At 56.6% G+C, this 132,965-nt stretch overlaps 10 protein-coding genes, 2 long non-coding RNA genes and 1 pseudogene across 31 annotated transcripts; 5 read left to right on the top strand and 8 right to left on the bottom strand.

The window, feature by feature from the left end:
* Positions 1-6,457: 6,457 nt before the first annotated feature.
* CLEC4G (C-type lectin domain family 4 member G) lies at positions 6,458-9,737 on the top strand. Of its 2 annotated transcripts, none has more exons than XM_058728153.1 (9): positions 6,458-6,588; positions 6,921-7,022; positions 7,359-7,412; positions 7,625-7,687; positions 7,819-7,923; positions 8,245-8,334; positions 8,534-8,682; positions 8,817-8,932; positions 9,201-9,737. In XM_058728153.1, the coding sequence occupies exons 1-9, from the start codon at positions 6,507-6,509 to the stop codon at positions 9,337-9,339; spliced, it is 900 nt and encodes a 299-aa protein (XP_058584136.1). In that variant the 5' UTR covers positions 6,458-6,506; the 3' UTR covers positions 9,340-9,737. The 2 variants fall into 2 exon arrangements, with proteins under 2 accessions (XP_058584136.1, XP_058584138.1); XM_058728155.1 differs by lacking the exon at positions 9,201-9,737 and adding an exon at positions 9,072-9,193.
* A 9,321-nt stretch (positions 9,738-19,058) lies between these two features.
* Positions 19,059-32,831, top strand: FCER2 (Fc epsilon receptor II). 7 transcript variants are annotated; one of them, XM_058728148.1, is made up of 14 exons: positions 19,059-19,168; positions 20,106-20,219; positions 22,591-22,642; positions 25,006-25,092; positions 26,860-26,980; positions 27,986-28,105; positions 28,428-28,481; positions 29,014-29,076; positions 29,301-29,363; positions 29,467-29,529; positions 29,629-29,718; positions 31,550-32,031; positions 32,158-32,264; positions 32,484-32,831. In XM_058728148.1, exons 5-14 carry the CDS (start codon positions 26,959-26,961, stop codon positions 32,620-32,622), a joined length of 1,203 nt encoding a protein of 400 aa, XP_058584131.1. In that variant the 5' UTR covers positions 19,059-19,168; positions 20,106-20,219; positions 22,591-22,642; positions 25,006-25,092; positions 26,860-26,958; the 3' UTR covers positions 32,623-32,831. The 7 variants fall into 7 exon arrangements, with proteins under 7 accessions (XP_058584131.1, XP_058584130.1, XP_058584135.1 ...); XM_058728147.1 differs by lacking the exons at positions 19,059-19,168; positions 20,106-20,219 and adding an exon at positions 22,477-22,494; XM_058728152.1 differs by lacking the exons at positions 19,059-19,168; positions 20,106-20,219 and having other exon boundaries at positions 22,501-22,642; positions 31,880-32,031.
* Positions 32,832-37,023: 4,192 nt separating this feature from the next.
* TRAPPC5 (trafficking protein particle complex subunit 5) lies at positions 37,024-39,343 on the bottom strand. 2 transcript variants are annotated; one of them, XM_058728143.1, is made up of 2 exons: positions 39,228-39,343; positions 37,024-37,636 (listed from the first exon to the last, which is right to left on the bottom strand). In XM_058728143.1, the coding sequence occupies exon 2, from the start codon at positions 37,622-37,624 to the stop codon at positions 37,058-37,060; it is 567 nt and encodes a 188-aa protein (XP_058584126.1). In that variant the 5' UTR covers positions 37,625-37,636; positions 39,228-39,343; the 3' UTR covers positions 37,024-37,057. The 2 variants fall into 2 exon arrangements, with proteins under 2 accessions (XP_058584126.1, XP_058584128.1); XM_058728145.1 differs by having other exon boundaries at positions 39,111-39,229.
* Positions 39,344-40,361: 1,018 nt separating this feature from the next.
* On the bottom strand, positions 40,362-43,204 carry MCEMP1 (mast cell expressed membrane protein 1). Its single transcript, XM_058728142.1, has 7 exons — positions 42,915-43,204; positions 42,458-42,595; positions 41,796-41,924; positions 41,518-41,568; positions 41,293-41,439; positions 40,963-40,987; positions 40,362-40,847 (listed from the first exon to the last, which is right to left on the bottom strand). The coding sequence occupies exons 1-7, from the start codon at positions 43,006-43,008 to the stop codon at positions 40,772-40,774; spliced, it is 660 nt and encodes a 219-aa protein (XP_058584125.1). The 5' UTR covers positions 43,009-43,204; the 3' UTR covers positions 40,362-40,771.
* Positions 43,205-48,615: 5,411 nt separating this feature from the next.
* RETN (resistin) lies at positions 48,616-50,208 on the bottom strand. Of its 2 annotated transcripts, none has more exons than XM_058728140.1 (4): positions 50,035-50,208; positions 49,728-49,852; positions 49,296-49,373; positions 48,616-48,786 (listed from the first exon to the last, which is right to left on the bottom strand). In XM_058728140.1, exons 1-4 carry the CDS (start codon positions 50,169-50,171, stop codon positions 48,650-48,652), a joined length of 477 nt encoding a protein of 158 aa, XP_058584123.1. In that variant the 5' UTR covers positions 50,172-50,208; the 3' UTR covers positions 48,616-48,649. The 2 variants fall into 2 exon arrangements, with proteins under 2 accessions (XP_058584123.1, XP_058584124.1); XM_058728141.1 differs by having other exon boundaries at positions 49,728-49,902; positions 50,035-50,149.
* A 7,485-nt stretch (positions 50,209-57,693) lies between these two features.
* On the top strand, positions 57,694-60,326 carry LOC131508510 (uncharacterized). Its single transcript, XR_009260033.1, has 3 exons — positions 57,694-58,154; positions 59,121-59,233; positions 60,221-60,326. It is a non-coding gene; the product is annotated as an uncharacterized LOC131508510 (long non-coding RNA).
* Positions 60,327-62,437: 2,111 nt separating this feature from the next.
* STXBP2 (syntaxin binding protein 2) lies at positions 62,438-70,805 on the bottom strand. 4 transcript variants are annotated; one of them, XM_058728137.1, is made up of 19 exons: positions 70,691-70,804; positions 69,409-69,458; positions 69,060-69,166; positions 68,477-68,553; positions 68,216-68,294; positions 68,030-68,133; positions 67,478-67,626; positions 67,204-67,288; positions 66,984-67,114; positions 66,789-66,896; positions 66,419-66,476; positions 66,215-66,280; positions 66,023-66,103; positions 65,549-65,687; positions 64,915-65,024; positions 63,921-64,016; positions 63,175-63,260; positions 62,903-63,060; positions 62,438-62,580 (listed from the first exon to the last, which is right to left on the bottom strand). In XM_058728137.1, the coding sequence occupies exons 2-19, from the start codon at positions 69,420-69,422 to the stop codon at positions 62,495-62,497; spliced, it is 1,734 nt and encodes a 577-aa protein (XP_058584120.1). In that variant the 5' UTR covers positions 69,423-69,458; positions 70,691-70,804; the 3' UTR covers positions 62,438-62,494. The 4 variants fall into 4 exon arrangements, with proteins under 4 accessions (XP_058584120.1, XP_058584119.1, XP_058584121.1 ...); XM_058728136.1 differs by having other exon boundaries at positions 69,060-69,141; XM_058728138.1 differs by lacking the exon at positions 62,903-63,060 and having other exon boundaries at positions 69,060-69,141.
* A 2,100-nt stretch (positions 70,806-72,905) lies between these two features.
* On the top strand, positions 72,906-76,455 carry PCP2 (Purkinje cell protein 2). Of its 4 annotated transcripts, XM_058728130.1 has the most exons (6): positions 72,912-72,994; positions 73,918-74,021; positions 74,453-74,475; positions 74,549-74,663; positions 74,956-75,080; positions 76,263-76,455. In XM_058728130.1, the coding sequence occupies exons 1-6, from the start codon at positions 72,936-72,938 to the stop codon at positions 76,380-76,382; spliced, it is 546 nt and encodes a 181-aa protein (XP_058584113.1). In that variant the 5' UTR covers positions 72,912-72,935; the 3' UTR covers positions 76,383-76,455. The 4 variants fall into 4 exon arrangements, with proteins under 4 accessions (XP_058584116.1, XP_058584113.1, XP_058584117.1 ...); XM_058728133.1 differs by lacking the exon at positions 74,453-74,475 and having other exon boundaries at positions 72,906-72,994; XM_058728134.1 differs by lacking the exons at positions 72,912-72,994; positions 74,453-74,475 and having other exon boundaries at positions 73,178-74,021; positions 74,600-74,663.
* LOC131510688 (protein PET100 homolog, mitochondrial) lies at positions 76,447-78,061 on the bottom strand. Its single transcript, XM_058728135.1, has 4 exons — positions 77,938-78,061; positions 77,112-77,198; positions 76,911-76,943; positions 76,447-76,577 (listed from the first exon to the last, which is right to left on the bottom strand). The coding sequence occupies exons 1-4, from the start codon at positions 77,962-77,964 to the stop codon at positions 76,494-76,496; spliced, it is 231 nt and encodes a 76-aa protein (XP_058584118.1). The 5' UTR covers positions 77,965-78,061; the 3' UTR covers positions 76,447-76,493.
* A 157-nt stretch (positions 78,062-78,218) lies between these two features.
* On the top strand, positions 78,219-93,049 carry XAB2 (XPA binding protein 2). Its single transcript, XM_058728129.1, has 19 exons — positions 78,219-78,325; positions 84,287-84,435; positions 84,737-84,860; positions 85,089-85,286; positions 86,726-86,860; positions 86,955-87,119; positions 87,967-88,111; positions 88,389-88,540; positions 88,623-88,742; positions 88,885-89,016; positions 89,112-89,243; positions 89,340-89,453; positions 90,352-90,514; positions 90,609-90,799; positions 90,934-91,056; positions 91,146-91,317; positions 91,572-91,701; positions 92,717-92,826; positions 92,922-93,049. Exons 1-19 carry the CDS (start codon positions 78,275-78,277, stop codon positions 92,981-92,983), a joined length of 2,568 nt encoding a protein of 855 aa, XP_058584112.1. The 5' UTR covers positions 78,219-78,274; the 3' UTR covers positions 92,984-93,049.
* On the bottom strand, positions 81,942-82,414 carry LOC131510689 (ATP synthase F(0) complex subunit C2, mitochondrial-like; annotated as a pseudogene).
* A 1,143-nt stretch (positions 93,050-94,192) lies between the features above and the next one.
* Positions 94,193-109,012, bottom strand: CAMSAP3 (calmodulin regulated spectrin associated protein family member 3). 5 transcript variants are annotated; one of them, XM_058728127.1, is made up of 19 exons: positions 108,751-109,012; positions 103,056-103,309; positions 102,599-102,721; positions 102,424-102,519; positions 102,224-102,256; positions 101,284-101,331; positions 100,894-101,032; positions 100,144-100,283; positions 99,966-100,059; positions 99,839-99,893; positions 99,624-99,697; positions 99,303-99,372; positions 97,769-99,155; positions 96,362-96,501; positions 95,983-96,281; positions 95,406-95,505; positions 95,038-95,150; positions 94,829-94,947; positions 94,193-94,724 (listed from the first exon to the last, which is right to left on the bottom strand). In XM_058728127.1, the coding sequence occupies exons 1-19, from the start codon at positions 108,896-108,898 to the stop codon at positions 94,419-94,421; spliced, it is 3,738 nt and encodes a 1,245-aa protein (XP_058584110.1). In that variant the 5' UTR covers positions 108,899-109,012; the 3' UTR covers positions 94,193-94,418. The 5 variants fall into 5 exon arrangements, with proteins under 5 accessions (XP_058584110.1, XP_058584107.1, XP_058584109.1 ...); XM_058728124.1 differs by having other exon boundaries at positions 97,769-99,206; positions 108,751-109,011; XM_058728126.1 differs by lacking the exon at positions 101,284-101,331 and having other exon boundaries at positions 97,769-99,206; positions 108,751-109,010.
* A 7,690-nt stretch (positions 109,013-116,702) lies between these two features.
* LOC131508509 (uncharacterized) lies at positions 116,703-118,279 on the bottom strand. Its single transcript, XR_009260032.1, has 2 exons — positions 117,991-118,279; positions 116,703-117,360 (listed from the first exon to the last, which is right to left on the bottom strand). It is a non-coding gene; the product is annotated as an uncharacterized LOC131508509 (long non-coding RNA).
* Positions 118,280-132,965: the final 14,686 nt, after the last annotated feature.

Here is a 132,965-nt window from a genome sequence, read left to right as displayed (position 1 = left end):
CTCCATAAAAACCGATATTGTTGCCAATTTTGGACCTTGCTGAATCTCCAGTGCCTAGAAAGGCGTCTGACAGAGAGCAGCTCGCGAGGCACGTGAGCAGGCGTCCCAGAGGCCGCAGGAAGCTGCACGTGGCCACTTCCGTAAACGCACCGCCAGAAATCCACAAGATCCCGGGTTCCGTGAGGAAGCGGTTGGAGCAGGGAAGCCCTGGCATTGGGGGAAGCTGCGGCGCAGAAGCCAGATGGCTGCCCCGGGGCCTGAGCGGGGGCCGAGGTTCTGGAGAGTCATGCTTCCGAGAATGCTGATGCTGGAAGTAAAAAAGCGCTGCCTGTCCTGTGTCTGGAAATGTCCTCTGACACACCCGCCGCCTTCCCGGGACGCCTGCGGAGAGGGGCGCCCCTCCCCGCTCATCCCAGACCCCATCGTAACCGCAGCGTCCGCTCGGGGGCCCAAGGGTGCACCCGTCGAGGCCCGTGGCTGCTCCAGTGAGTGGCTGCGGGGCAACCCCCACCCCCCAAATCGGTGGCTTCCAACGACAGCCCTCTGCGAGTGTTCACAGTTCCGCGGCGTGGCTGGCGCGGCTCCGTTCCTGGCCTCGCCCGGAATGAGCGGGTTCGTTGGATTCGGATGACAGAAGGGCTGGAAGGGCCAAGCGGAACGGGGCGGCGGCGGCCGCGGCCGCTGGCCGGTCCTCGCCGCCCCTCGGCCTCCAGGGGCCGAGCCAGGCTCCCTGACGCTGCAGCCGGTGGCGTGAAGACGGCAAGGCGGAAGCCGCAAGGCATGCTGGGGTCCAACCTGGCAAGTCACGTGCCGCCGCCGCCGCCCACCGATTGGTTAAAGCGAGTCACGGGATGACGCCCATTCCCGAGGGGCGGAGAACAGACACCGCCTCCGGTTGGGAGGAGTCACGGTCGCACAGAGGCACGTGTGCCCAGGTGGGGGGAATTAGTGGCCAGGATTTTTCAAGTAGAGGCCATCTCGTGTTATCGTCGTCTTGCTGGTCATACTTTTCGCTCACCATCCCCCACCCCCCACCCCCCCAGGGAAACGAGCCACAAATCAACAATTCTTAAATCTTTTCTGGCCGACGCTCTCCCCAAATGTGGATAATTCCATTCACTCGGGGTCCCGCTTGACCTTGGATGGCAACGACGGCGAGCGGATGATAATGGCACCCGTCAGAACAGCTACCTCTGACGCGTCCCCGCCGGGCTGAGCGAGTTACTCCGCGGATCTCTGGACGCAGACCAGGAGTCTTGGGGTCACCCCAGAAGCAGAGCTTAAGAATGTGAAAATGTGGGGCGCCTGGGTGGCGCAGTCGGTTAAGCGTCCGACTTCAGCCAGGTCACGATCTCGCGGTCCGTGAGTTCGAGCCCCGCGTCGGGCTCTGGGCTGATGGCTCGGAGCCTGGAGCCTGTTTCCGATTCTGTGTCTCCCTCTCTCTCTGCCCCTCCCCCGTTCATGCTCTGTCTCTCTCTGTCCCAAAAATAAATAAAAAAATGTTGAAAAAAAATTTAAAAAATAAAAAAATAAAAATAAAAAAAAATAAAAAAAGAATGTGAAAATGTGTCCTTTCCCTGGGCGGTGATTCTAGAGGCCCCCGGAGGAAAGTAGGGAAATGGGACTGGGATGGGAAAGAGTCAGTGCTGGGTACTGGGGTGGGCGCTGGGGCTGAATCCCACTGGGCATCGCTGGAAGGCAGTTTGGAACCAGTGGCTCAGAGCTCTCCTAACCCCAGAGCGTTCACTCGCTTGCACTTCCAGCCTGCCCTCCACTTGGGTGAGGGGGAAAAAACTCTTCAGGCGAAGAATTCCAGGAGATTACAACGAGAGAGGTCAAAGCCAAGGGGATGTGGATAGCGTGCTGACAGCCCTTTACTACTTCCGTTTTACCGAGGAGGAATTTGAGGCTTACAGTGACGCCGCCAAGAATCAACCCCAGGTTCCTCTCTCTCCGGAGCCCTGCTCTCTATCGCTCTGCTATACTGTTTTTGACCTCGGGTTGCCTCTAGTTTAACAACGTTTCAAGCTAATACGCACCCCCCCCCCCAAATTTTTTTCAATTGTAAGATCTTGCACCTGACTCAAAAATTAACTCCAACTGTCTCAAAGCCCCAAATGCAAAACCTAACACTGTTAGGAAAAAGCATGGGAGAAGTGTTTGGATTAGGCAAAGATTCCCTAGCTAGAACACCAAAAGCAAGATTCATAAAAGAAAAATGGGTAAATTGGATTTTGTCAGCATTTAAAACTTTGCTCTTTGAAAGCTGCTGTTAAGGGAATGAAGAGAAAAGCCACAGACTAGGAGAAAAGGTTGGAAAACCTCATATCTGATAAAAGATTTGTTACCAGCATATTCTAACGAACTCTCAAAACAATAAAATAAGCAACCCATTTTTTTTTTTTAATTAACGATCATTTCTTTTTGAGAGACAGAGACGGAGCACGAGTAGAGAGGGAGACGAAGAATCTGAAACAGGCTCCAGGCTCTGAGCTGTCAGCACAGAGCCTGACGCGAGCCCGGTGCCTGATGCCCGATGTGGGGCTCGAACTCACAGACCGAACTCACAGACCGTGAGATCATAACCTGAGCCGAAGTCAGATGCTTAACCGACCGAGCCACCCAGGGGTCCCAGCAACCCAGTTTTAAAAAACACTCCTCATTGAAGTATTTTTATATATGTACAATGAGTGAGCATTAAGGTAGTTATCTTGGATAATCCATTCAAGGAAGCTCACTTAATCCAACTTAGTGAAGCCTGTATCCTTCACTTCACAGTGACGGAGACACCGGCGGCACATATTGAGCCGTATTTCTGGAGCAGACTGTGCCAGTCCGAGCAGACACAGCAAGAACGAGAACCCTGGCCCAGCTTCTTCGGCTCCAATAAAGCTGCCGGTGACCATCTTGCTCTCTCAGACGCAACGAGGCAATCCGTTTCTTTCAATGGGCAAAAGATCTGAAGAGACAGGTCACCAAAGGAAATATTCAGGTGGCAAAGAAACATGTGAAAGGATGTCCCACGTCATTATTCATCAAGGGAACGCAAATGAAAATCACACCGCGCACATAACAGAATGGCCCAAATGAAAAAGGCTAACCATGCCATGTCCTGGCAAGAACGCGGAGGAAACGGAACTCTTATTCATTGCTGGTCGGGTTGAAACATGGCACAGACACTTCGGAAAGTCGTCTTGGCAGTTTCTTAAAAACTGAGACGCACACCTCCCATGTAACGCAACCATCCACTCCTGGGTATATACCCAGGAGAAAGGAGAGCGTCCGTGCACGACAACACTTGCTCCCAGAAGTTCACGGCAGTTTTATTCGTGATAGCCACAACCGGAAACAGCCCAAATGCCCACCAGCAGGTGAGCGTATAATTAAGCTGGCATATTCAGGCAACAAAATTCTACTCAGCAGTAAGAAGGAAGGAGGTATTAATGCAGCCACATGGATGAATCAAAATAATTATGCTGAGCAAACGAAACCAGTCTCTAGAGGCTGTATGCTGCCATTTCTACAAAATTCCAGAAAAATGCAAGCGAATCTAAAGACAAAAAGCAGATCGGTGGTTGCTGGGGGATGATGGGGGTGGGGGGGGGCTGACCAGGGGGCGCAAAGAAACGTGGGTGGTGATGGGTGCTTTCACGCTCCAGATTGTGATGGTTTCATGGGTTTAGTCAAAACCCATCAAATTGTGAACTTTAAGGGTGGACAGCTTATTGTATGTCAGTGATACCTCAACAAAACTTTGTTTTCAGGCACTTGAGAAAGTTAATCAAAATATTTCAAGTTAAAAATAATCACAACATTTGGGGTGCCTGGGTGGCTCAGCCGGTTAAGCGTTTGACTTTGGTTCAGCTCGTGAGCTCGTGATGTGTGACTTTGGGCTTGGGATTCTCTCTCTTGCCCTCTCTCTGCCCCTTCCCCATCTGTCTCCTACATGGCCACAGAAACGTAACGAATTGGGTTGACAAAAACTTTATCACCTGTTGATGGTAACGATGAAGAAATGGGGTACCAAGAGAGTAAGTGCTTTGCCTGAGGTTATCATCTGGCTCATAGGTGAGATTTTATATCTTACTCCGTATGAGGCCCATTTTCTCCCACTGAAATGATTTCCTCTCAGCTCAGGATTCTTATTTAGAGAGACCAAGTGCCAATGACAGACCCCAGGTACCCACCGAAGCCCTCGTCTCACCCTTCACTCAGCCAGGTTCTCTCCTTGGTCTCAAAGTCACTGCTTCCGGAAACATGCTAAAAGCACCCCCAAACAATGAGGACAGCCGTTGACTTTAAGGTAAGTCTGCTTTCGAGAAAGCCCTGCCTGGCCACGAAGCTGTCCACTTTGACCCAGTGGTAAAAAATTGCTACCATATTTATGGAAAGTTCAATGGGGACTTGGTCTACACGTCTGTTGGAGAGATTCCGCTCCAAGAATTTGCTGCACATTTCCAGATGTCTGACCCTACTTTTCCTGCTGCATTTATCAAGAGCTCGGCACCTCTGGCTGAATTTTGTGCACCAAACTCTCTTAGATTCCTGTTCCCTTCCTGATTCTCAGTTTTCCTTTGCCTTCTCAAAAAAAAAAAATCCTCTGTCTTTCATCGTTTTTTGTTTAAGTTTATTTACTTTGAGAGAGACAGAGACAGTGCGAGCAGGGGAGGGGCAGAGAGAGAGAACCCTAGGCAGGCTCTGTGCTGCCAGTTCGAGCCACCTGTGGGGCTCGAACCCACAAAACTGTGAGATGAGCCGAAACCAAGGGTCTGATGCTCAACCGACTGAGCCACCCAGGCGCCCCTCTCTGTCTTTTCATCTTATTTTATCATGTGTGTCTCTCTCGTGTCTTTCTGGAACAAGGTAGGGAAATGGGCAGCAAATACAATTTTTATTTTTTTTATTTTTTTTAACGTTTTATTTATTTTTGAGACAGAGAGAGACAGAGCATGAACGGGGGAGGGGCAGAGAGGGAGACACAGAATCGGAAGCAGGCTCCAGGCTCTGAGCCATCAGCCCAGAGCCCAACGCGGGGCTCGAACTCACAGACCGCGAGATCGTGACCTGAGCTGAAGTCGGACGCTTAACTGACTGAGCCACCCAGGCGCCCCAGCAAATACAATTTTTAAATAACATGTGGATAATGTTTGTTATTTCTGAGGGTTGTTGAGAGGATTTGGGAAGGTGGGGTGTGTTTCTGCATCTGCCAGGGGGCTGGAATGAGGGAAGTACTCGATAAAAACGATAACATTTGTCCCCCTCAGTGAAGGGCACTTACTGCCCCAGCCCTGGCACCCTCCCCCCGGCACCCCAAGCCTTTTATACTGTTTGACTTAATCTTCTTTTTTTCATGGCACTAAGAGCTTGTTTATATATGACATTAGGGTTCTCACCCTCAGCATTATGGACATTGGGAGTCGATGGTTTTTTGCGGGGGGCGGGGGGGGTGTCCTGTGGGTGTCCTCCACCCACCACCTACTGTGATAGTCACAAATGTCTCCAGACATGTCCCCGGGTCTCCTGGGAAGCATAATCGCCCCCGGTCAAGAACCACAAGGCCACACAACTTAACTTTTTCGTTATGTTCATTATTTCATTGTCTGTCCCTCTCTACCCCCATCTGGAATGCTTGCTCTGAGAAGGAAGGAATTTGCTTGTTTGGGTGGGGCACTGATGTGTGCCCAGTTCCTAGATTGATGCCTGGCCCAAGGTAGGTGCCCAATATTTATTGAAAGAATGAACATTGGGTGAGCTTTGTGCTCAGGGGTGGTGCTAGGGCTTGACATGCATAAGCTCACGTCTTTATCTTGGCATCCCTCGGGGGGAGGCCATGTCACTCTCCCTCACTGTCCCCCTTTGCACAGAGGAGAGAAGCTGAGGCTTCCAGAAACTACACACATACATCCCCACTCACCCAATGCAGAAGCTTAGCTGGCCACCACCCAACAGATGTCTGTGTTCTCCCTTCTGGCCAAGAAGGATTGAATCAAGGTCAAATCGGGGGTCAAATCCAGCCTCCAGGCACCTGCAGGGGAGTTGAGGAAGGAAGCTGAGCTGGCCTGGAGGGCCAGGCCTGAGGACACTTTCCCAGGGCCAGAACTTGGCTGGGTTCAACCTGCTCCTCTTGGGAAGAGGTCTGGCCCCCACACCTATAAGAGATGGGGGTGAGCTCCAAAATGAAGCCCCCAGTATCCTTAGGGAGATGTTGCTGCAGCTACCGGGCCAGGGAGGCTGGAACTGCGTGTGTGCGCGCACACACACACACACACACACACACACCACTCCCCACCCCTCTCCACTCCCTCTGGCCCTTCTACCCCTCACCTCTAACTCCACTACCCCTCAACACACACACAAACTTCACACTTATCCCTAAACCAGCCCAGAACAGAGAGGGCCCTGCACTGTGATTGGTCCATGAGTCCCTGGTACCAGGAACTGAGAGGAAGGAGATGGAAAGGAAGGAAAAGAGTAGGCGGGGCCAGCAGGGGGCTACATTTATATCTATGCCCAGGGCTGGGCGCCTGCTCACCATGGACACTGCCGGGTACAGCAAGTGGGACAGCAGGCTCGAGGAAGTCCCTGGAGGTACGAGCAAAAAGACAGCCTCCCTGGTTCCCTGGGGTCTCTCAGGCCAGAGGTTTGGGGTTTGATGGGAGAAGGGAGGGGAACAGCCAAGAGCGGGTCCATGCAGTGGGTGCAGAAGAGACATCACAGGCGCCAGAACCAGCTGGACCTGGGTTCAGATTCTAACTCTGCCACTTAGAAGCTGTGTGCCCATGAGCAAGTTGCTTCGTCTCTCTGAATCTCGGTTCCCTGGGAGGAACCCAAGCACCCAGGGCTCTGTCCTTCGGGGGACCAGAGATCCAGGGCAGTCCTGGTGCAGGAGGGACCCACGGAGTCCATCTGTGTTATCCCAGGGCACTGGGGACGCTGGGGACGGAGACTCCTCTTCCTGGCCCTGGTGCTGGTAGCAGCCTTAGCCCTGTGGGCCCTCATTCTGAGCATCCTATTTTCTAAGGGTGAGTGACGGCGTAATGAGGCCCCCCGGGGGGGGCGGGCATAGACCTTCCCTCTGTCTCAGGACGCCCCCCGCTGGGTCCCGGACCCCTGTCTGGGTCGGGAGTGTGAACACGTGTGAACAGAGTTTGTGCATGTCTTTGGGCTGTGTGCACCCACCTGTGTATGCATATGCGTGCATGTCTCTCCTCGGCGTGTGTGTGTGTGTGTGTGCACATCACGTGCGCTGTGCGCCTGCCCGTCCCTTCTGTGCGTCGGAGACGGGAGCTCCTGCACCCCCTGGGCAAGGGGAGAGTTCCGGAGGCCCCGGCCCCGCCTGCAGGAGCCTCTCTCCACAGCCTCCACAGAGCGAGGGGCGCTGTTCGGCCACCAGGACCTGCTGAGGACAAACGGTGCGTGCAGAACGGTGACTCGGTGACTCTTAGCGCCTCCCCCCCCCCCCCAGATGTGAGGGCCGGGAGTGTCTAGGACCCTGGAGACAGGGTAGTGGGTGGGTGAGGACTCCTTCGGTCCTAGGGGTTGGCCCCCGAGTGGGAGAGGGTGTCCTGTTTGAGTCCCCGCAGATGACGTGGAGTGTGTGTGGGGCGTGCGGGGGTCATTCCAGCCTCGAAGCAGAAGGCGGCGCTGGGTGTTTTGAACGCGGAGGTCCGAGCCTGCAACAGCTGCTGTAAGACGTGTGTGCTGGGGGCGGGGCTTGGGCCGGGATTGGAGGCGGCGAGCCGGGATGGTCTGTGGCAGGTGGGGGCGGGGCAGGTTGGTCACCGACATCCCGCGCCCGTCCTGCCCCGTCCTTCCCAGGCTCGGGGACACAGACGCTGCTGGAGAGGGCACGCGCGGAGCTGGGGGAGGCGCAGGCGAAGCTGATCCAGCAGGAGAGTGCCCTCAAAGAACTGAGCGATCGCGGTGAGAGCTGGACATTGCCTCGACCCTTGATCCCTCACCCGGGCTGTCACTCGACCCTTGATTCACATACTAACACCTATCCTGAAGAGGGTTACCGCGACCCTATCCTGTGATCCTGACCTCTGACCGCTGGACTCTGATCTCGACTCCAACTCCTAACCCCAAGCGCAACTTGGCCCCAACCAGCTCTAACATTCCTTGACGGTGATGTCATTCTTGACCATGACCATGACTCTGGACGTGGATGCTGACTTTTACCTAATCATGACCCTACTCCCGACCCTGACCTGAGCCATAATCTGTACTCCCTTGACCTCGCAGTGACCCAGAGCTTGGCTGAAGCGGGCAGGGACCGCGAGGACATCCGCAGCGAGCTGTTCAGGGCTCTGGAGGCCGCCCGGCTGGGGAACAGTGAGCAAGACAGAGGGGAGAGAGGAGGGGACAAGTGGACCCTACGTGTGGGCCTCGGGATGCGCCCCGTCCTGCCCTTTGACCTTGGCCTGTTCTCTGTGGCTCCGCCCCTAGACCTCGGGGGTCCACCTCCCCCCAGTTCTTTCCGTCTGCTCTACCCCGGGGGCAATTCACCTCTTTGACCTTCGCCATCCCACAGGCTCCTGTGAGGAGTGCCCCGCATCGTGGCTGCCCTTCCAGGGCTCCTGCTACCTTTTCTCCATCCTGCGGGCCACGTGGGAGGAGTCGCAACGCAACTGCGCGGGCTCCGGCGGACATCTGGTGATAGTGGGGGACCTGGAGGAGCAGGTGGGCAGTCCCCCCCCCCCCCCCCGAGGTCCCAGGAGGGAGGCGGAATTCACCTGAGGGGGCGGGGCCTGGGAGGGGCGGGGCGGGGCGGGGGCGAGGCGGACCCCGCGGGCTCAGTGTCCTTCCCCGCGCAGGGCTTCCTGAGTCGGAACACGCGCGGCCGCGGTTACTGGCTGGGCCTGAGGGCCGTGCGCCGCGCGCGCCAGATCCAGGGCTACCAGTGGGTAGACGGAGTCCCGCTCAGCTTCAGGTGAGGGAAGGGACTTGGGGAGAGGGACAGGTCAGACCCCAGGGGCAGTGCTGTGGCCAGATCTGTGGGGATGGGCAGGCTGGACCCCAGGACCTGGCGGAGGGTTTAAATTCAGGGAGTTTAGAAAGCTGTATCCCAGGTGCACGCTCAAGTTAGACCCTCGGAGTGTCTAGGTTGGACCCAAGCAATAAACAGGATAGATCCTCAGGGCTGGACGCCAGGCCCGTCCTCAGACTCCCAGAAACAGCCCCCCGACAAACCTCCGCAGCCACTGGAACCTGGGGGAGCCCAATGACTCTATGGGGCGCGAGGACTGCGTGATGATGCTACGCACTGGGATGTGGAACGATGCACCGTGCGACAACGAGAGGGACAACTGGATTTGTGAGAAGAGGCGCAGCTGTTGACCCCGCCCCGCGCCCCGCGCGCCCCACCCACCGCCCGGCGGGCGGTCCCCTGAGCGGTTCACCTTCCCGGCGCCGCCCACCGCCATCGATTTCTTCATTTTTCCCCATCCACGGCTACCGAGAGCCATCCCGCCCAGTCCTGTCAGGTACAGGCCCTGGGACCTCTGCTCCAGCCTCACCGCCGGCCCTCAGGTGGTCATAACCGAGCCTCCACCCGACCCAAACCGCGGGCGGCCCACTATCCCCACCTCCCTCCCCGGCCAAAACCGGGCAACTCGGGACCGAGCTGTTTGGTGTTCTTGCATTTTTCCCCCCAGACTGGGAAGCCTTACAGACGGGGGTTTTGTGAGCTGTCTTCGCAGCCCTTAGGAAGCATCAATAAATGCTTGAGAAATGAATCTTGGTTCATGGCTTTGGTGAGCTGTTCAACGTTTAATCTCAGAGACCCTGATATTTATCCCTGTGGGTGACCCTGACCTCTGTCAGTGACCTCCCGGTCCTATGGTGCCCCAAAACTCAGGGCGTAACGTGTACTGGGCCAGGACAGCTGTAGGGCACTGGGGACACTGGAATGACTCAGACCGAGCGCTCTGATCTAGCGGGGCACTGGAACAATGCTATGATCAGTGACTCCAAGGAGTGGACAAGGCCCTGAGGCAGGTGGGAGAGGGGCTGCTCGGACCTGAAGAGCACGTCCTTTCTGGCTTGGGCACCTAGGTTCGGTGACCACTGGCTGGAGCGATCAGGAAATACATTGCAGAGAACATGGCCTTTCGAGCAACAACGGGAGGACCTGGGAAGGAAGGTCTTTGCAAGCAGGGGGTGTTAAGTATGGCTGAACCCATTCTGGGGGGTGCAGGGTGCACCGAGCCTGGCTTTTGCAGCTGGGGACTTTTGATCTGAATTCACCCTGCACTCCCAAAGTTTCCTGCTCCTGTCCTGGAGACATGGGGGCTCTCCCAGAATTTCCAGTGGAGACAGGTCCAACTGAGGGGAAGGACAGGCTAGTGGCCTTTAGTCCTGGGCAGCTTGGGAGCTCCCAGACCCCCTGGCCAGGGGAGACCTTGCTGAGAACCCCAACACTTCTCTGGGTGCTCTCCTACTCTACTGGGTGCTCTGCTCGCCCAGAGCGAGGCACTAACCAGGCTCAGGAGCCACCTCTGTCCCCAACAGATAACCTACCTAGGGGACTGCTGGCCAGACTGATGAATTTCCAGGCAGTCAGCTTGGAGGGGTATGAGTGTTGTGGTGCTGCTGTAACTAATGACCGCCAGCTTGATGGCTTACTAACAACACCCATCCTCTTATGGTTCCGGAAATCTGAAGTCCAAAGTTAGTTTTCCTGGACCAAGATCAAGGTGTCACCAGAGCCAGGCTCCCTCTGGAAACTCCAGGGGAGAATCAGCCTCCTTGCCTTTTCTAGCGTCTAGCGTCTAGAGCTGCACCCCTCACACTCCCTGGCTCCTGGCCCCTTCTTCCGTTTCCAAAATCGGTGGGGTAGTATCTTGCTTCACTGACCACAGTGCCGTCCATGTCAAATCTCCCTCTGCCTCCCTTCTTACAAGGACGCTTGTGATTGCTGTTTAGGGCCCACCCAGGTAATCCAGGAGGATCCCCTGGGATAGTGTAAAACAATTGTAAAACTAATCACCCTGACTTAGCTCAGATGCCACCCACAGGTGAAAAGTGCAGTTCCTTTTTCTTTCTAAACATTTATTTATTTTTGAGAGAGAGAGAGAATCCCAAGCAGGTGAACACCGTCGGTGCAGAGCCCGACGCGGGGCTTGAACTCACAAAACCGTGAGATCGTGACCTGAGCTGAAATCAAGAGTCGGACGCTCAACCAACTGAGCCACCCAGGTGCCCCCCCCACCCGCCTTTTAAAAAATTTATTTATTTAAGTGATCTCTACACCCAACATGGGGCTCGAACTCATGACCCCGCGATCAAGAGTCGTATGCTCTTCTGACTGAACCAGCAAGGCAAGATTGCCCTCTGCAGATACCAGCTGCAAGTTTGGGGTTGCCTAGGCCACCTGCTCTTTGAACTAACTGATTCTGACTGACTGATAGAAATTCAGAGGATCTCACAATCCCCCCTCTCCCCGGTTCCATAATTCGCTAGAATGACTCATAGAACTCAGGAGAGTTTGCTACAGTTCTTACAGTTTTATTATAAAGGACACATCCAGACTGGCCCAATGAAGAGACCCGTGTGGCAATGGCCAGGAGGGTCCCAAACACAGAGCTTTTGTGTTCAGTCCCCAGGGACTCAGGTCATGTCACTTTCCCGGCACAGTGATGTTTCCACCAACCAGGAGGCTCCTCTGAGAGTTGGTGTCCAGAATTTTTATTGGGACTTCATTTTGAAGGCATGGTTGATGGAATCAGAGGCCACACGATCCCGTCTCTGGAGCTCAGGCGGTCACAGCTGGTCTCTCTGGCATGACCAGCCCCCGCCCTGAGCTATCCCCTCCGTATATCTCAGGTGTGGCCCAAGGGCCCCCCACAAATGACAAAGACACTCCTATCACTCGAGAAATCCCAAGGGTGCAGATGATCCCTTCCAGGAACAAGGGACAAAGACCCGCCAAATTCTGAAATATCTACATCTTCCCACCTCTAAATTCTTAGTCTAAAATCTCTGTTGCCATGTAAGATGACAGTCAAGGTTCCAGGGATCATGATGTGGATACCTTTAGGGACCACCGTGCAGCCTCGCACCAGACGTGACCAGCTGACAAACAGACTCTCAGGTAGGACAGCAGCCAGAACACCTGCCTGGTGCCCAAGTGCTTGGTGAGTGGGGTCAATGATGGTCTGGAGGACAGATACCCCGCAGCACAGACGGGCAAAGAGGCCCAGGTGTCTCTCCCGGGAATGGAGCTGAATGGGCACCGTGGTTGAGGCAGAAGGGGGTGGCCCCAGAGTTAAGCAGGAGCTGCCCTGGGATCTTTCATTTATTTTTTTTAATGCTTATTTTTGACAGAGAGAGAGAAAGTGGCAGGGAGAGAGAGAGGGAGACGCAGAATCTGAAGCAGGCTCCCGGCTCTGAGCTGTCAGCCCAGAGCCCGACACGGGGCTTGAACACACAAACTTCGAGATCGTGACCTGAGCCAAAGTTGGATGCTCAACCGCCTGAGCCACCCAGGCGCCCCTGCCCTGGAATCTTTCAGAGACCCGGCTCCGGCTAGAGCAAGCCCCTCAGCTCGGACATTGGGGTCTGGGGCCTGAGGGGGCCCCGGGTAGGAGCCCAGACAAGGTAACTGGCCTAGAGCCCCCCTCATGCCCTCTACCACCTGCCCTGCCCCCTCCCGGTCAGCTCGCAGGCACTGCCTCCCCGCTGCCTGGCTCAAACCTGTCAGCATCCAGTTGGCACACGAAGACCCTACATGAAAGGGTCGGGGTCAAGTTCCCCAACTTTGGCTTCTTGGTCCCAGGCCCTCCCTCCTCCGAGATTCGACCTCCCTGGGAAGAAAGGCGTCCCTGGAGCCTAACCTAATCCCAGAACAGACCTCGGCCTCTGTTGGCTTTTGTTTTCCTGGAGAATCAGTCTTGCCGGAAAGACTAAATTCTAAAGCTGATACAGGCGGGACCTGAATACTGAGAAGCCCTGTGATATCTCCCCCACCGAGAGGCTGGCTGGGCCAGGCCAGCAGTCTTAAAGATGGACCTCCTTTCCTGGAGACCCCAGAGGCTCTGAGAGCCCCCGTAAGATCCGAAATACACCTGTAATGTGCCCGGGACATAACCGTAATTGCTCAGAACACCTGATAGGCCTGTAGTGGACAGAACAACAGTCCCCCAAAGATGTCCGTGTCCTAATGCCCTGAACCTATGAATATGCCGCCTTATATGGCCACAGGGACTAGGCACGTGTGATTAAATTAATGGTTTTGCGGTGAGGACATCATCCCGGGTTGTCCAGGTGAGCCCGTTGTAATCACAAGGGTCCTCCAAAGTGAAAGGAGGAAGCAGGAGAGCATCGGGGAGGGAGACGTGGCTACGAAATTTTTAATTTAATTTAATTTAATTTTTTAAATCCTTATTTTTTTTAACATTTTTATTTATTTTTGAGACAGAGAGAGACAGAGCGTGAGCAGGGGAGGGGCAGAGGGAGAGGGAGACACAGAATCTGAAGCGGGCTCCAGGCTCTGAGCTGACAGCACAGAGCCCGATGTGGGGCTTGAACTCCCAGACAGTGAGATTATGACCTGAGCCGAAGTCGGAGGCTTAAACGACTGAGCCACCCAGGTGCCCCCAATTTTTTTTTTTTATTTTAAAAATAACGTCTTAACCTCCCACCCACCCCCAAAAGGATAGAAAACCAATTTCCCCCCAGAGCCTCAAGACCAATGCCACTCTGCTGACACCTTGACTTCGGGCCAGTGAGACTGATGTGAGACATCTGCTTTCCAGAACCGTGAGATAATGAGTCTGTGTTGTTTTAAGCCACTAAGTTTGAGGTAATTTATTACCACAGCCACTGGGGACTAAATAGGAGTTTCCCTGAAGGTCACCCATAACTCAGCGGTAACCAGCCCTCTGTGATAATCCTGCAACATACCTTAACATGTCTGTGGGTGCCTATACCCACCCCCCATAGAAGCATCTCGACTTCACAGAAGCCACTGGAAACACCAGTAACAAACTTTAAACACCCATAACATGGCAGTCACCACTTGAGATCTAACCGTCACCTCCCGTCAGCTGACAATACACATGTACCTCCTACCTTGACTAAGGTGGCCACGTGTCTCTATTTGTCTCGCGTGGTCCTTGTTTGCACTTGGTCCCCATATAACTATGTTTTAAAAAATAATTTTAGGGGCGCCTGGGTGGCTCAGTCGGTTGAGCGTCCGACTTCAGCTCAGGTCACGATCTTGCGGTCCATGAGTTCGAGCCCCGCGTCGGGCTCTAGGCTGATGGCTCGGAGCCTGGAGCCTGCTTCCGATTCTGTGTCTCCCTCTCTCTCTGCCCCTCCCCCGTTCACGCTGTCTCTCTCTGTCTCAAAAATAGATAAATGTTAAAAAATTTTTTTTTAAATAATAATAATTTTAGAGGCGACTGGGCGGCTCCATCGGTTGAGCGACCGACTCTTGATTTCGGATCAGGTCGCGATCTCATGGTCACGGGATCGAGCCCCGCCTTGGGCTCCTGCTGAGCGTGGAGTCTGCTTAAGATTCTCTCTCTCCCTCTGCCCCTTTCCCCCACTCCTGGTCTCTCTCTTTCTCTCTAAAAAACAAATTTTTGTAAATTATTTTAAAAATCGACTTTGTTGACGTGTAACTGATACACAATAGAATGTACCAGCTTATCACACCCGTTCGGACAAGGTCTGTCAAAAAACAGCAACAAGAAAATAGCAGGTGTCGGCCAGGATGTGGAGAAACTGGAACCCTCATGTATGGCTGGTGAGAAAGTAAAATGAGGCAGCCGCTGTGGAAAACAGTATGGCGGATCCCCCCCCCCCCCAAATTAGGAACAGATTACCATTGATCCAGCAATCCCATTCCAACCCAAGCGTCCACTGCCAGATGAACAGATACGCAAAATGCAGTCCATCTATACAATGGGATATGATTCAGCCTTAAAGGAAAGACATTCTGGGGCACCTGGGTGACTCAGTCGGTTAAGCGTCTGCCTCACGATTCGGGCTCAGGTCATAATCTCAAGGTTCATGCGATCAGGCCCCATGTCGGGCTCTATGCTGACGGCGTAGAGCCTGCTTGGGATTCTCTCTCTCTTTTCTCTGCCCCTCCTTCCGTTGGGTCTCTCTCTCTCTCCTGTCACTCTCTCTCTCTCAAAAAATAAACTTTTTTTGAGAGAGAGAGTGTGCAAGTGAGCAAGGGACAGAGAGAGAGAGAGAGAGAAGGGGGCTCACCCGCCGTGGGGCTCAAACTCATGAACCGTAAGATCATGACCTGAGCCAAAATCAGAGGCTTAATGCCTGAGCCACTCAGGTGCCCCCCAAATAAATATAAACTTTAAAAAAAAAGGACATTCTGACACCTGCTACAACACGGATGAAACTTGAGGACACTATGGTCAGTGAAATAAAACCAGTCACAAAAGGACGGATCGTGTACTATTTTACTTACGTGAGGTATCTAGAGTAGTCCAACTTGTAGGAACCGAAAGTCGAATGGTGATGGCCAGTCCCTGGGAGGGAGGGAGAAATGGACAGCTGTTGTTTCATGAGTATAGAGTTTCAGTTTTGCAAAACGAAAAACTTCTAGAGATTGGTTGCCCAACAATGTGAATATACTTAACACTACTGTTAAGTGTATGCACTATACCACACGCTTAAAAATAGTTAAGACACGGGGCGCCTGGGTGGCTCAATGGGTTACGCCTCTGACTCCTGCTTTGGGCTCAGGTCAGGATCTCACAGTTTGTCAGATCGAGCCCCACGCTGGGCTCTGTGTTGACAGCATGGAGCCTGCTTGGGATTCTCTCTCTCCCTCTCTCTCTCTCTCTCTCTCTCTCTCAAAATAAATAAACATTTGTTGAAATAGCTAAGATGTGTATTTTGTTATGTGCATTTATACCACGATTACAATTTTAAAAATGTAATGCACCCACTTCAAGCTTACAATTCAACCAGGTTCCAGACGGAACATTTCCAACCTCCCCTCACATTCCTTCCCGACCCCCTGCCCCAGGCCACTGCCGCTCTGCCGTCCATTGTGACTCTCTACACTTGCTTTTTCTGGATGTCGTCTGAATTGAGCCCCACGGTAGGTACCCTTTTGTGCCCGGCTTCTCTCTCTAGGCGTGATGTTTTTGAGATTCACCCACGCTCTTGTGTGTATCCAGTCTGTTCCTTTTCGTCTCTGTCTCGTCTGCCATCACGTGGCTGGACCACAACGTGCGCATCCGTTCACCTGTTGACAGGTGTTTGTGCTGCTGCGATGTTAATTAGTATGAATTAAGCTGCCACGAATACTCCTGCACAGATCTCTTTACGGATTTCCATGGTCGCTTCTCTCAGGGGAAACTCTAGGCGTGGATCGGATGGTAGGTGAACGAGAAAGTTTATAAGACACTTCCGGTCTCCCAAAGGGGTTGCGCCATCTTGGGTCCCCACGCTCAGCAATGTCTGGAAGCTCCGGCGGCTCGGGGAGGGTATTTCTGACCCAGGAAAGCCTTCAGCAGTTCTAAATCCAGGTGGAAGAGTTTATCTAGAGAAGCGCAGGAAGGGAGGAAATGCTGCTGGAGGTTGAGGCCGATAAAGGGGGAAAGCAGGAAGCTGGTGGTAACATGTGCCTGATAATCCATGTTCTCATGGGAAGATAAGCCTGGGGACCGGGAAGCAGGAGGTGGGGGTGGGGGGGTCTCTGCTATTTGGTATTACAGCCCCTGAACCAAGACCAAGGGTATTACAGCCCCTGAACCAAGACTTTGTTGGTGAGCAAAGTTGGAGAGCAGGAGTCAGATCAACTCTCTTGTGAGCAAGGAGCAATTTCATTCATTCATTCATTCATTCATTCATTCACTCAGTGCAATTATTTCCCTACCCATAAACACTTCTCAGCATTTATGATATGCCAGGCACAGGGATTCCAATGGAGAACAAGAGGTCAGGGTCTCTGGCCACAGAGGAATCCGAAAAAACAGGCAGAGCGGAAGCAGCCATTTGTGAAATCTCATAGACTTTACGAGCCCGTTTATATGAAATTATCGAAACAGGCAAAACTACCCTGGGGTGTAGCTGTGTGGGAGCAGAGGCAGGGGTTGCTTAGGGAGAGCCATGAAAGAACTTTCCAAAGGAATGGATATGTCTTAACAGGGATTTGGGTTCCACAGGCGAATGCATCGGTCAAAGGTCGAAGAAAACGCACTCGGGATTTGCACGTTTTATTGTTTTGCTCAAAAGGAAAAAAAGTCAGAATGGCAGATATTGGACTCTAGTTGGTGTTTTGTGGGCTACAGTTTTAGGGGGAAATGAGCTGATGTCTGCAACTTACTTCGAAAAATGCAGAAAAATTTAAGATGGGGATTGAGGGGCAGAGGGATGCATTGATGTGTAATGTACCAATTATGCAGTCTAAGGGTGGGTTTCTCATTCTTAAACTCATTTTTTCTGTATGCTTGAAAATTGCCATAACGCAATGTTGGGGTTCAGGTTGTGGTTGGTGCCTTTCTGGGGCTCCCAGTCTGGTGGGCAGAGGGGCAGGTGATGAGGAGGGATAGAACATGGTATGCTCACATGATAAGGTTGCAGGTGGAAGGTTCTGGAAAAGCAACACCCCATACCCTGCACTTCTAGTCTGAGGGGGGAAGGCAGGGGAGGGAAATGAGGGTCTGTCTCCGAGGGGCCAAGGGGTCTTGTGCTGGGAAGCAGGGAGTAGGGGCATGGAGGGTACCCCCGGTGCCCTCTGACCCTTTCCCAGTGGGTGTCCCCACCAACAGCCCCCTGAATGACACACAACCACACTTTCTGGGGCTGAGTCAGCAAGTCAGTGGTGACCCTGAAGCCCAGCCAGGTTTCCTGGACAGACCGGCCCCACCCATCACCCCACTTTCCCAGGAAATGACCTTGTGACAGAATAGGCTGTTCTTTCCAAACTCCGACTGCCCTCCCCCCATCCTAGGAAACCCCCTGAGATTCCAAGGCCTCTTACCAGGTTGGCTGAGGTGTCTGGGGAGTCCCCCAAGGTGGGCAGGACACACTCTCCTCAAGCTCTTGCTAGCCCCTTCCCCATCTGCCTCAAACCCCCACCCCCATCCCATCCCTGGCTCCAGACACAGATGGCTCCGGTGGGTTAGTCTGGCAGATGTCAACAGAAAGCCCAGAGTCCGAACCAAAATCTGTGCTTGCCACTTACACACTGGGTGAGGCTGGGCACGTGACTTTCCTCCTCTGTGCCTTTGGTTTTGCATCCATCAAATGGGATGACAACAGCAACAGCATTTTTGAGTATTGCGATCGGCCAAATAATGGCTCCCAAAAGGTGTCCCTGTCCCAGTCCCCGGAACCTGTGATGATGTGGCCTTACATGGTGAAAGGGACTTTACAGACGGGATTCGTTAAATCAAGGATCTGGAGGTGGAGGCCATCCTGGATTATCCGGGTGGGCCCAATGTCAGCATCACGAGTCCTTATAAGAGGGAGGCAATCAGGGGGCGCCTGGGTGTCTCAGTGGGTTAAGCATCTGGCTCTTGATTTCGGTTCAGGTCATGATCTCACTGTTCGTGAGTTTGAGCCCCGCGTTGGGCTCTGTGCCGAGGGTGCAGAGCCTGCTTGGGATCCTCTCTCTCTCTCTCTCTCTCTCTCTCTCTGTCTCTTTCCTGCTCTCTCTCGCTCTCTCAAAATAAATAAATAAGTTAAAAACCGAAGAGGGAGGCAGGAAGATCAGAGTCTGAGAAGGAGATGTGACAATAGCAGCAGAGTCGGAGAGAGATCACAAGTTCTCCGCTGCCGACTTCAAAGCTGGAGGAAGGGGCCACGAGCCAAGAGGTGTGGGCCCCTGTAGAAGCGGAAAGAACAGCAAGGAAACCGATTCTCCCCTTGACTTTCCAGGAGCACAGCCCTGTGGACGCCTTGATTTTAGCCCAGTGAGGCCTGTGCTGGGACTTCTGACCTCCAGCTCTGTGAGATAATAAACTTACGTTGTTTAAAGCCGCCAAGTCAGCGGCCGGTACTTCCTTAGCGCAGTCCTAGGACGCTCACACGGCTGTGACGCCTCGTGGCGCAGCTTCGGCGTGCCGTGTGCCGAGCCCTGGTCTGGGGACGCGGTGATAGTCCTGCCCCTCCCACTCCCGGAGGAGCGCACCTTCCAGCGGGTACCGGTAACAAGCAAACCACACGCGTCCACACACAGGAGGTAGGTCATAGAGACCGTCCCAGGGGTGACTGTCACCTCCCTCAGAGAGCAGACACCTGGAGGACGAAGAAGGGCCACGGAGAGGCCTCGAAACCCAGAGAAGCCTGTGGGTGTGGCTGCAGCAAAGGGGCAACCGTGCAGGAGAAGGCGCCAGCCACACAGGGCCCAGCTGGCTGCGGGGGGGCCGGGGCTTCCTTGGAGGGGCCTTCGCGGGGCGGGGTGTAGGGGTTACTCACGGGAGAGACTCCAGCGCTCCCCAGGGGCTTGTCTCCGTTCGGCACCCGTGGGAAGCTTTAGGAGCACGAGGCCCTAGGTAGGAGGATTGTGCTTATTCCCACTTTACAGATGGGGAAACTGAGGCCCGAGAGGATACAGTCAGTCCGCAGGGAAAGGGGGTGGAGCTGGAACGCCACCCGCCCTCTCCTCTGCCCACCCAGTGGGGGGTCGCCCAGTGGGGGGCAGTGACCAGATGTGTCCAGCAGGGGGCACACGCCTCCTGTGCCGGCCCAGCTGGAGAACCTTGGCGCAAAAGGGCCCGATGGAGTAGAAAAAGCAAACGATCTAAACCAAAGTCTTACGGGGCTGGGGGCCTGGTTCTTTGAGGGGCCGGGGACCTGGGGCCTGGATTTCTGAATCCCTGAGGGGCTGGGAGCCATCCTTCAGCCTGGTCCCCACACGGTACCCTGTCCCCTCAAAGAACCGTGGGCATTGTCAGAAAGAAATCCCCGAATCTCCCAGTGTGGGCCTGGAATGTTCTCAGGATTCCTGGGATGAGCTGGCTCAGCCCCCCAGTCATTGGGGATATGCTGGGATCTGGGGGGTGGTGTGGAGGTGCGGGCAGTGGGCCCCGGAAGGCCTTCTGAAGAAAGGATGTGGACAAGCCGACTTCTGGACCCCCTCATCCTGAGCCCCCCTCCAACCTCTCCCTCCATCCCAGCAACACACAGGGACAAAACCAGCTGGGCTCCAGATCCCAAGGCTCCAGGAAGATGAAAATGCAAATCCAGCCTTCTCCTGTCCCACATTGGCCTTCCCTCTTCCTGTTGACAAGGTCACTGCAGGGGTAGGGGTCGGGGAGGGGAGCAAGGAGGGGTGTGAGTGAGTGGGGGTTGTGTGTGGCTGGGAGCTGGGGCTAGCCCTCTGGCCTCGCAGCTCCCAGTCCTGGGGAAGGTGCCCATTTAATGTAGGAGCTCAGGGCTGGGGAGAGGGGAGTGCAGAGGGTTGTTGTGGGGGGGGAGGCCTCTGAGCCTGTGAGTGAGTGAGGAGTGAGTTCAGGACCAAATGAAGGTCAGGGGAGGGGGCTGGGCAGAAGATGGAGACGTAGGAAGTCAGCAGGGGTTGGGGGTGATTGAAGCCGAGGGGGGGTCATGGAGAGGCAGAGAGAAGTCCCTGAGGGGAAACTGAGGCATGCATGGGGGAGGGGAGGAGAGCAGAGGCAAACGGGAGGGCTGTTAGTGGAGGAGAGCTACTTTTTCCCCATCAGCCTCTCCTCTGGAACAGCAAAGGGGACCCTCGTGCGTGTCTGTGTGACCGTGTATGTCTGTGTCTGTCTGCACGTGTCCGTGGGCCTGGAACGTTCTCCGCGTGTCTGTGTGTTTCGTTTCTTTGTATGTTTCCGTGCGTTTATGGGCGGGGGCGGGGGGGGTTGTGTTGGTACGTGCGATTGTGTTACTTGTGTCTCTGTGCGCATGGGGTGTGTCTATCTTGTGTCTGTGGGGTGGCCACATTCGGACCTGTGTGTGTGTCCGTACCCCCGCGCCTACCTGTGCGTATGCCTCCTGCGATTCGTCGTGCGTGTGTCTGCGGTTAAGCCGCGTAGGGACCGTCAGTCTCTCTGTACCTGTGTGCCTCTGCCGATGACGGTGTCACGTCACCCCATGTGTGTGCGTGCCTCTGTGTGCCTGCGTGTTGGGGGCCCCCACCTGTACCCCTCACTCGGCTCTCATGTGAGCCCGACCCCGGTCCTGCAGAATTTCCACTTTCCCAGAACACTGGGGTCCTTCCTGCAGGAGGTGACAAGGCTTCCGTGCCTGTCAGGCAGGTGCGGGCCAGGACCCAAAGCCCGGTGCCCTCCTCCGTCGGGGAAACTGAGACCCAAAGAGGGCAGAGGCTGTGGAAGCCACGTGGCCAAACTGTGGGAGGCCGCAGGGCAAGCCCCTCTCTGGGACCTGGGGCCTCTGGGAAAAGACTGAATGGATTTCCCCTGTCTGGGAGGGGGCGGGGCACCAGCTCAAGGCTTTGAGGTTGCAAAGCCCGGGGAGAGGGCCTCCGGCAGCCAGCGTGAAACAGAAGGAAAATCCAGCCTTCCCGAGGGGTCTGCTCAGACCTCACTTCACGTCCCTCAGGTTCAGAACCCTCCAGTCTAAACTAGCCCTTCTCCCCCACCCCCCACCCCCAAGACCCTGCTTTTCCAGCACCTAAGACTGTCCTGCGGATTTGTGAATTTTAAACTTGGTTTTTATGCTGCATCGTGGATGAACCGTGAGGGTGTCATGCTAAGTGAAAGGGACTGAACACCAAAGCACACACCCTGTAGGATCCCAGTTAGATGCTGTCCCTAGAGGAGTCCCCTCCCCAGAGACAGGAAGTAGATGGCGGGAGCCAGGGGCTGGGCGAGGGCAGGGCGAGTTGGTGTTTTGGGGGGACAGAGTCTCAGTTTGGCAAGATGGAAAGTTCTAGAGACTGAGGGTAGGGATGGTGGCGCGATGTGAGTGTGCTTAACGCCACTGCAAATGATTCAAATGGTAAATTTTGTGTTCTGTATATTTTATCACGATGAAAAACCAAAACCTCCCTCGCAAGAACTGGGCCTTTGTTCTCCGAACCTGGCACTCAGTAGGTGCCCAAATAATGGTTGTTGAGTAAATGAAAGAGGAGAGGTCATCTGTCCCCAGCAGATGGAGGGACAGACAGAGACACAGAGAAAGCGTGTTCAAGCCCGAAGCCAGCACCTTCTCTTTGTCTGTAAATCATGCTTCAAAGCAGTGGTTCTCAACTGGGGGTGATTCTGCCCCTCAGGAGGCATTCGGCGATGTCTGGAGACATTTTTGGCGGTCGTGACTAGGTAGAAGGGGGGACTACTACTGACAGCCAGAGGCTAGAGGCCAGGGATGTTGCCAAAGACCCTGCAATCTACAGGACAGCCCCCCACCCCAACAACAAGGAATCATCCGGCCCCAGTGCCAACAGAACTGAGAATGAGAAACCCGGTTTTAAAGCCACCTCCTCCTGCAAGCCCTTTGGGATTTGACACACCCACTTCCCTCCCACCCCACACACCCCCTCCTTCCTTTCTCCCTTTTGCAACACCAGGAGGGACCGATCAGGTGGGGAGAGCCGGGGGCTGGGCCACCAGGGTGGGGTTGGGGCCAACGTGGATGTTCCTTCATCACATTAGAATTGAACGCGGGGCCCTGTCCTAGGTGCTGAGGTTCTAAATTTAGAGGTTGAGGCTCCTCTCCGCACAGAGCACAGGTGAGAGGGTTGGGGATCCGAACACCCTTGGGGGTGAGTTGGGGTTGAATAGCGTCGGGCTGGGGCCAGGGTGGGGACCCGCCCGGGGATCGTTTGTGGTTGTTGCAGGACCCCTGACTCGTTCCTCCTGCGTCCAGATCCAGGTCTGTGCCGAGCAGGGACCGGGGCAGGGGGGACGAGGGGGGGGGCTGCCCCGGGCTCAAGGATCCCAAACGTGAAAGAAGAACTGACACCCTCGATGGGGGCCCACATCCGCACGGTTTCCTGTTTTTCCCTTGAAGTGAACAGAGCCCTGGGTCGATACCGCAGAAGGGAAGAGGGAGGGGTCAGTCGCGTGACAGGGTTTACTGCAGCCCTGAGTAGGGGGGGTTGAGATTTCACCCCCAAAGCATCCTCTTGTCTAAGTTCAGTCTTGGCAGGGACCCAGCTTCGCAGGAGCCGTGGGACCCTCCGGAAGGACACGGTGGAGACGGTGGGCACCAGTGTGGACGGGGGCTGGGCACCTGGGCTGCAGAGCTCTCGGAGGCTCAGGAACACCAAACCGCATCCCCACCCCATCCTCGATTCAACACCTCCTACCCCGTCCTGTGTCTTCACTGCCACCCAGCGAGGCTTCTTCCCAAACTTTTCCTCTTCCTTCCTGTGTCCTCAGTACTAGGACAGCCCCGCTGTCTACCAGAGACTGCGACTGAGGCCCAGTCAATTGTTACAGCATCTTCCGGGTGCCCCCCCCCCACTCCATCCTCACCCATCACCAAAGACCGTCTCTTCTCAAACCCATCCGGTCATTCCCACAGCCACTGCCCCAGACACCTCCTCTGGTGCCTGGACCTGATAACAGCTCCCCAGTGTCCCCACCCCCACCTGGCCCCATGATGACACTCAGGGTTCCCCCCCCCCCCGCTGCCAGGGCTCCTGCTGCCTCCTGTCCACCCAGCAGCCCCAGTGACCTCTCTCTGGTGACCACCTGACCACTCTCTTCCCTACAATGACCATCCCCTGTCCCTTGGCAAAACACGCCGTGGGTTCAAGTCCCCGCAAGTAGCCCAGATCGAGTTGAGAGGGACAGTCGGGGCCCTGAATGAACAGCCTCAACCCAACAGTCATTCAGGCAGTACACATGTACTGAGGGCCACCCCTCCATGCTGGAAACACAGTGTGACACATGAGGCAGCTTCGTGCCTGCTGTCCTGGAGTGCAAAGTCCAGGGGACATGTCGGGCCAGGCCCCTCCCCATCTGGTGGTTGGCCCAGGTGGGTCCCGGTGGGAAAGTGGGACACAGGGGCCCAAGTGGGCATCTTCCAGAGTGAGAGGCAGAGCATCAAGCCTGGAGGACGGAGGCAGCCCTTCCCGGCGTGGGGATTGGCCTGGGGTGTCCCCCAATCAAGAATGGGAAGAGGGTTAAGGATCCGAGGACACAGTTTAGGGAGGAAGGGCAGGGTGTGAGGTGTGAAGAAGTCCCCATAAGAAGTGGCTCAGTCGGTCAGGTGTCCGACTTTGGCTCAGGTCATGATCCCACGGTTCGTGGGTTCAAGCCCCACGTTGGGCTCTGTGCTGACAGCTCGGAGCCTGGAGCCTGCTTCCGATTCTGTGTCTCCCTCTCTCTCTGCTCCTCCCCCACTCCTGCTGTCTCTCTCTGTCTCTCAAAAATAAAATAAAAACATTAAAAAAAAAGAAGAAGTCCCCATAAATCCAAGGCTAGGGGCACGGGGGTTAGGGCTGCTGACTTGGGGCCTGTGCTGCCTGGGTTCAAATCCCGGCATTGCCACTTATGAGCTGTGCAACTTTGGACAAGTTACCTAACCTCTCTGCGCCCCCACATTCTTCACCAAGAAGGCAGCATTAGGAACAAAAGCATCTACCTCATAATGAGCGAATGTTAAATGTTTCGATGCACCTGGGACACCGGGAACTGTCCCCCCCCCCCCAACTCCCTGGCACACACTGGTATTAAATTCAACCCTGTAACAAAATTGTTACTATTTGACCAGAATGTTATCTCATGAATCTTTCTGTTTCTCCCCTACCTCCGGGCTCCCTCCTGGCTCATCCCTCTCTCTTTCTCTCTCCTTTTCTTCCCTCTTCCCTGCCACAGTGGTATAATGACTTAGCCACGTTAGTTCAGTCCTGGCTCTCCCACTTACTTCCTCCAGCACTCTGGGAATGTGGCTTAGCCTCTCTGGACCTCAGTGTTGCTCACCTGCCTAATGGAGATAATAATAGGACGGACTTTACCCGGTGGTGGGGAGCATCAGGGGCGGCCATGCGTGTAATATGGGTAACCAGGTGGCAAGCCCATAATTAGGCCTGTGAAAATAGAAGCCGTGGGTGGGCCTGCTTTCAGAAGAAAACTGTCTCCCCAGGCCAAGGTCCTCACCACCGCTCGCGGCCCTGCCGGCCCCTCCAACCCGCCCCAGCGGACCAGGACAGCGACGCCGTTCGCAGCGAATGTGAGTGCGAGATACGTGTGAGTGGGTGGGCGTGCGACTGCGTGTCTGCGTGTGAATGTGGGAGCACGCGTGTCACCCTCTGTGCGTGTGCGTGTGTGTTGGGGCCGGCAGTGGGACGTGGACGTTGAAGGTTCCTTGGAAGGAGCGGCCTCGGGGCTGGGTCTCAAGGGACAGAAGGGCGGTGGGCAGCGGGCAGCGTGGACAGAATCGGCAGTCGCGAGGGATCCTGGGTTGGGGCAGTTGAAGCCAGCGCCTGGCATGACCGAGAAAAACAGATGAGCTTGGTGGGTGCACCGGGGATTATCGTGCAAACCCCGGAGGGCCGCGGAAAGCCGTCCGCAGGGCTGGGAGCTCCTAAGTCAGAAAGACGGCCCGGCATCAGGACCCTGCCCCCGGCACTTACTGGCAGACACTCATCAGGAGGCCGTGTCCCCAGGTGGTTGAGCGAATAGGCTCCGATGTCACCTGTCCTGGGTTCAAGTCCCCGTTCTACCATCGTGTGGCATGGACAAATTACTTACCTCCTCGGGGCCTCAGTTTCCCCAGCTCCCCACCAGCAGGTTAACCGTGCTTCATCCAGTGGGCTTGGCACGGTCACCCCTCGTTGACAGATGAGCAAACTTAAGTCGCTCGTCCTGGGAGAAGCCGGGACTCAGCCCCCAGTCTGTCCAGCTTGGGCTCAGGCATGTTTGGCTGCAGGATGGTCACGCCTCTGGCCTCTTGGAGCTGCCGTTAATCAGAGCCTGGTCACTCCCCACATCCACCTCCCCGGGGCTCAGAGAGGGGAAGCATATTGCCCATGGTCCTACGGCAAGAGAGGCAGCCTGTAACCAAACCCGCCCTCTTTGGCACAAAATAGATGCTCGAAAGACTTTGGGGCGCCTGGGTGGCTCCCTCGGTTAAGCCTCTGACTCCTGATTTCGGCTCAGGTCATGATCTCACGGTTCATGGGCTCGAGCCCCGCGTCAGGCTCTGCGCTGGCAGTGTGGAGCCTGCTGGGGATTCTCTCTCTCCCTCTCTCCCCCTCTCTCTCTGCCCCTCCCTGCTCACTCCCTCTCTCTCTCTCAAAATAAACAAATAAACTTAAAAACATTTTTTTTTAAAAGTCAAGAGACTTTAAAGATGCCTTGGGCACATTGCAAAAGAGGAAGCTGAGGTCTGGTGACGGAGTTTCTGCACCGCCCAGCAAGGCCTGGCACACAGCAGGTGCCTGATAAGTGTTTAGGATCTGAAGACCCACTGTGCGCGCACGGCATCTTGCCGAGACACTCACCTACGTTGTCATCTCATTTGATCCTACCTCGACCTCGTGAGTTGGGTACGAGCATCCCTCCCATTCTATAGAGGGGACACTGACACTCGGGAAGGTTGAGTCCCAAGCCACGTTGGCAACCGGCGGTGACAGCAGCAAGCTGATGATGATATTTGTGGGGCGACGGACCAGCCCTTGATCGAAGCACCTGACACATCCGTGAAGGGCACGTCACCACCCTGTGGTGCGGGTGTTATTGGCGTTTTATGGATGAGGCGGTTGGTTTTGAGGTTCGGTCACTCGCTGCATTTATGAGGCACCTGCCGTGTGCCCGGCCCGCGTCGGCTCTGGGGCGCCCACCTCTGGTCTCAGGCCTGTGTCTCCCAGTGAAATGCCGCGCTGACTCCTGGTCACGGACGAAACAAAATCAGCCAATGGTCACCGAGCTCCTCGAGTCCCAGACGCTGTCCTGCGCCCGTAACCAGAGCCTGATGTCTAACCTTAATGCTCCTCAGAACCCGGATCCCGGCCAGAGCCACGACTACACCCGCTAAGTGGGCTGCCTTGGGAGGTGGTGAGCAGCCTGTCACTGGGAGAATCCAAGCAGGGCGGCCATGGAGGAACATGTCTACTCAGGTGAGAGGGCTCTCTGGAGCTGACCCTGGCAAAACCGAGCACCCGGCCTCCTGCCTTCCACCCAGGAGAGGAGAGGGGTTCCTGGGTCTCTCTCTGGGGAGAAGGCCCAGCAAGGGGTGAGGGGGAGGTGAGCCCCGACTGGCCTTCTGGGCACAGAGCCAAGCAGGAGGGGGAAGCTGCAGGCCCCTCCCTGCCCTGACTCAACGCCCTCCAACAAAAAAAATCGGCTCTAGCTCGGGTGCTGGGAGCCCGATAGATTTGGAAGTAGGACAGGGACTCAGAGCAAGCAGAATCCAGCACGATGAATCCTCACGGCCAGGGTGAGGGCAGGGGGCCTGGACCCACGGTGGGGAGTCAAGGTAGAGTCCTGGGGGCCCCAGGGATTGTGGTGAGGCTCCGGGGGGTCTGACATCCGGGGAAAAGGCTGGGGAAGGGCTTGGATATGGAGGAAGAACACAGACCCAGCGTCCTGGGTTTAGAGAAGGGGTGCGGCCACAGGGTGAGGGCAGGAGGTCCAAGCGGAAGGAGGACCCAGCTTCCTGGGCATGAGGCTGGAGCTCGAGCGTTGGTGTGTGAGGGCGTAAGGGAAGAGGGTCACAGCGAGAGCTGGGTGGCAGTCGGCCACCTGATGGGGGACTACGGAGGGAGGGTCTCAGCTCCCGGCCCCCCACCCCGGGCTGCCTTTCTGGACGGTGCCCTGGCCCCAAGTCAGGCTTGCTGACCACTGGCGTGTGGGCAGAAGGGCTGGACGGGCGGAGGGACAGATTCAGAGATGCACAGACGCAGAGATGGATGGAGTCGGGGTCGGGGGGCACCGGTGGGGCATGAAGGCGGCATGTGGGGAAGATGTGCGGAGCAGGCTGGGGGTCCACTGAGACCCACGGCTTTAGTGTGGGCTCTGGACAGGCTCCCAGGACTTAGGGGCTGTGGGTGACGGGGAGACAGGCAGAGCCAAGCCCCGTCTCACGCTGCACCCCTTGGCGCTCCCCCCTCAACGCCCGGCAGAGTTCCCAAACCTTCCCGGAAGGCAGCGGCGGTGCTGTGGGCAAGGGACCCAGATGGCACTGTTGGGGCTGGTGACCGTCATGCTGTGGGCCGGGCTGCTGACCCTGCTTCTCTTCTGGCGTGAGGACACCCCCAGCCCCATGCGGCCCCTCTCTTGTGCTCTCTCCCAAAACCCCACTTTTAGATGCTGGGACGTCACGCCTCTCTGAGTCCAATTTCCCCATCGTGCCTCCCACCTTGTCCCCAGCGGCCCCCTCCCGAGGCCCTCTGCCCCCCCCCACCCGAGAGCTCCCCACCCCGTCCAGCATCTCTGTTTCCCATCCTTTCTGTGCCTCCCGAGTGGTATATACCCAAGGCCTCCCTCCCCAGCTGACAGGTGGGGGGGAGGGTGTGGTCGGGGTTCCTGAAAACGTCTTCGCCCCTCCTCTTCTCCCCTCCCCAGACCGGGACGCTGTACAGAATCTGAAACAGCTGGAAGAAACCGCTGCCCAGAATGGTAGGGGGGGAGGGGCGGGGGGAGAGGAGGCAGGGAGGGGGGTTCTCGTCCTGCTTCGGCCACTGGCCACTGTGGGACGTGGGAGAAGGACTGGGCTCCAGTATCCCCTGCCAGGAAGTGGGGGTCAGCCTGCATTGCCCCCTCCCCTTGGGGTGAAAACCCGGAGCCTCTGGGAGAGACGGGGGCTCTACGAGGTGTCTGATGGGCTGTTACGTAATGGCTCCAGGCCTTGGTTCCCTCACCTGTAAAGTGGGCATCATTTCAGGGTATCGAGGCAGAAACGAGCTGAGACTTGGTGAAGCATTTAGAGCTGCCTCCAGTGAGCTTTCAGGAAACGCCGGCTGCTTTTACGTTGCGTTCTGGGTGGGGGGAGGGTACACGTGTTCATCCTATTCTTGCCTGCGTCTTCCTCGGTACCTTGTTCCCAAAATGAAAATGTGAGGGGACCCTGCACTCGGGGCCAGGGAGGGGAAGGATTTGAGGACGTGCCTTCCTGGTTCCTGAGGACACATCGTCTTTCCTGCGGTCCCAGTCTCTCAGGTTGCCAAGGACTTGGAAAGACACAGAGGGGATGAGATGGCCCAGAAATCCCAGGGTGAGTGATGTCAGCTCAGGTCGAGGAGGAGGAGTGGGGTGGGGGTGGGGGAGCCTGGATTAACATGTGGACAGAGTGCTCTAGGCCACCTGTGAATGGCAAAGTGAGCAGGGGACCCCGAAGACAGAGGCGAGAAGGACAAAGGGGCCAGCGGGGGAGCTGAGGGGGGACCAGGGGCGGCCCTGAGGACCTGCTTACCACTGAGCCCCCTCCCCTGCACCCAGCTGCCCAGGTGTCACAGAACATGGAGGAAATCCAAGCTGAACAGAAAAGAATGAAAGCTCAGGGTGAGAGGCTGGTGGGGACAGGGGTCCTAGAGCTGGGAGGGACCGTGAGGCTGGGGGCCGGGCTCGGGGACTCCCAGCCCTGACCCCAGCCCGGCCCCGTCAGACTCTGAGCTCTCCCGGAACCTGGATGGACTTCGTTCGGACCTGAGCAACCTCAAGTCCCAGAGTGAGCCTTGGGAGGGGACGGGGTAGAGGGTGGAGGGGGGGGGCGGGGGGCGCGCTCCAAGCTCGTCTCTGACCACCGTCCCCCACCCAATCACCCGAGGCTTGAACGAGAGGCGCACAGCCTTGCACTCATTGGAAAGGCTCCAGCAGGAGGTGGTAAAGCTGTGGATTGAGCTCCACGTGTCCAACGGTGAGTGCGCTTGTGAGTCTGGGCCTGTGGTGTGCCGGGGCGTGCGAGCGACGGGACGGGTGTGGGGGGGGGGGGGTGCTAGAGGGCTGCACGTGACAGCGTGGACGGGTGTGGGCTTATGTGTGCGGCAGGGTCCATGGGGGACACGCGGCAGTTTCTCTGAGTCCAGCCGCCTCTCTCCACGGAACTGGAGCGGGGGGCGGGGGGGGGGGGGAGCTCGCATGCTTTTTTCCCTCCTTCAGGAAACTCCTTCCCTGTGTGTCACCATCTCTGGGTTCACTTTGCTTCTCCTTCCTCTGCCCCTCGTGGCTCAGAAGAGGGTCGTCAGTAGGACGCCCTCAGCCACAGCCCTCCCAGAAGATTGTCTGACCAGCCACGGGGCTCAAGGGGGTGGGTCCCCTCTGCAGAGACGGGGCAATGCTGGTGGTGACAAGGCTTGGGGTGAGGGGTGGCCCCGGCAGGCTTCAGGAAGAGCAGAAGTCCCATCAGCGTGCCTTCAACCTGGGACAGGAACCCGGGCGCTCCCCACCCCCACCCTTGGTTTTTGACTTTCCACCCCTGGGAAGCCCCTGCTGCCTTAGTTGGCGAAGAGAAGAGGAAGGTTCTGTGCTTGGTGTGGAGTGCAGCCCCCCGGGACATGCCGTGGCTGTGGGAATCCCAGCCAGAAACCCGGAAGTGGTCCCTCTGGGGAGGGCTCTGGGCCACGTTCATGTGGATGGATGACCTCCCAGTTCCTACCCGGTCCCTGGGGTGACCTGGGGGCTGAGGCCAGCTCCAGGGCTGTCTCTTGATGGGGACACAGGCAGGGTACCTCCCTCCAGGTTTTCTTCAAGTGCCCAGGGATACCCCCTTCCGGTTTTAATGTTCCCCACCCCCCTGCACCAGTGGCCACATACTGGTTACTGGCCCATGTGTGAGAAACACATCCAGCTTTGATCCCCCAGAGGTTGGGGACCCCAGGTCTCTTTTAAAAATTCCTCCAAAGCTCTGGAGCCCTCTCTGCACGTCATTCCAAGAAAAGCTGTTTTCAATCAAGAGTGAGTCAACCCAGTAACAGTGGGTTTAACCCCCCATCTGGGAGTCCTGGGTGGGAGGTGTGGTGACAGTGCCTAAGAGTTTCTCCGGGATGTGGACAAGAGGAGACAGAGACCAAGGCGGCCCCAGGTCAAGGCCATGCGGACCCAGCCCTCCCTAAGCTCTCCTGCTCAGTCCCTCCAACTAGACAGAAATCGTCGCAATTTCCCCAAATCTGGTCAACAAGGCTGGTTTTGGGGGTGTCGGTAGCAATGGCCACCAGGGTTGTCACTGGAGCTGTTGGTGGGGACAATACAAGGGGACCATGATGCTGGCAACCGTGGCCTCGCCAGGTCGGCCCTGGTGATTAAGCCGTGGCTGTGTGAAGACGGTGTTGGCCGTGCTGGTGGCAGTGGAGAGAGGTTGCTGGCGATCCTGGGTCCCCCCGGGGATGGCGGTGGGACTGAAGGTGCCGCTGAGAGCGGTGGGGTTGCTGGCCATGGTGCTGGTGGTTGACACGCTTCTGACCGCGAACGTGTTTGCGGTGATGGCGTCGGTGGTCGAGGGGCCACGGGCCACAGAGCTGGTGACGTGGTGATGCCGCGGGTCTCTTTGTGGGGCTGATGCTGGCAGAGGCCAAAGAGCTGCTGGCCAAGAGGTGTCTACGATGACGGTGTCGGTGACAGGCATTCTGGGGGGGGCGGGGGGGGGGGGAAGGGGCGATATTTGTGGCAACGATGCCGGCAGCCGAGGTCTTCCCGCCGGGCGGCTGGTCTGGCCGGGAAGAGGGGCAACCTGCAAGTTGGTCTGCTTTCAGCCCGGACCCCAAGAGTGACCCCAGGAGAGACGCTGCCACCCACCCTGCCTATTGTCCCCACGGTGCTGGCCACGGCGCCGGCCACGGCGCCGGCCACAGCGCCCGCCACGGCACCGGCCACAACGTCCGCCACCGCGTCGGCCACAGCGCCCGCCACGGCGCCGGCCACAGAGCCCGCCACGGCGCCGGCCACAACGTCCGCCACCGCGCTGGCCACAGCGCCCGCCACGGTGCTGGCCACGTCCGCCACGGCGCCGGCCACAGAGCCCGCCACGGCGCCCGCCACGGCGCCCACCACGGCCGCACCCCTGAGCCTCTCCTCCGCCCCAGGCTCCACGTGTAACACGTGCCCCGAGAACTGGGTCAACTTCCAGAGGAAATGCTACTACTTCGGCGAGGGCGCCAAGAAGTGGATCCAGGCCCGGTTTGCCTGCAGCAAACTGCAAGGGCGGCTGGTCAGCATCCACAGCCAAGAGGAGCAGGTGGGCGGGGCTCTGCAGAGGGCGTGGCCAGCAGGGGGCGGGGATCCCACCGCGATCTCTTGTGCGGTGGGGGTGGGGACCCCAGGCACAACCCCGCAGCCCCTCCAGCCCCGTCCTGCTCCCCAGGACTTCCTGGCCAAACGCGCCAACAGGAAGGGCACCTGGATTGGCCTTCGGGACCTGGACATAGAGGGGGAGTTTATCTGGATGGATGAGAACCCCCTGAACTACAGGTGAGGCCCAGACTCCGACGGGGGTGGGGGGGTGCCTGTCCGCAGTGGTCGGGTTGAGGGGAGGGGATGTGGGCAGCCGGTGTCCCTGGGCTGCAGGGCGTGGGGAGTGGGGATCCAAGGATGGGGGGAGGGGCCCAGACCCTGAGGGATGCGTCTGGCCGAAGGCAGTAGGGCTCCTGCCCCCGACCCCATCCTCTGACCTGAAGTCTTCTGCTCCAGCAACTGGCGGCCGGGGGAACCCAACAACCAGGGCCAGGGCGAGGACTGCGTGATGATGCAGGGCTCCGGGCAGTGGAACGATGCCTTCTGTGGCAGCCGGCTGGACGGCTGGGTGTGTGACCGGCTGGCCACATGCTGACCCCTCCTCCCCTGCCACCTCAGCCCCCTCCCTGGGGTTCCCCAGGAGGTCCTTGGAGACGCAGACCCTGATGGCCCCCTGCCCACCTGCCAGGTGCACCCCTGCGTTGCTCCCCCAGTTCTGACACAGGAGCAGCCGGGCCCACGGCGGGGCCCGCAGCCGCGGCCTGGATGCCTGTTTTGTGGCTAAGGCCCCAGCAACCCTTTCTCCTGCCCTTGACCCCTCCCTGGCTGCTGCCAACGCCCCTGAGGGCCTGTCCCTTACTCCTCAGCCCAGCAGGCTGTCACCATGTCCCTGCCTTCAAGGGCTCAGAGTACCCACCTCGAGAACTTTCCAGAGAGCCTCAGACCCCTGTGAGCTTCCTCTGTCGGGCCGCTCCGCAGTCTGCTGGAGTCAGGACCACACCCCCGCCCCACCCCTGGCCTCCCCAGATGCAGTTCCCGTGTCTTAGCACCCCAGGGAGAGGTCCCCGGCTCAGGCAGCCAGTCCCCTTGCCCCCAGCCCATGTCAATAAAATGGGGGCGAAGATGGCCCCATCTCAGAAGCCTCCAGGCGTGGGAGCCGGGAGTTCCAGAACCTGGTGCCTGAGTCCGTCTCTGAGTATCCAGAACAGCTGAAGCAGCAATTGTATCTCTCCACCGTTTCCCCTCTACTTTATTACAAGAAGCATGTACTAGGCAGGGCTGGAGACAAAGACTCTGGGATCTAATGGAGCAGAGAACACCCTAGATGCCTAAAAATACCACAGGGCAGGGCAGTGGGCTGGTCCCCCCGCCTAGGCTGCTGGCAGGAGGGCACAAGCTCACGCATGGGAAGTGCTGAATGGACCTGGTATACAGAAGGCACTCAGTAAATGCTAGCAGGCCCAGGGTGGCCTGGCCACCCAGGTCCAAAGGTGCTGGTATGACTCTGACACAGGTTTTGAAAGAAACAGGTGGCACCAGCCCTGCACCAGAGGCTGAGGAGGGAGGCGGGCCAGGATCGCAGGACACCCCTCGTTAAACTCCTCGCCTACCCACCCCACCCCCAGCTCCCGGCCTAGGAAGAAAGAACCAGGGGCGCCTGGGTGGCTCACGTGGTGAAGGGTCTGGCTTCGGCTCAGGTCATGACCTCACAGTTCACAGGTTCAAAGCCCCGCATCGGTTTGTGCTGAGGGCGGAGCCTGGAGCCTGCTTCCGATTCTGTCTCTGTCTCTCTCTCTCTCTCTCTGTCCCTCCCCTGCTTGCACTCTCTCTCTCTTTCTAAAAATAAATCAACATTAAAAAAAGAAAAGGAAGAACCAGATGGCTCACGTGATTCTCAAGCCTCCTGGAGGGGAATCCGTGGGGGGAGGACCACACTGGACCACCTTGGACCTGGGAGTCAGGGGCCCGGGCCTAGGCGGCTGGGGAGGGCCCTACAGTGGCACCCAGGAGACCTGGGGCCGGGAAAGGGCAGGGATAGAGCTCGTCCTAGGTCACCTGTTACCAAGCCATTGTCCCTCCCACTCCCCCCCCCCCCACCACCAATTTCTGCCTCCTCCAGACCCCTCCCAGCCCCCAGGCCAGAGCACAACTACCTACCTGAGCTCGGCAAAGGGGACTCCCAGCCCCACTCTGCAGGTCACCTAGGCCAATGTTGGGGTGACAGTCATCACTGGTTTCCCTCACTGAACCCTCCAAATCCTCAGGGAAAGCCATGTGCAGAATCTGTCCACTTCTCACCCCTCCAGCAACCGCCTTGGTATAGCCCCTGCCCTAGCTTGCCTCAATCTCTTCTTCACTGTCCCAGACCTTCCAGAAGTTTCCTTCTGGCTCAGAGGAAAAAAACCCCACAATCTTACAGGGTGCTTTGCAATTGCAGAATCCCTGCAGCTTGCCTGGTCTCCCCAGCTTCACCTCCTCTCTGCCCTCCCCCAACCCCAGCACCTACACCAGCCTCCTCACTGGCCCTTACACATACAGGCTTGCTCTTTGCCTCAGGGCCTTTGCATCTGCCCCCTCCCCTGCTAGCTCTTCAGTGAGGGCTATCCTGGGCTCCCCATCCTTCCTGTTTAAAATGACACCCCTGACTCCGGCTCCCTTTTACCTTGGATCTTTCTCACCACAGAACACTTCCCCTTCCAACCAAACTTGTCACTCACGGATCTGTGTGTGCTTGCCGCCCCCCCCCCCCCCCACGCCCAGGGCTAGCATGTGAGCTTCAGGAGGGCAGGAGCATTGGTCTTGCTCTCAGCTGTGACCCCAGCAGCTGACACAGAGTAGGTGTTCAATAAATAGCTGTTGGATAATCAATGTGTGTCCATGGGCAAATGACCTCTTCTCGCAGAACCCACTTTGTGGTCTGTTCAACGAGGGGGAGCCTCATGTCTGGCTGGCTCGCCGAGGGCTGGTGCTGGGTTCCTCCTCCTCACCCCCCACCCCCGGGCCCCCGCCAACCTGTCTGGGGGCTTCAGGACTTCAGCAGGGACTTTATTTGCAGCTCACAACCCCCCGCCCCGCATCCCGCCCTAGGGGACCAGCCCCTCTCTTCCTCCCCTGCCCTTTCTCTCTGGCAAACTTCACTGCCAGGCCTCTGGATGCAGCAGGCTGGGCCATCCCTGCCTCCCACAACCTGCCCCTCACCCAGCAGGCCCTGCAGGCCAAGCTCACCAGGGTCCCCGGGGGGACCTGAGGCTGCTAAGCCCAAAGCCTCCCGCAGCTCCCCCTGAAAATCCGGCTTCCCAGGCACCAGGTGCCCTGCCCACTCCACCCAGACGGGCGGCTCCCGCCACTGTGCTGACTCCTGGACCTGCCTCCTGGACTCCAGACCTCCAATCCTCCTTGGCTTCCTAGACATTGACCCCTTGCCCCCGATTCAGACTGCCACTGTGACCACCCCCTTCCACAGGCAACAGCTATTTCCTGACCATGGCCATCCCTGTGCTATACACGGGAGGCGCCCCCAAGTTCCATTTATAGACCACGTATCTTCGAGATGTGCCGACGCCCCCCCCCCCCATCACCCTGGTTGGAATTCCCGAAACTGCCCCCTGACCAAACCCGGCGCCTCGGGTCTCCCCACCTCATGCCCGCCTCCACCATGCACCCCAAAAATGCAATGGAAAAGCTGCATCCGTCCCGGCCTTAAACCCTCCATCAATGGTGAAGGGACCCAGCCCAGGGCACCGCCAAGTTCTCCTTCACATCAGGCTCATTGAAATCCAGGGGGGGGAAAAAAAAAAAAAAAGAAATCCAGGGGGAGGGGGAGGGGGAGGGAGGAAGAGACATTTGAAAAGTTTCCCCCCAAAAGTCTGGCAGGATGGACCCTGGGGAGGAGGAGCTCTCAGGAACCCTGCGAGGGTGGTGGGCAGAAGGGAAAGGCAGGGTTGCCTTAGGCATCAGATTTTACTTTTTAAACAAGGCACACACGGGGCACCTGGCTAGCTCAGTAGGTACGGTATGCAACTCTTGATCCTGATCAGGGTTGTGAGCTCGAGCCCCGTGTTGGGTGTAGACGTTACTTAAAAGTAAAATCGTAAAAAAACACAGCAAGGATATGTTCATGTATCATCGATATCAACTTCAAAATACGGTAGGCACCCCGAGATTTCGGAAGTGAGCCCATCCATTTCCCCAGGTCTCCGGGGGGGGGGGTAATTCTTAAAATGCGCCCCCCCCCCCCCGGAGCATCAGCCAGTTCCTGGGAACTTCCAGAAATGCAAATCCTCAGCCCACTCAGATCTGCAGAATCGGAAACTCTGGGGGTGGGGCCCGGCCACCCCAGTTGGAACATACTCTGTGCCCTAGAGCACCGCTTCTCAAAATAGGGTACACAGGAATCCCCTGGGGATCTTGCCGAATGACACGCTGTTAGTGGGCCTTCGGGGGGGCCCGAGAGTCCGCATTTCTGACAACCTCCCAGGAGAAACGGAGGCTGCCTGTGGTGGACCACACTTTGAGAGGCAAGGCTCTAAAGCAGGGGTCAGCAAAGGATCCCCCTCCGCCTGTTTTCTAGACACACAGCCGCACCCAATCCTTGCTGTCTACACCGCGGAGCAGAGTGGCTGGACAGAGACTTCTAAGCATAAACTCCTATCTGGTCCTTTACAGAAGAAGTGTGCCCCCCTGATGGAGCCTCTCTCCGCCTGATCCCTCCACCCCCCACCTCTCCGGCCTGGCCTCCAATCGTGATTCCAGAGAGGGTCAGCATCCTCCTGCCTCCAGCCACGCCAGCAGCTCCTTCTGCAGACTTCTCTCCACACTGCCCCCCCCCCCCCCGCCTTCCCCCCAGCCCCGTCTGGAAGCCCACCCCCACCGCAGCCCCACGACATCCCAAACAGGCTTGGGTCCCGGCCTCCCTCACCAGCCTGAGGCAGGGACCTGGGCGGAGGCGTTGAGCAGATCTCTGAGGCCCCCCCACAAGACACAAGACACACTTGGGAAGGGGGCTCTCTGCATCTTTATCTCCCGCGGGGTCAGCGGCCCTCCAGCGCCCGGTCTCGGGCTATGACGGCCTCCTCAAACTTGATCATGAGCGTGGTGCCCTTGTGCCAGTGCGCCGTGACCTTAGCAGGAAAGCCGCTGTGCGTGAGCACCGCCTCCACGATGCCCGCCGTGAAGCTGGCGCAGTTGAGCGTGCTGTTCTCCTTGGGCACGGAGATGTAGGTGTTGATGAGCGGCTCCCGCTCTATGATGTAGAAGGTTCGCGCGTCGTCGTTGGCCTGCTCCAGCTTGTCGGCCTCCTTGCCGAAGAGCGCCTTCCACACGGCGCCCTTGACGAAGAGCAGGGCGCCCAGCACCTTGGTCTCGCGCCGGGCACCCTTTTCACGGGCCACCAGGGCGTCCAGAACGCGCGCGCCCACCTGGCGGCCCAGCGCGGCCAGGCGCGCCTGCAGCTCGGCCACGGAGAAGACGCGGCTCTGGCAGTGCTGTACCAGCTCGGAGAAGAGCAGCGCGAAGGCGCTCAGGCTCACCTCGGTGCGCGGCCGCACCAGCGCGCGCTCCAGCAGCGCCGACTTCCCGCGCGTGAAGCGCGCCTCCATCCTGCCGCCGCCCTGCGGGGACACAAGGAAACGTGTGTGGGGCGGCGGAGGGCGGGGAGGGGGTGCGGAGAACGCGCTACCCGGTCTGTGTGCTCCACTGCTGACCTCCCGTGTAGGAAAAGAAGAGGGGGAAAGAAAGGGGGGCGTCCGCCTGCGCGTAAAGCACGCCCCCTCCATGAAGCCTAAGCCCGTGAAGGAAGACGGGGAAAGAGGCAGGTTTGCACCTTTGGGGGAAGGGGGGAGGTGGGAAGACACAAGAGGGGGAGGGGAAGGGGGCGCTGGAAACCACTCTTAAGTTCCAGGCGATTCCTACGCCTTAAGTTTCCTACGTGGAAAGGCCCTCTGTGCCGTGCCCCCTCTGCCACCTGTGGGAGCGACTAGAGAACTAGAGCATGGGGGGAGGGGAGGGCCGCGTCAGAATAGGGCAGGGAGGGGACAAGGATGGGGAGCCGTGAGAAGACCCGGGTACTGTCCCCTGCAAGCGCTCCAGCAAAAACAGCGCTGACTTCTGCAGATGAAGAGAACATCCCCGCCTCTCCCCTGCGGAAAGCCAGAGAAACGGGAGAAGGCAGTAGGGTGCGTCAAGACCCATGGCTGGGGGGGGGGGGGGGGGGGGAGGGGGCTGCGGTTTGGGGAAGAACAGAGGAGAAGCGAGGGGCAAGCTAGGAGGAACCGGCTCTGGCCGCGCCCATGTGTCAGGCACGACGCACGCCTCCTTGAGACGTGGGCGGGCCTGCGTTTGTAAGGAAGACTGCAGGGGGGGGGCACAGAAGGCGTTGGGAACCCCTCCATCTCCGCGCCCTCCAGAAATGTAGCTGGACAGTGGAGGACAGGTGGAGGAGGCCGAGGCCGACTGTGAGACCCGAAGTTTGGGGGGCCCAGGAGGGGGCGCTGTGATCCTCCCATCCTAGCGCCCCAAGCCAGTGGTCAGTGGGGGAAGAGACCCGGAAAAGCCCAGAGGGGGCGCTAAGATCTCGCGGAGCGGATCTACTGTGGGGGTGTGGGGGACAGGAGCTGCTGGGGGAATCCCAAGGGCGCGGAGACACCCTCCCTCCAGGCCCCCCAGGTCCTCGCCCATTCAAGTGTGAAGCCTCTACCAAGGGTGGGGTCGAGAGGAGAAGCGGAGAACCCCCTTCCCCACTACCAGGGAAGAGCCAGAGGCCGGCGGGGTCTGGGGAGGGTGGGCCTGCCCAACGAAGTCTGGCGGGGGGGAAGGCCAGCGGGGGAGGGGGTCCAGGGGCTCCAAGACGCCCCCCAGGTGCGCAGCCGACTACAGGAGGGCCCAGAGCGTGAGACGTGGGGGGGGGGGGGGGGGGGGGGGGGGGTTGAGACCCCTCCACCGGGCTGTGATGGGGGCCAGTAAGCTAAGCCCGGAGAGGCGGGGGCCCCAAGCCCCCCACGCCGGCGTGAACCGGGCAGAGGGCCGGGGAGGGAGCCCACCCTCCTCAAGGACCCCCCCCTTGCGTGGGCCCCGAAGCGGACGGACCGGGGATCGCGGGCGCCGAGACCTTAGCCCGGGATCCCCAGGCCCACCGGGCGCGGCAGGGTCCGAGAACGGGCGAGGCCCGACGCGGGTAGGGGTCGCGGGCGGGCGGGGTCTCACCAGGGTACTGAGGCCTTCGGTTCGGCCGAGCAGCTTTACGGCGCCGTAAAAGGCATTAAGTGCGCAGGCGCTGCGGCGGACGGGCTCGTGGGCGGGGCGCGCGCGCTCACGGAGATTCCAGAGAGCGGCCGCCTGGGGGCGCGCGTGTCCGAGGCACCCGACGGAGGGGTGTGGCCCTGAGGCCAAGGGCCGGGCTGGCGTGGGGTGCCAAGCGCTCAGGCAAACTGCACGGATGGCTACCGGCTCAAGGGCACACAGTTGACGATGGGCCCATGTCTCGGTCTCAGGGGCACATGTGTGCCCTTGGGCATACGTCTATTTGGCCTGGGAGCACACCTATGCCTTAGGGACACAGTCTCTGGTCTTAGGGACACGTGTATATCCTTGGGCACATGTTCTCTCAGGGACACACGTCTGCCCGTGTGCACATGTCCATTTGTCTTAGGGACAAACGTTTGCCTGTGGACACATGTTCTCTTAGGGGACCTACGTCCACGAGCCAGGGGCACTTAGGGGCATGCACACTCATGAATACATGCTCAGTGGGCATATACACTCAGAAATAGTTATACCCGTGGGGACATGCTTAAGGGTTCAGATGTATCTGTGGGTCCCCCTACACTTAGGGAGACATTGTTAAATTTTTTTTTAATGTTTATTTTTGAGAGAGAGAGAGAGAGAGAGAGAGAACGCGAGAGGGGGAGGGGCAGAGAGAGAGAGGGAGACACAGAATCCGAAGCAGGTTCCAGGCTCCGAGCTGTCAGCACAGAGCCGGACGCGGGGCTCGAACCCACGAACTGGGAAATCATGACCTGAGCCGAAGTCGGACGCTTAACCGACTGAGCCACCCGGGCGCCCCACTTAGGGAAACAGTGTATATCTCGGGCCACAAACCCTACTGGGCACACAGTCTCAGGCACGGAGACTGTTACTCGCTGGGTACAAGTTCATGGGCACAAAAGGACCCATTTAGGGCATTCATGCTCACACACGCTCGTGCCCCCAGGGCTCCTGGTTATCACGTCCGCGTGCTTGCTGTGTGACTTTCCTCATCCCTTAATACTTGCAGACCCTTCGCCACCGGGTCCCCACCCCCACCCCCAGATGCTCCCAGGAACAGATCTGAAAGCCACATTCTTTCCCATTGGCCTTTATCGTCACAAATCACAAAACGTGAGTGCGGAAACAAGTGAACGCACAAATGTACCCGCTCTGCACACCCTCGGTGACATAATCAGTCACACACTGACACCCACCTGTTCACACAACACAGGTAGTGACAGGGTACACACTCAACACCCGCAGTTACAGTGATGTACGGGGTGCTCCACACACACACACACATGCACGCACACACACACACACAGCTCCATGACATTCACACACAACATACCACAGGACATTCACACGTGTTCACAGTGCAACACGTGTTACCAACACCCGCGCTCAGGCTGACACACTTCTGCGGTCCTTGCTGACACAGCCGCCCACTGTGTCATGTGTTATCGCTCCCATGACACCATGAGGCACACATGCGGCCGTCTTCACGGGGAAGTGCAGCCCCGTCCTCCAAGCTGCAGCCAGGGTGTCAATGTCTTCTCATTTATTGAGCTGTGGGCTCTGAGCAGGATGAAGACCCAAGGTCAGGCAGATCCCTCCCCCCCCCCCCCCCACAAAGAGAAACCAGGGCCAGAGATGTGGCTCCCTCCTCCTCCACCTCCCTAGCCCAACTTACGTGGCTGCGGCTTCTTCTCTAGTACCTTGGAGATTTCATGCAATTTAGTCTTGATTTGGCTTAAGTCTGGGGGCAGGGAGACAGGAGAAAGCTGGTCTGGGCCTCAGACAAGGCCCTCACCTTTACTGGAAGCCTCTTCCCTCCCTGCCCACCCCGCCCCCCACCCCCCAGCCTGGGTGTTGCAGAGCCCATGTACTCCCCGCCCAGAGGGTGACATCCATCACCCCCTAAACCCTGAGCACTGGGAGGGCAGACCCCTACTGTCGCCTCCCCCAATCCCCCAGTGCCCAGCATGAGACAAAGCCCGCCAGTAAGGGTCTGCAAGGGCACCTGTTGACAGCGTCTTCACTTTCTCATTCCCGATGTGGACATTTGTCTTGATCATGTCAATGACCTGCCTGGCCTCTGTGATGAGCTGCTGGATGCTGGTCCAGCCCTGTTTCTGCTCCTCCTGACACTGTTGTCCTGAGATGGAGACTGAGGCGAGAAACAGACACGTCTGAATCACCGCTGCCCACCCCGACCCCATGGGCCTCCCCCAGGTCCCACCCTTACCATTCTGGAGCTCCCTTTTCACGACCAGCAGCTCCTGGGACACCTCAGAATCTGTTCAGGAGGAGGGGCGAGGGAGGCAGGAAAACCCTTGAAGCGCCCCCAGTTGGGCTGTCCTGGGAACAAGGGTGGGGGAAGGGAGAGCAACGAGGGAGAAGGGAGACAGGGTGGGAACACGGGGCCTCCCCCACCTCCCGAGGCCCCCCTTTACGCCGCCCCAGCCCCCTCCCCACCCACCAAAGAACGACAAAAAGGAAAGTGAAACCGAAGACCCTACTCACTCTTCACCAGGACCAAGGCCAAGAGAACGATGCAGAACAGGGCAAGGAGGATGTACAGGCTCAGGGTGGCTCTGTGCAGCCAACGAGGGACCTGGGCAGAGTCTGGGGCCGGCCTCGACCAGGCTGGGACTGGAGCAGAGGCAGGAGAGGTGACCTCCAGGGCCCAACACTGCCGCTTAGACCGTCGGCACTGACTCTACACTGAGCTCTGACTCAGAGCTGTCTCACCTGCTCCCACTCCTGCCGATACAGCCACTGCGACCACCAGCATGCACCCTGCCCACAGCCACCAGTAGTTGTCCGTAACGCTGTCACCATCAGGTCTCCCCCTTGCCATCCCCGTTACCAGCACTCACAACATCAGCAGCACCTGTCACTGACGCCCATCCACCTCAGTGCCTGTCATTATCAGCACTGTCCCCAGCAACAAGTCTCATCAGCTCTTGTCTAGGTGGTTCCTTCCTGATCCACTGCACGATCACCTCACCATCAACATTACCCACACTGTCACCAACACTCCCACCAACACCAGCACCACTCGCATCATCATCGCCACCTGCGGAGCTACCCCCTCGACTGTAACTCACAAGCCCTGAGGCCACCACGCCCCACACCATTGCCCCAGGCCTCCTCACAGTGCCCTTGTTCCCGTGATGTCCTACCAGGGGCCCCTCCCGAGGCTGTGAGGTTCGGGCTGGCAGGTGGCTGCTTGCCTCTATTCTTGGGTGGTGAATGGCTGCCCCTTGGTTGCTCCTGGTTTCTGAAGGTCAAGGTGATATTCTCATAGTCAGGGTCTGCACCTGTGGGTGGGTCAGTGAGACTGGAAACCTGCCTGGAGCTCTGGGGCTGGGGTAGGGGTCGGAGGGGGGCTCAGAGATCTTGGCTCAACCAAACCCCTGCAGATAACAGATTTCTGGGGATAAAAGAGAAGGAATGGGGAAACAAGATCTGCTTCTTGGTTAGGTGGAGAGGGCGTGCGTGAGTGTTTGGGGGGTACACGTACACACGTGCCTTTTGGGGTAGGGGAGGGAGCCCTGTGACCCAGCTTTCAGCCTCTTACCTCTCCCATCCCAACCTCTCCCTCCTGTAGTCTCCCCTCTCCACCTTGAGGTACCTAACCTTCCTTATGGGCTGGGGCCCTCTGTTTCTTGTCTTTGAAGGCTGCTGCTTGCATCTTGACCTCTTGATTCATGCAGATTTCCTCAGACCCCATGGTTCCCAGTCTGCCAATTTGCCCACACACACCCCACCCACCGGAAGGTGTCACGGCAGATGAGGAAATCTCTGGGTTGAGGGTGGGGGGAGGAGAGGTCAGCCTCCTCTTTTCAGTGATCTGGGACCCTCCGACCCTGGGGCATCCTCTCCTCCTTCCCAGATCCAGAGGGTCTTAGGAGTCCAGAGGTCTCACGGAGGGTCAAGCAGAGAAGCCCATGGACCCAGAGACAGGACAGAACAGTCAGGAACCTGTGGCGGTCATCCTGTTGCAATATACAAATGTATTGAATCAACACTTGTATACATCAGACTTACACAATGTCACATGTCAATTATGCTCAATGTAAATAAATTCAAAAGAATTTAAAGGATGATCAGGAACTTTACAGGAAGCTGTGTGTGTGTCTCCCCAAATGAACTTTGTCCCCTGCCCCTCTCGGGAGAAAACCTGGGGCACCTGGGATCCCCACCTTTCAGGTTTGAGGCAGCCGGGCTTGGAAGCAGGATTCCTGAGCCTGCCCTGTCTTTCTCCCCCCCCCCCCACCCCGCGGCCCCAGTCCCACCCCTCAGCTCCACCCCAAGAATTCTGCTTCTTTAAGGCCCCATGGGAGGAAAGGAACGGATGTAAGGCAAGAGGACCAATTACTGGAGCCCCACCCACATCTGGGACTGAGGCCAGACCCACGCCTTGACCTAACCCTGGATGTGGTGTCCCCTCTCCCCGGGTCCCCAGACAGAGACTAACTGGAAACACTCACTCTCATCCACACATCTGCTCACCTACCCACACTCACACACACTCCCAAATACCCTTACACATCTGCTCACATATTCACATGGCTTGCTCATTGGCATGCCTCTACATGTGCTTGCCCTAGAGAAATATCCATATTCATGCATTCACACTGTGGCACTCTGTCTAGATGTCTTAGAGCTCTCTTTGTCTGTGACCTTGAAGACTGGAGATAAAAATGAGACAACGTGTACAGGGAATTTTCTCTTTAACTTTAGAACAGTGCCTTCTGGTAGAAATGTAATGTAAACCACATCTCCAGTTTCTGGGGGCGCCTGGGTGGCTCAGTCGGTTAAGCGTCCGACTTCAACTCAGGTCACGATCTCGCGGTCCGTGAGTTCGAGCCCCACATTGGGCTCTGGGCTGATGGCTCAGAGCCTGGAGCCTGCTTCAGATTCTGTGTCTCCCTCTCTCTCCCTCCCTCCCCCATTCATGCTCTGTCTCTCTCTGTCTCAAAAATAAATAAACGTTAAAAAAAAAAAATTTTTTTTAAATCATCTTAAAATTTTCTAGCAGCCGCATTAAAAAGATAACAAAAAGACACACTGTTAATTTTAATAATGTATTGTACTTAGCATAGTACAATTATCACTTCAGCATGTAGACGAGAGTAAAAAATTATTGAGATGTTTTTGGTTTTTGGTTTTGAGACCTTTCGGTTTTGGCTTTGAGACCTTTTTTTGGTACTAAATCCTTGAAAACAAACGTGTCTTGTGTTTACACTTAAGGCACATTTCAAGTATTTGATGGCTGCCCTGCTGGACAGCGCTGGTCTAGACTATTGATGAAGTTTTGGGGTGATGGGTCCAGAGCCAACGGCCAAGAAAGAATTCTTAAAGATGTCTTGGTGCAAAAAAGGTGATTTTATTAAAGCATGGGGACAGGACGCCTGCGCAAAATGCCCTCATTTGGGAGGGGATCAGGGGTGGAGTAAGTCTCTAAGGAATTTTGGAAGCAGGCGTTCCAGGACCTTGCTGGGTTGGCTGTTGCTAGGGAAACACCATTTATTACTGTTTGATAAAACCTCAGTCACGAGACCCTTCAGATGTATATGGGGGAGGGGCCAGAAGCTGGGAGGATGGTTGCCAGCATATATCTTGGGGCAGTTGAGATAAAGGAAGTTGATTTACAGGATCCTTGAGGTAGGGATCGTGTTAAGCTAAGGTTTTTTTGCCCCCAGGAAAGTGTCATCCTTGAGGCAGCTGAGCTCCTAGAGGGACGTCACTCTGCTGGTCACAAGGACTTGTCAATGGGCTGTAGGCAGTAAGCAGATTTGATTTTTCATTTGCCTTAGTTTCCCACATCACCATGGCAGCTACTTAAACCCCTTTCCTTTGTTCTTGGGTAGCTGGGAGTGTCCAAGGAATATCACACAGATCCCACCCAGGTGAGGGGGGTGGGGTGGGGTGGGGTGCTACTTTGTGCTCAGCCTGCCTCGGGCTCCCTCATCAGCTATCCTAGTTTCCTCCCTTTGGAAAAATAAGTAAAAGAGAATTTAAAAGACTTTTATGTGTGAGAAGTCTGTTTTAGCTCTTAAATGTGTGATTAAACTGTTCTCTAAACTATTGCCAACCTTGTCTGCTCAGAGATTGGTTTAATAGTGATTCGATGGCAGGGACGCCTTGGTGCCTCAGTCGGTTGGGCCGGCCAACTTCGGCTCAGGTCATGATCTCATGGTTCATGGGTTCGAGCCCCGCGTCGGGTTCTGTGCTGAGAGCTCGGAGCCTGGAGCTTGCTTCGGAATCTGCGACTCCCCCTCTCTCTCTGTCCCCTTCCCAGCTTATGCTCTGTCTCTCAAAAAATAAATAGACGTTAAAAAAAAATTAAAAAAAATAGTGATTAGATGGGAGCTCCTCCCTCTGACCTTAGAAAGAAGTCAGCAACTGAGGAATTCAACCCCCTTTCCTGATGTAACAGCCGCGGAGGAGCCGGACCAGTGGGCAGCTGGCTCTGCTGTGATGGACAGGTGCAGGGGGTGGGGCCGCAGCACCGCACATTACGGAAGGTCAGTTGAAGCCAAGACCAGACTCCAGCCCTCTGGCAAAATGGTAGCTGTGAAACTGGAGGCCCACAAGCAGTCATGAGAGGGCTCTGTGGGGTTCCCTGACCAGCCCCTGCCATGGAGTAATAGTCTCAGTTTTCTCTTAAGAAAGAATATGTGTCTCAAGTCCAACCGACCATAAACCAGAGGTTGGTTTAGAGTGGGCACATGATCCAGGCCCAGCCAATCAGAGTCTAAGATTCGACACAGGGGTGGGCAAATGAGCCAGAGTCAGCCAATGAAGCTCAGGCCCGGGACTTTTGTTGTATTTACCAGGAAAAAAAAGGCATTTCGTCTTTTTTTCCTCTCCACTGGGACTCTCAGGGACTGGGAAGATGTAAGCCTGGAGCTGTGATGGGGAAGGACCTGCTGAGAGAGAAGCCAGCACTGAGGAAAGCAGACCGGAGAGGCAGTCGGGTCCTGGAGGCATCATTTGATACCTGGATCCAGCCATACCTGAATCCATTGTTCTACCCTGAGCCTCTCAGTTACATAACCCAGAAATTTCCTTTTACTTTTGCTCACACTAGTTTGAAGTGGCATTTGTGGCACTTGCAACTAGACCAATCTTGGCTGCCTCATGGGGCTGGGCAGTTGGCAAATGAGGAAATGGAGGCTTAAGAAAGGAGCTTGCCTGTCCAAGTGTGCACTGTGGGACAGAGAATGACTGTGTTGGAAGTGAAGGGTCTGAAGAGTACCCTCTTGGGGTCCAGATACAGGGGGACAATTGAGTGGGACTTGGAGGTAAAGACACATTCTGATCAGAATCTGGGGACAAAGGAGGGCACCCCCCTCCACATCAGTGAGGGGGCGGGACAGGCCAGGTACTAGACTCAACTTCTCTCCTCCTCAACACACTTCTGACTCAGTGGTCCCACCTCAACCCCATGGCCGCCGTGGGGTTAGGAGGGAGGACCTAGGAGAGGAACCTCTGGATTGGGGTCTGGGTGGGCTCCAGGGGCAACAGGAGCATTTGTGATGTCAGCTTATGGCCACCAGGAGCAGACAGGAGGCTGTGGCATCGTAGGAGGTGGGTGGCGGTGGAAGGAGAGTCCAAAACATCTTGAAAACCAGGATCCCACCCCATTGCCCATTCCCAAGTCCCTGGAGCGTGCTGCTGGGGACTGTGACATTTGAGGCTGGGGTCCCTTTCAAGACCGGGCACCAAGTGTTCTGAAGTCTGAGTCTGTGTCTTTCAAGGGACTGGGTTTTAAGATAATTTAAAACTGTCTTAACTAATAGGATTATTATTTGATAATAATGACAATAATAATAATAAATTAGGATTAGGAGTCCCAGGGAACTGGACTCTGAATCACCAGATTTGTGCCCCCAGGAAGCTGTGCAGGGGTCGCACGTGACTCATCTTCTGGGTCAGAATTCAGACTGAGATCGCGGTCATTCCAGGCTGGGATGGGGACTCTGTCCAGGGCTTAAATATGTCTATGTGTCTATGCTCCTCTTTCCATGGGCACACCTTTGTGATTCAGGGGTGCCTCCTTGTGCCTACGTGTGTGTGTGTGTGTGTGTGTGTGTGTGTGTGTATGCGTGTGTAGGCATGGTGTATCCCTGTGTGACCATAGTAACTAGGTTGTGTACTGTGTGCACATGGCCGTGTGTAACTGTGTCTGGACATGGAGGGTGTGCACCTGCGTGGGGTATCCACGTGCGTATGCGGTTATTTATTTAATTTTTTTTTTCAACGTTTTTTATTTATTTTTGGGACAGAGAGAGACAGAGCATGAACTGGGGAGGGGCAGAGAGAGAGGGAGACACAGAATCGGAAACAGGCTCCAGGCTCCGAGCCATCAGCCCAGAGCCCGACGCGGGGCTCGAACTCACGGACCGCGAGATCGTGACCTGGCTGAAGTCGGACGCTTAACCGACGGCGCCACCCAGGCGCCCCAATTTATTTAACAGACATTTCCTGAGTGCCTACTATGGGACATGCTCTCTTTGAAGCGCCAGGGATACACCAAAGAGCGGACAACTACCCTGCACTCTGTTTTCATATTCAAGTGTCCGTGAGGGTGTATATACCGCGGGTTGTTAACTCCTCGAAACTGCGCCTGCAAGTGTGAAAACGTGAACTCGCGGTTCGCGTTCTCAGCCGGCTCCGGTGGAGATTCCTTCCTGTCCACGGCCTGGCTTTGCCTGTGCCTTGAGGGACTCTCAGTGAGGTTGGGGAGTGAGGGATGGGGGCTCAGGACTCTGGGCTGAGAGGTGATTCAGGGGTCCACCTTGACCCCGGGGCTACTGGGGGCTTGGGGGGCCTGGAGTGTATGAGGGATGGGGGGGGGGGCGGGGGTCCCCGTGCCGTCCAGACCTAGACCCCTGATGAAGCCTCGTTGTGGGGGCTGGGGCAGAATGAACCAGCGCCTTCCTGGAAGGCCAGAGACCCGAGGGTGATCGTCAAAGTGGCCTCAAAGGTAACACCCACTTCCCCTCCTGAAGGAGGCGATGCTCCTTGGGTGTGAGTGTCCTTAGAGGAAGTTGAGGCCCTCTTCTCCGAGGCAGAGGTGGGGGCAAACATGGCAAGAGGGGGATGGCCAGAAGAAAGCCACGGGCGCCGCCCCCCGGCCACCGCCTCCCGCCAGCGTCTACGTGCCCCGCTCTTTTCGGAGACGCCAGCTCTCTCCCCCAAACCCCAGCAAGACAGCGCGGCGCCCAGACCCTCGCCGTCGTCTTCTCAGGGTTTATTTCCAGCCCCGCCCCTCCGAGGCCTGGCCTCGCCCCATCTGAGGCCCGTCCCCGCCCCTCTGAGGCCTGGCCACGCCCCCCAGCCCGAGCCGCGCTCGGGCGACCTCAGGCGGGGGCCTGCACGCGACAGCAGCGAGCCCCCGTCCAGTCCATGCCCGCGCACTGGCAGTGGCAGGTGGTCTCGGCGCGCACGTCCCACGAGCCGCAGGCGGAGCCACAAGTGCAGGCGGTGACGGCGAAGCCTGCGGGCGAGAGGGGAGGGAGCTTGGCCCCGAGCCGGAGGCTACGGGCCTGGGGGTCGGAGGGGGCTGGAGGCTCCAACACCTGGGAATGGGGGCCGCAGTGCTCGCGGCAGGGAGGCGGGCGGCTGGGGGGCCTGGACTCTCCAGGGTCCTAAGGAAATGCGGTCCCGGAGCGGGGGCGCGGGGAGGGCCGGGGCTGCAGACCAGGACTCCAGGGAAGTGGACTCGAGCAACCGAGGCTGGGGGCGCCTGGGGGGCTCAGCTGGTTAAACCTCGGACTCAGCTCGGGATCCCAGGGTTGTGGGATCGAGCTTCGCGTTCGGCTCCTGCTGAGCCTGGAGCCTGCTTGGGATCCTCTGTCTCCCTCTCTCTCTGCCCCTCCCTTCCTCTGTCTCTCTCAAAATAAAGAAACCTTTAAAGGGAAAGAAATAGAGGCTGGTCTTAGGGGGAGGGGGTACGGGGTACTGGGAATATAACTGAGAGCCTGGACAAAGGACTTCTGTACTCACCTAAGGGGCAGGTGGCCAAGTCACCCCTGGAGGTGACCGTTCGGCAGCTCAGGCCGATGGTCCTTATTGTCTCAAGGACTGTGGGAGAAGAAGGGACCGAATGAGACCAAGCTGCCCCTGCCCCACTTTCATGCTGCCGGGGTGGTTTGGAGACCCGCCCAGGGGGTCTGGAAAGCTCTTTGGAGGAGGGCCCAGGTGGTCGGGGCCCTGGTGGAGAGCGAGAGCTGTGGGCGGGCAGCTCACCGCCTCCCAGGCTCCCATGAGTGTTTTAGAGGAAGGAGGATTTGGGGCTTCTGCTGAAGGCCGAGCTGCATGGGGGCTGCGGTTGGGTCGGGTCTGGGGGTGAGGTTTGGTTCTGGTTGGGGCTGGCTTCATGGTGGCTCTATGTCAGGAGTTAGAGGGGTTTCTGAGGCCCCTGCTGAGGGTCCTCACTTGAGCGGGTGCCGTCCTGGATCTTCTCATTGATGGCTTCCTCCACTGGACACAGAGACCTGCCACACACCAGCAGCCCCAGGACAGGGAGGAGGAGGAGGGGAAGAGCCTTCATTCCGCAGGCACTGCAAGAGGGGACCAAGACACCCACAGCTGGGTCCGGGGAGGATGGGGCCTACAGAGCAGGAGGGATATGGAACCCTGGGTCCCTGTGGGGGACGCGGCTGGAGTCCCCGCTTCGCCATGGCCCCCTCCGGCTGGGGCTCTGGGCTGAGCCAGGGCTGGGCTCTGGGCAGCCGTCACTTACCCTCTGGATGGACTCAGCAGGCCAGATCTCAGACACTGATTTCGTGCCCCTGCCACATGTCCCTCTTTAAAGCTTCTGAATGTGGAGCTTCCTGTCTTGGCAAAGTTTCTTGGCCCCCTGACCCTCCCATCCCACATCCGGGGCCAAGAGGAAGCCCCCAGGCCAGACTCCAGGGGCCTAGGGGTGGGAAGCCCTGCCCCCCTCCCCCCTGCCACAGTTTCCCCATTCAAGAGCCCCCCCTTGTCACATCCGGGCTGGGGCTGGTCCAGGAGGTAGTGCCTGGGGCATGATTCCAGAAGCCCTGGTTCCAGACGCTGGGAGTTTGCATGCAGGGGTGGGGAGTGCAGGCGAGGCCAAAATAACCTCCCCGTGTGTGAACTGCATAGGAGGTTCATACCCGGATGCCCATCAACAATGGAATGGATACATTCATGGTTTATTTTCCTTCAATGGAACGATCCGCAACAGATGGTGACAAACGACAGCCCATGGGACAAATCTGGCCCACTGTCTATTTCTGTGCAGCCCAGGAGTTAAGCATGGTTTTACGTTTTTGGGTTTTTTTGGTTTTTTTTTTTTTTTTAATTATTATTTTTTCAGGGCGAGAGAGACAGAGCGTGAGCGTAGGAGCAAAGAGAGAGAGACGCAGAATTCGAAGCAGGCTCCAGGCTCTGAGCTGTCAGCACAGAGCCCGACTGGGCGCTCGAACTCACGAACCGTGAGATTATAACCTGAGCTGAAGTCAGACGCTTAACTGATCCAGCCACCCAGGCGCCCCAGAACCTCATTCCTTTTTATGGCTAATATTCCTCTGTATGGACAGGCCATCTTGTGTTTATCCATTCTTCTGTTAGTTGTCGTGTGCATTGTTTCCACCTATTGGGTGTCGGGAATGATGCCTCTGTAATCATTGGTGTATAAACATCTCTGAATCCCTGCTTTCAGGTTTCTTGGGTATATACCCCGGAGTGGGATTGCTGGATCATATGGCAATTCTATGTTTAACTCTTTGGGGAGCTGCCAAAGAGTTTTTACATTTTTAAATCGTTGGGGGGAAAAAATGTAATCCTTAGTGACATATGAAACGTATATGAAATTCAAATCCCAGCGCCCATAAATAAAGCATTCTTGGAACGTGGCCATGGCCACTATTTTATAGATTATCTAAGGCTGCTTTTCCTAGGTCAGTGGCAGAGTTGAGAGGTTGTGACAGAGACTGACTATATGGCCTACAGAGGTGAACCTGGCTATATCTGGTCCTTTACAGGAAAAAAAAAAAAAAATTGCCCACCCCGGGTCAACAGAAATGAGTATGAATGAGAGATCACACTGTATCGTTTGCAGCTATATGCAATAGTCTGGAAGATTCTCACCATTATAATTGTGAGCAAAAGAATCTAGGCCAGGGGCGCCTGGGTGGCTCAGCTGGTTAACTAAGCATTCGACTTCGGCTCAGGTCATGATCTCACAGCCCATGGGTTCGAGCCTTGCTCTGTGCTGACAGCTCAGAGCCTGGAGCCTGTTTCAGATTCTGTGTCTCCCTCTGTCTCTGCCCCTCCCCCGCTCATGTTCTGTCTCTCAAAAATAAACATTAAAAAAAAAAAGTAAAAAGTAAAAACAATCCAGACCCAAAAAAGAATATACCACACAAATTCATATACTAAAAAGGACCAAAAATGGGTGCCTGGGTGGCTTAGTTGGTTGAGTGTCCAACTCTTGGTTTTGGCTCAGGTCAAAATTTCACGGTTCATGGGTGTAAGCCCCACGTGGGGCTCTGTGCTAACAGCACGGAGCCTGCTTGGGATTCTCTGTCTCCCTCTCTCTTTGTCCCTCCCCTGTTCACACGATCTCTCTCAAAAATAAATTTGAGGGGGGCCTGGGTGGCTCAGCCAGTTGAGCGACCGACTTCGGCTCAGGGCATGATCTCACTGTTCGTGAGTTCGAGCCCCGGCCCGGCTCTGTGCTGACAGCTCGGAGCCTGGAGCCTGCTTCAGATCCTGTGCCTCCCTCTGTCTCTGCCCCTCCCCCACTCATGCTCTATCTCTGTCTCAGAAATAAATAAACATTAAAAAAATTGAAAAAATAAATTCGAAAAATATACATTAAAAAAACCCAAAAGGACCAAAAAAAGAAGAAAGGAAAAAAAAAAAAAAAGCACAACGAATCTATGCTGTTGGAGGATGGAAGTTTCCTGGGGAGTCTGATGAGAAAAGGGCAGATGGAGGGTTTCTGGGAACGGAGTGAAAAATTTGAGCTTACGCTCAGATCCGCACCCGTGTCTTTCTGTATGTCGTATTTTGGTGAAAGTGATAGGTGTGTGTGAAATCCCTGTGTAAAAACAGCCGTGTACACGAGCCAAAGTATAGGCAATGCTTATTGAGCACCTACTATGTGCCAGATGTGACGCTATGCACGTGTGTGTGGTGGGGAGCAAGGGGACACCCCTCCCCCCCCACCCCGCCCTGCACTTTGCCCTGTCGGAAGAAGACAGACACCAAGAGAGTGCTCAGCCAGCCTCAACCCCCACCAGTCACTTGTGCCCTGAAGGACAGGAACCCGGTTCTGGGAGAACTTCTGACATTAGAATGTCCCACCCAAGGGACGCCTGGGTGGCTCAGCTGGTTGAGCGTCTGACTCTTGATTTCGGCTCAGGTCATGATGCCACGGTTCATGGGTTTGAGCCCCGCATCGGACGCGGCACTGACAATGCAGGATTCGCTCTCCCTCCCTCTGCCCCTCCTCTCCCCCTTTCAAAATAAATAAACTTAAAAAAGAAGAAGAAGAACATTCTTCCCCGGTGGAAGAATCCAGGGAGGGTTTGTGGAGGAAGAGATGGCTGAGAAGAAATCAGAGGATGAGACAAGTTAAGCAAAAGAACCAGTGAGAGAGGGCTTTCTGGGTGGAAGGAACAGCATGTCCCAAGGCCCTGGGGAAGGACAGGATGCACCAGTTTTGAGGAACTGAAAGAAAACTAGGGGGGCAGGAAGGCAGAGAGCCTGGCTGGGATAAGCAATGTCACAGGCTCCCTTCCTTGAAGGGACAGACACAGTTTGGGCACAAGGGTGACTCAGGAGGCAGCAAAAGTCATCGTTTGAGAGTTCTGGTTCTTCAAACCCTTTGGTCTCAGAACTTTTCGGGTAAAAGCTTTTGAGGGGCACAGAAGTAGCAGCTCTGACTTCAGGTTGGGAGAAAAGCAGGGGGAGTATGAGGAACCCCTAGGATTCTTTGGAATCTTAGTTTGAAAACCCTTAGTTAAGTAACAGGAAAGGGCCACAGGCCTTTTCATTGTCTTTAAAGAAAAATAAAATATTTTCGGGATGCTTGGCTGGCTCAGTCGGAAGAGCATTCGACTTTTGATCTCTGGGCTGTGTGTTCCAGCCCCACGTGGGGTGTAGAGATTACTACAAAAAGGCAAAGTTAAAAAAAAAAAAGAAAAAGAAAAGGGGCACCTGGGTGGCTCGGTGGACTGAGCATCTGACTCTTGGTTTAGGCTCAGGTCGTGATCTCAAGGTTCATGGGATGAGTCCCTCACCAGACTCTATGCTAATAGCACGGAGCCTGCTTGGGATTCTTCCTCTCTCCCCACCCTTCCCCCACTCATGCATGGGCTCTCTTTCTCTCTCTCTCTCCCTCTCAAAATAAATAAATATTAAAAAAGAAAGAAAGAAAGAAAGAAAATAGAAGTGCCTGGATGACTCAGTTGGTTAAGTGTCCGACTTCAGCTCAGGTCATGATCTCTGGGTCTGTGAGTTTGAGCCACGTGTCAGGCTCGCGTCGAGCTCTGGGCTGACAGCTCAGAGCCCAGAGCCTGCTTCGGATTCTGTGTGTCCCTCTCTCTCTGCCCAACCCCCCCGCCCACACACAAACACTCATGCTGTCTCTCTTGTCTCTCAAAAATAAACGTTAAAAAAAAATCTTAAAAAAAGAGAAAATGTTTTCATTATCCCTGACTTCCTTTTTTTAAGTTTATCTATTTATTTTGATAGGGAACGACAGAGAGAACTCAAGAGGGGGAGAGGCAGAGAGAGAGGAGGAGAGAGCCCAAATCAAGAGTCAGACACTTAAGTGACCAAGCCACCCCTTTGTACCCACCCCCCAGATTTCTATCAATGAAACTGAGTTCTAGCGGCCTCGATTTTGCATCAAATGCTATCAAATAAAATTCCAGAGCCAGGCCTTTAAAATGTATAGTATGGCAATCACACACTTTATTGAGGGATGATTTTCGTTAAATAAACCACATCTATCTTAAGCATTCAGTTGGATGCATTTTGACAAACATATATACCCGCAGGCAGCACGAATGTTTTGTTTTTCCCAAGTATTGTCTCTTTGAAAAAGAAGGTGTAATTTACATAAAGTAAAATTCATCCTTTTTACTGAGGTCTATGAGTTTCCACAAACGCATAGAGCTGTGTGATTATCAATACCAAATGCTTTTTTCTTTTAATATTTATTGTTGAGAGAGAGACAGAGACAGAGTGTGAGCAGGGGAGGGGCAGAGAGAGGGAGACATAGAATCCGAAGCAGGCTCCGGGCTCCGAGCTGTCAGCCCAGAGCCCGATGTGGGGCTCAAACTCACAAGCCATGAGATCATGACCCGAGCTGAAGTCGGACGCTTAACCGACTAAGCCACCCAGGCGCCCCCAACACCAAAGTCTTCTAACTTAAATGATGGTTGGAAAAAAAGGAGTTTCCCAACAATCTGAAGGAAACCTGTGTCCTGAAGTCTACTGCAGACAGAGAGGATTTTTGTGCCCCGTACAACTGGTTCTCCTGTGTGGTGCAGCAGATCCTGGAAATATTCACAACTGTTAGCGGCTTGTGCTCGCCTCGGTTACTGTACATGTGCCCTTGAAGGATTGCTTTGCAGGCACGGAGCCTGGGGAACTGACCTCTAGAAGCAACATGAGCTTCCGGTTGGTTTCTCGCCTCCCTGGGCAACAGACAGCTTGCTGTTCTGGTGACAGAGCTGAGCTGACAGGTGGCTGAGCCAAATCAGGAAAGAATCATTGACACTTGCTTCCTGTCCCGCATGAATGACAGGAAAGTAAAAGCCTCGGAACGCTGCCCGATTTCTTTAAGCGAGAGCTGGCGAGCCTGGCTTCATTTATAAACACTTCTGACCTGGTGGGGGAGGGGTGGGGCGGGCGGGGAGTCTGCAGGGCAGAAGGGGGAGTCTAAGCAGCAGCCAGCAAACAGCACAGGTTTGGAGACGATAAGCTGTGGTCTCTGGCAGGAGCTGACCAGGCCAGGCTGTCCCCTGGGGCAAGGAACAGAGAGAGTCTGGAGGCCGGGTGGTAAAGATCGTGGAGTTTTCCAGTGTTAACTCCCTGAGATTTTCCTTTGCAGAGACCTACTCCCGCCTCTCAGCGTCCCTGGCTCGGTTCCTTGGGCCTGTTGCCTCCTTGCGGAATATTTTCCATCGTGGAGGCTCCTCAGGGAGCTCTGAGGTGATCCCATCTACTGTTGGTGGAGAAATTTACACATGTGACCACCATCCTGTCAGGTAGATGAGGTTATTATCTCGACAAAAGGGGTTGTTGAGGCTCAGAGAGGCTAAGTGATTTGCCTGAGGTCACACAGCAAGTTGTCCCCACTTTCCTTAAAAAAATAAAAAGAAGGGTAGGGGCCCCTGGGCGGCTCAGTCGGTTAAGTGTCTGACTCTTGATTTTGGCTCAGGTCATGATCTCAGGGTCGTGAGATCGAGCCCCGTGTCAGGCTCTGTGCTGAGTGCGGAGCCTGCTTAAGATTCTCTCTCTCCCTCCCACTCCCCCTCTTGCTCGAGCTCTCTCTCTCTGTAAAATTTTTTAAAAATAATAAGAAAAAAAAGAGAATATTCCTACAGCTTTTCTTTTTCTGTTAAATGACAGAAGGGGCGCCTGGGTGGCTCAGTTGGTTGAGTGTCCGACTTCTGCTTAGGTCATGATCTCTCACTCCGTGAGTTCGAGCCCCGCGTCGGGCTCTGTGCTGACAGCTCAGAGCCCAGAGCCTGCTTCGGATTCTGTGTCTCCCTCTCTCTCTGCCCCACCCCCGCTCATGCTCTGTCTCTCCCTGTCTCAAAAATAAAAATGAAAAATTTTTTGGAATTAAAAAATTTAAAAAAATAAAAGGAATTCCAAGAATACAGAAGTTTATAAAATAAATGTCCCCTATATTCCTACTCATGCAGAGTAATCAAAAAATGGGGTGATTACAGAGCAACCTGCACCCCCCCCCCTTCAGCTGAGGAATATGAATATAAGGGAATAGAGGGGAGGTCTCATCTGGCCGGAGCCTCCACACCCCGCCTCCACCATGGCCTCCCGCGCTCCCTACGACCGCCTTTCCAGTTCTCCAAGCAGCCATGTGCAGTTTTCCAAAATGGGAAAACCCACCTGGGTGAAGTCGATCACTTTCAAAGGGGAGATTTCAGGCTCAGATTTGCCCAATGCCAAAATCTTCCCTTTGGGGCATGTTCCCACCCCAACCATGGGGAGCGTGGTACATGGACCAGGGAGGGGGTTCATGGAGAGCAAAGTCAGGGGGATAGAAAGAGTTTTGTAGAAACTGCCTCCATCCAGCCTGGCTTTTTTAGATTTCACATATTAATTTTTTTAATTGTTTTTAATATTTATTTTTGAGAGAGAGAGAGAGAGAGAGACAGAGCAGGGGAGGGGCAGGGAGAGAGGGAGACACAGAATCCGAAGCGGGCTCCAGGCTCTGAGCGGTCAGCACAGAACCTGACATGGGGCTCGAACTCACAGACCGTGAGATCATGACCTGAGCCAAAGTTGGATGCTTAACCAACTGAGCACCCCGGGCGCCCTTCAATCTTTTTTTTTTTTTTTTTAGTGCTTATTTATTTTTGACAGAGAGACAGAGACTGAGAGAGAGTGGGGGAGTGGCAGAAAGAGGGAGACAGAGGATCTGAAGTGGGCTCAGCGCTGACAGCTGAGATTCCAATGCGGGGCTTGAACCCATGAACCACAAGATCATGACCTGAGCTGAAGTCAGACGCTTCACAGACTAAACCGCCCAGGCGTCCCTAAAATAGCTCTTATAAGGAAAAGCAACTGAAATGTTAGTTTCATTATGCTCATCGACTCTGGGGCTGTGAAAGATGATCGTTTTGCAAGGTCCTCCAAAAGTCCTAAAAATACAGAAAATTCCTTGACAGCTGTAATCAGGTCACAGAAAGTCCTAAACCATTTTACCTTTTCCTGGCACCCTATGGCTGTGGAAAACGCCTCCTGCTATCTTGCATAAATGTCATACGCTCATCTGGATGGTGGATAGTTTACCAAAGTAAACAGAGGAGGGTAATAAAGTGCAGTAAATAGTGTCCCATTCTCTAGGAAGGTGGTTTTTTTTTTTTTTTTAATGTTTGTTTATTTTCGAGAGGGGGAACAGAGGATCCGGAGTGGGCTCTGTGCTGACAGCAGAGAGCCCAGGGCGAGACTCGAACTCGCGAACCTGTGAGATCATGCCCTGAGCCGAAGTCAGATGCTTAACCGACTGAGCCACCCACGTGTCCCCCATTCAACAATCTTAAAAAAAAAAAAACTCATAGAAAAAAAGAACAGATAGGTGGTTGTCAAGGCGGTTCGGGGGGAGGGGTGAAGGTTAAGGTTGTCAAAAGGTCCAAACGTCCATCTAGAAGATGAATGAATTCTGGGGACTACAGTTAACATTACTGTATTGTATATGTATTCTTTTAAGTTTGTTTATTTTTTCTGAGGGGGGAGGGGCGGAGAGAGGGAGAGAGAGAATCCCAAGCAGGCTCAGTGCTGCAAACTGCCTTAGAAGAGAATAGATTTGTAAAAGTTCTCACCACACACGTGCACACACGCACACACACACATTCACACACGGTAACTATGTGTGGGGTTGGATGTGTTAAGTAACCTATTACAGAAGTCATTTTGCAATACATCCATATATCAAATCACTACCTTGTACACCTTACATTTATACCGTGTTATATGTCAATTACATTTCAGTAAAGTTGGAGGGAGAGAGAGTCCACACATGAGGGAAACCATACAGTGTTTGTCTTGCTCCTTCTGACTCGCTAAGCGAGGCTTCACATGGATCTGCAGAACCATCCAGAATGGGGCACCACACAGAGTGACTGCTTCGTACGTGTTGCCTTTCCTTACCATTATTCCATTATTTTCCCAGAATTTCCCCAGCCGCCGACAGGGATTGAGGCTCTGAGTGCTCTCAAAAAGCACTGTGGTCACTAGAGGCAGGGGGTGGGGGGTGGGGCAGAGCCCCAGCCGGGACCTCCCCGTCCTGTCCTGTCCCCACCGGCACCCCAGCCCTGATGACTCCGTCCGTCTCTGGCCCCCGCTGGAGCAGAAACTTCCCACTCACAAGACAATTTCTTCACTCTCGATGCCTTTTCACAATATTCTTGGCAGCTGTTGGTTAACTTGCGTTTTAAGATTTTGAGTAACTTTAGAACAACAGAAAAGGGAAGCTCGCCTCGCCTCCTCGCTGTCTGGGCTCCCGTGGAACAGACATTCTCCTTTGATGTTCCTCCCTGTCTGGAGGTTTCCTTGGCTCACTGAGTCACACTCACTTCCCGTTCCTGTGCTGGGGCCACGGAGCCCCTTCCTACCAAGGAAGGTGAAGGCGTGGGGCACTCTTTCCTCTGCCCCTTCCTCTGCGGGGGTCCTGCCTGTCCCCATTTGGCCACACCCCTCCTGCCCAGCTGGCAGCTCCAGCGAGCCCTGGAGCTTCACGTTTGCTGTAAATTGAGCAAGTTCGAGACCACAAACCTTTCCCCTCCTTGTATGACTTAGATGAGGTATTATTCTAGAAGAGGCCCCAGGGCACGGCAAGGGTGGAGAACTCCCACTCGGTGCATTCCTGATGCTGAGAACCTTAGTCCTCACTTCTTCTGGGGCAGGCCCTCGGACCCTCCAAAGCGCTGATGTTAGCCTGAGAAATCCTTTTTTGCTCCCTTTGTGGGGCCCTCCTTCTTAGCCTGCCCAGGGCTGGTCCCCATTAGAGTGTTAAATAATAATAATATTGTATCAATAATGTATTATGATGATGATCATTATTACCACAGCCAGAGTTTCCTGGATTCTTCCTAGTTGCTTACAATGTGACCGTCCATCACATGGTCTCCACCCCAGACCTCCCTGATAAACTCAGATCCTGCTGCCTCCTGGGGCTCCTGGGGAGAATACCGAAGACAATGTATCAGGTTGTTACTTTCTGTGGCTTTCTATGTCCAACTAGTTGTGGAGGGAAAGGTCATTTGAGAAGGATCCCAGCTAATTCCAGTGGAAGGATTAATAAGGTTGGAAATAAGCCTCAAGAAATCATGGGTCCAGGCGTTTAGACTTGATAGCAACTAACACCTTTATGGGGAGAACTGGTGCGGACAAGGGGGCATATGCCCCACTCCCCCCAACCCACAGATCAATTGAAGCATCATGACATTATGGATCCCCTGAGAAGGTACAAGTATCCAACTCCACCAGGGAGAGAGGATTCTCATCTACAGCTTAAGCTGATCTAGGCTATGGTGCTCACCACCTGTTGACCGAGGAAACCGCACGGTGGGGATGGTGGGGACAGACGCTAAGGAACAAGTTGCATAGGGTCACGAAGAAGCAGCCAGCCAAATCCAGAATGGGGGCCATTCCCCAGGACAGGAAGACAACCCCAAAATGTCCTAGTTGGGATAAATGTCCTGAGGAGATAAGGCACTGTGACATTTGAGCTAAAACGAGAAGGAGGGAGGGATATGGAGATTGGGGGAAAGAGCACTGTAGGCAAAGAGAACAGCAGGTGCAAAGGCCCTGTGGCTGGAAGAGCGTGGTGTGTTTGAGAGACAGCAGCAAGTCCAGCCTTGCTGTGGCTGAGGGAGCCAGTGGAGTCACGGAGGGACCTTGTTAAAGCAGAGAGAGGGAGGTTGGATCGTATTCCCATAGGAAGGTTTTGAGAAGTCTGAGTAATGCCTGCAGAGGGCTTGGCATGATGCCTGCGACATGGTCAGGGCCTGACACTGCTGGCTGCTGTGGCCCAGAGGGGTCTGTGAATATTTGTTTGAATCAAAATGTCCTTAAGTCGGAGACGTTACAACATCTCCCAGGTACAAATAAGGGGCAGAGGCCGGTGTAAGCAACAGTTTTGTTGCTGCGGGGAAGCACGGAGTCACCTCTGGCTTACTTCTTGTCGTTTCCAGCCAGGGCCACCCAAACTCCAGGCGCAGACTGGAAAGTGTGAAGAAACCGAAAAATTGGGCCACAGCGCCCCCTGGTGCTCGCAGCGCTCACCTGCTTAAGCGACTTCCCCCCCTTCCCCCCCCCCCCCCCCCCCCCCCCCGGAAAGCGAGTTTAAATATTAAACTGTGAAACTATCTCCCTCCCACTCCGGCTCGGCCAGTTAAAAGGCTTCCCTGCCGAGGCCTGGCGGGGATCCGGGCCTCCAGGGCGGGCGTCTCACCGCCACCCCGCACCCCACGCCCTCGACGGACCCTGTGCATCTTCCCGCCCTGGTGGGAGTTTCGTGTAAATCCTAGAAGTAGAATTGCGGGGTCAGAGTGTTCAGCGCTTCTCCAAGGCCCCACCTGCAAAACTGCGTGTGCGATTTTCTCTGGGGAAAAAAATGTCCTTAGATTTCCCCGAATTCTCAAAAGGATAGGGGGGCTTAAACCAGGGCCACGTCCTCCAGGACTGGTAAGGAAGCTTCCTGTGCGTCCTGCCTCTGCCCATGCCTTCCCGGTCCCAGTCTTGGACGGGCCACATCCCGAGGTGATAGAATGGAAATAAGCAACGCTCCACTGGGGGGCGCTGTACCCACCCACCCAGACCCCCTCCCCTGGCACCCCTCCCAGCGGAACCTCTTCACCAGCATTAGATGCGGTCCCCACCTGTCCTGGCTCACATCCCTTCTGTGGTTTCCCACTGCACCAGCAGAGGCCAGATCCTCACCCTGGGCCCCCAGAGGCCCCGTGTGGCTCTCAGATTTTATTACCCCTTAATATCTCTTTTGCTCCGTCTCAATGTCTTGCCTTTGTGTCCAGGTGCCCTCCCTCCCTCCCTTCCCTGACTCCTTTTTTTTGTGTGTGTGTGTTTACTTTTGAGAGTGTGAGTAGGGGAGGGGCGGGGGGGGGGGGCGGGGGCTGGACAGAGGATCCCAAGCGGGCTCCGCACTGACAGCAGAGAGCCCGATGCAGGGCTCAAACCCACGACCCGCGAGATCACAACCTGAGCCGAAGTCAGACGCTGAACTGACTGAGCCACCCAGGTGCTCCTGACTCCTCCTTCCATTCTCAACTCAGACTTCCCCTTCCTCCAGGAAGCCCTTCTTGACTGCCCCCAGACTGGGTGGATTAGGGTATCCTCTGGGCTCCCACAGCCCCCTCTGCTTGCTGTCCACCTGGCTCTGCATCTGTGCCCCAGAGAGAACGGTCGCCATGTGTCCTATTCACGCTGTGAGACCCGTTTCTCCTTTCGGCCGAGTGTTACGGGCTGAATTGTATCCGCCCAAACTTCATGTTGAAGTCCTAACCCCCAGAACCTCAGAATGTGACTGCATTTGGAGACGGAGTCTTTTACGGGATAATTAGGTTAAAATGAGGTCATTAGGGTGGGCCTTAATCCAATATGACCGGTGTCCTTATAAGAGATTAGGACACAGACAAGCAGGTGAATAACCATGTGAAGACACAGGGAGAAGATGACATCCAGGCGTCTACTTGTCAAGGTGCGAGGCCTCAGCCGCCACCTTGACCTCGGACTTCCAGCCTCCAGAACCGCGAGAGAATACATTTCTGGTGTTCAAGTCACCCAGAATGTGGTACTTGGGTATGGTGGCCCTGTCACACTCGTGTACCCTCTGAACACCCCAGGCGGGGGGAGGACGATGAGCAGAGTTCTAACTCTGGGGTGGGAAGCGGGCACGGTTTGCTGTGTGCCTGTCCTCCCACCGAAGACGACTCTGATCCCAGGAGCTGGAGAAGCCCCCAAGCCTTGTACGGCTCCAGGTCTCAGGAAGACAGTTCCCGGGGGGCGGGGGGTGGGGGGGGCAGGATGCAGGTTCCGTTCTGCTTAATAACACTAAGAGTCCCATCAGAGCCACCAAGATAACTCTAGTGACAGTGGAGGAACAGCAGCTGTCACACTGTTTTGCTATCAGCTTTCTGGCACCATCGCTTATCTCCTCTGCAAAGCTGCTGCCGTCACTGGCCCCGATTTTTGGATGCACGGAGAAGCCAGCGGGTCGGCCAAGGAGCCAGTGTTCAAACCGAGCCCAATCCTTAACCTTGGCCCCGGCTTAAGATGCCATCTGGCGGGATGAGTCCTGGGTCCTGGGTCCTGAGACACAGGTCAGGGAGGTGGGCCCACGGGAGGCTGGCCCAATACGGCTCCCTCGGAAAGAAGGCGAGGTGGGCACTGGCTGGCAGAGAGAAGGGAGGATTTTATTTCTCTGGAAGGGGAGGGGGAGGGGGAGCGGGTCAGGGCAGGGCAATGTCCTCCAGCTTCTGGTCCAGCGTCTTGAGGTCATCCAGGAAGCGGGTTGGAGTGAGGATGTGTGAGGAGCCTGGACAGTAAGGGAGGGTTGGGGTGGGGGGGAGGCAGTCTCAGGACCCCCAGCTGAGGTCCTTGGGAAAGCAGCCTCTGATTCTGAGGACACAGGGGTCCTTAGAAACATGGGGGTCTGGCTCGCAGGTGACCCCCTCCCTGGGAGGCCCAGCCCCGGCGCCAGCCCCCGGGGAAGCTCAGGATATAGGCAGATTCAAGCCCTGCGTGGGCTCCAGACTTTGGGGACCCAGCTAGGAGTCCAGCTGTCAGCCCCCCCGCTTCCTCCAAGGCACCTAGGAGACCAGCCCCAGCACCCAGGGACCCCAGTCCCGGCTGCTCACCAATGAGCACCTCCCACTTGCCATCGGTGGCCCTGGTCACCTCATAGGCGGCCCTCATCTCTGACATGGCCACGCCGCCCATGACATAGATGATGAGCCGGGGCCCCGCCCGTGCCTCCAAACCGGCCTTGTTCTTGTGCCAGTGGCCGAAGCGGGCACTGTGCAGGGGGAGGAGGGCAGAGGTCAGTCTCCGGGCAGGAGACTCTCCGCCCGCCCTCACAACCCTCAGCTAACATGGGCGGGGGTGGGGGGGTGTCCCCTGGGGCCCTCACCTGACTGCAGCCTGGGAGCTGGAGGTGGGGGCAGGGTCGGACACAAAGGGCCACAGCTTTCTGTCCAGCCGGTCCTCCACGGCATCCTGGGGGCCACAGAGGGAGCCTCAGGTGATGGGGCCTGGGGTCTGGAGCCCCCCTCCCCCGGGTTTGTTCAGGGGCCAAGATCCTGGCAGACAGGAGCCCCCATCTGTATCTCTAGCCTTTGGGGACCCAGAAGTCTGTATCTGCAGTTCCTTGGGGACCCAGGAGTCCAGGCTCCAGAGTCCATAAGGATGGGAGGGGGAGGCCTGCTGGGCCCCTGAGTGGGGAGAGGTACCAGGTTCCAGAGGAACAGCAGGCAGGAGGCAGGCCCCTTGGCCTGGTCCTTTTTGTTGTTGCTGTTTTGCGCCCCCAGGATGGGCAGGGCCAGGTGGTGGGGAGGGTTAAGGGGGAGCAAGGGGACTTTTGGTGGGGGCAGCAGGGGAAGAGAATAGAGGGGGACACAGGAAGGAGCCAGCGGTTGGACAGGAAATGGGGCTCCCCCACGAGGTGCCCATCTGGTCCCAATTACTTGGATGTCAGCTTGGGACACTCCCCTGGCAGAGCAGATCGGATGCCAGAGGGATGCCCGTAATGAGGGATATTCCCTTAAGCCCTGAGGCTTAGCACCATGACATGAAGAGGACTGAGCCCCCACCTAGTCAAGGGCAGGACTTGGCGGGGGTGGGGGGGCACAGGGGGAGGTCAGGCCCCACCAGTGGTACCTCCATCACGTCCTTGATGACTGGGGTCCAGCGGGATAACTGATAGGTGGGCTCCAGGCGCTCCCTCCGTTCTAGCCGACTTGAGGTCCCAGAGCCCTACAGGTGGTGGTGGGATGGAGGGGGGAGTGGTGGGACAGTGGGAGGATGGGGGAGAAGGAGGCGGGTCACAGATGGGGCTGGGGCTCGTCTGGCTTGGGGGAAGGGCTGGAGAAAAAGATGGAGAAATGGAACAGAGGAGCAGAGAGACAGGGAAGAAAGAGAGAGAAGGAGAAAGGGGCAGGGAGAGGGAGAAAGAGGGAAGGAAAAGGGAGAGAGGGAGAGGAGAGAAAATGAGAGAGAGAGAGAAATACGGATGAAATGAGACCAAGCGATGAGGCAGAGAGAAAGACAAGGAGAGGAGGTGGGGATGAGAAAACGGGAGCCAGGAGGTGGGCACAGGGCGACAGACAGGGGCTGGGAGGGGGATGAGGGACAGGCGAGGGGGACACGAGAGCCTCCCCGGCAGTGGAGGCAGGGTCAGGGAGGTGGGGACACATAGGGCCAGAGGGAGACAGGAGCGGCTGGGCAGGCAGCTGGGTGCAGGAGGCTGCTGAGTGTGTGTTTTGGGTGGGAGGTCGTCCAAGACCTCCAAGAGACCGGGGTCGACCGTGTGCCCTGATCCCAATGCTCGAGACCCTGCTGTCTGCCCACCAGGGCCTCAGGCCACACACCCCACCCCATACCATCACCGGGGCCAAGGTTCTGACTACACCTCGCTGCCCTGCTTATCATGCGACCCAAGACTGATGACAGCTGTGGGGCCCGCCGGTCCCAGACCTGATCCTGCACAGATCTCTCTGTCCTCCAAGAGCCACACCAAACCCTGTGCCCTGGCCCCGATGATGTGCCCTCCGCCCCCCGGGACCCAGGTTCTGACTCTCACGGGCACCCCCCCTCCCCGTACCCACATTTGCTTCCTGCCCAGTCTCTGACCCACAGCCTGCTCCCGGCATACCCCGGGGTTGGTGACCGTGCCCCCCAGCAGCTCTAGGTTCCGGATGAGGCTGCTGTGTGCCTGCACGTTGGCATGCTGGATCAGCTTGGCCAGATTCTCCTCACTCACACCTGGAGGAAGAGGACGGGGGAAGAAGGGGCTCCTGTAGATGGGATTCTCATGAGGGGGGCCGGCTTGGGGAGGGCGGGGGGGACAGAAGGTGGCCATGGGGCTCCTGGGTGGTGGCGGAAGGAGGTCCCCAGACTGTGATGGGGGCATCCTGCATTTGGGGTGGGGTGGGGGGTGGTCCTCAGGACAGAGGGAGCCACTGGGGCAGGTGCTAGGAGGATCCCAGAATTCTGGATGGAGATCCCAGAGAGGACAGATGGGGGAACCTCTGGAATTAGTTGAGGGGGCTAAGTTCGGAGGAGTCATAGATGTGGGGGTCCCTGTGTCAGTGGAGCCCTCGTGTCAATCAAAGTTCCCCTAGGTTAACGGAGGGGGGTTCCCAGGGTCGAGAGGGGTATCTGCGGGGTCCAGTGTGCTTGGGGAGTGGAGGCGGCCCAAGGTCAAGGAAATTATGGGGTAGAGACAATCCCAGGATCATTACAGACCCCAGTGGACGGGGGTGTCCGGGGGCCCTCCCCCAGCCCACCGTTCCGCAGAAGGATGTAGAGCAACAGGGCCCGGATCTTGTCATAGGCTGGCACCGCCGCGTCCAGCAGCACGGGCACGATCAGCTTCATGGCGTCCTTGATCTTCTCACCCTCTGCATCTGAGCCCATGGCCAAGTCCTGCGGGCCGGGGGCGGGGCCAGGGCTGGGACACCCTCAGGGTTCTCGGCAGCACCCTGGGGACCCGCTTCATCCTACTACCGGGTCTCCGAAGATTTCATCCCTGTCCATCAACAGGTCCCGCCCCTCACAAGGCCCCACCTCTCCTCAGGCCCCAACCCCGGGTCCTACCTCTCTATGCACCTGCCCACACCCATGTGCCAGGCCGGCCTCAGCACGGGATCCACCCCTCTCGCAGGCCACACCCCTACAAGGCTCCTCCCCTGCAGACCCGGCCCCCTCACGACAGGCCCGCCTCCTCGAGGCCCCGCCCCCTGCCCCAGGCCCACGCCCACCTGCTCCACAGCGCACAGCTTCTCCACCGAACCCTTGAAGTGCTTCATGCAGTCGTCGGCCAAATGCAGGTGCGTAGAATACTGCGGGGTGGAGGGTGGGGATGTGGGAGTTGGGGGTAACAGGCACTGAGACCCAGCCAGGAGTCTGGCGGCAGAGGAGGAGGGGCCAGGTTCTCCCGCCCCCGCGCTCACCTTGTTCAGCTCCTTCTGGTATTGAGGCATCTTTTTCAGGATGTGGGACAGGTCTTTGATGTTGGCCTGGGGACAGGGAGGCCGTGAGGCCCCGCCCTGCCCACCCCAGATCCCACTCCAGACCCCGCAAACAAATTGGGGCCCCGCCCCTCTCTGTGGGGGCAGGGCACTGTCCTGCCCATCCCGACGCAGGCCTGCCCCTACCTTGTCGGTGGTCAGCCTCTTGCTCTCACAGAACGTCTTCAGGAGCTCCGTGACCCTCCTGGCGGTGACAGCGGGCAGGGATGAGGTTGAGGGCTGGCGCCAAGGCTGTGGTTTGACGGCAGTTGGGGGGGGGGGGGGTCACACAGCCCGGGAGGATGGGAGCCAAGGGACACGCGTCCCTGTACCAGGCCATGTGCCAGCCCACGTTGAGGAGCCCGGTTGAGAGCAGTGGCTCGTAGTGGGGGGGCTCACCCAGAGCCAAAGGCTACGCACCTGGCCCACGACGGGGAGGAGGGGACGGGAGTGGGGACATGGGTGGGAGCACAGGACACAGCGGCCCGCACCCTGGGCGCCCGCCGCGTGCACGCACTTGGACACGTCAGCGATGTGCATGTGCCGAAGCTCTACCCACAGGTCATCGTCCTCGTCCAGCAGCACGGCTTTCTCGCGGGCCTCACTCAGCCCTGTGGTCTCGTACCTGCGGGACACAGAGGGTCAGGGCGGCTCGCTGAGGGCCAGGGACCCAGGTGGTGATGGGCAGACGGTGTTTCTGGGGTCCGCCCACCTGTACGTGTCCTGTTGGATGTCCAGCAGGTCATAGGCCATGGCCTGGAACGTCAGCTCATGCAGCAGAGGGGACACAGGGTCCGCCGCCCGGTCCACGATTAGTAGCTGTGAGCGGGTTTTTTCAGGGCCCTGGGAAGGGGGTTTGGCAGGGATGAGGACACTGACCCCGTCGCCCTTGGCTGGGGCTTCACCCCCACCTCCCCAGCACGCCCCCTCACCTCGCCCAGACTGGGAGTGTCCGCCTTGAAGGCATTCAGCTTGGCCAGGACGGCGTGGGCCAGCTGAGCTGTGTCCTCTGGGCCCCTGGGGGTGGGGTGGGCAGACAAGGGGGCTTAGGCATGGGGAGGGCCGGGCACATGCTGGAGGTCAAGGATGGGATTAGGGATGGGAGTCGGGTGAGGGTGAGGACCGGGACGGGGGTCGAAAGTGAGGTTCAAGGCGGCACGTGGGATGGGGTCAGGGCCGGGGGTGGCCTCGGGCTGGGGTCCCCACTTGCGGTAGCGGATGGCCGGGTACTCCTGCAGCGTGGCGCACAGTGTGGCGATCTGCTGGGCCAGGGCCTCGATCTGCCGCGCCCGCTCCCCCGCGCGGAAGGGGCAGTAGAGGTTGTAGGTGCTGTGGGGGGCGTCCAGGGAGAACACCTGCGAGGGCACAGGTGCCAGGGCCGCCGCTGTGGGCACACACCTGGCCAGCTCGCAGCCTCCAGCACCCGCCGCCCCCTGCGGCTTCCCTGCTCTCCCTGCTCTGCTCTGCCCTGGTGGGGGTGGGGGGGGGGGAGCGGGGGACAGGCCCGGGGCAGCTTCCAACTAAAGCCGGCAGGAGGCGGAGACATACCCAGCCCCCTCCCCCATGGGCAGGACCCCTCGGAGGTGTGCTCTATGCTGCCCCTTGGCAGCCCATGGTGGTAGGAACGCAGTTGGTTTCCTTTGTGACCTGATGTCCCCTTTCCTTGTTTCAGGGTCCGTTTCTGAGGGAACCCAGGACGTTTGATCAAGGACTACCCCCCTCCCCACACCCCCAGCCCTGGACTAGCTTGGGCTGTACCTGGGCCTCATAGGGGAGGAAGGCCAGGTCGATCTCCTTCAGTGTCTTCACCACCTTTGCTAGGCGGGAGCGGCCCAGCTCACTGAACAGGGGCTCCGGGCAGGCTGGGGTGAGCGAGTGGGGGCATGAGGCCAGAGCGGCCTCTACGCCCCGACACCCCCCCGGCCCCCAGCCCGTGGCACTCACTGTCAGTGAAGAAGACGTGTGCTGCTTTGTAGGTGAAGGTCGGGGTCCCCCGGAAGTCTGCTATCAGGGCCTGCACTGACTGGGGAAGGCAGGACATTGTCCAAGCCTGGCCCTGCCCCCCCTCCGGACCCCTGCCCCGGCCCCCCAGCCACTGCCTGTCCCCCAACACATGCGCACACACGCACAGAGGCATGTGTACACATACACACACACACACACACACACACGCACACACACACACACACTAGCTCGCATAGGCACCTTCTCTGTGGGGCTGAGCAAATAAATGGCCTCCAAACTGGGGACGGGTTCTCGCCGTTTGTTAATGTCTTCGACAACTAGTAGAACAGAGAAAGGGACATTGGCATTGGGGCCAGGGTTCACGGAGCGTCTTGGACTCGAGAGAGTTGGACACATGGGCAAGAGGGCTGGATGCTAGGGCAGGAGATGCTGTACTCCCTCGGGCACCTAAAGGGGAGGTACCTGCCCGTGGGTCACACAGCTAAGAGTTACTGGGCAGGGTTCTGCACGTCTCAGTTCACGGCCAGGCTCCCAGGGATCCCCCACAGAAAGTTACACGCTCCGAGAGGCTCACACTGAGTTCACCCTGGGGTCCTACACGGGGTTCCACACACAGGGGGTGCAGAGTCAGGGAGGCTGACCCCTTAGGAGTCGCAGCTGGGGAGTCCTGCACTGGAGGTCCGCCTGCCACAGGCTCCCACACCAAGGAGGGGGAAGGGCTGTCTATGCAGGGTGCTGCACACTTGGGAGTTCTGAACAATTTTAGGGGATCCAATACTTTAGGTCCCATCTGGGCAGCATTGGGGTGGGGGTGTCCACTCACTAGTAATGCCCTCAGCCAGGATGTCTGACATCTTGCAGCAAGAAGACAGGATACGCATGCTCGGGTGGTCCATGATGAGTACCTGTCCGGACGGATGGACAGACGGGCTGATGGACAGAGGAGCGGGCAGGAGAGGCTGCAGTGGGGCTGGGGTAGTGTGAGCAGGGCCGGCGGCTACACGAGCTGGCTGGATGGGAGGACCCAGGACCCCCCACCCAACCCCACCCTGTCCCAGACCCTCCCCCCACCCCCACCCCAGGGACCAGCAGCCTCCTCCCGGAGTTCTTGTGGGTCCCACAGTCAGGGCCCCCCACAGAGGTCTGGACAAGGCATTCTGCCAACCCCGCACCTTCCACTCGCCATCCTTTTTGACACTCCGGATGACTCCGCTCAGAATTTCTGCAGGGGAAGTAGGGTGGGCTCAGGATGCTGGGTTCTCTGGCCCCGACAAGCCCCCAAGCCTTCTGGGCGTCGGGGCTGGGGCTCCACCTCCACTCCTGTTTACTTCTGTCCTCAGTCTTGTGAGGTCACCCCTGGTGTCACCCCCGGTTGACAGGCAGGGAAACACGTTGAGAGAACAAGTGACTAGTCTAAGCACCCGCAGCCCCAAGTGGCTAAGTGGCCACTCGATAAACACCCGTCAGATGAACAAATAACTGAGAAGCCAGCGCTCACATACGGTCCACCTCCCTCCAGAGCCGGGATCTCGCCTCCCCATCGACAACCTCGCGTTCTCTGGGTGGGGACGTTGCAGCCAGACCCCCGCCCCACCTCCATCGGTTTCCCTGAAAAACCCCTGGCTCCCTGCTCTGAGACGGGCCTAGCTGCGGTCACCCCATCGCCCGACCTCCAGCCTCAGTACCCTCATCTGTAAAATGGAACCAATGGTTTCCCCTCTCCGCATTACCCCTGTGCAGAAGGCTCCGATTGTTGCTTGGGGTGCTGGGGTTTGAGCCACAGTCCGCCCTGCCTAGCGGGGGGAGGAGGGAGAAGGGACAGGGCGGCCCCGCCTGCCCACAGGGTCATGTCCACTGTTATCAGGACCGACAGGGCCGAAGGAGCAGGAAGGAGGTGCTGAGGCCGGAACTACCCGAGGTGGGGGAGGGGAAGACCTCCACCCCTCTCCCAAGATCCCAGACCCACGCGGCCCAGTCGCCCGAATCCCCACGCCGCATGAGGATCGTGGGGGACCCGGGGTCCCTCACCCCTGGGCCTGGGCATCGGCCTGACCACGTCCCCTGAGCTCTCACACCACCTGGGGTCGTCGACCAGCGCACCCAGCCCGGCCCGTCCAAGAGTCCAGCCCCCCGGACTTTGCCAGGCTCAGAGACGCGGCAGTCTGGGCGTCCAGTTGTGCCCTCTCCCTGCCGGCACCCTAGGGGGTCCAGGAGTGCGAGCCCTGGTGCCTGTCTACGGCCACCCCTAGCCCGGTCCCCTTGAGCCCCCGGAATCCAGCCTCCCAACTTTGTTCCGCTCCGGCACCGGAGAGCGGAGACGCCCCGCAGGACCAAGGTCCCGCCCGCCCCCTCGAGGATCAGGGGCTCGACGCCCAGCCCGGCTGCCGGGTCCCCGCCGCCCGAGTCCCAGGGTTCGTGCGCCCCTGGCCCCCGTCCCCCGGGAGACGCACTCACTTTCCCCCACCACCGCCTTCAGCCCCGAGGGCGCCATCTTCCCCCAGGGGCGCCACGGCCGCTTCCGGGTCTGTCCCAAGGTGGGGGCGTGGCCCCGCGCGTCACCCACGTGGACCCCGCCCTGCTGGGCCGGCCCCGCCCCCCCTCGGTCCTCGGGGAGGAAGGTGTGTACCTCGCCGAGCCGGCAGGTGTGTCCCCCGCAGATGCGTGTGAAGTCCCTCGAGGGGCACACCCCGACGACGCGCACCGACGTGAGCTCAGACGCACCTTCCCTGCTCGTGTGCGGCGAGAGCGCGGGATCGCCGGGGAGCAACGCTTTAATCCTCCCCAGACACAGCCACCACCCTGCCAGAAGTTTCTCCGTGGTTGACGGATGCTGTGTGCCCAGCCGGCGCCGCGGGGGCCATACGCCTGTGACCCACTTGCCTTCCGTCCCCCAGAGTGCAGCAGCCGGCTGGACAGCATTTGATAAAGTCAGGAGGAGGCCTGGAGGGAGGCTTGAGGCTAAGCCAGCACCTACTGTGTGCCAAGGGCCCGTGCCAGAGTCTCACCCAGTCCCCTCAGAAACCCTGACCGGGGGTGGGGGGGTGGTGGGGTGGGGGAGTGCGGTATAGACGGTGAAGCTGCGGCTCAGCAGGGCCCTTGCCCAAGGCCACGTGACGAACAGGCCCGCTGGGATCTGAACCCCAGGACTCTGTCCCAGGAGCACTGCCTGTCACATAGCCTGGCCCTCACCAGGGGCACTCACACCCTCATAGGCTGCTCGTCGCATTCATCGGCTGATGACTTCGTGGGTTTGGAGGCACGCTCAACCCCTTGCACGCTGACACACACACGCGATTCACATGTGACCTGAAATTTCGCGGCCTGCTCCGCTGTGCGCCAGCAAAGGGCGGCCACCTTGTCACACTGAGGGCACAGGCAGCAGCACCCGTGCAAAAGAGGCCCCGGGCGTCAAGCGTGATGCACGTGTGTGAACGCAGAGTCCAGAACTGGGTCCTTCATTTGGCCGTGTTTCTCGAGGCTTGGTCTGGCACCTGGCCCTTTGCCACTTACACGGGAAAGGTGGCAGTGAATGACTCTCGGGTCTGCCAGGTGGCGCTTAAAGTTGAATGGAAGGGCGAGAGAAAATAACTCTCCACCAGAGGGGTACCCTGACAGTGTGGCCTTTAGATTTAACCTGAACGAAGCAGCTCTGCAGCGGTCCAGGCAGAGAGAAGCAGGGGGTGTGTCTCGAGGGGCAGAGGGAGGGAGGTGAGCTTGGAGGGACTGCAGAGGGCTCGACTTGTCACTTGTCGTGGGACAAGATAGGACTAAGCCAGTCCGATTTGCCTGGGATTGAGAGGTTCCCCGGACACAGGACTTCCAGCCCTAAAACTGGGACGGTCTCGGGCAAACCGGAATGGCTGGTTACTCTACGTGGGGCTTTGGGGCTTTCTTTCATTTTTTCCTCCCTCTGTTCCTCCCTTCCCTGTTCTCTTTTTCTTTCCTTCAAAGCTTTATTGAGCGATCATTCACCTACCACACACGTCACTCACTGAGACCGGACAATTCAATGCCTTGTAGCAGACGCAGAGATGCGCACCCACCCCCGATTTTAGAACATTCCATTACTCGGAGGTGTTTGAATTGTCTCCTGAGGACAATGGAGGCCGAGGTTGAGTTCTGAGCAGGGGAAGGAGGGCGTCCCTGCAGCTCCGGAGGGGAAGGATGGATTGCAGGGGCAAAGGGAGTTGTTGGGAGACCGGGAGACCCCCCACCCCAGCCTCTCAGCCTGTCCCCTGGGGGTGAAAGTCTGTAGGGCCTACCACCCCCTGCTATACACTGTGAGAGTGACCAGGGTGCTCGGCTGTCTATGGGCTGCATGGCATCCTGTCCACCCTCTGCCACCAAAAAAGGTTGAAGCCCTAACCTCTAGTTCCTCAGATTGTGACCTTATTTGGAAATGGAGTCGTTGCGCATGCAATTAGTTAAGAGGAGGCCACACTGCAGTAGGGGTGGGCCTTTATGCAATGTGACTGGTGTCCTGTCTTATGACGGCCTTGTGCAGACAAGGACACAGAGGAATGTCGTGTGATGACAGAGGCAGACTTTGAAGTCCTGCAGCTCCCAGCCCGGGAACACCAAGGGCTGCCTGCGACCACCAGAACCCGGGGAGAGGAAAGGAAGGACACACACACACACACACACACACACACACACACACACACACAGGTTTCAGACCTCAACTTCAGGCTGTACAACAATGTCTGTTGCTCTCGGCCATCCAGTTTGTGACTTTGTCAAGGCGGCTCCAGGAGACCAGTACATCCGCGGAGGAGCAGGGCATCCTGTTGGCATCAAGGACTTGGGGCTGTGGAGGCAGTGTAGACGTGGGCCCTGGGGGGGGGGGGTCGCTGCCTGGGGAGGAGGACCAAGCTTCATGCTTAGGGAGGTGTAGGCACGGTGTGGCCCATTTATTCCAAGAAGAAATCTTAACTGGTTTCCAGAAAGACATCTTGGGGAGGGGATGGGGTGCCAGGGATACCCTCCCAGTGGCATCCTCTCCCAGGGCACTGAAAGAAAGCCATAGCTGCTTGGGGGAGGGGACAGGGACTTTCCTCCTTGCCTCCGGTCCCCAGGCACTGAGATGACAGATCACAGGAGACAGCTCAACCTGACACTGGCGACCGGACAGGAAATCCCAGACCTTCTTGTCTCAGGGCCTGTGGTGGGCAGTCGGACCCAGGGCCAGTGACCAGGAGGCGTGGCCCGGAGACACAGAAGGAGCCAGTCTGCCTGGCGGCACCTCAGTGGTCCTGGGGTCCAGCTTCTTCCCCCAGCACCTGCAGATGACAACTGCCCCTCCAGCAGGCTGATGCCATCCTTCACTGCTTCCCACTGGGGGGGCTCCACATCCTGCCCGAGCCGCCCTGGTGGCCCGTGCTCTCCCGATGGGGCCAGCCAGCCCCCGCTCCCCACCATGGGGACGCTGCTCTGGCTTGCTGTTGAGCCCCACCTGAGAGTCCCTGCGGCCCAGTGAATCCTGCTGGGCGAGGTCCAAACCCGGGTCCCCCTGCCTCCTACCCCCACAGCAGCACCGGCATCCTTTTGCAAAAACAATGATCTGGATCATCTTTATGGGGCTTAAGCCTGGGTGGGAGCAGATGGGGCGTGAGCTGGGGATTTGGGGCTGGGTATCCGCTCTCCCCACGTCACAATCTTTTAAAAAGCCTTCTCTGGCACAGGGCCGGGTTAGAGGCCAGCAGAGAGGGAAACCCGGGGGAGGGGAGCGGGGACCGTGATGGACCAGGAAGAGAAGGTGGACGGGAGCTCGGGCCCCTGCGTCAAGGTAAGCACACCCCCACACACCCCCAACTCAAGGGCCTGTGAATGACAAGACTAATTAGTTTGTAGGGCACCTAATTAGCAGGCAGGTCTCCTGAGACCCCTGACCCAGTTGCCACGGTCCGAGGAAGTGCTGGTGGGCACGAGGGTCCACGTGCCTAGTTCAGCCCCAGGGCAGGGGTCGGGGCTCTCAGTGCCGACCCCTGTGAGGTGGGAGATGCAGATTTGGGGGCAGCCCCTCGTATGTTTCCCTGGCCCACGTCCCAGCCCCCAGGCTCCCCTGCCGTCAGGCCCCAATTTAGGACGTCAGGATGCTGGCACCCGCAGCCTCTCCCTTGAGGCGGCACCACGTGAAGTGGCCCCGCTGGCCGGGCCCCTGGGGCGGGGGCCGGGCTCGGGAAGGAGGCTCAGGTCTCATTCTGAGCAGCTCTGCAGAGCAGCACGTCGGCAGGACCATGGTGAGAGCCGGGGAGGGGAGGGGAGGGGTTCCCAGCTGAGAGGCCGGCTGGACTGAGCGTGTCTGTCCCCCAGGCTGGCTCTCCAGACCAGGAGGGCTTCTTCAACCTGCTGACCCACGTGCAGGGCGACCGGATGGAGGAGCAGCGGTGCTCACTGCAGGCGGGGCCGGGCCCGGCCTCCGAGAGCCGTGAGAGCTGGCAGGGGGTGCATGGGAGCGGTGTGATGTCTGGCGGGGCAGGAACAGGGCAGGCCGTAGGAGTACGGGGAAGTGGCCATCCAGGGGGCCCGTGGGCAAGAATCTGCAACAGCACCTGGGAACCCAGGGCAAGGGATGGGGCGGGGGGGGGGGGGGGGGAGAGACGAGCGTGTTTCCTAGAGAGCACGAGTGGGGGTGAAGAGGCAGGTTGGGGGCTTCAGCTGGGCCGCATCCCCTGCAGTCTGTGCATACGTTCATCCCCACATGCCTCTGCTTAACACAGAGAGTGGCCCTGCACCCGAGATGGACAGTCTCATGGACATGCTGGCCAGTACCCAGGGCCGCCGTATGGATGACCAGCGTGTAACAGTCAGCACCCTGCCTGGCTTCCAGCCCATAGGACCCAAGGTAGGTGACCTCCTGCTGGGGCTGAGCCGAGACCCTGCCTCCCACCCCCCAGCCAGGAGGAAATGGGGCCTCACCCTCACCTACCCATGACTTGCGCCCTAGGGATGAGTGCCTGGTAAGAGTGCCACCCTGTGTCCCTGCCAGTCACAGGACCCTGGTCAATCCAATACCCAGCTCCAGGTGGGATGACAAAGGCTCTCCCTGATGGGGCTGGGAGGGGCCCAAGGTCAGGCCGGGGGCACATTAATGTCAGAGCCATGGCTGGAACTCATGACTCCTGCCGCCATGTCTCAGGGTGTCCGAGAGGACAATGAACAGCCCCCCTCCCTGGGGAAGTTCCCTCCAAGGAAGAGGGCACAGGCGCTCATACCAAGGACACACGCATCCATACACTCCTGTGTGTCTATGACACACAAAATCACAGTAGCCTGGGTTCTGATCAAAACCCCAAATACCACCCTGAGTGTTGAGTAACTAAGGTGCCCAGAGGCTGGGAGATGGGGGTGCCTGGGTGGTTCAGTCGTTTAAGTCCTCGACTCACTATTTTTTTTTAATGTTTATTTATTTTGGAGAGAGACAGAACACGAGCGGGGGAGGGGCAGAGAGAGAGACACACAGAATCCCAAGCAGGCTCCAGACTCTGAGCTGTTGGCACAGAGCCCAGTGTGGGGCTGTGACTCACGAACTGGGAGATGACCCGAGCCAAGGTCGGATGCTTAGCCGGTCATTTCCCTCACTCTTGGGATCCCCCCTTTTCAGAGCCTCCATAAGCCCCCGACTCTTGACTTCAGCTCAGGTCATGATCTCACAGTGATGAGATCGAGCCCGTTGGGCTCTGCGCTGGGCGTGGGAGCCTGATTAAGATTCTCCCTCTCCCTCTGCCCCCCCTTCGCTGGCATGCACACATGTACACTTTTTTTAAAAGTTAAAAAACGGGGCGCCTAGGCGGCTCAGTCGGTTAGGCATCTGACTCTTGATTTTGGCTCTGGTCATCATCTTGCGGTTCATGGGTTTGTGCCCCGAATCGGCCTCTGCGCAGACAGTGTGGAACCTGCTTGGGATTCCCTCTCTCCCTGACCCCTCTTCTCTGCCCTCCCCAACTTGCACTGTCTGTCTTTCCTGTAAAATAAGTAAGTAAACTTGAAAAGTTCCTCCCTCTCGCTGACCCCTCTTCATCCGCAGGACGGAATGCAGAAACGAGCTGGGACGCTCAGCCCCCAACCCCTCCTCACCCCTCAAGATCCGACTGCTCTCAGCTTCCGTCGGAACAGCAGCCCCCAGCCCCAGACCCAAGCCCCCTGAGGGCCTGACACGTCCTGGGCCCTACTTGGCCCCTAAAAGCAGACAATAAAACACTTCCACGAGAAACAAGGAACCGCGTGTGTGTTATTTCGTGGGTGGAGGGGCTAGGACTCAGGAGCTCTGCTGGGCGGCACGAAGGAGTTTCTCCTCCCGCTGCTTCCGTATCCTCTCTTTGAATTCTTCTAGCTCTTGGCGCTGGGGGTGGAACGGGAAGGAAGGGTGAAGAGGGCACACACCTCAGGGGCCTGGACCCTGATCCCACCACCCAGCCTGCCCCCTACTCCCCTAGGCCACAGCTTCAGAGTTCATCATCTACACTGGAAGCCCTGTGCCAACTACAACCAGGGTTGTAGTTGTAGTTGTGGGATCGGTTTCATCCAGGAAGAGGGCACTAAGGAAACCATACGTCCCTCTGCTCTCAATTCTCCTTCTTCATGACTGGGGGTAAAATTTTCACTCAAACCCATTATGGTCACAGGGACCCAGGCACCCCCATCCCTTCAGGAGGCAGAAGAGTATGTTACTTACCTGGTCCTCCTTCTCAGGTGGCCACAGCTCCCTCTGTGGGGACAAAGTAACAGCTGGAAGCAGGAGCCAGGAGCTTCCGGAGACCCCCCACCCAGGGCAGGGTCGGTTGGTAGAAGGCAAACATGGCTCCCCAGCAGGTTGGTGCCCCACGCTCTCCCCACCCCCTGGAATGAGCCCGTGAATATTCTCCTCTATGCCCACCTTGCGCTGTATGACATAATCCTCAAACCACTCGGCCTGATTGGCAATCCAGAACATAGCCACAGGGAAGGTGAGGTAGAGTGTCATCTAGAAGGGCAGGGGGTAAATGAACAGAGCCAGGGATTAAACCCCTTCCGCAGTGTGCACAGGCTGCTCAGAGCCTGGAGGACCATCCTCCCGCAGAGCCAGGAGTGCCTCCTCGGGACCCCCAAGGACCCAAGAACTCCCACCAAGGGTACAGAAGCCTCACACCTAAAAGCCTAGGCCCCTAATAATAATAATAATAATAATAATAATAATAATTAAGGGACCTCAAAGCCCCCTCCGAGTCTGGGAGACTCCTTCTCAGAGAAAGACACATACACGCACACGCACACGCACCCGACTCAGAATACAAAAGCTCGTACTACAATCAAAAGCATCTGCCCGAGGCCTCATTACCCACCCGTTCGTCGGATCTCTGAAACACCTCCAAACCCAGGAGGCCTCACTATTTACATTTGATCTATTTCTCTAAACATAGGCGTCTCCTTATCAGAAACACACATGCCACCCAGAGCCCCATGAGCTTCCCAAGTGTCTGGAGACTTCCTTCTTGGAACCTCTGCCTCAGATCACTCCTCTCAGAGGTCCTTCCTCCCACCAACCCTCCCAGAGCCCCCTAACCCGGCGCCCCGTCCTCTAGGCTTCCGACCCTAAAGACCCCTCTCAAAACTCAGAAGCTGTCTCCTCAGATTTCCCTCTCTCTTGGAATCCCCGCTTTTCAGAGCCTCCTCGTCAGATCCGGGAAGAACCCAGCCGCCCAGCCGCTCCAAAGATCACTGACCCGAAACACCTCCAGCTTCACCCCCATCTCGCTTCTCCTAGGCTACAAAGCCGCTTCCGCCCAAGGTCAACCCTCCAGCAAGACAGCAGCTCATTGGGCGTTCGCGGGCTCCACTACTGAAGCTGATTGGTCGAGGAGTTTTCAAGATGACGTCATCTTCGGGAGCCTCTTCTCTGCTTCCGGTCCCTGGAGCCGTCCACGCGAAAGTCAACAAACGTCGTCCGCTCGATCGGAAAAGGTTCAACCAATAGGAAATTGGTCTGGCCCTGGAGGGCGGGCCTTAAGCGGGAGACGTCATTATAACGCGACTTCTGCCCGTGTCTGGAGAGCCAGGAAAATGGTGGTGATGGCGCGTCTCTCCCGGCCGGAGCGGCCGGACCTTGTTTTCGTGAGTCCGCGGCGGGGCCGGGGGTGGCCAGCGTGGGAGAACCTGGAATTAGATACTTCAGGGGTTCGGGGCCTGGCCGCCTGGGGTGTCTGGGCCAAAGCTCTGAGGAGGGCAGGACCTACGGACCAGGGTGGCCAGGAGTAAAAGTCTGGCAGTGGAGTCCAAGTGGTCTGAGTTAAGAGTTGCAGTCGAGGTTCAGGGCCTGGCGACCGGACCTTTGGTGGAAATAGGAGTGCGCGGGAGTGGGGGAGGGGAATCGCATGGCGAAATCTTGTAGAAGTCCGGAGTCTGGAGTTAAGGCATAGTGATCAGGCCGGGGTTCTGGTTTCTGTGGTAAAGTCTTGGTGCTCGGAGTAACGGCCGAGGTCAAGTCCTGAGCGTTGTAGTTTGTGGAACGAAGGTTTGTTGTCTGGATTAGGAGAACTGTGGAGTCAACTGTGGTCAGGCAGTGGCCATTGGGATTCTGAAGAGTCCCAAGACTTGGTATCTGGAGCACAGACATATGACCTTTCATTGCACTTTGTAGCTACTGTGGGGTTTTTTCTTCTTTTCTTTCTTTCTTAAACACAAATTGAAGGTTTGTGGCAACACTACATGAAGTAAGTGTGTTGGCACCATTTTCCGACAGCATTTGCTCACATCATGTCTCTGTGTCACGTTTTGGTAATCTCACAGTATTTCATACTTTTTCATGACTCTTGGGGCGTCAAGAGCCACACCCATGTAAAACTGGGAAGTTAATAATTGTTGTGTGTGTTGGGATGGCTTCATAGGCTATTCCTTGGGCCGCCCTACTCCCTCAGACATAACCACTTTGAAATTACTAAGCTTACAGTGGCCTCTAAGTGTTTAAGTGAATGGAAGAGTCACCCCTCTCACCTGAAATCAGAAGCTAGAAATGATTAAGCTTAATGAGGAAGGCACGTTGCAAGCTGAGAGGGGCTGAAAGCTAGGCCTTTGGCACCAATAGCCAAATTGTGAATGTAAACGAAAAGTTCTTGGAGAAGATTAGAAGTGACAGACACATGAATGATTAAAAAAAAAAAAAAAAAGCGAAACAGCCCTTTGCTGTTACAAAGAAAGTTTCAGTGGTCTAGATAGAAGATCACACCAGCCACAGCATTCCCTTAAGCCAAAGTCTCATTCAGCCAAAGCCTAACCCTTCGGTTCTGCGAAGGCTGAGAGAAGTAAGGAAGCTGAAGAACACAACTTGGAAGCTAACAGAGGTTGGCTCTTGAGGTTTTTGGAAAGAAGCTGTCTCCATAACACAAGTGCAAATGAAGGAGCGAGTGCTGATGTAGCCATTTGTGGCAAGTCGATCGCAAGATCTCATTAAGATAGTTAATGAAGTGACGGCACAGACCGAACAGACTTTTAATAGAAATGGGAAAGCCTTCTGTTGGGAGAAGAGACCTTCTAGGACTTTCATTGCTGGAGAGGAGGAGTCACTGCCTGGCTTTAGCATTTCAAAGCACAGGCTGACTCTGTTGTCCGGCTAATGCGGCTGGTGGCTTGAAGTGGAAGCCAGTGCTCCTTTACCATTCTGAAAAGCCTAGGGCCCTTAAGAATTAAGCTAAATCAGGGGCGCCTGGGTGGCTCAGTTGGTTAGGCGACCAACTTCGGCTCAGGTCATGATCTCACAGTTCGTGAGTTCGAGCTCTGCATCGGGCTCTGTGCTGACAACTCAGAGCGTGGAGCCTGCTTCGGATTCTGTGTCTCCCCCTCTCTCTGCCCCTCCCCTGCTCATGCTCTTTGTCTGTCTCTCAATAATAAATAAACGTTAAAAAAATTGAAAAGAATTAAGCTAAATCCGCTTCGTGCTATGTAAGTGGAACAACAAAGCTTGGATGATGGTATGTCTGTTTAGAACACTTTACTAGATATTTTAAACCCAGTGTTGAGGCCTATTGCTCATAAAAAAGATTTCTTTCAAAATGTTGCTGCTCCATGATGATGCACCTGGTCACCCAAGAGCTCTGATGGAGATGTACAATGAGATTAATGTTGTTTTCACGCCTGCTAACATAACATCCTTTCTGTAGGCCATGTATCAGAGGGTAATTTCAATTTTTTAAAAACAATTTTTGCCTAATGTTTATGTATTTTTGAGAGGGAGACAGCATGAGCAGGGGAAGGACAGAGAGAGAGGGAAACACAGAATCCGAAGCAGGCTCCAGTCTCTTGAGCTGTCAGCACAGAGCCTGATGCAGGGCTCGAACCCATGAGCTGTAAGATCATGACCCGGGTTGAAATCAGACGCTTAACCCACTGAGTCATCCAGGTGCCCCTACCATTTCAAGTCTTATTATTTAAGAAATACGTTTCGGGGTGCCTGGGTGGCTCAGTCAGTTAAGCATCCGACTTCAGCTCAGGTCACGATCTCACAGCTTGTGAGTTCAAGCCCCACGTCGGGCTCTGTGCTGACAGCTCAGAGCCTGGAGTCTGCTTCGGATTCTGTGTCTCCCCCTCTCTCTGCCCCTTCCCTGCTCATGCTCTGTGTGTCTCTGTCTCTCAATAATAGATAAATTTTTAAAAAACATAAAAAAAATATGTTTCATTAAAAAAATTTTTTTTAACGTTTATTTATTTTTGAGAGAGACACAGACAGAATGTGAGTGGGTTGGGGGCAGAGAGAGAGGGAGACACAGAATCCGAAGCAGGCTCCAGGCTCTGAGCTGTCAGCACAGAGCCCGACGTGGGGCTTGAACTCACAAGCTGTGAGATCATGACCTGAGCCGAAGTTGGACGCTCAACCGACTGAGCCACCCAGGCACTCCAAGAAATACGTTTCATAAGGTTACAGTTCTAGATAGTAATTACTTTGATAGATCTGGGAAAAGCAAATTAAAAACCTCCTGGAAAAGATTCACCACTCTAAATGCCATTAAGAACATTCTGATTCATGAGAAGAGGTAAGGATAACAGCATTAACAAGATCTTGGAAGAAGTTGATTCCAGCTCTCCTGTATGACTTTGAGGGGTTCAAGACTTCACTGGAGGAAGTAACTACAGATGTGGTGGAAACATGGAAACAGCAAGAGAACCAGAATTAGAAGTGGAATCTGAAAATAGGACTGAATTGCTGCAATCTCATTATAAAATGAGGATGAGGAGTTGCTTTTTTTTTTTTTCTTAATGTTTATTTATTTTTCAGAGACAGAGAAAAACAGTGTGTGAGCAGGGGAGGGGCAGAGAGAGAGGGAGACACAGAATCCGAAGCAGGATCCAGGCTCTGAGCTGTCAGCACAGAGCCCAGCGCGGGGCTTGAACTCACAGACTGGGAGATCATGACCTGAGCCGAAGTCAGACGCCCAACGGACTGAGCCACCCAGGCATCCCAGCCAGGAGTTGCTTCTTATGGATGAGCAAAAAAAAGGGGTTTCTCAAGATGGAATCTACTGGTTATGATGCTGTGAAGATTGTTGAAATGGCAACAGAGCTTCTAGAATGTGACATAAACTATTTTGTTCTTGTTAGTACAGTATTTATTTGTCTTTCCTCTGTCAAACCCTGAGCCAACCACTTTCCCCAGGCTGCCTGGGGAAGTATAGGAAAAGGAACACACAGGGCAGACGAAACACAGGAGAAAAACTTATGGGAGGTGGAGATGGCTCCTTTACATGGCAATGAGGATACAAAAGGCCGCCATCAGGCAGAAGAGCCTCGTGGCTTCTGGGAGGGCAAAGCCCAGAATGGTGGAGGAGAAGAGCTGTTGCTTCAGAGAGGGCTTCCTGGCATAACCAGTGATGAGGCTCCCAGACACAGTCCCAATTCCAGCCCCAGAGCCAGCCACCCCAACTGTGGCAGCCCTAGTCCCAATGAACTTGGCTGCTCTGTCGATGTCCCTTGAAGCAACACTGGTTTGGAAACTGCGGCTAGGAATAAGTGAGGTTAGGGGACGTGGGGCTGCCCAGCTGCTGAGGCTCTCATCTATCAGTGTCTCTGGGGGTTTTAATGCCACTGCAGACAGCTCAACAGCTGACAGGTGCTCCTGACCAAGGAGGGGGTGGAGACGAACTTTGCACAGGCGGACATTTTCAGAGGATGAGGGGCTGTGGCCAGAGAGCTGCTCCCAGTGCGGAGAAGACAGAGAGGGAATATGACACACAGTTGACAAAGCAGCAGCAGGGTTGGAGAGGATTCCAATTTGGAAAGAAGGCCTGCTGTAGGTAAAATGCTGTCAAACTGATGGGGCACCTGGGTGGCTCCGTTGGGCGCCCGACCTCGGTTCAGGTCATGATCTCGCAGTTCAGTTCTGAGTTCGAGCCCCGCGTCGGGCTCTGTGCTGACAGCTCGGAGCCTGGAGCCTGCTTCGGATTCTGTGTCTCCCTCTCCCTCTGCCCCTCCCCCGCTTGTGCTCTGTCTCTCTCACTCTCAGAAATAAACATAAAAACAATTTTTTTCAAGTGCTGTCAAAAACCGAGTCACATACTACAGAGAAGTTGTTCGTGGCGGCAGGATTCAGTTGATGTGGCAGGCTTTATTTTGTTTTAAGAAATTGCCACAGCCACCCCAACCTTCAGCAGCCACCACCCTGATCAGTCAGCAGCCATCACCCTTGAGGCAAGACCCTCCACCAGCAAAAAAGATTACAACTCATTGAAACCTCAAGTAGTGGTTAGCACTTTTTTTGCAAGGAAGTATCTTTTAATCAAGTTATAACACTTTTTAGACATAATGCCAATGCAAATTTAATAGACTGCAGTGTAAGCATAACTTTTACGTGTGTCGGGAAACCAGAAAATTCATTTGACTTGCTGTATTGTGATGTTTATTGTGGTGGCCTGGGGCTGAACCAGCAGTGTGTGTGAGGTGTGTCTATAGAGGCCTAGCATCTTCGCAGGTGTTTGGTGTTTCGTACTGGGGAGGCTTGGGATTTGGTCCATACCTCTCCTTCTGATGTAAAGGTCTAGCTTCTGTCGACTTGGAAAATAAAACTGCCAGTGATTTTATAAGCAGAGTGGGTTTATTTAGGAACGGCAGAGGAATTTTAATTCAGGATATGCAAGCTATGGCAAAACCGAAGGCAAGTCTGGAGAACAAAGGAGAGGAGCATCACTTTATTTTATTTTAAAACTTGTTTATTTTGAGAGAGCACGTGCACGTGCCGAAGGGGCAAAGTGAGGAAAAGAATCCCAAGCAGGCTCTTTGCTGTCAGCACGGAGCCTGATGCAGCATTCCAGCTTACAAACCGTGAGATCATGACCTGAGCCGAAGTTGGACGCTTAACGGAGCCACCTGGGTGCCCAAGTAACGTCGCTTTGTAGAGAAAAAGGAGTAAACTAGGAGGGGCCGGTTTGAAGGAAAATCTGTTAGGTGAAAGTGATAGTTCAGGGTGGTGATGGCTTCTCATTGGCTGAGTTGTGGCAGTTTCTCATTGGCTGGGCTGTTGCCGCGCAAGGAGAAAATCTTGCTGGGGTAGTAAAGTAAGCTTCTTTCTGTTGGGAAGGCAAGGTGCCCTTCTTCCTGCGGGGGGCGGGGGGGGTGTCTGCAATTGACAAAGAGATGGTAGGCATGGGAGTGCCCCCTTCAGGGCTTCCTGATTTCACGTCAAATAAGGTGTCCGTGTTCACTTTCTGAGTTCTGGGACAGCTGAGTAGTTCTGGATAGTGGGAGCCTGGGATGCTGAAGGCCTGGTGTTTAGGAAGAGGCATGTTGTGCGGAGTTAAAGCTTGGCGTCCAGGTCCAGAGAGACCTGGCAGTGGACGGGCAGTCTGAGAAATCTGGTGACCTGGGCCAGAGAGTAGGTGGCTTGACTGGGAGGGCCAAAAGAGTGGTGTCTGGATGACAGTCTCAAGTCTGGCCCGGAACCCTGTGGTTGAGGAGTCTGATGACCCGGGTCAGACTGTGGGCAGTAAGATTTCGAGGAGTGAAATCCAAACCTGAGTCCTGGCATGTGGCTGTCTGGTACCCTGGCTCTGAGCTCAGGTCTCTCTTTTCCCCGTTCCCTGGCTCCCACAGGAGGAAGAGGATCTCCCCTATGAGGAGGAAATCATGCGGAACCAGTTCTCCGTCAAATGCTGGCTCCGCTACATTGAGTTCAAGCAGGGTGCCCCGAAGCCGAGGCTCAATCAGCTGTACGAGCGGGCCCTGAAGCTGCTGCCCTGCAGGTGGGAACGGTCCCAGCCGCCCTGCCCGGCCCCCACCCCACCCCACCCCACCCCACCTAATCTTGCCGTAACGGAACTGGCCAGTAGGTCCCAGGTGATGGCTATCATTCGGGCACTAAGTGTACGTCCCCTGACAGCTCAGCACACCTTCCCTGGTGTCCTGGCCCGTGCCCCCCAGTGCTGAGACTTGCCGTCCTTCCCCAGGCCCCTTTGCCCTGCAGTCACTTCCCAGTGCAGGGCAGAGGGTTCCGGGGGTGTGTGAGGCTGACCGGTCGTTGTCTGCCCCTCCCGCGTTTCCCAGCTACAAACTCTGGTACCGATACCTGAAGGCGCGCCGGGCACAGGTGAAGCATCGCTGCGTGACCGACCCGGCCTACGAAGATGTCAACAACTGCCACGAGAGGGCCTTTGTGTTCATGCACAAGGTGGGAGCGGGGGGCAGAGGCCGGGCGAGGGCTGAGGGGGAGGTGCAAGTGGACGGGGACCGGGGGATTGGAGTCCTGTCGCCTCGGTGTGCCCGAGGTTGAGCTAGATTAGCCCTAGAGGACAGGGTCCCGGGTCTTGCTGCATTTTTGGCCATAGGACACGTGCCGTCTCTGTGGTCGAGCCGTGGCGCCAGCGGTTCAGACCCTGCCCGTCCCCCACGCCTCCAGATGCCACGGCTGTGGCTAGACTATTGCCAGTTCCTGATGGACCAGGGCCGAATCACACACACCCGCCGCACTTTCGACCGTGCTCTCCGGGCACTGCCCATCACGCAGCACTCTCGCATCTGGCCCCTGTACCTGCGCTTCCTGCGCTCACACCCACTACCTGAGACGGCCGTGCGGGGCTACCGGCGCTTCCTCAAGGTACGCCTGTGGGGGTGGGGCGGGACCGAGCTGCCGCTTCAGGAGGTTCCCAGCGCCAGCTTACTGGGACACTAGCCCCTCGAGGCGTGTCACCCGACAGACGGGAAGCGGGGAAAGGCTCTCGTTGGCGATTTGTTTTCCCTCCAAATAATTTGCCAGCACCTGCTGCATGTCTTGTATTGAGACAAGTGCTGGGACAGCGTGTGACAAAGACAGTCCCTGCCTGCACAGAGCTTTTGATCTAACTGGATAGACAGGTGCCCACGAGCTGACCACGTCTCCTGGTCACATCTTTAAAAATTTTTTTTTTCACGTTTATTTCTGAGACAATGCGAGAGACAGAGCACAAGCAGCAGAGGGGCAGACAGAGGGGGACACGGTATCCAAAGCGGGCTCCGGGCTCCGAGCTGTAAGCCCAGAGCCCGACGCGAGGCTCGAACTCAGGAACTGAACCATGAGATCATGACCTGAGTGGAAGTCGGATGCTCAACTGACTGAGCCACCCAAGCATCCCCCCCTTCTGCTTCTTTATTATTTTTAATTTTTTTAAATGTTTTTATTTATTTTTGAGACAGAGACACAGCATGAGCAGGGGAGGGGCAAAGAGAGAGGGAGGACACAGAGTCCGAAGCAGGCTCCAGGCTCCGATGTGGGGCTCAAACTCACAAATTGCAAGATCATGACCTAGGCTGAAGTTGGATGCTCAACCGACTAAGCCACCCAGGCGCCCAAAATTTCTTTTAATGGTTTTTTATTTATTTTTGAGACAGAGACAGAGCGTGAGCAGGGGAGGGGCAGAGAGAGGGGGAGCCACAGAATCTGAAGCAGGCTCCAGGCTCTGAGCTGTCAGCACAGAGCCCGACGTGGGGCTCAAACTCACAGACTCTGAGCCGAAGTCGGACGCTCAACCGACTGAGCCACTCAGGCGCCCCTCCTGGTCACATCTTTTAAACCAGTAAAACCACAACCATGGGAGGGCAGGGAGCGGGAGACGAACGGCTGTGGGAATGTTTCCAGGCAGAAACAGCATGGGGGGGGGGGGTGCCGTCCCCTCGCGCTTCTAACAGCTGTTGTACGTTGTGAAACTCGGCATGGCGCTGTCTGGCTGGGGGACTTGGGGTAAAGGCCGGGCCCGGACCGTGCCGGCTGTGCCTTTGTTGTCTAAGCCAGACCGATCAGGGCTGGGGCTGCACCAGAGGGGCCCAGACCGGATTGGCGGGGCCTCGGCTGGACCACCGGTCAAGGCTGCCCCCATGGGGCTGAGGCCGGGCTGGTGGGGCCCGGGTGGGACACGTGTGGCTAAGGCTGGGTCGGCAGGGCTGGCGCCGGGACAGGGCAGCGGTGCGTGGCTGACCCGGAGCTGCCGAGTGGGAGCGGGGGGGGACGGCGGGGTGGCTCTGCGGCCCCGCTGACTGCTGGTGGGGCCGCCCGCTGCCCAGCTGAGCCCCGAGAGTGCAGAGGAGTACATCGAGTACCTCAAGTCCAGTGACCGGCTGGATGAAGCTGCACAGCGCCTGGCCACCGTGGTGAACGACGAGCGCTTTGTGTCCAAGGCTGGCAAGTCCAACTACCAGGTGGGCCTGTGGGGGGGTGGGGTTGGCAGGAAGGCTTGCACCCCCCCCCCCCCCATGGGGCACAGGGCTGAGACTCCTCCTCCTGTGTCCGCAGCTGTGGCACGAGCTCTGTGACCTCATCTCCCAGAACCCAGACAAGGTGCAGTCACTCAATGTGGACGCCATCATCCGCGGGGGCCTCACCCGCTTCACCGACCAGCTGGGCAAGCTCTGGTGCTCGCTGGCTGACTACTACATCCGCAGCGGCCACTTCGAGAAGGTGCACAGGCACGGGAGGCGACGAGGGGAGGGGGGCGGGTGCCACGCGGGTGCCTGACACAGCGGTCGCTCCCGAGGTGTCCGTGTTCTCGTCAGTGTCCACGTTAGCTTGCTTGTCAGGCAGTGGAGTAGGGGGTTGCGTGGGGCGGACGGGTCCCCAGAGTTGCTGGCTGGGGTCGTTGGGACCTCGTGAAAGAGGAGGCGAGTGGAGCTGGAGCAGAGAAGGGGCTGCTGATGGGCTAGGGGAGAGAGCGCCCTGCGGGCTGAGGGGTTGGCCGTGCCCTGCTGAGGGGCGCCGCCTGCCAGGCGTGAGCAGGACGGAGGCAGGACCGGCTGCACGCTTCACAGAAGCCCTTCAGGCCACCACAGGCTGAGGCTGGCAGCAGGGGACCCGTCAGGAGGCGGGTGGAGCCACCGGCCGGGGTGGGGGGCGGACAGTGGAGCATGACTGGCCAGGAACAGGGGTAGAGGGATGGGGCCCAAGCTTAGGCGCGGGAGTGACCGGGAGAAATGAGCTTCAGAAGTGGGGTGGGGCCCTCCATGGCCAAGTCCGGGGTCCCCGCAGTGGGGACCGGTGGGGGCGTCGGGGTCGGTCACCTCTCGAGTCTTAACTGGGCGTCGGCCACCTCACACGTGTCTCCCTCAAGCTTCATAGTCACTCTGCACGGGGACCGTCACCGTTTACTGGGGAGGAGCTGGGGCCCTGCACTCTGGGAGGGCAGGGGGAGGGTGTGGCTCTGCTGGGTGTTGGTGCTCCGGGCAGTGCAGCCAGGTCCCCTGCGTCCACGCGGGCAGGCCCTCGCGTCCCCCCAGCCAGCACTTTCCTTTTACCCCGCCCGTGCCCACAGGCTCGAGACGTGTACGAGGAGGCCATCCGGACTGTGATGACCGTGCGCGACTTCACCCAGGTGTTCGACAGCTACGCGCAGTTTGAGGAGAGCATGATCGCAGCCAAGATGGAGACGGCCTCAGAACTGGGGCGGGAGGAGGAAGGTGAGGCAGGCCTGGGCCGGTGAGGGGAGAGGGCTGGGCCGGCCGGCAGGGCTCTGAGAGCCCCAAGGGACAGCGACAGGGGAGGTGCGTCTGCACGACAGAGGGAGGCGGGTGTGGGTGGAACTTTGGTGAGTAGCCGGGACTAGCTCTGCATCTCTGGCCGCAGTGGCCAGTGGAGTGAGTCCGCCAGGCCCCGGACAGTCGTCGGCGGGCCCTGGTGGTGCAGAGGTGGGGGCGGGGCCGCTGTGCTGAGGCCCCGCCCCCATCTCGAGCGCAGATGACGTGGACCTGGAACTGCGCCTGGCCCGCTTCGAGCAGCTCATCGGCCGGCGGCCCCTGCTCCTCAACAGTGTCTTGCTGCGCCAGAACCCACACCACGTGCACGAGTGGCACAAGCGTGTGGCCCTGCACCAGGGCCGCCCCCGGGAGGTGTGTGACGGCCCCGCCCCACCGCCCTTCCCCTGCCTGCCGGGCCCCCACCGTCCAGCCTGACTCCGTCCTTCCCACCCAGATCATCAACACGTACACGGAGGCCGTGCAGACGGTGGACCCTTTCAAGGCTACAGGCAAGCCCCACACACTGTGGGTTGCGTTTGCCAAGTTTTACGAGGACAACGGGCAGCTGGACGACGTGAGTGCCCTGCGTGTGTGGGTTTGCGCGTGTGTGAGTAGAGGCGTGTGCTTGGCCAGAGGACCCAGGAGGCACAGACACTCTCGCGGGGGGGGGGGGCAGAGAGGCAGGGTCCCAACCTGTCCTCTGCCCACCCCTGCAGGCCCGCATCATCCTGGAGAAGGCCACCAAGGTGAGCTTCAAGCAGGTGGACGACCTGGCCAGCGTGTGGTGTGAGTGTGGCGAGCTGGAGCTCCGGCACGAGAACTACGACCAGGCTTTGCGGCTGCTGCGGGTAAACGCGAGCCCATGTTAGGGCGGGGGCGTGGTGTGCTGTGTGGCCGTGTCCGGCTGTCCCCAAGCCCCCGCCCTGCTGCCTGCTCCCTCCAGAAGGCCACCGCGCTGCCTGCCCGCCGAGCCGAGTACTTCGACGGCTCGGAGCCCGTGCAGAACCGCGTGTACAAGTCCCTGAAGGTGTGGTCGATGCTCGCCGACCTGGAGGAGAGCCTGGGCACCTTCCAGGTGAGTCGGGGGGCCGAGGGCCCGTGGCGGCGTGGAGCCGGGGGCAGGGCCGCAGTCTCTGCCCCGGACGTGCCCTGACCTGCTGCTGCCCCGCAGTCCACCAAGGCCGTCTACGACCGCATCCTGGATCTGCGTATCGCCACGCCCCAGATTGTCATCAACTACGCCATGTTCTTGGAGGAGCACAAGTACTTCGAGGAGAGCTTCAAGGTGAGGGGGGCTGATCTGGAGGTCCCGGACAGCGGGGTCTCCTGTCCCGGGGCCCCGGCCGCTGTGTCCGTGTGCTCCGGTGGCCCTAACAAGGTGTCGCAGAGCAGGGAACTCAGACAGCAGAGACGTACTGTCCTCGTCCTGGGGTGGTACTGGCGGGGCTGGTCTCTCCCAAGGCCTCTGTCCTTGGCTAGTCGGCGGCTGTCTTCCCACCAGTGTGTGTATGTGTCTTAATCCCACAGGGACTCCAGTCATCTCGGATGAGGGCCCACTGTAACAACTCCCCTTCATTTCCTCTTTAAAGGCCTGGTTTCTAAGTCCAGTTACATTCTGAGGTCCTGGGGTTGTGGCTTCAACGGGAATTTGGGGGACACAATTCACCTCTTAACAGGCACCGAGTCTTGTTTCTGGGCTGCGGGTGTGTGCGGGCTGTCCCTGCTCTGCTCGTGTGACAGCTTGTAGGTACGTGAGGTCCTGCACGTGCACGTGTTGGGAGGCCCTACCTCTCTGTTGAGAGGTTTCGGTTCTAGGCGGAGACCGCACGTATCCAGATGACATACACGTGTGCCACCTCCAGCCTGAGTGACACTGGCCCTGCCCCTGGCCTGGGCATGGGAACCTCTTCCCAGGGCCATGGGCTCCAGTGTCCACAGAACTGAGGACCCCCCCCCGACTCCCCCACCCATAAGGTTACCTACCGGTGACTTGGTAGGTCCTAGTCCTGGTCCGTTGAGGGAGGCGTACAGGCCCCCTTGACCGCGCCGTGATCGTGGGGCAGGGTGGACGGGGAAGGGGCCGCCATGACCAGCCCGAGGGAGACGTGGGGACTCTCCTGGCAGGCTGGACGCCACGTGTTCCTGCCCTGGGTTCCCACACACGACACCCTCTCTCGGGGCAGGCGTACGAGCGTGGCATCTCGCTGTTCAAGTGGCCCAACGTGTCTGACATCTGGAGCACCTACCTGACCAAATTCATTGCCCGCTACGGGGGCCGCAAGCTGGAGCGGGCGCGGGACCTCTTCGAACAGGCGCTGGACGGCTGCCCTCCCAAATACGCGAAGAGTGAGGCGGCCAGGCCGGGCAGGGGAGGGGTTGTCTGGGGCCGGGCACCAGCCTCTGACCCCCCCCCCCCCCCCCCCCCCGCCTCGTGTCTCAGCACTGTACCTGCTGTACGCCCAGCTGGAGGAAGAGTGGGGCCTGGCCCGGCACGCCATGGCAGTGTACGAGCGCGCCACCCGGGCCGTGGAGCCCGCCCAGCAGTACGACATGTTCAACATCTACATCAAGCGTGCGGCCGAGATCTACGGGGTCACCCACACCCGCGGCATCTACCAGAAGGCCATCGAGGTGCCGGGCGGGGAACGGGGGTGGCCAGAGGCTCTGAGCGCGCCCCCACGCATGGGACCTCCGGGAGCCTTCCGGAGGGCCCGGGGTACGGGAGCCCGCTCATGCCCTGCCCCCTCCTTGCCACCGCCACCCAGGTGCTGTCGGACGAACACGCCCGGGAGATGTGCCTGCGGTTCGCGGACATGGAGTGCAAGCTCGGCGAGATCGACCGGGCGCGGGCCATCTACAGCTTCTGCTCCCAGATCTGTGACCCCCGGGTAGGGCGTGGGCCCGGGCGGGCAGGCGGGCAGTGACGGAGGCTGCAGCCGAGCCAGCCGCTCACGCCCCTGCGCCCCACCCCGCGCAGACCACCGGGGCTTTCTGGCAGACGTGGAAGGACTTCGAGGTCCGGCACGGCAACGAGGACACCATCCGGGAGATGCTGCGGATCCGCCGCAGCGTGCAGGCCACGTACAACACTCAGGTCAACTTCATGGCCTCGCAGATGCTCAAGGTGTCGGGCAGCGCCACGGGCACTGGTGAGCAGCTGTGGGCACCCGCCGTAAGGGCCCGGCCCCTGCTCTCTGCCCGCCCTTGACCTCCTGGTCTGAGAGCGTTGAGCGTCCACCTCCCCACCCCCTGCCGAGCCTGGGAACTCCTCGAGGGCTGGGTCCCTTGGACGGACGGGGGTGGGGCGCCTGGTAAGGAGCAGAGCAGCCTGTGGGCTGTGGCGGGGGCCGGCGCGGGTGTGGCCCGGGCACACTGGTGTGTGACCCCCACGCTCCCCCACCAGTGTCCGACCTCGCCCCCGGGCAGAGCGGCATGGACGACATGAAGCTGCTAGAGCAGCGGGCAGAGCAGCTGGCGGCCGAGGCCGAGCGGGACCAGCCCCCGCGGGCCCAGAGCCAGATCCTGTTTGTGAGGTGCGGGGGCAAGGGTGGCGGGGAGGCCGAGGGGCACGCATCACCCTGCCTCCCCCCCCACCGCCTGCCCCCTCCCTCCCTCCCCCCTCCCCCCTCCCCCCTCCCCCCTCCCCCTGCCTGCCCCCTCTCTCTCTCCCTCCCCCCTCCCCCCGCCTGCCCCCCTCTCTCCCTCCCTCCCCCCCTCCCCCCGCCTGCCCCCCTCTCTCCCTCCCTCCCCCCTCCCCCCGCCTGCCCCCTCCCTCCCTCCTGCCTGCCCCCTCCCTCCCCCCCCTGCCTGCCCCCTCCCTCCCCCCTCCCCCTGCCTGCCCCCTCCCTCACCCCTGCCTGCCTCGTCCCTCCGTCCTTCCCTCCGTCCTCTCCCTCACCGGCCTGCCCTGTCCCTCCCTCCCTCCCTCCCTCCCCCCCGCCTGCCCCCTCCCTCCCTCCCCCGCCTGCCCTCTCCCTCCCTCGCCTGCCCTCTCCCTCCCTCGCCTGCCCTCTCCCTCCCTCCCTCACCCCTGCCTGCCCCGTCCCTCCCCCCCCCGCCTGCCCCCTCCCTCCCTCCCTCACCCCTGCCTGCCCCGTCCCTCCCCGCCCCGCCTGCCCCCTCCCTCCCCGCCCCACCTGCCCCCTCCCTCCCTCACCCCTGCCTGCCCCGTCCCTCCCCCCCGCCTGCCCCCTCCCTCCCTCCCTCCCCCCTGCCTGCCCCCTCCCTCCCTCCCTCCCCCCTGCCTGCCCCCTCCCTCCCTCACCCCTGCCTGCCCCGTCCCTCCCCCCCCGCCTGCCCCCTCCCTCCCTCACCCCTGCCTGCCCCGTCCCTCCCTCCCCCCTCCCCCTGCCTGCCCCCTCCCTCCCTCACCCCTGCCTGCCCCCTCCCTCCCTCACCCCTGCCTGCCCTGTCCCTCCCCCCCCGCCTGCCCCCTCCCTCCCTCACCCCTGCCTGCCCCGTCCCTCCTTCCCTCACCCCTGCCTGCCCCGTCCCTGCCTCCCTCCCTCATCCCTGCCTGCCCCCTCCCTCACCCCTGCCCATCCCCAGGAGCGACGCATCCCGGGAGGAGCTGGCCGAGCTGGCCCAGCAAGCCAACCCGGAGGAGATCGAGCTAGGGGGGGACGAGGACGAGGATGAGATGGATCTGGAACCCAACGGTAGGGGGCCAGCCAGGTGGGCAGGGTGTTTTCGCGGAGGCACGGGTGGGGCCCCCCCCCCTCCCGGAATGACCGTGGCCTCCCTCCTTTCCCAGAGGTGCGGTTGGAGCAGCAGAGTGTGCCGGCTGCCGTGTTCGGGAGCCTGAAGGAGGACTGACCCCAGCCCTGCACCCCTCATCCCTCCTCCCGCACCCCTCCTCCCCCAATAGAATCTATGTTTGTACACACGGTCTGAGCCTCTTTCCTGCCCACCCTTCCCGCTGCCCAGGTGCCTATGGGGACTGCCAGCTGGGTAGTGCCCTGGCCTTGGGCCCGGCACCCCCCCCCCCCCCCCCCCGCCCCCAGATTGGCTGATGTGGGAGGTGGGGCAGCTGGGCTTCCAGCCAGGGCACATGCCCCACCCTCCCGCTGCAGAGCCAGTTCTCAGAGGCCCGTCTCTGCCGCCTGAGGCCTCCTTGAGGGCCTTCCCAGCCCATTCCCACATTAGCAGGTAGAGATACACAGCCTTCCCTCTCCAGATTGTTTCATTCTGGGCCAGGGCACTGACCTCCCCTCAGAAGACTGGTCTGAGAGCCTGTCAAGGTACTTCTCACCCTGGATAGCAGCCAGGAGCCAGACCTCAGCCCTGGGCCAGGGCCAGGGCGTGGTCCTTAGGCCTAAGCTCTGGGAAGCCATTAGTGGGCTCTGGACTATTAAGGGATTTTAAGCATCAAGAGACATAATCAGATTTGTGCTCTGAACAGGCCATGTGGGCTGTGGGGGATTGGTTGGTGGCGGGAGGTGACCGGTTGGGGGGGGGAGGCCCGGGTTGGTGGCCTGGACTGGGGGCCAGTTATGGGGATGGAGAGAGGCTAGTGAGACAGAAGCGGCCATTAGGTGAACTGTGCAGTGTCGGGTGGGGTTGGGGAAGCCGGTCCTGTGTCTGGGCCACACAGACCAGCAGCTCAGGCGGGCTCGAGCTTACGGCCTAGGGCCTACATCCGAGCCATCCCCAGCGATGCCAAGGGCACACCTGGACCCTTGGGTGTGGGGCTCGTAGGAGAGAAACATGGGAATCCTTTCCAGAGGCCGAAATGGGGGCAGGCGGCTGGAAGAGAGAAGGTCAAGCTTAGCAGCTGGCCACAGACCAAGTGCCAGAAGAGGCCAGTAACATCCGCACGGAGGAGGGAAGTGCAGTGAGCGGTGGGTGGGGAAGCCACGGGGAGAGGCTGGTCAAGAGGCAGCCAAGGAGCAGCCACGAGGGGCCTTGGCATGAGCCGCATCAGGGCTCTTGAGGCGGCAGGACATGGTGGGTGAGGCTGGAAAACCCCCTCAGAGAGGTCACTGGACACCCCAGCCAGCCTCAGGGAGATGCCAGCACTCGAGCTCTTTCTAAATTATTTTATTCAAGAAGGTGGGGAGGACAGACAGGGGACTGAGCTGAGCCCTGAGTCCCTGAACCTCCCAGCTCAGCCCCCACAGCAGGACAGGACAGAAGTTAGGGGGTAGGGACTCCAGCCCTACCCAGACAAGGTTGGGGACAGACGAGACCCAGGAATGCCAATTGATTGTCCTCCAGGCTGTCCTCTGCCCTGGGAACCAGCGGGGCGAGGCTACTTGGGGGTGCTGCTGCCCTTCTTGGGGGTGGTGGGCTTCTTGCTCTGCCAGAGGTGGCCCTGGATGGTGAAGGCGTCTACACTCATGGACATGGTCTTGGCAGGGATCTGGGTAAAGCGCTTGCGGTCCGAGTTGTACTTGTAGATGCCCTCGACCATGGCGGGCGTGACTGTGCGGGGGCCGTAGCCGGCCAGCCTCGTCAGCTCCTCTGTCTCCCCGGACAACGTGTAGAGGGCCCGGAACTGGCAGCTCGAGTCGCGGAAGAGGATCAGGAAGTGATTGGCCTTGCTCTTCTCAATTTCCTGGTCGGGTGGTGGAAGCGGTTCACCGGGGGTGGGGGGTGGGGGGGTGGGCGGCAGGGCCCCAGCCCGCCCGCCCCCACTGCCAGCCCCGGGCGCGGGCTCACCTCCAGAATGCGGTTCTTCTGCGGTTCGTTTACCTTGCCCGCGAGGCAGCAGTGCGACAGGGCATTGTGGATGATGAACTTGTTGGACTTGGCGCTGGGCTCCTTGTACAGCCGCGGACCTGGAGTGGGAGGCGGGCAGGGTGGTCAGCGGGGGTGATGGGGGGCAGGCAGGGCCTGGCCGGGCGCTCGCGATCTCCGGCGCCACCTACCTGTGTACTCGGGCACCGACGCCGGGGACGAGGCGTTGCTCCCGTTCTCCCAGTCGCGTTCCCGGCTACCAGGCAGGCGGCTCGGGGACATGAGGCCGGATGGGGATGGAGCCCTGTGGGGGGACAGGAAGGGATGGGGATGCACTCGGTGGTGGGTGAAGCCTTCCCACGCACAGAGGGACCGGGGAAGGGCCGAGCCCAGAACACCGCACAGCGGGAGGCAGGTGCACCTGCCGGAGGCCTGCTCAAGTGCAGAGGACAGAGCCCCACTCGGCCTCGAACGTGTCCTCTAATCCCTTCGGCGGAAGAGAACACACAGACTTGGGGCACCCGAGACGCGGGCACCTGCCCGCCCCGGCCAAACTCACCGAGACGTCGGCCTCTTCACGCCAAGATTATTGGGGGCCTCGTTGGCCACGGTTGACAGTGACAGGGTGGACTGAGAGTAGACTTTGCTGAGCCGGGAGCCTGGGAGAAGATGGCACGGAGTCATCCCCACCCAAAGCCCCAGGTGTCCCCAAATGCCTGGGGGGAGGACCTTACCTGGTAGGCTGTGGAGGGCACGTGGGGTCAGCCTTTCCCAAGACCCTCACCCTGTGCCTTCCAACTGAGACCTCCCCCTACCCACGGGGGGCAGGAGCTGTGCCCAGTGGGCTGTGGGGAAACCCCCACTAGAAAGCTGTTGCCCCTGAACGTACCTGAGGGGGCCTCATCCACGAAGCCCCGGAGACAACTCTGGGCCAGCTCTGCCCAACACGCCTTACCCCCACTGTAGCCCCCACATCCCTCTGGAAGTCTAAAGGGCATGGGCAAGGCCCCCGTCACCCCACGCACAGTCCTCCCCTCTCCCACATACTCGGGGGTGGGGGCGGTCTCCACAGCCCTGGAAAAGGGCACTGAGCGGGCACCATCCCTGCGCCCCACCCCTCCCTACGGGCTCCTTACCCAGCAGGCCACGGGCAGGGCTTCGTGCCAGGGCCGAGTCGTCACAGCAACCGGAGCGCGGCCGGGGGCCCCTCCGCCCACCCCGGCCCGGCCCCCCGGTCCCCGCAGCCCGTGGCCGTAGCACTTTGTCAAGGTCGTCCATCAGCTTCAGCTGGGCCCGGCGTTCATACTCGAGCCGGGTGAACTCCCCCCTCCTGGGGCCCACCTCCTCCTCGACGGGGGCCCTGGCGGCAGGGGCCGGGATCGCTGCAGGAGCTGGGGGGGCTGGAGGACCCGGGGCCGCCTCCTCCTGGGCCAGCCTGCAGACCGAGAGTTATCAAGCGGTCAGACAGGCTGCGGGTTCGCGGGGGGCCGGGGGCCCGGGCAGCACTCCACTCACCGGGCAGCCTCTTCCCTCCGCTGCTCCTTCTCGGCCTCCTGCCACTGCTTCCGCCGCCGAGCCTCCTCCGCCCGCCGCTGCTGCCGTTCCAGCAGGCTGGCCCGCTTTTGGGCCATCTCGTCCTCGGGCTTGTCTTCATCCTGGGGGCAGGCTCGGAGTCCGGCTGGCCGTCCCTCCCCTGGTACGTCCATCAACCCAGCCTGGCAACCACTCACCCACCCTTCCGATTTTGTAATTGGGCTGAGGGCATCCCCTTGGCTCCTGCTTCGTGCAGAGTTCTACGTGCGGCACAGGGACCAGAGTGGACCCGGGTGCTGTTCACACAGAGCACTTAACCCAGGGCGGGAGACGACCTGATACATCAGAAGCAGCTACCAGTCTGGGGCACCTGGGAGGCTCAGTGGGTTAAGCATCTGATTCTTGGTTCTGGCTCAGGTCATGATCTCACAGTTCATGAGTTTGAGCCCCGCATCAGGCTTTGTACTGACAGTGGGAAGCCTGCTTGGGATTCTCTCTCTCTCTCTCTCTCTCTCTCTCTCTCTCTCTCTGCCCCTCCCTCACTCTCCCTTCTCTCTCTCAAAATAAAGAAAAACTTAAAAAATATTAAAACAAAACAGCTACCAGTCTACAGGGCAGGGAGGGATCCATCCCAGCCTGGGGGCACTAAGCAAGGCTTCTTGGAGAAGGTGACCAGGGAGAGAGAATGACAGGAAGGCGAGAGGTAAAGAGAGTATCCCAGGCAAGAGGGAACAGCAAATGCAAAAGCCCTGAGGCTAGAACGAGCCTAGCAGGCCTGGAATGGGGAGGCCAGTGTGGCTGGGATGTGTGTGTGTGGGGGGGTGGCCTGGGAGGGTCAGAGGTGGGCAGAGCCTAAGGCCACGGAAGGACTTTTATTCTAAGAGCAAGGGGAGCTACCGAAGGGTTTAAACGGGATTGACAAGGTCCAGTTCATAGTAAAAAAAAAAAAAAATCTCTCTGGCTGCTCAGTTGAAGATGGCCAAGGATGGAGGGGTGGGGTGGACAGCAGAGGCCGTTCAAGATGCGGGTGCAGGTGTCCAGGTGAGAGCACCGGGCCAGGCTGGGGGTGCCGTGAGGATGGGGAACAGGGACCAGACATGGGAGAGCGGGGAGGGGAACCGGCAGGGCCGAGGTGGGCAGAGCGTGAAGGAGAGCATGAGACAGAAGGAAATGGAAGACCCCAGCCCTGCTTATCCGCCCGCCCCTGTCCGTCTGTCACCCACCCGTCTGTCCACCCACACCCACCCAGTCCATCTGTCTATCCACCCACCCACCCATCTATCCATCTGGCCACGCCCACCTTGTCCTTGCCCACTCCCACCTGGCTCTCCGCCTCCACCCCTGTGCCCACCCACCCCACCCCTTCCCCGACCTGCTTCGGTGACTCACCTTGTAGAAGAATCCCAGCCCGGCCCGGGGCTCTCCCTCCGAAGACGCCTCCTCCTCTAAGGAATCCTCAGCACCAGGGGGGCTCCCGTCTCCCTCGTCCTCGGCCGTGGGCTCTTCCAGGCTGCCCAGTGGGATCTCGATGAGGCCAGGCCGGGCCGCGGGCTCCTCTGGAGGCGACCCCTCCGCCAGGAGGATAGAGGAACGGGTCTGCACGGGCACCTGGCTTGGCGAGAACTTGCGCAGGTGGGGGAGGCTGTCTACATCATGGGGAGGCGTGAGCACTCTCGTCAGGGGAGCCAGCCGCAGCTCCGCCGGCCGTGCGTGTTTCGGGCTTCGGGGTGTCGGGCTGGGGCCGGGCCCGGGGCTGCGCCGGGCAGCCGGGACGCGCCGAGCAGGGCTGGGAGATGCGGCTTTGGGACCCACCGTGGGACCAGGGATGACCCACGCGGCGGGCGGCGGGGCAGGCCCAGGGGCCTCGGGCGGAGCCAGGAGCCGCTGCTGCTGGTCCGTGAGCCTCTGCATGTCCCGCTGCAGTGAGCTCAGCGCGGCGCTTAACTTGCTGACCGCCCGGTTATAGTCCCCCAGCCCCTCGGGGGGCACTGGGCCCAGTTCGGGTGAGAAGGTCACCGCCTTGGGCCGCGGGGATGGCTCGCCCTGGCCCTCACCCGCCGGCCGCTCCCCACCGGGGACTGGGCCTGGCTCCGCCTCTGCCTCCGCCTCCCCTCCGGCCTCCCGAGGCTGCACCTGCAAGAAAGCGCTCTTGCCCAGTCGCTGGCGGTGCTTGGCAAAGATGGCCTCGATCCGTCGCTTCTGAGCCTCTATGGCCCGCCGTTTCTCCTCCAGCCGGGCTCCCAGCTCGCTCATCTCGGAGCTCAGGGCCTCTGGTGCCGCGGGGGTGGCCGTCGGGGACCCTGCCTCGGCCTCAGCCCTCACCAGCTGCTTCTTGCGTTCAGCAAAGCTGGTCATCTTCACTTCGGAGTTGTTGGCCGCTGGGGACGAAGCCGCCGCCTTCGGGGAGCCCTCGGATAGGGCCGACGGTTTCGACATCTCCGCCACCGTGCAGGGAGACGGTTTCAAGGGGGCCTCGGGGTGGGGCACGTAGGCGGGTGCTTTGGAGGCCCCCTCGAGTGGGTAGGAGGAAGCCAGCGGCAGTTTGGAGGGCCCCTCGGGGGAGTGGAGGTAGAAGCTGCCGTCGGCAGCCCCATCTGGGAGCAGCCGGGGCTCGGCACTGTGGATGATCTGCAGGGCCTCCTCGATGGTAGGCAGGTCGCCAGGCTCCGGGGCTGGCTGCACGGGGGTCCGGGCTGGCACAGGGCGCGGGGGGCCCAGGCTGTCTGAGCTGACCGAGCGGAGTAGGACGGGGTCTCCCATGACGACATCCACGTCGCTGTCCAGGCCAAAGGGGGTGCTGAACGACACTGCCTGGGAGAGGGGACGGCTGGGCGGCAGGAGGGAGGGGTCAGCCCCTGGGACAAGCCCCGGCCCCACCCCTGCCCAGCCTGCTCCACCGGCCAGGCCCCTGAGACGCACTCACCTGAGCTGACGGTTCCAGGCCTTGCCGAGGGCCTCCATGTGGGACATGGACGGGGAGGACTTCAGTGAGCCTGGGGAGGGGTGGTAAGTGGTCATTCAGTGGCCACTACGGCGCTGGGCACCCTGGGTGGGGTCTGCCGGGGGGTGTCACTGATGGGCATTATGTGGACAGATAGCTGGGGGCCACTGTGGGGGTGAGTGTCACCACTGGGTCATTCAGGCGCCTGAGGGACCCAGTGGAAGGATCAGGAGGAGAGACAAAGTCAGCCGGGGTAGTGGCTGCGTAGGGGTCTCCAGTGACAAACTGTACCCCTGCCCTCACCTGTGGATCCACGGAGTGGGGACTGGGAGCCGCCGGGTGACAGGAGTGGGTGGCGGAAATTGAAGACAGGAGAACTGCCAAGAGACGCACGTCAGCCAAGGGCCCCTCCCTGCCCCGCCCCTGCTCACCTCTCCCAGGAGCCGAGAACAGAGAGCATCCCCTAGCCCTGTCACAGGGCCACGGCCACGGAGACTCACCCAATGGGGAAACCGTACCTGCAGCCACTGCTGTTCTGGGCGGAAGAGGCCTCTGTGGCCCGGGGGGAGGCCGCTGCAGCAGAGAGAGGAGGGTCAGGCAGGCCTGGCCTCCCTACCCCGCCCCACACCCCGGGCCAGGCCTCACCATGACCATCAGGAAGGTCCTTAGCCTGCACGAAATCAGGTTTCAGCACCTCAAAGCACATGAACATCTCAGCGAGCAGCACCACCAGGTTGATCTGGAGGCAGAAGGCGGGGTCAGCCACTGGGACCCACGGCCCCGGACGCCAGCCTCGGCCCACGAGGCCTCGAGACGGCCTTACCTTGAGGGGCGGTGGGACATACAGCAGGTCCTCGAGGGACAGTGGGCAGCCACGAGGAAGGCGGGAGGCACAGAAATCCTGCACCAGCTGGAGGTTGTAGAGGCTGTCCGCCACAGACATGGGGTCCTTGAGGCACACCTCTGTGGGGACAGGATACCTGGGTCCCCAGCTCTATGCGGAGGAGGACGGGGCCCTGGGGAAGCGAGGGCCCAGCAGGCGACACGCACAGAGGCTCTCCTACGGGCCGGGCCTCAGGCCAGGTGCCCTTTACAAAGCGGATACTACAACGGACTGTTCCTCCGGCCTCTGCAACTATTCCCAGCTGCCGGGAGAACTCGTCCCCCAGGAACTCAAGTCAGAAAGCTTCTCCTAACTACCTCGCCCTCCCTCAGAGCACCTAACGTCCAGAATGTTTTTCTGGATGAAGTTATTGTCTTTCTCTCCCAACCAGGATGTGAGCTGCCTGAGGTCAGGAGCATGTCCGTATTGTGCACCCTGGGTCTCCGGCACCTAAAACGGGATCTGGCACACAGCTTGCATCCTATAAACATCTGCTGCGGGCGTGAATTCTATGAAGCACAGAGAAGTTTAGACACTTGCGCAAGGTCACACAGCTAACGAGGGGAAGAAATGTTCAAACGCAGGTCCGCCAGTTCTGAAAGCTGCACTCCTAATCACCGCAGCACTCTGGGGCAGATGCCTGGGTGTCGAGCTCCCACGGACAGGTGCGGCCCAGGCCCACTCACTCACCCTCGAGTCGCAAGAGCTGGGGACAATAGCAATGGATCGTGGCGGCCAGCGCGGCCCCACTCGCCAGATCCTGGAGGGTGGTCACGGTTGGAAAGCAGGGGGCGCGTCGGGCCACAGCTCGGTCCTTGCGGTATCGGATCTGCGGATGGGAGCCGGGTTAGGTCAGAGGTCAGGCCGGCCCCCGGGGCAGCGGTCATGCAGGCTGGGTGGGGAGGCCTGGGGTTTCCGCCGTGAGGGGGCGTGAAGCTGGGGGTCCCAGAGCCAGAGTGGGGCCAGCCTGGAGCAGGGGAAGGGCAGCAGCAAGAGGCAAAGGAAGTGTCTGCGAGCAGCCAGGCCAGCAGCGAGGGCTGGGGCAGGACTCCTGGGACCCCGGGGCGGGGGATACATTACCATGGGGGGTTTGCTCCCCGACTCCTTCAAACAGAAGGCAATTGCGTGCTGGGGGGAGAGGAGCAGCCGTCAGCGGGGCGGGAGGGGCGCTGACTTGCTGGGCCCCCAAGCACACCTCCAGGGGAGGGGAGAGAGAGCCCTGACTCCTGTCACGAGCCCTGGCCGTCCAGCTCCCTGACTGCGCTCTGGCCGGCTTTGGGGACCCCAGCTCCTCCCAGCCTGGAGGGACCCCACACAGCCAGCCTCCCATGCAGGGAATCATCACCCCCCCCACAAAAGACCCAGGCCCCAGCTCGGGGAGGGGTTGCGGAGGAAGCGGGGAGGCAGAAGGAGAGGAGCCCCCAACCCAGGCCACAGAGTGGAAGGAGGGAGGTTCCAGAGTGAGCAGAGGCGGGACTCCGTCCACCCGAAGCCCCCACTGGCAGTGGCCACTCGCCCCTTGTGTTTCAGGGATGGACGCCCCCTCCCACCCAAGCTGGGCTTGTCCGCAGGGAAACTGGAGTCTTAGGAAGGTTCTTCTACCTTCTTCTGGGTCTGGGGGCCTTCCTCTTGGCTAAGGGGTCAGGATCCACGTGCCTGATGGGCTAGGGACCCCCTTCAGGGGTGCCGGAAGTCTCCCGCCTCAGCAAAGATGAACGAGCCCAAAAGCTCTGCCCTCTTGATTACTGGGAGGAGAGGCTCATTCCCTCCCATCCCCCCCCACCCCCACCCCCGCCTCCCCGGTCAGGTAACTGGGGAGTGATCTGCCTTCTCAGTTAACACGCTTCTCTTCTCTTGGTCTACGGAGAGGTTCCCTCTGTCCCCCAGGGCTGGGGTCCCATATCCTCTGCTCACAGCTGGGAGGAGGTAGGAGAGGGAGCGGACAGGCAGGCAGAACAGACAAGACAGACCAAGCGACAAGCGAGGCAGGCAGACGGGGCGGAGGAACAGCCCCACTTACAGGAACCAGCTTCCAGTACCAGCGTGTGGGGCACTGATGCCAGAGAGGCAGAGGGGAGAGCAGCGGGAGAGGCACAGGGGAGACGGCAGAAAGAGAGAGAGAGTCACCTCCAGCCCCCCCAGTGCAGCCCTTCCCCTCCCACCCAGCCCTCCCTCCGACCGTCCTCGTGTCCGTCCATTCGTCCGTCGCCCTAGTCTCACCGAGGGCTGTGCGGGGGCCACCCCATCTGCAGGGGCCGCGGGAGAGGCTCTCTGGGCAGCTTCCTGCTCAGTCTTCTCCTGCAACCGCCGGATGGTCTGGGGAGCAGGGAGAGGTCAGCACTGTGCTCCCTGGGCAATGCCGGCCCCCAGCCCATGCCTGCCTGACCCCACCTACCGTGTCCACCCAGAAAAGGAGCTTGTGCTCCAAGCTGGCCAGGGCCAAGGGACCGGGCAGTGTCTTTGTCCACTCGAAGGCGAAGGCAACCATGAGGGCGTCAATGACAGCTAGGTGGGCTCCCTGTGCAGGGAAGGGCTCAAGGGTGAGACCACAGCGAGGGATGGGGGTTCCCCTGGCCGCCTCTGAGGGAGAACCAGAGGAAGAACCTCAAGGTGTGTGGGGAGGGGCCTGAAGTAGGAGGGGCTTTGGGGATGAGCCAGGGTTAGTGGGTGGGGCTTCGGGGAAGGAGCCAGGACAGGGGTCCGGGAAGAACCACTCCTGGTGGGCCCTGTCCTCAAGCGCGTCCTCAAGGACCAGGGTGGCGTCTCTGGGGAGGAGCCAGGCCTGGTGGGAGGAGCCTGGGGGAGGAGCCGCGTCTGGTGGGCAGGGCCTGACGGGCCGGGGCGGGGCCTACCATGAGGATAGGCTGGTGCCTCAAGTCGGCCTCCTGCACGGGACGCTCGGGCAGCGCGGGCACCGTGCCCCTCCGCGCCAGCAGGGCCAGCAGCGCGGAGGGACTGGGGGGGGTCTCGAGCTGCGGCAGCACCTGGCGCCAGGCCCGGCAGTAGAGCTCGGCCGAGAGCAGCAGCCGTGTCACCGGGGGCTTCACGTGCTCCTGTGCGTACTGGTCGGTGTAGAAGGGCTCCCACAGCTCCGAGGGCACATGCTCTGCGGGGCGAGGGGGGTGACGGCGGGTCAGGGCCCAGGCATGCGTCGGAGGACGGCACGGGACGGCACGGGACGGGACGGGGAGGCTAGGGGACCCGGGCGCGGGTGTGCGGGAGTTCGCCACAGGAAGGGGCTCGAGGCAGAGGGGCAAAGGCCAGGAGGTGGGACAGGCAGTGCCTGGGGGGTGGGGGAAGGGCAGTTCTGGAAGGGGAGAGGCCACCCGCGCAGGGGCTTGTTGGGAGGGCAGTGGTCTTGCAGGCCCTCCGAGGAGAACAACAACGACCACAAGATCCCTTAATCCACCTAACTCCCCGGGTGCCCTGCAGGCCTAGGAAGCAGCAGCCAGGGCACAAGTGGTAACTCCAGAAACTGAGGCACAGAGAACGAAAGCAACCTGCCTAAGACCACACAGCTGGCCAGTGCCGGCACTGGGATTCAAACTCAGGCCTTTAGCAGCACCCCCCGCACCCTCTGTCAGCTTGGAAGCGGGGGTGGGATGAACTGTGGAGTCGGGGGTCTGGCAGGCGGGCCAGAGTACCGGAAAGCTGGCCAGACTGCAGACCTTCTGAGGGGGGTGAACGGTCGGAACCTGGCGACCGAAGGGAGGAGGCAGGGGAGGGACAAGGAAGCGTCCAGGGCCCCATCAGGTGTGAGTGGGAAGGTGGGGGTACAGGCGGTGAGGCAGCAAAAGCAGAGCATGAGGGGCCGGGGCTCTGGAGAGAGGTGAGATCACCTTGCAGAGGCGGCCACAAACCCCCTGAAGACGTTGAATGAGACGGGCAGGGCAGGGCAGGGAGAGGCTTGAGGAAGCCCCATGTGGGGGGATGGGGGGGCACGGAACCCCAAGCAGGATCCATGGGTGGGGAACAGAAAGACCAGAATAAGTCACCAGGACGATTCTCTGGGAGGGTCCAGGAGGAGGTGACTGAGGCCAGCCTAGGGGGCCTGCCCTCGTGGGGGCCTTTCAGGGAGGCCCTAACTCTTATTCCAACCAGAACAGCTGTTTTGTCTATTGGGGTTCTATGTGTCTGAAATAACGGGAGGGGGCAGATTTCTACCGCTTAAAAACATCGGCACACAACACACCAGGCCTTTCTCACGCGCCTGTCTTCACAGCCAGGCTCCCCGGACACCCCCTGCCCTCACCTATAAGGACCCAGGCTTCCTTGCCTTCACTCCACCCCGCCCCCTGAAGTCACACTTGACCTTCCCACGTAATGCTCCACCCCTGTGGATAGCTGTGTGCACTCTCTGAACAGACTTCTCCTTCCACCCGACCCCCGCCCCAACCTGCCCTCCCAGCTCCCAGCCTCCCCAAGGCCAGCAGCGGCCCTCCAACGCACGGTTGTGGGCTGTATCTTGCCTGGGCGCTCTGCCCAGCACCTCCTTGTTCCGGAAACCTTCCTCCCCCGGCATCTCCCCGCTTTCCATCTTTTTCTCTGTCCCACCACTCAAGCCAGGCCTCTTCCCCTCGTGCCCCTTCAATGCCAGGTTCCTGACAGCTCGGTCGGAACAGCCCTGTAAGTGGATACGTGCACCCCCCCACCCCTGCCTGCCAGCCCGCCCGCCCAGTGACAGCTTCCGTGGCCATCTGAGCACCGCCACCTGCTGCAGCCCAGGCCGTGTGTCCCACTGCCCTCTGGGCATCTCCCATGATGCTCGGTACCTTGCTCCAAACCTTCTCCTTCTCTCTCGGAGAGAAATGGAGGGAAGAAATCAACATCCCTCCTCCCCCTCCAACACCTAAGGTCCTCTGCTTTCATTCTCCTGGCATCTCCCCAACCCACACCCTGTTCCCCGTCTCCCCAGCCCCTGCTCATTTCCTGCTCCCACTGGCAAAATTAAACAAGTTTCTTTCCTGCAGGACTTGTCAGGGTCTTCGAGATGAAAACACGTGAGCTAGGGCTACCCAACAGCTCATGTTTATCAAGCGCTTCCTCTATGCCTCTGTACCGCAACACAGCCGGCACCTGGAGGTGGATAATTCTTTGTGTCTCACAGGGGGCGGGGTAGGCTGTCCGGTGCTTCAGGATGGTCAGCAGAGTCCCTGGTCTCTAGTCACAAAACGCCAGTCACACCCTCCTTCCCAAGCAGTGACAACCAAAAAGGTCTCTAGACACTATCAAAGGTCTCCTGGAAGGCAAAACCACCCCCGCGGTTCAGAGCCACCGCTCTCTACTAAAAATGTTTATCGATCATTTACCATCGGATAGTGCTGGCCGACAGAAATACAATTTGACCCGCATATGTAGTTTCAAATTATTTTCTAATGTTTATTCATTTTTAACAGAGAGAGAGAAACAGAGCACGAGCAGGGGAGGGGCGGAGAGAGAGGGAGACACAGAATCCGAAGCAGGCTCCGGGCTCCGAGCTATCAGCAACTCAAACTCATGCTCAAACTCATGAGCCACGAGATCATGACCTGAGCCCAAGTCAGACGCTCAACCGACAGAGCCACCCAGGCGCCCCAACCCACACATGTAGTTTTAAACTTTCTAGGAGCCACATTAAAAAGGTAGAAATGGGGGGCACCTGGGTGGCTCCGTCGATGAAGCGATCGACTTCGGCTCAGGTCATCATGATCTCACAGTTCGTGGATAAGAGCCCTGCATCGGGCTCCGTGCTAACAGTGCACGGCCTGCTTGGGATTCTCTCCCTCTCCCTCTGCCCCTCCCCAACTCGCGCTTTCTCTCTCTCAAAAATAAATAAACTAAAAAAAAAAAGAAATGGATAATTACCTTAGTATATATTTAACACAATATATATCTGATACTATCATTTCAACAATTGACATAAAAACATTATTAGTGAGGTATTTCACTTTTTTTTTTTTTTGTATCAAGTCTTCAGAAGCCACTGTGTGTTTTTTACATTCATAGCACATCACGATGAACACGGGCCACGCGTGGCCGTGGCTACCAGACCGGACCACACAGCTCTACAGCGCCTCTGACATACACGGCCACCTCGTATGCGTTCGCTCGTGTAATCCTCACGACGCTTATTCTTATCCCCGCTGTACAGATGAGAAAACCAAGGCCCAGAGAGCTAACTCGCCCAGGATCACACCGCTAATAAACATCCGAGCTGACGTGAACCCAGTTTCCCTATGGGTCAGAGTGACGTTCAGGCGTAAGGGACTTAGGTGGTGTCTCCCTAAGGCACCCTTTCTTAGGGTAGAGATAGCACCCTTTCTTATCTCTGAGCTTCAGTCCCACAGAGGCCACCTGCCGGCACTCGTGCCCAGCCTCCTTACACCTGTGCCCCAGGCTGCCAGAACCACCTCCCCCCCCACCATTCCCCAGGGGGCAACTGCATAGCTGATCTCATTTTGTCAGTCCCCAAACCCGGTCCATGGCTCCCCAGCGCCCTCACATCCCCCCGCCTCCCGGCCACAGTTCAAGAGGCCCCCTGTCCCGCCAGCCTCTCTCATCTCCCCCCTCCCTGGGCCCCCACCCCACCACTGGGCCCCGCACATTTTTCTCTGAGAACTCCCTGATGGGCCAACCCCCAGGCCTTTTCACATGTGGTCTCCCCCTGGCAAACTCCTATGCGTCCCTCAAGGTTCAAACTTTCCCTTCCCTCCCCTCCCCTCCCCGGCAGAGTTCGGGGCTTTCCTCCCCCAGCCCCACTGCACGCCTCTACAACACAGACCTTATCACCCTAAGCAGCTGAGATCTGGTTTCGTGTCCCATCCCCCATTTTCCCAACTCCACCCCCATCGCTCTGTCCCGGCACCAGCCTGGCACCCAACAGGCATTGGTAAAAAGTCCCAGAGTTCGTGAATCAAGCAGAGCTCTGTGGCCCACTTCCCCCTCTGGGCCAGGCGTCCCACCTTCCTCAGCCCCCTCTGCTTAGAAAAGGTGGGTACGAGGCCGACTGAACGTGACCCTCACTCTGACCCTCACCCTCGGGGAGGATATCGCACAGTGCAGGGAGCTGGGTCAGGGAGAACAGGACTGGGTGAGTCAGGGCATCTCCTCAGGAGACCTCCCTTTCCTTTCTATGAAATGGGACGGCATTTTCTGCTCCATGATAATATTAATGTTATTAATAACAGTGCCACAACGGGTCACAGCATCAGTGACAGCGAGTAGCTGTTTACCAGGCACTGTGCGCCAGAACCAATCTGAGGTCTGCTGTCCAGCAACCTTGTGAGGAAGGTGCCGGGATCCCAGCCGCCCGAGCACTGCCCTGGCACTTAGTGGGTGCCCCACAGACATTTGTGAAACGGATAAATGAGTGAACATAAATGCCTTCTTACACACAGGGGAAACAGACGCTTAGAGAATTGACATAATTTGTCCATAACCCGGTGGAGCTGGGACTTAAGCCCAACTCTGATTCCCAAAGTCGAGCCTTCTAACCAAGGCCACATAACCCGGGACAGGAGAGGCTGGGGCAGACCCAGATCTCTGCCTACCAGCCCCCTTTCTTCCTCAAGCAGATTCTCAGGGAAAGGCAGGCCCCAGAGTGGACCCTGCATGGGAGGGTGTTGGGAGAAAGACACAGGCTTGGGCGGACCCAGGAGATGGGCAGCTGTCCCCGAGCCCCACACCCAGAACAGGTTGATCTGGGAAGGCCACTGAAGGGGAGGGGGGGGATGGGCTGTGCTCAGCAGGTGCCAAGACCAGTGGCCAGGCGGGAGGGAGAGCAGGCGTCCCCCTTAGGACGCCTGGGAAGGCCCAGACCTTAATTAACCCCGCCTGCCCCACAGAAGGCCCTGGCTCCCAGCTCTGGCCTGGGTGGTGGGGCTGCCCTAGGGCCCTGACTTTGCCCACAGGCGCCCTTGAATCCCGGGGACCCACCCGCACCCTCCCCCTTGGGTTGGCCTGACTTCCCCACACACGTGGCCCTAGGGGAGGGCTGGAGGCTCTGCCCCGGGTGGGAGAAGGCCTTACACCTGCGCCCCCACCCCCGCCGATCTTGGACAAGCCAATTCCCTTCTGGGCTCCCAGGCAAAATGGGGTAATAAGTCACAGCTGCCAGCCGCTGGCCGGGGCCATGGAGGCGAAAGAAGAGGCTCCCAGAGCTGGCCTCGCCGCCCGCAGCGCAGGGAGGGCTGACGCGGGGTGTGGGTTAGGCTGCGGGGCGGTGGGGGGGTCCTCGGGGGCGCGTGATGTGAATGTGTAAAGGGGGGGTAGGGCGTGCAAGGCCCGCCCGGGAGACCCCGCCCCGCTCACCTGGGCTCCCGGACGCCGGGGTCCCGGCGCGGACCTGGGCCGCCGGCCCCACCCCCACCGCGTTCCCGCAGCCGGGCGGGCAAAGTCCACCGCCCGGGCCGAGCAGGAAGCCCGGAGGCCCGGCGCGGCGGGGCCCGAGCCCGGGCCCCCCCCCCCCCCACACCCGGCGGCCGGCGCTATTGTTCCCACGGCCCCGGCCTCCGCGGCCCGGCGCCCCGCCCCCCGCACCTGCCGCCCCTGCCGCCCCCGGCCCGGTACCTGCGCCCCCGAACGCGGCCCGCAGCACCCACGCCAGGCTGGCCGCCGCCTTGGCCCGCGAGAAATCGTACTGGTCCAGCGACTTGATCTCGGGCACCAGGAAGGTCCTCCTCAGCGGCCCGGGCCCGGGGGGCGCCGCCTCCACCATGGCGGCGCCGGGGCTGCGGGAGCCGGCTCCGCGCTCGCTCGGGCTGGGCTGCGCCGCGCTCGCACCCGGGCCGGGCCCGCCGCCGCCGCCGCCGCCGCCGCCGCCGAGCCAGGTGCGGCCGCTCGCGCTCGCGACGCAGCGTCGGCCCCGCCCCGGGGCGGAGCCCAGGTGCGCCCCGCCCCCGGCCCAGACCCCGACCCGGTCCTCCCCGCCCCCCTCCGGCTTCGCCTGGCCGCCTGCAGCGGGTGGGGCGGGCCCGGACTGCGGTGTTGGCGGGAGGCTGCGGAGGAGTGCGTGTGCGTGTGCGTGTGCGTGTGCGCGCGTGCGCTGGGGAGGACGAGGGACCCTCTGTTTGCGGATGTGTGTGCTGGCCCGAGTGTGTACGCTTGGATGTGAACGTGAGCGTCCGTGCGTGGCTGCACCTGTGTCCGATGGCGAGTTGGGAGCGTAGAGAGTGTGTGTGTTTGTAGCAGTGTGCGCGTCTCCGAACGCATTCGGGTGGTGAACGCGCGAATTTGAGGGTGTCTGCGTGTGCTCTCTGGGTGGGCGTGTGACAGCACCTGTGTGTGTGTGTGTGTATGCGTGTGCGTCCGTGTTTTTCATGTGTGTGCAAGGATCGTATGGTGTAGGTGTCTGTGTCCAGAGGATATAGTGGTGGTGAGTGTGCGTGTGCATTTGTGTTTTGTCAGTGGATTTGCGAGTGTACGTGTTTGTGAGCATCTAAGGATGTTTTGTATAAGGATGTGATGGGTGTCGATGAAGGAGCACGTGAGAGAAATTGAGAGCAGGTGTATTTATGCAGGAGTGTGTTTACTTATATCTATGAATGGGGCTAATGGCAATTACTGGGGACACTTGCAAATGTCTGAGCCCTTTTTGTGGATATTTGTTTAATATTTGCTTGTGTCAGGGCGCCTGGGTGGCTCAGTTGGTTAAGCTCTGACTTTGGCTCAGGTCACGATCTCAGGGTTCGTGAGTTCAGGCCCTGCGTCCGGCTCTGTGCTGACGGCTCGGAGCCTGGAGCCTGCTTCGGATGCTGTGTCTCCTTCTCTCTCTGCCCCTCCCCTGCTTGTGCTCTGTCTCTCTCTCTCTCTCTCAAAAATAAATAAATATTTAAAATTTTTTTAATTGCTGTGTATTCCATTGTGTTTTTGTGTCAACACATCTGCCACGTGCTTCTCAGCTGTGTCTAATTGTGAACGCAGAATCGTGTTAAGTCTCTGCAGACCTGTATATCCGCGGTGTGTATAGCCGGGTGTGATCACATGTGTATAGTAAGTGCACATACGTATCTGGGTTTGTAGGTTCTCTTTTCACGGGAGTGTTGACACGTATGACTTTCTGCGTGTTTTTGTGTGAAGCTGGTGTTTACATTTGAAGTTTGGGACGTTTGCACGGATCTGTGTGGAAGCATGAGTGTACATGGGTATCTGTTTTCTGAATGTAAATTGAGTATCTGAGCTTCCCTCTTTGCGTGCAGGTACATGTGCGCCTGGTGGCAAATCTAAGACTGTAGTGTGCGTGTAGGTATGCACACGCAATAAGTTAGGTTTTTCACATTTTTTAAAATTTATTATTGAGAGAGCATGAGCATGGGAGGGGCAGAGAGAGGGAGAGACACAGAATCCGAAGCGGGCTCCGGGCTCTGAGCCATCAGCACAGAGCCCGACGCGGGGCTCGAACCCACGAATCGCGAGATCATGACCTGAGCTGAAGCTCAACCGACTGAGCCACCCAGGCGCCCCAAGAAGTTGGGTTTTGAATGGCTCTGTGAGTGTGTAAGGGTATGTGTGTGTACCTAGATGCAATTGAGTGCCATATATAAGTGAGGCTGGGTGGGTGAATCCCATGTAAGGGAATGTAAATGTGAGTTTCTGCATTCACAACTATAGAGGGAGTTTCATTCAACACACACACCTATGCACACACACAGCAATCGGAGGGCTCTTGACTCTGTAAAAAGCACAATAGCAAGTCAGTTTCCTGAGACAGCCCCCCTCTCAGGCTCAGATGGTCCCCAAAGCCTATTCTTTGTAGAAATTCCTGGGGCCCCTTAACATACATTGCACAGGTGTGTTTGAGGCATGGGTCTCATGGTCCAGAGCGTGTGACTGGAGAGGGGGTGGGTGTGCCCAAGGGAGGGGAGCTGGGGCGTCGGCCCTCCTGTCTGGATGTGCCCGTGCAGGAGTGGGTGTGGGCGCACAAAGGGGCCAGTGTGTGTGTGTTTTCGTGCAGGTGTTGATATGTGCGATGCACGTGTCTCAGCTCCTGTCCCAAGCCCCCTGAATGACCTGGACACGTCCTTTCCCCACCGGGCCTTGGTTTCCCCATCGGTGGCACAGCTGGGGGGGTCCGGGGCTCCTGGCATCGGGAGGTGCCCGGGAAGGGAAGGGCACACCGTCACGGGGTGCCACTCCCATGAGCGTGGCATGTCCCGCTGGCTCACATGCGTGTTTGCTTTTCTGGGAAGGTTCTCATGACCTCTGTGGACCCCAAGGACAAACACGAGCTGGGACACACTCCTGGGGATGCTCTGTAAACACACATGCACAAGGTTCCCGCCCCGGGAGGGAACCCGCAGGCCCTCGCCTGTCCTGGACTGGAGGGCCTGGGGGAGTCTGCTGGTGTCAGAGTAGGAACTGGGCACGGTGCCCCCCCCTCGGGCACCAGGGGCCTCCTCAGGCCCAGCCCCCACACTGGGCCAACTGGAACTCCTGGCTGGGCTAGACTGCCCCACCCACACACAGCCGGCTGGAACCGAGGTCCTACCTGCCCCTGAGGGCCAGTTCCTGGGGCCCACGCAGCTCCAGACACACTGGCTCCCCTGTGAGCAGGTGGCCTCCTCCCCTCAGACCCCCCTCCGGCCCTCCCCAAGCCCTTGCCTGCCACCTCCTCCCTCACCTGGGGCTTCCTTTGGTTCTCACACCTCCTAACTCATCAGACAGGCTCTGGTTATGAAGCTGGAGGTGGGGATGACTTAGAAGGTTCATAGGTCGGAATTCAGGACTAGGTTTTGGGGAAGTGTATGAAGCCCCCAAAACTCACCCGCAAAATTCTGGATATGTGTGCACTTTGGGGATCGTATCAACAGGTAACAGTTTTTGAGGCTATTTTATACCCAGCACGATCTCATTTAATTCTTACAACATCCCGAGCGTAACAAGTATTAGACCCATTTTGCCGACAGAAAAATTGAGGCCGAGGGCCCCAAAATGACACAGCTACAAGAATGAAGGAGGCTTTGAGCCCAAGGCACCTGGATTCACCCACTGAACCACCATGCTGCCTTTCCCTTCTGAGGCTGGCCTACCTTCCCTAATCGTTCGTCACCCTCAGATGGGGTTGGATGAAGCCCGAGGCTGGGGGGCCTCCGAGCAGAGGAAGGTTGGGATCTCCCCTCAGTACCTCTCGCCCACAGTGAACTATAGTGATGGGAATTCAAGTGTGGCCACTGATTTTGTCTACCTGCCCACACAGTGTCCCATGGCGGCCTTTCTGAAGTTTGGCCTCAGTAGAGGGAGATTATTCTCGGACTCCCCCCATCCAGGGATCTCAGGGAGACAATTCTAAAGTCCTTCAAAATAACATTAAAAAACAAAAACAAAAACAAAAACAAAACAGGGGCGCCTGGGGGGCTCAGTCGGTTGAGTCGGACTTCAGCTCAGGTCATGATCTCACGGCTGATGAGTTCGAGCCCCGCGTCGGGCTCTGTACTGACAGCTCAGAGCCTGGAGCCTGCTTCGGATTCTGTGTCTCCCTCTCTCTGAGCCCCTCCCCCACTCACACTCTGTCTCTCTCTCTCTCTCTCTCAAAAATAAAGATTAAAAATAATTTTAAAAAAAATACAGGGGCGCCTGGGTGGCTCAGTCAGTTGAGCGACTGACTCTTAATTTCGGCTCAGGTCATGATCTTGAGGTTCATTAGATTGAGCCCCACGTCAAGCTCTGTGCTAACAGTGTAGCCTGCTTGGAATTCTCTCTCTCCCTCTCTCTCTGCACCTTCCCAACTCATGTTCTCTCTCCTCTCTCTCTCTCAAAATAAATAAGTAAATAAACATTTTATTTTATTATTTTCTAAGTTTATTTATTTTTAAGAGAGAGAGAGAGGGGCAGAATGCAAGCAGGGCAGGGGGCAGAGAGAGAGGGAGACACAGAATCCGAAACAGGCTCCAGGCTCTGAGCTGTCAGCACAGAGCCCAACGCGGGGCTCAAACTCGCAAACTGAGATCATGACCTGAACCGAAGTCGACTGAGCCACCCAGCCTCCCCCTGACACATGCATTTAGAAACAATTGTTAGTACGCCAAAGAGATGACTTCAGCAGGGGAAAAAATATTGGGACGATAAAACAAAGCAAGAGTGTGAGTGCTGAAGGCAGCTGGGGTGAGGGCTGCTTCAGCTTGGCAGGGGGAGGCGACTCTGTGGGTGGGACAGATGGACAGAGACAGGAAGAATGAAAAGGAATAGTTGTGGTGGGTGGGTGGCTTAGTCTGTTAAGCGTCCGATCCGGGTTCTAGCCTCGCATCAGGCTCTCTGCCATCAGTGCAGAGCCTGCTTTGGATCCTCAGTCTCCCTTTTTCTCTGCTCCTCCCCCACCCTCAAAAATAAATAAACAGTAAAAAAAAAAAAAAAAAAAAAAAGCAACAGTTGTAGGAAAAGCATTCCAGGCTCAGAGAAATGCAAGAGCCCTGGGGCAGGTGCAAGCCTGGCCTCCTCAGGGAAGGTCACCGCAGGGGACATGCAGAGAAAGCTTCTTTGAAGTGCTTCTCAAATTCTCTCCAGTGAGGAACGAGTCTCCTCCCCCCCATCCATAAAATGCAATGAAAATTAATTTCTAGAAAAATGACGTTGAAAAACACATGCATAGTGCCAGAAAGCAAGGAACGACCTGCAAGGATTGGGTATGTCAGAGGCCGTAGAAGCCCCACTGAAAGAAAGAGCCCCTAGTGGCCACAGCTGGAGCGATCTGAGTAACGAAATTAATGTAACATTGGCTTATAACCCCAAGAATAAAGTAAATATCCATGAGTTCGCACCGATGCAAAGAAATGATCAAATACGTTAACGGTTGAGGGACAAGAGGCAAACTTGATATGCAGAATTCCAAATCGTTCATGAACATGCTGCACCCCCAAAAGAGGTCCAGCTGCACAGCGTGATGTCTTTCCAAGAAGGATGTTGTAGAAAGAGAGGAGAAAAGAGTAAGTTTTCAGTGGAGAAGTCTCGTGACAAACACCCACGTCACCTGCTGGCTGGGTGATCAAGGCCACCATCAACAGTCGTAATTAGGCGGACAGTACGTCCTCTCGTGATAAAATGCAATGAAAATGGCACTTTGCCTCTGTGATCTTCCCTCTCCAAACCCATAACCCTAGCCTAACCGTGAGGAAAAGATCGGAAAAATTCCAACAGAGAGGCACACTTTGGGGTCCCTGACCAATACCCCTCAAGATTGTCAAGGTCGTCAAAGACGAGGAGAGCTCAAGAGACCATCCCGGCCAGGAAGAGCCTAAGGAAGAGAGCCAACTCAATCTCGTGTGGGATCCTGGACCCCCCAAAAAGGACATTCTGGTAAAGCTGGAGAAATCTGAATAAAGCATGTGCTTTAGTTGATACTAATGTATCAAAATTCGTTCACTAATTGTAACAAACGTCCCATACTAGTCTAAGATGTTACTAAAAAGGGAAACCGTGTGTGTGTGTGTGTGTGTGTGTGCGCGCGCGCACGCGCTCACGTGCGCTGGGAGAAGGGCGTCTACGGAAACTGTGCTATTTTCTTAATTTTGCTTAAACCTGTTCTAAAGCCTGATTTTAAAACATTTAAAAGACAGGCAAAGCATGAACCCAATGGTCAAAATCACTCTATCAAGTTACTATAAAGCTTCTCTACACTTACTGTTTTCTATACTTTCTCATCTGGACGGTGGTCAGCAGCTCGGGACCGGCCCTGGTCTGTGGCAGGTTTTGAGTGGTTCTAGACAGGGGTTCCTCACCCTCACCGCTGTTGACCTTTGGGGACAGATTATTCTTGGGGGGGGGGTGCCTGTGTATTGCAGGGTGTTCAGCAGCATCCCTGACCTCTACACAACTGGATGTCACTTGCAGCCCCCTCCGACCGTGACAAGCAACAATGTCTCCAGACATTGCCCCAGCAGGTCAAATCACTTTCCCATCGAAAACCACGCACGTGCACGCACGTACGCAGGCAACGAAGTCAAATCAGGAAACGTGGTCCAGAAAGCCCCGTGCGTGTTTGGGAGTTCCAGGTCTGCCATGAAGGGCCTGGTATCTCCAAAACAACCCTGCCGATGCCGGCTGGTTTGTGACAGCTTCGTTCGGAAGGCCCATCCTAGGGTGTGGCTCTGGGCCCGGAGAGAACGGAAAGATTCAGAATGTGTTTGGGAGAGAGAGGTGACGGGACTTGCCGATCCATGGGGGCTGGAAGCGAAGAGGGGAAGGGAGGGGCTTGGGGTAGATGCACAGATTGCTGCCGCCTTTCGCAACTGGGTAGATGGTGGTGTCATGTGCTGAGATGGGAACGTGAGATGAGGGGCCAGGCTGGGCGAGGGAGGGGAGGGTGAGGAGTTTCGCCTTGGACAGGTGGAGTTTCAGGTCCCGGAGGGCCATGGAGGAGAGGGGAAGTTCACGGGCTGGTACACATCGTGATGAGGGACGCCCCACGGGCCTAATCCCATGCACAGTGCTCCCCGAGGGGTGAGGCCAGAAGAGCAGAGCCCCCTTCTCCCTCCACCTCTCTTGTCATCTGCATCCCCTGCAACCATCACGTTGGCTGCTTTTCTGACGTGGCCCCTCGGGGAACACTGTGCATTTGATTAGGCACATGGGGCGTCACTCATCATGATGTGTACAGGTTCACGAACCTCTGCACTCCTTCCCCGCCCCTCTCCTCTCACACAAAAACGCAGTGGGACTTGGGAGGCTCCGAGATGTCCCGCAGCGGGTAAATAGATACATAAACTGCGCTCGCGTGGGACACTGGAATATCATTCAGCTCTTGAAAAGAATGCACTTTCACACCACAAAAAGCCATGGGAGAGTCTTAAATGCTTGGTTCTAAGTGAAAGAAGCCGATCTGAGAAGGCTCCAGAGGGTCTGATCCCAACTCTAGGGCATTCTGGGAAAGGTGAAACCGTGGAGACAGGAAAAGGATCAGTGATTGCCAAGGGGTTGGTGGGGGCGGGAGGGATGAAAAGCCGGAGCACAGAGGAGTTTCAGGGCAATGAAAATACTCCCTAGGAGACTATAATTGTGATCACCTGTCATTACACATTTGTCAAAACCCACAGAATGTATGACACCAAGAGGGATCCCTGACATAGACTATGGAGGCTGGGTGATGACGGTACCTCAGTGCAGGTTCATGTCGATAGTGGGAGAGGCTGTGCTTCTGTGATGGCAGGGGCTCTCTGGGAACTCTATATTTTCTGCTCAATTTTGCCATGAACTTCAAGCTGTTTTTTTTTTACATGATTTTAATTTTTATTTATTTCTTTATTCAGTTATTCATTTTTTCATTTATGTTTATTTCTTTAGTTAGGGAGACACAGAGACAGCACGAGTGGGGGAGGGGCAGAGAGCGAGGGAGAGAGAGAGAGAGTCCTGAGCAGGCTCCACACTGTCAGTGCAAGGAGCCTGATGCGGGGCTCAACCTCACAAACCATGAGATCGTGACCTGAGCCGAAATCAAGAGTCGATCGCTTAATCGACGGAGCCACCCAGGTGCCCCCCTCCCCCCAAAACTGTTTTTTAAAATCGTCTATAATACACACACACACACACACACACACACACACAGTCTGTATTGATGTAGGTCAAGGGAGACAGATTATCTCTAGAACGCCTTCTATGTTTTGCACGTCGTTGGTGGGAAGAAATTTTCTGTCCGCTTTGTCTCTGTTTTTTCTCCCTCTGGCAGGAGACGGTCTTTGGGCAGAGTGAGGCCATCACTTTGCATGTATAGAGCATGAAGACCTACGTGATTGCAGGGGATGGAGGGTAGAGGGAGAAGTGGAGACAGAAGGGGGGCTCTGGCTGCTTCTCTGACATTGGTGAAGCCTGTGAGGACTCAACCCGGATGAAGCTTGCGTAGCACCCCCTAACTCGTTGCTGCGCCCCACCGGCCCTTGCCAACCCTGAGGGCACAGCAAAGGACACACTGGGAAAAAAAAACAAGTCACGTATAAACTTTGGGTCCCATGATGCCGCCGTCTGCCAAGACCCTTTGGCTCGGGAGCTCTCAAGAGTCATCGTGGCCAGGACCTGGGATGTCCACGTGGAAGGCAGAAATTGAACCCCCGTGGAAAACAAGACCCAGGCTGAGGACAGAATCTGGGAGAGGAAAAACAGAGGGTGGGGGTTTCTGGAAGGTGGGAGTGCTCCTCGGTGTTTGGGGCCTGCTGGAGGGTTCACAGTAGATACAGGAACAGAGAGTCCGGCAACGACCTTGAGGAAGGCAGATTCAAGGGTATGTGTGTGGGAGGTACAAGGGAGAGAGTCAAAGAAGATGAGAGGCAGTGGAAACTTCGTCTAAAATCTTCCCTCTGCCACCCCTCTGCGTCTCCAACCACCCTCCAACTGCTCCCCAAAGCTATTCTTCCCCACGACCCCATCCTTCCACCTCCGGGAGGCCTCCCTTTGCGTGCCTTTGCCACAGCCTAGCTTTCTCTGCAAGTCAATCCCTGCTGTGGAATTGCAGGGTATTGGAGAGGAAAAGAACCGTAACCATCGGCTAGTCCAAACCTTCCCCCCAAGCTAAAACAAGCTCCCTCTACAGCATCTCTGTCCCCTCTTGTGCAGCCTATCTTTGATTCTTTCCGTGGGAAGGGAGCTCACTACTGAGAAAAACAGCTCCTTCCAGCACTAGAGGCTCCAGATCTATTCTTCCGGCAGAATCATGCACGCAGTAGGTCCTCACCTCCTGTTTGTGGAGTCTGTGTCACTGTCCCCCCGACTCCTTTCTTAACCTCCCTAGCAAATTACATATCCCAGACACGAAGCTAATTGCCAATGTGCGGGGTAACTTGCAGATGATAGGTTTCCATTTCAAATACATGGATTAATACAGCCACCTACTATGTGCCAGGAGCTGGGGATTCATCCTGGATGAAGACAGACGCTGTCTCTGTCCTCATGGAGCTTATGTTCCTGTGGGAACACAAGACACAGAACAGCCAAAGACACAATTATTTAATTACAGTTGTGGTGAGCGCTCTGGGAGAGAGAGATGTAGCCTGGATTATAGACAGGGACACCATACGACAAGGTGGTCTTAATGAATGTTCAACACTCTTGTTGAACGTGCGGGCATGAAACTGGCCACACGAAGTTGCCAAGCAAGTCATAAGAACAAATCTGTTCCTTAGGGGCAAAAACCTTCGCAAGGAGGTTTGTCTATGGCAGACTGTTGAAGTTATGGCTCCCAATTTGTTCACATCTGCTTGTCTCCACCCATTCAGGGGATCCCCGCCCACACTGAGTCAGGGCTTAGCCCTGTGACTTATTTTGGCCAATGGGATGATAGGATAGGTGACAGAAGCAGAGGCTTGAAAAGTACTTACATAGTGGAATAAAAGACGGGAGATTGCTATAGGTCCTCGGACATTTACAAGGATAGTGAAGGAAATTTATGAACAATTTTATGTCAACAGATCAGAGAACTTACATGGCATAGACAAATTCCTGGAAATGCAGATGCTTACTTAGGAAGAAATGGATGACCTAAATAGTCCTCTGTTTAAAAATGGAATTCGGAGGGCACCTGGGCGGCTCACTTGGTTAAGTGTCCAACTCTTGGTTCCCACTCAGCTCGTGATCTCATGGTTTTTGAGTTCCAGCCCTGCTTGGGGCTCTGCGCTGACAGTGCAGAGCTTGGGATTCTCTATCTCCCTCTCTCTCTGCCCCTTCCCCATAAAAATAAATACATAAAAATTAAAAAATAATAAAGATGGGGGGAGCCTGGGTGGCTCAGTCGGTTGAGCGTCTGACTTTGGCTCAGGTCATGATCTTACAGTTTGTGGGTTCGAGCTCTGTGTCAGGCTCTGTGCTGACAGCTCGGAGACTGGAGCCTGCTTCGGATTCTGTGTCTCCCTCTCTCTTTGCCCCTCCCTTGCTCATGTTCTGTCTCTGTCTCTCAAAAATAAATAAAAATGTCAAAAAAATTTTTAAATAAAAAAATAATAAAGATGGTCAGAAGAGTGATTTTTTTTTTAATTTTTTTTTCAACGTTTTTTATTTATTTTTGGGACAGAGAGAGACAGAGCATGAACGGGGGAGCGGCAGAGAGAGAGGGAGACACAGAATCGGAAACAGGCTCCAGGCTCCGAGCCATCAGCCCAGAGCCCGACGCGGGGCTCGAACTCACGGACCGCGAGATCGTGACCTGGCTGAAGTCGGACGCTTAACCGACTGCGCCACCCAGGCGCCCCTGGAAGAGTGATTTTTAAGTAAGTAAGTAAGTAAGTAAGTAAATAAATAAAATTTATGATTAAAAACCTTCCTACAAAGAAGGGGTGCCTGGGTGGCTCAGTCAGTTAAGCATTTGGCTCTTGATTTCGGCTCAGGTCACAATCTCATGGTTTGTGAGATCAAGCCCTACATCAGGCTCCTTACTGAGAGTGCAGAGCCTGGTTGGAATTCTCTCCCTCTCTCTGCCCCTCCCTTGCTCACGTTTTCTCTTTCTCTCTCTCTCTCAAAATAAACTTTAAAAAAAAACAGCCTTCCCACAAAGAAAACTCCATGCCCAGATGTCTTCATTGGTGAATCCTACAAAAATATAAAAAAGACATAATACTGATTCTACACAAGTTCTTCCAGAAAATAGGAAGGTGCATTTCCCAATTCATTCTAGAAGGGTAGTATTATCTTGGCACCATAACCAGATAAGGATATTACAAGAAAAGAAAGCAACAAAATGGGGTGCCTAGTGGCTCAGTCAGTTAAGTATCTGACTCCTGAAGTCAACTCAGGTCTTGATCTCAGCGTAGTGAGCCCAAGCCCTTCATTGGGCTCCACATTGGGTGGGGAGCCTACTTAGAAAAAAGGAAAGAAAGAAAGAAAGAAAGAAGAAAGAAAGAAAGAAAATAAAAGAAAACCACAGACCAATATCTTTCATGACTATTGACACAAACAATCCTTAACAAAATATTAGCAAATAGAGTCCAGCAACTTATAAAAAGGAAAACACATCATGATCACATGGTGGCTTATTTAAGGCATGGAAGGTTGATTCAGCATTTGAAAATCAAATCAATCTAATTTGCCATACCAAGAGATCAGAAAAGAAAAAATCAGATGAGAATCATCATCTTAACAGATGTAGAAAACTTATTTGACAAAAATCAAAACGGATTCCCTCTATTGAAAACGCCTCTCAGCGGGGCGCCTGGGTGGCTCAGTCGGTTAAGCGGCCGACTTCGGCTCAGGTCATGATCTCACGGTCCGTGAGTTCAAGCCCCGCGTCGGGCTCTGTGCTGACAGCTCAGAGCCTGGAGCCTGTTTCGGATTCTGTGTCTCCCTCTCTCTGACCCTCCCCCGTTCATGCTCTGTCTCTCTCTGTCTCAAAAATAAATAAACGTTAAAAAAAAAAAATTTAAAAAAAAAAAAAGAAAACGCCTCTCAGCAAACCAGGAATAAAAGGAGATTTCCTTTATGGGCTAAAAAGTACCTATGAAAACTTGTAGCCAAAACAATATATTTAGTAGTGAATGCTGGGGTATTTTGCCCCAAGACTGGAAACAAGGCAAAGGTGTCAGCTCTTATGGCTTCTATTCAACATTGTGTTGGAGGTCATAGCCAGTGTAATAAGACAAGAAAAGAAATAACACAGCACAGATTGGGAAGAAAAGTTAAATGTGATAATCTACATAAACAGAAAGAAAGAAAACAAGTAAAATACAATAATCTACATAGAAAATCATAAAGAATGGACAAAATCATAAAGAATAGACCTACTGTGAGTTTAGCAAAGTTATAGGATACAAGGTCAATATATAAAAATGAATTCCGTCTCAGGGGCGCCTGGGTGGCTCAGTCGGTTAAGCGTCCGACTTCGGCTCAGGTCATGATCTCACGGTCTGTGAGTTCGAGCCCCGCGTCGGGCTCTGTGCTGACAGCTCAGAGCCTGGAGCCTGTTTCAGATTCTGTGTCTCCCTCTCTCTCTGCTCCTCCCCTGTTCATGCTCTCTCTCTGTCTCAAAAATAATAAATAAAAACGTTAAAAAAATTTTAAAAATGAATTCCATCTCTACAAACTAAAATAGATAATAAGATGAAAATTTGAAAAATCAGTACTATTTTCAATAGCATCAAAAACATGAAATACTTAGTGGCATCTGGGTGGCTCAGTCAGTGAAGCATCTGACTTCAGCTTAGGTCATGATCTCACAGTTTGTGAGTTTGAGTCCCCCATTGGGCTCTGTGCTGACAGCTTGGAGCCTGCTTCAGATTCTGTGTCTCCCTCTCTCTCTCTGCCCCTCCCCTGCTCATGCTCTGTCTCTCTCTCTCTCTCTCTCTCTCTCTCTCTCTCTCTCTCAAAAATAAACATTAAAAAAAATTTTAATATGAAATACTTAGGGATAAATATAACATAGACCTCTATGTTGAAAACTAGAAAGCATTATTCAGAGAAATCAAAGAAAGCCAAAATAAACATAGAAATACACTACATTCATGGATTAGAAAATTCAGTGCTGGTAATATGTTATTTCTTCCTAAAATAATCCATAGTTTCAAGGCAATCCCAATCAAAATTTCAGTAAGGTTTTGTTTTTGTTTTTGTTTTTTGTAGAGGTCACTGAGCTCATTCTAAAATTACAGAATTGTGAAAGACCTAGAACAGCCTAAGCAATTTGAAAAAGAATGAGGGGGCGCCTAGGTTAAGCATCAGACTGTTGACTTCAGCTTAGGTCATGATCTCATGTTTGTGGGTTCAAGCCCCACTAGGGCTCTGCATTGACAGTTAGAGCCTGCTAAGAACAAAATAAACTTTTAAAGAATAAAAAAAAAAAAGAAAAATAATGAAATTGCAGGATTTAAGTTACCTGGTATCAAGATATAAAGTTACAGGGGCGCCTGGGTGGCGCAGTCGGTTAAGCGTCCGACTTCAGCCAGGTCACGATCTCGCGGTCCGTGAGTTCGAGCCCCACGTCGGGCTCTGGGCTGATGGCTCGGAGCCTGGAGCCTGTTTCCGATTCTGTGTCTCCCTCTCTCTCTGCCCCTCCCCCGTTCATGCTCTGTCTCTCTCTGTCCCAAAAATAAATAAAAAACGTTGAAAAAACATTAAAAGATATAAAGTTACAGGTATAAGGTAAACATATATATCAATGGAATAAAGAGCCCATAAAATATAGACCCACACATATATAATCAATTGATTTTGATAAAGCTGTCAAGGTAACTCAATGAGAAAAGGATAGTCTTTTTGACAAATGGTATGGAAACAACGATGCATCTATATGCAAATATATATAAATAAATAAACCTAGATCCATACCTCACACCATATATAAAAAGTAACTCAAAATAAGGGCACCTGGGAGTCTCAGTTAGTTAAGCATCTGACTTCGGCTCAGGTCATGATCTCGTGGTCCATGAGTTCAAGCCCCTCGTCAGGCTCTGTGCTGACAGCTTGGAGCCTGGAGCCTGCTTCAGATTCTGTGTCTCCCTCTCTCTCTCTCTCTGCCCCTCACCTGCTCATGCCTTTTCTCTCTCTTAAAAATAAACATTAAAAATTAAAAATAATTTATTATTAAATATTACTAAAATATTTATTAAAATAATAAATGAAAATATTTGCAATGTAACTGACAATGGGTGTAACATCTTTAGTATATAGGAAATATCTAAAACAGGGGTGGTAAAGTATGACTCAATGCTGTTTTTTTGCATGGCTTGCAAGCTAAGAATGGTTTTGACATTTTAAAATCATTTTTATTTTTTTGATTATTTTTTATGTTTATTTTTGAGAGAGGGAGAGAGTGCGCATGCGAGCAGGGGAGTGGCAGAGAGGGGGGGACAGAGGATCTGAAGCAGGCTCTGTGTTGACAGCCGAGGGCCCCACGTGGGGCTGGAACTCACAAACCACGAGATCATGACCTGGGCTGAAGTCAGATGCTTCACCGACTGAGCCACCCAGGCGCCCCCCGACATTTTAACATAATTTTTAAAATCCGGGGTGCCTGGGTGGCTCAGTCCATTAAGCGACCGACTCTTGATTTTGACTCAGGTCATGATCTCACGGGTTGTGAGACCGAGCCCCACATTGGGCTCTGTGCTGACAGTGTGGAGCCTGCTTGGGATTCTCTCTCCTCTCCTTCTGCCCCCCCCCCCCCCGCCCCATTCACACTGTCTCTTTCTCTCTCTCTCTCTCTCTCTCAAAATCAATAAACTTTTAATTGATTTTTAAAAATCAAAAGAAGAATATTTGACAATTCCTGAAAATTATATGCAATTCAAAATTCCCTGTGTCCATAAATAAAGTTCTACTGGAGGACAGCCATGCCCACTGACTTACATGTTGTCTGACTGCTTTTGAGTTACGAGAGCAGAGCAGAGCAATGAAGACTGGCCCTTTATAGAAAAGTTAAGGGGTGCCTGGCTGACTCAGTCAGGGGAACGGGTGGAGGGGAGGGAGCGTGCGACTCTTAGTCTCCGGGATGTGAGTTCGAGCCGGATGTTGAGTGTAGAGGCTACTTAAATCTCAAAACAAAACAAAACAGTGCAAGCAGCAGAGGGGCAGACAGAGGGAGACACAGAATATGAAGCGGGCTCCAGGCTCTGAGCTGTCAGCCCAGAGCCCGACATGGGGCTCGAACTCACAAACCATGAGATCATGACCTGAGCCAAAGTTGGACACTTAACCAACCGAGCCACTCAGGTGCCCCTGGGCTTCTTATTTAAAAAGTCAGACCTGGGGCGCCTGGGTGGCGCAGTCGGTTAAGCGTCCGACTTCAGCCAGGTCACGATCTCGCGGTCTGTGAGTTCGAGCCCCGCGTCAGGCTCTGGGCTGATGGCTCGGAGCCTGGAGCCTGTTTCCGATTCTGTGTCTCCCTCTGTCTCTGCCCCTCCCCCGTTCATGCTCTGTCTCTCTCTGTCCCAAAAATAAATTAAAAACGTTGAAAAAAAAAATTTAAAAAAATAAATAAAAAGTCAGACCATTGGATGGGGCACCTGGGTGGCTCAGTCGGTTAAGCGTCCAACTTCGGCTCAGGTCATGATCTCCCAGTTCGTGAGTTCGAGCCCCGTGTCGGGCTCTGTGCTGACAGCTCAGAGCCTGGAGCCTGCTTCAGATTCTGTGTCTCCCTCTCTCTCTGCCCCTCCCGTGCTCATGCTCTGTCTCTCTCTGTCGCAAAAATAAATAAACATTAAAAAAATTTTTTTAAAAGTCAGACCATTGGAACACCTGGGTGGCTCAGTCGGTTGAGCGTCTGACTTTTGATTTTGGCTCATCTCAAGGTTCCCGGGTTTGAGCCCCATGTCAGGCTCCACCCTGACAGCACAGAACCTGCTTGGGATTCTGTCTGTCTGTCTCTCTCTGCTCCTCCTCCCCCGCCCCACCCCTGCTCTCTCTCTCTCTCTCAAGAATAAATAAATAAATTTTTTAAAAAATCAGACCATCAACCAAGTCACTCCATCATCCTGTGCCTCAGTTTACTAATAAAGCAAAGAGCAAAGTAGGATTGTTGTACACAATAAATAAAAAAATACATGTGAAACACTTAGAATGGAACCTGGCACAATAATACCACTACATGAATGTGAGCTAGTCTCTTTTCAATTGCATCTATAGATATTCTAAAATTGCAATCCTGCCTGGTGTTTTCAAGTGTTCTAGGAGGCAAGACTTTGCACCCATTCCCAGGGATGTATATTACTTTCTCCAGGGCAACTTGTCAAAATGCATCAAGAACTATAACAAAACCAATATTTTGGATCAAGTATTTCCACATCTGAGATGTTTTTCTAAGAACACAAGCAGAGAAACAATAAATATGTGCTCGTTCATTCATTTCTTCACTGATGAATTGGGAGAGACATAAAGAGTTCATCACGGAGGCACAGAGATGAACAAACATGGATATTCATCCCAATTTCCTGTAAAAGTGTGAAAAGTTGCAACCAACCTAAACGCCCAGCAGGAAAGACCAGGTTAAATAACTATGCAGCCATGGAGGGGGACAGGGGAGAGGGGGAGGGGTCCTGCTTTAAAAGAATATTTAACAAGATATTTTCTGGGGCTTTAAAAAGTAACAAAACAACACAATCTCACTGTAAAAGGCTCAAATAACAGAAAAGAAATCCACCCTCCCCCCCCCCCTTAAACTCTCACCCTGCCTCTTCTTCATAAGAAGGAGCCACTGTCAACTGTTTGGAAGAGATTTTCAGGGTGTTTAATGCGTGGACACACTTGTATACATCCACGTTCTCCAACATCAATGCAATCATTCTATAGTTAATGTTACGTGGCTTTTTCTTTTCCCATGGAGCAGGTACACAGGGATTTTTCCATGTCGGTGAATATAGGTCTGTCTCATTCTTTTTAATGGCTGCAGAACATTCCCATAGCATGCCGTGCCCTAATTTGCCTAACTATGCCCCTATTGTCAGTCTTGGAGACGGTCTGCCACGTTTCACTTTTACAGGCAATGGCATCATTGCAAGCTGGGCTGTGATGAGCACACATATCATTAGGCACATATGTTTATGGGCTCCCTTGTCGGATGGAGAGTGGCCAGGTCAAAGGTTATGTGCTTTCATATTTTGATGAACACATAGTACCTTTATTTTTAGGCTTCATTTGTTTTTTAAATTTATTTTAAACACACCAGCAGTCATTTTATGATGAGAAAAAGCGTCCCCTCCCCAGGAAACGTTTACCACGAAGGCCAAAAAAGCAAGGAGTTAGCCAACTGTTGCACCCTGAACCTCCCCCAGGCGGCAGAAGAAAGCCCCGCCCCTGAAGTCTTCACTCCAGGGGCACGGCACCCAAATATCACAGCAAGATTGCCCCCTGGTGGCAGAGAAATAAGAAGCTGATCCAGGACAGTTCAGAGTGCGTGTGTACGTGTCCCCTCTTGTGCGGAGCTGTATTTCCTTTTAGTCTAATCATAAAGCAACTCTCTGAGTCAGGGACTAAAACTAGGTAAAAGACACAGGTGAGAAATCTGAGTTACCTGGCTGGCAAGGGGCAGGCGCTCCCCCAACTCTGAGAAAATCCAGGTCCCTGTTTCCACTCCCTTGAGTCCGTGGATCTAATTCACACACCGTGCAATTCACCCGGTGAAAGTGAGCAATTCAGTGGACTTTAGTGTATTCATAGAAGTCTGCAACCATCACCACTATCAGCGCGAAAACATTTCCAACACAGGACGCGGAGAAGAGGGAATCCTCGTGCACTTTGGTGGAAACGTACAGTGATGCAGCCACTATGGAAAACAGGATGGAGTTGCCTCAAACAATTAAAAATAAAACTACCCTATGACCCAGGAACTCCACTTCTAGGGACCTACCCAAAGAACATGAAATCACTATCTCAAAGACATATCTGCACACCCCCCCCCATGTTCACTGAAGCATTATTTGCAATGTCCAAGGTATGGAAACAACCCAAGTGTCCATGGATGGATGAATGGATAAAGAAGATATAGTGTATATATACAATGGAATATTATATATCCTTTATTTTTTAATGTTTATTTTTGAGAGAGAGAGAGAGAGAGAGAGAGAGAGAGAGAAGCAGAGAGAGGGGGAGACACAGAATCGGAAGCAGGCTCCAGGCTCCAAGCTGTCAGCTCAGACGCGGGGCTCAAGCTCAAACTCACAAACTGCGAGATCATGACCTGAACAGAAGTGAGATGCTTAACCCACTGAGCCACTTTATTTGTCCTTTAAGAAGAAAGAAATCCTGTCATTTGTAACCACATGAATGAAATGGCAGGGCATTATTCTAAGCAAAATAAGCCAGAGAAAGACAAATACTGCAAGGCATCACTTACATGTGGAACCTGGGGTGGGGGAGGGGGAAGCTGACTTCATAGAAACAGAGAAGAGAAAAGTGGTTGCCAGGGGCTGGGAGATGGGGGGAAATAGGGAAAGGTTGGTAAAAGGGCACAAATTTTCAGTTCTAAGATGAATAAGGTCTGAGGAGCTGATATATAATATGAAGACTATAGCTAATAACACTGTATTTTACAACCGAAATTTGCCAAGAGTAGAACTTAAATGTACTCACCAGAGAGGGGGATGGTAAACATGTGAAGTGATGGATATGTTCATTAACTCAGTGGGGGATCCATTCACAATGTATGGGTATATCAAGTTATCACACTATACATTCTTTCTTTTTTTAACGTTTATTTATTTTTGAGAGAGAGAGTGTGTGTGTGTGCATGCACAGGTGCACATGGGTGCGAGTCAGGGAGGGGCAGAGAGAGAAGCGAGAACAGAGGATCTGAAGTGGGCTCTGTGCTGACAGCAGTGAGCCCATCGCGGGGCTCGAACTCGCTAAATGTGGATCATGATCTGAGCCCAAGTCGGATGCTCAACCGACTGAGCCACCCAGGTGCCCCTACATTCTTTCATTTAGCATGAAGTTTCCAGGTTTCATCCACATTGTATCATGTGTCTGTACTTCACTTCTTTTTTGTGGCCAAATAATATTCCATTGTGTGGGTATAACAGGTTGTTCATTCGTTCATCAGTGGGTGGGCATCTGATTGGCTATTATGAATAATGCTCAGATGAACCTCTGTGGACAAGATTTTGGTAGACATCTGTTCTTATTTTGGGGGAGGGAGAGATCCTAGGAGATCGTTCCATACAGGAGAGACCCTTTAACTCAGCTTTCCAGATGTTCTGGGGTTCTGACCTCTATGTGGCCATTTTCAGAGAGCTGGCCAGAAACATGTAAAGCAAACCCTCTTGTTAGCTTGGTTCCATCAGTCTCCTCTGCTCCCACTCCACTGGGTCAGCTCCTGAGCTGCAGGTAAACCTCCTGATCCAGAACCCAGGCCCTCACTGGAACCCCAAGATTTCTTAGCATTAGCTGAGCCTTAATCTCTAGAACCAGGGAGAAGTAGTCTGGACAGCCCAAGAAGCTCCATTGGAAGCCCCACTAACTCTTAAGTGATGAATGATTTCTCCAAAGATTTCCAATGCTCTCTCTTTTTGGCGCACAGCAAAACTGTTCTTTCCTGCCCCCTCATGGTTGAGTAAGGCCATGTGACTTGTTCTGAGCAATGAGTAGTGAGTGGAAATGTATCATTTCCCAGCCAGAGTATCTAATTGCCATGCAAGACCCCCCAGAGATTTCCTACGCTACAGTGATCTGAAACATTCCAGATAGTGGCTGTTTCATCACGTGGGGTGAGGAGTGAGGCACATGGGAAAGAATCCCTAGATGATCTGTAATAGATACATCTTGAGAGCAAAAAAATTAATCTTGTATGGTTTTAGGCCCCCAAGACTTTGGGGTCATTTTTAACAGCAGCATATTCTAATTTATCCTGGCAGAGACACCATCCCATCCACATCATGGTACCTGGGTCCAGCCGAGGGCTTTATATTAGTTTGGTAGGGCTTCCATAATGAAGGATCACAGAGCGGGTGGCTTAAACAACAGAAGTTTATTGTCTCCCAGTTCTGGAGGCTAGAAGTCGGAGATCCAAGTTAACAGGGTTCGTTCCTCTGAGGGCTGTGAGGGAGCATCTGTCCGATGCCGCTTTCCTAGCTTCTGGTGGACTCAGGCATTCCTTGGCTTTGTAGTTGATGTTCTCCCTGTGTCTTCACGTTGTCTTCCCTCTATATATCTGTCCTAGTGTCCAAATGTCCCCGTTTTATAAGGACACTAGTCATGACTGATTAATTTTGGCTTATTATCTCTTTAAAAATCTTATCTCCAAATAGAGTCTCACTCTGTTGTCCTGAGAGTTAGGATTTCAACATCTACATTTGGGAGGGGGGCACAATTCAGCCCATAGCAGGCTCCATTCCAGCTTCGAGGTGCCAGCAGTCCCATCCTGCCCAGGATTGGTGAGAAAAAGTAGGAAAGATTGATGCCAGTCTAAGTTGGTGAGGCTTGGGGCATCTTAGGCTCTAGTGATCAGGGAGTTCCTTCTAGGTCCATGGAGGACTTCTTCCCCGAGGATTAAGTGCTGCCCCCAGGATTGCAGCCTTAAATGGAAATCTCAACAAGTCTACCTCCAGAGGAAATAACATTGGGTGGTGAGTAAGCTTATGAGTATGAATCCTGGCTACATCTATTAACAACTGTGTAACTTAAGCCCCTCAGAAGCTTGTTTTCTCTCCTATAAAATGGGATGATAATAATTCACCCTCCATAGAGCTACTGTAGGAATTCAGAGAGAACATGCATGCATCAGTGCAAGGCCTGATCTATAGCAATTTTCCCATAAGCTCATTGTTATTGTTATTGCTGCTGATGGTGTTAGGTTGTGCTTAAAGGAAAGGGGAAACTATGTGGTCTCAGGGTGGGGTGCCAAGACTCCCAACAGAGTGGGAGACACCTCAAGCATCTTTGATTTATCTCCAGAAATTGGGTTCATTCAACAAGCACTTATTGAGCAGCTACTATGAGCCAGGAGCTCTTTTATGCAAAGTTTCCCCAGTGATGGAACTTCTATTCAAGCGTGTCTCATTCAGACAGATATACACAACTAAATAAACAAGTAAAACAACTGTGGATAGAGATTGTGATTTTGGGGCGCCTGGGTGGCTCAGTTGGTTGAGCGTCCAACTTTGGCTCAGGTCATGATCTCGCAGTTCGTGGGCTCAGGCCCTGTGTCAGGCTCTGTGCTGACAGCTCAGAGCCTGGAGCCTGCTTCAGATTCTGTGTCTCCCTCTCTCTCTGCCCCTTCCCCGCTCATGCTCTGTCTCTGTCTCTCAAAAATGAATAAACGTTAAAAAAATAAATAAATAAAAGCAAGGAAACAGGGCAGGCGGGGGTGGGAAAGCTACTTTAGACAGTAGCTTTAGACAGTCTGAAGGAGTGACATTTGAGAACAGACTTATTCAGCTACACAAAGAGTGAAAAGCAGAGGGCTTGAAGGCGGGAGAGTTTGAGAAAAAGAAAGAATGCTGGTGTAATTGGAACAGCATGGGTGAGGGTGGAGGGGAAGGCCATTAGGATGGAGATTTTGACAAGGGGCAAACTTGGACTGAATCTTCAGCTTAACGTGCCTCTTAAAACCTAGAGATTTGCTGAGGACAGCGATGTCACGGTCTTGGATGGGAAGGTAGAGACGGGGGACTTATCAGCACCTGGGACAGCTCTCTCGCTGTCCATGGTGCTGACACCCTGAGACCAGGTTCCCAATGGGGTACAGAAGATGAAGTTCCCTACCTTCGAGGCTCTGGTGTTCCAGATACGAATAGTCAGAATGTCAAAAATGACTAATTATTGAAGGTCTTCTATCGGATGAGCCCGTGTGCTTGGGCAAAATAACACCCGCCTCCTCCAAATATGCCTACACCCTAGTCCCCAGAACCTGTGAATGTCCCCCTACCTGACAAAAAGGACTCTGCAGAAGTGATTACACTGAGGATCTTGAGATGATCCTGGATTACCCACGTGGGCCTAATGTCATCACAAGCGTCTCTACAGGAGGGAGGCAGGAGGGTCAGAGTCAGGGAAGGAGATGGAGACTGGAAGCAGAGGTCAGAGTGATGCAACACAAGAAAGATGCAGCCAGCCACCTCTGGCTTCCAATGCGGCCACAAGCCAAGGAATGCAGGTGCCCCCAGAAGATGGAAAGGCAAGAAAACAGATTCTCCTCTAAGGCCTCCAGAAGGAATGCAGCCCCGCAAACACCTTGATTTTAGCTCAGAGAGACCCATTTTGAACTTATGAACTCCAGAACTGTAAAATAATAAACGCGTGTGGCTTTCAGCACCAAGTTTGTGATGATTAATTTCAGAAGCAGTAGGAAAATCATGTGAGCCAAAGCCCAGGAAAGACAGCTCTCTCCTTCACATAATCCAGGAATTGGCACAACAGAGAATTCGACTCCCTGACTGAAGGTTTGTGTCCCCTGCTCCAATTTGTATGTTGAAGTGGTGACCACCAATGTAATGGCATCAGATGGGGTCTCTGGGAGGTCACGAGGGTGGAGTCCTCATGAGTGGGATTGGCGAGTGCCCTTATAAGAGAAACCCCAGAGAGATCTCTCACCCTCTCTCTGCCAAACGAGGGTACGACAGGGAGTCGGCAGCCTGTAACCCAGAAAAGTCCTTCCCCAGAACCCAGCTATGTTGGCACCTTAATCTTTGACTTCAAAGACCCCAGAACTGGGAAATAAAGGTCTGTGTTGAAGGCCCCCAGCCTGTGGTACTTTGTTATGGTGGCCGCAGCAAAGCAATATACCTGGGGACGGTGGGGAGCTCCGGCCCAACTCCAGCTCGCCCTGGGTCCGCCTGGAAGAGGAGTGCTCTCCAAGCCCACAGAGTCACTGTTAGGGGGCTCGGCCCACCCCAGCTGTCCCTGGGCCACTTCAAGGCGAGGAAGGGAGCTTCAGATAAGTATCTAGAAGACAGTGTATACATGAGCCCCAGGGCTGTTCTCGCTCGGCACAGCCTCTCTCTGGACAACGTCATCGATCTCCATGTCATCAATCTCCACCACTGCCCTGGTGCTTCTGACTGGTCCCAGCACAAATCTCTCTTAAGTCCCCAACCCAAAGGTCCAGAGCCTCCACCATCTCCCTTCGGACGGCCCCTCAAGCTCCTCACACTGAACGTGGTCAGAACAGAGCCCAGAATGACCCCCTACTACTCCTGTTCCTTTCTCCACGTCCCATCTTGACAAAGAGGCCCCTCCCTGGTCACCTATGCCACGGTGCCCTCGTCCTCCTTGGCGTCCCCTGCGCCGTGCCCCCCGGTGTGCGTCAAACTCTGGATTCTGGCGAATTTTCTTGTGAATGTCTCGGACATTGTCCCTCCTTCCCCTCCCTGGGTCCGCTGCCCCAGTCATCTCTCCTCGGTCCCTTGCGAGCCATCCCCTTCTGGAGACACAGATCTGACTATTCCCCACTCAAAAACCTCCCAAGGCCGGTGTGTTGCTGGTGGGAAGGTCAAGTGGTATAGCCATCGTGAAGAAGAGTGTGGCAGTTCCTCAAAAAGTTAAACCGAGCATGACCGTATGACGCGGCAATGCCACTTCTGGGTCCACACTCAGCGGAAGTGAAAGCAGGGATATGTGTATGCCCGTGTTCATGGCACCGTTGCTCACAACGCCCCCAAGGTGGAAGCAGCCAGGAGCGTCCACTGACAGGTAAACAAATGAACAAGACGTGATCCATCCGTACAACGGAGTATCATTCAGTCTTAAAAAGGAAGGACGTTCTGATGCCTGCTACACGGATGATGCTTGAGGGCGTCATACTTAACGAAATAAGTCAGTCACACTGAAGGACAAATACTATCTGATTTCATTTATATGAGGTCCCTGGAGGAGTCAAACCCATAGAGACAGAAAGTAGCTGGTGGGTGCTGGGGCTGGGCGAGGGGGAGTTAGTGCTTAATTGGAGCGGAGTTTCAGTTTCGGGTGAGAAAGTTCTGGAGCGGGACGGTGGGGATGGCTGCACAACGGTGCCACCGAATTTTGCACTTAACGGCATGTGGTAAAGGCAGTGACTGGGAGCCCCCAAAAGGCCTTCAGCACACAGTAGGGGCGCCGGCTGGGAGCCTCGAGGGGCCCGGGCTCAGGCCCAGGCTAGAGCCCAGTAGGGACAGCTGTAGTGACAGTAGCAGTGGCATCTGATGGGGCACTTACTACCAGCGTCACTTCACAGGTAGAGCAGGTGAGGCTCAGAGTTTCAGCCACAAGCCTGAGGCCACCAGTAAGAAGCAAGCCTGGGGTTTCACACCAGGCAGTTTGGCTCCACAGTCTAGACACACCAAGACGGTGACTGAGAACCCTGGGGACAGGTCTCCGCGCACCGTCGGGACTGGCTCATTCTGTGCAGCCTCAGCTCAACACACAGTAGGGTCATGCCTGGGAGTCTCTGAAAGTTTGTGAGCTCCGTGCACGCGTGTGCG

The sequence above is a fragment of the Neofelis nebulosa genome, chromosome 4 (genome assembly GCF_028018385.1).
Source record: "Neofelis nebulosa isolate mNeoNeb1 chromosome 4, mNeoNeb1.pri, whole genome shotgun sequence".
Classification (NCBI taxonomy): domain Eukaryota; kingdom Metazoa; phylum Chordata; class Mammalia; order Carnivora; family Felidae; genus Neofelis; species Neofelis nebulosa.
The sequence above is the reverse complement of the archived record's forward strand: the minus strand, read 5'-3'. Positions and strand labels throughout refer to the sequence as shown.

Excerpts from the sequence above, each read along its gene's own strand:
- PCP2 (XM_058728130.1), top strand. The coding sequence starts at position 72,936 with ATGTCTGTTGCTCTCGGCCATCCAGTTTGTGACTTTGTCAAGGCGGCT. Across the intron at positions 74,022-74,452 it reads GCTCGGGCCCCTGCGTCAAG|AGCAGCACGTCGGCAGGACC; the intron begins GTAAGCACACCC and ends GCAGCTCTGCAG. Across the intron at positions 75,081-76,262 it reads TCCAGCCCATAGGACCCAAG|GACGGAATGCAGAAACGAGC; the intron begins GTAGGTGACCTC and ends CTTCATCCGCAG.
- RETN (XM_058728140.1), bottom strand. The coding sequence starts at position 50,171 with ATGTGGGATGGGAGGGTCAGGGGGCCAAGAAACTTTGCCAAGACAGGA. Across the intron at positions 49,853-50,034 it reads CTGCTGAGTCCATCCAGAGG|TGCCTGCGGAATGAAGGCTC; the intron begins GTAAGTGACGGC and ends CCCCTCTTGCAG. Across the intron at positions 48,787-49,295 it reads CTTGGCCACCTGCCCCTTAG|GCTTCGCCGTCACCGCCTGC; the intron begins GTGAGTACAGAA and ends TCTCGCCCGCAG.
- STXBP2 (XM_058728136.1), bottom strand. The coding sequence starts at position 70,727 with ATGGCGCCCTCGGGGCTGAAGGCGGTGGTGGGGGAAA. Across the intron at positions 67,289-67,477 it reads CCGGCCATCCGCTACCGCAA|GGGCCCAGAGGACACAGCTC; the intron begins GTGGGGACCCCA and ends CCCCACCCCCAG. Across the intron at positions 63,061-63,174 it reads AGCTCCCAGGCTGCAGTCAG|TGCCCGCTTCGGCCACTGGC; the intron begins GTGAGGGCCCCA and ends CCCCCTGCACAG.
- CAMSAP3 (XM_058728124.1), bottom strand. The coding sequence starts at position 108,898 with ATGGTGGAGGCGGCGCCCCCCGGGCCCGGGCCGCTGAGGAGGACCTTC. Across the intron at positions 99,894-99,965 it reads GGACCTTCCTGATGGTCATG|CGGCCTCCCCCCGGGCCACA; the intron begins GTGAGGCCTGGC and ends TCTCTGCTGCAG. Across the intron at positions 99,373-99,623 it reads CCCACTCCGTGGATCCACAG|GCTCACTGAAGTCCTCCCCG; the intron begins GTGAGGGCAGGG and ends ACCCCTCCCCAG.
- XAB2 (XM_058728129.1), top strand. The coding sequence starts at position 78,275 with ATGGTGGTGATGGCGCGTCTCTCCCGGCCGGAGCGGCCGGACCTTGTT. Across the intron at positions 88,112-88,388 it reads ACTGGGGCGGGAGGAGGAAG|ATGACGTGGACCTGGAACTG; the intron begins GTGAGGCAGGCC and ends TCTCGAGCGCAG. Across the intron at positions 90,800-90,933 it reads TCTACCAGAAGGCCATCGAG|GTGCTGTCGGACGAACACGC; the intron begins GTGCCGGGCGGG and ends ACCGCCACCCAG.
- CLEC4G (XM_058728153.1), top strand. The coding sequence starts at position 6,507 with ATGCCCAGGGCTGGGCGCCTGCTCACCATGGACACTGCCGGGTACAGC. Across the intron at positions 7,688-7,818 it reads CCGAGCCTGCAACAGCTGCT|GCTCGGGGACACAGACGCTG; the intron begins GTAAGACGTGTG and ends CGTCCTTCCCAG. Across the intron at positions 8,933-9,200 it reads GGAGTCCCGCTCAGCTTCAG|CCACTGGAACCTGGGGGAGC; the intron begins GTGAGGGAAGGG and ends AAACCTCCGCAG.
- FCER2 (XM_058728146.1), top strand. The coding sequence starts at position 27,282 with ATGAATCCTCACGGCCAGGGTGAGGGCAGGGGGCCTGGACCCACGGTG. Across the intron at positions 27,340-27,985 it reads ACCCACGGTGGGGAGTCAAG|AGTTCCCAAACCTTCCCGGA; the intron begins GTAGAGTCCTGG and ends AACGCCCGGCAG. Across the intron at positions 29,077-29,300 it reads GATGGCCCAGAAATCCCAGG|CTGCCCAGGTGTCACAGAAC; the intron begins GTGAGTGATGTC and ends CCCTGCACCCAG.
- TRAPPC5 (XM_058728143.1), bottom strand. The coding sequence starts at position 37,624 with ATGGAGGCGCGCTTCACGCGCGGGAAGTCGGCGCTGCTGGAGCGCGCG.
- MCEMP1 (XM_058728142.1), bottom strand. The coding sequence starts at position 43,008 with ATGGGGTCTGAGGAAATCTGCATGAATCAAGAGGTCAAGATGCAAGCA. Across the intron at positions 41,440-41,517 it reads GAAAAGGGAGCTCCAGAATG|TCTCCATCTCAGGACAACAG; the intron begins GTAAGGGTGGGA and ends TTCTCGCCTCAG. Across the intron at positions 40,988-41,292 it reads AGTGAAGACGCTGTCAACAG|GTACTAGAGAAGAAGCCGCA; the intron begins GTGCCCTTGCAG and ends GAAATCTCCAAG.
- LOC131510688 (XM_058728135.1), bottom strand. The coding sequence starts at position 77,964 with ATGGGGGTGAAGCTGGAGGTGTTTCGG. Across the intron at positions 77,199-77,937 it reads TGAAGCTGGAGGTGTTTCGG|ATGACACTCTACCTCACCTT; the intron begins GTCAGTGATCTT and ends CTGCCCTTCTAG. Across the intron at positions 76,944-77,111 it reads ATTATGTCATACAGCGCAAG|AGGGAGCTGTGGCCACCTGA; the intron begins GTGGGCATAGAG and ends TTGTCCCCACAG.